This window comes from Euprymna scolopes, chromosome 21 (assembly GCF_053919585.1).
Source record: "Euprymna scolopes isolate OS-2025 chromosome 21, ASM5391958v1, whole genome shotgun sequence".
In the NCBI taxonomy this organism is placed as follows: Eukaryota; Metazoa; Mollusca; class Cephalopoda; order Sepiida; family Sepiolidae; genus Euprymna; species Euprymna scolopes.
In genome coordinates, this window is record NC_136502.1 from 58710377 (window position 1) to 58830815 (window position 120439).

Genomic DNA, 120439 nt, shown 5'->3' on the forward strand with positions numbered 1-120439 from the left:
CAGTAAGTTTGACACTCCCAGAGACTGAACACATGATACAGAACATACTACAAGTGCTGGAGGAGTATGCCGTCGAAATTCTCAATGAAACATAAGAGAGATTTGTGTTCCGTCAGAGAAAACAGGGAGAAGGAGAGGCTTTTAAGAAGCTCTACAATGACCTAAGAGTCCTGTTGAAGATATGCAACTTCTGTGTTCGATGTAGTGACTTACTTCTGCAGAACAAGATTCTAGAAACTGTCCGAGTTCACCAAGCAGGACTTGCTAAAAGTACAGAACAAAATGCAGAAGAGTATAGACATATGCATATTTGTGTAATTGTAAGGGTATTTGCTGGAAGTCTTTCGTGACTGAAGAAATCCTTTGCGACTGAAGAAATCGTTATTGTCAACATATAGTTTATGAAGAAACACCGCGAATGAAGGTATACCAGTTTTGCAAGGAAAAATATTCATTCTTTGTTGTCTGAGTGAGCTTCATTGTTAAAGGATTCAGTAATTTATCTATTGTGGTTTGAACTTGGTATTCTTAGCGGTGCAGTTTTGATGTCTTTTCAGACAGAATCCAACAAAAGTGATAATCACAGGCAGTGGTTGGGGTGACTTGTGGAGACGCTGTTGAGACTGATTTGTTTTTGGTGCATCTGACTTTGGTTTTCTAGAACGTTCTAGCCCATTCACTATCTACATACGCGAATAGACAAAAATATAATCCCATGGATTAGTGTGTAAAAAGATTGCGTCACAGCCACGACTCTACGTGCTGATAGAATTGCGTGGGCGGATGGTGACAAAATCAAATTGTTCCTGAAATGAATAGATTCATCTGATTACATGACAAGTGATTTGATTTAGCTGTTCACTACATGGTCTCAACCCACAGTCAAGGAATGGGACTAGGTATAACCCAGGTGATGAGGGTATATGAAACTAAGTGAGTGAAGGAACCAGTCTCCAAAGAAGAGTGCCTATTTTGTGTAGCTACACATGCGCACCAAAATGCAGCAGATGCTTGGCCAATGGTAAATTGCATCATACATGCAATAAAAAAGGACACTTCGAGTCCAAGTGTCCCAACAAAGACAAGGACACGAAGACAGAGACAACACTCAAATGAATAAAAACAAGAAGCATGTTGCGCTTCGATCACGATTACACCAACTAGACACAGCATCATAAGAGGAGGATGAAGAATACACCCAATGCGTAAATGCAATAAAACCCCAAAAATAAAACAGGTAAAAGAGGCCAAATGCCTTATGATTCCGAACAAAAAAGAAGTTGTTTTCCAGAATAACGCAGGGACATCTATCAATACTTTCTGAAAAATTTATTAAGAGGATAAAACCCTATAAAAGGGGTCTTATCAATATGGAACAAATCCCTGATGAAGCCATTTGGTATATGCTAGAGAAAAATAAAATATCCAAAACACAACAAACCTACTCAGTAGAATTTGTAATATACAAAGATGAAGATGACTGTTAAACACTATTAGGCCTGTGAGTGAACATACAAATAGACCTTGTGGAGATAAAACAGAAGAATTTTCACCCTATCGCAGCAGTCAACATAGAGAAAAATTATAAAGGTCTCAACGTCAGTGACAAGGTTCAGGTCCAGCCATCTAACTCCTACACAAGAGAGTGGAGGGAAGCAATACTTCTTAAGCAAATGACTGGTAGATCTTATGAAATAGAAACAAGAGACGGACAACTATACCTCCAGATGATTTCTGCGCAAAACATTTGAGTCAAAATATTCATTCTCAGGTCATCCTCAACTGACAAATGCAGCTGACGTTCACTCTCAATCTCAAATACAAACCCATAGCACAAAGCGAAAGGATTGGACAAGAAAACAAGTTAGCTGAAGAAAGCGTTTATGAAAGGAACTTCAGCCAATAGCTGACTATACGTTCAGGACACATTATTCAAAAACCTGCATGCTACAATGAATAAATAGTTCACCCTCCTCCATTTTGCCATTCAAGACCCTGTCTATACTCCTTACACCTAAGAAGAAAACAAAATGAACAAACACTCTCCATGACAGGAGGAGGGGGGATGTTATACATAACCAAACCTCGATCACTGGGCTCCCTTGTCCTATCCCCTTTCTAGATAACTCTCCAACAAAAGAAGAGGATTACTTATTGTAAGAGGACGTTCAATAAAGTTGCTATTGCACTCAGCTCTATGTCGCTCACATTTCTATACTAACATATGAATGTAACATTGATAACCCATCAAACCTTGAGTATTTAACCAATTGAAATTGAGTATTTTACAGATTTCGTTTTTCTGTTCCTGCTAATTTTGTTCTTCTCGTTGCTGCTGCTAATTTGTTATGTTTGTTAACTTGGCTCTCTCAATTAGGTAAACAATATTGAATAATTTATCTTTTAACTGTATATTTTCTTATAAAGATTTAAAAAAAAAAAAAAGAGGTGAACGTTGGTCAAAAAGATGAAAAATTATTTTTTTTAGCTTTTAAATTTGTTAAACAAATAATTTTTACAGGAGATTTTTCCATTCTGTTCTATTAATAATAAATAAAACTTTTCACATTATTATTCATATATTTTATAGATATCTTTAGTTTTCGATATTAAGAGTCAGTAAATGTACCAAACGTTTAGCTCAACCGTAAGTGCTTTAACTTCTCATTTCTTTCTTTAAAATTTATCAAATGCCATTAAAACATTTTTATATAAAAAAATGCTTGAAGTTTATTATTTCTCTGAGGACATTTGTTTTTGTATAATTTTTAAAAAGTAATGTTTATCCTCATTCAAAAGTCGAACAAACATGATTTCATAAAACGTGTAAATTAAAATTAAAATAGTCCTGAATTTTTTGTATCAACAAGTTTTATAGCACTTACAAAATTCAATTCTTATTTAGAATTTGACTTGATTAAAAAAAAAAAGCAAAAATATAAAAAAAACCTTTATGATGTATGTACTTGTCACGGAACAAAAATGCCACATTATAAAAATCATGTAAATTGATCAAGTAGTTTTTTAACTAAGCAAATCAAAATTTATGCTTTTTAGCAAAACAAAAAGTTTTATTATTTTGAATAAAAATCTCGATAGTCGAATTGAATTGTTAACATATTCTAAAAACATGTTGGCTTCTGATTTCCCATCATAAAATTTGAAACAAACTTAATCTATGTACATGATTTTTTAATATAACATCTGTGTTCCATGACGGGTATGTACATCATAAAGATTTGTTTGTATTTTTTTTTTTTATTATTAAATCGAATTCTAAATAAGAACTTGAATTTCATTAATTAATTAATTTTTATTATTTATGCAGAATATAGGCTATGCTCAAATAATGTTATTATTTAGAAACCCATTTTAAACTAAATGATCCAACAGATTTTTTCTATAAGTTTGATTTAAAAAGATATATTTCTGCACTACTAACTTTCTATTTAAAATTATTTCTTTAAATTTAAGAATTTAAAAATTATTTATCGTTCGATTTTAATTTGTTTACTTTTTGCTTGTTTATTTCCTTAAATTCATAATTTAGTTTTGCAGTTTTTGATTGTCTCTTGCTTGACACATACATAATTTTACATACATATTTTTTTGTTTTTTAATTTATATTGAAGTTTAGTATAAATCAAATCCTGTTCCTTTTTCTCTTTTTTAATGCGATTTTAAAGTAAAAAATAAAAGAATTTTAATCTTTTAAATTCATGAAACAACAAAATGCTTATTTACAGAATATTGTTTTGCAAAGTCAACATACAACTTTTTGAATTAATCCTCATTTTTCTTTCTTTTTGTTTATTGTTTTACTTAATATTGATTAAGTTCAATTTCAATATAAATTGTGTTTCTTATTTTTCTCTTTTTAAGTTTTCTAATGCATTTATAAAAAGCTCTCATTCATTATCAACAGTCTGATCTTACTTGCTAGGATCTCACGTGCGATGTCATTTTTCAGTGATTAGGTCTACTTTTATGACGGTCACAGGTAAACCATGATCAGCACAAGGGTACCCAGGGCTAGTACAATGAACAAGATAAATCTGTTTGAATCAAACCCACCAGCATTAACCAGTAAGGGCACTTAGATGATTGGTGATAAATTAATTCTCTCCTAATGGTAAGATGAGAAGAGATATCCCAAAGGAGAAGATGATGCCCATAAGAATGATCACCTGAGTACCGAGCAGAACCAGTACAAGAATTCCAGAAAAAAAGTTTAAAGTTTATCATGCATTCTATATATATATATATATATATATATATATATATATATATATAAAGTAGATTGTAGCTGCTTTTCCAATTTTGAACACTCTTCCACTGTCTTCTCTTGAAAAAGGACTAATAGGTCTGAAATATATTGAGATTTATAACACCATTGAATACAACAGAAAAAAAAAAATTTACTGTTGTTTAGAGTTAAAATTTGTGTGAAAAAGAAAAAACAAACAACAAAAAAAAGAAATTTATTTCTTTTGTTTTCATTTAATTTTACTCTATATAAAAAAAAAATCTCGCATTGTTCTTGGCTTTTAATTTTACCTTATATATATATATATATATATGTATATCATTATTTTCCAAGCATTACCATATGATTACAAACGTTTGTCGATTCCCATAGAAAAGAAACACTTGTGAATTGTGCATTCTCATGCTGACTATCGCAAACAATGGTTTCTTCATGCGTTTCCATAGTAACAACCGTTTTGCCAATGGCACAATAATAGTGGCAATCATTTCTCAATGCATTCTCATAGAAACCATCATCAATGGAGCAAAAATAATTTTTGAATATATTTTCTATATATAAAAAATAGAAATTTGATTCATTTTTCCTGTAAAAAATTTGAATCTGCTTCAAAAAATATTTTTTTCATTTTAATCAGTTCACATCTTACATGCGCCCCCAAACAAGTTTTACAAAATTTCCTATATTAAAAAAATAAATAAATAAGTGTATATGTTTTTGTTTTTTTTTAATTACATTTTCACCCTAAATAAGGCACAGTGCCACTTTGATGTAGGGGGCTACTATCAGAGACATAAGTTGCAGGGAGACTATGTAGGGAGTTGAGCAGTAGGATGGCTGTTCACATTGCACTTGAACTTCTGCATGTCAGTACGATTGAGAAGGCAGGAACCCGGAAAGGAATTCCAAAGTCTAGCAGTTCTGGAGAAGAAACTATTAGAGTAGAAGGCTTTCTTACATCTAGGGATCTCTACTGTGTAGGGGTGGGACTTCGCTACTTGTTGGGTTTGTTGGGAGTATTTACGTCGAGGGGGTGTAAGGGCTTGTAGTTCGTCGGAACATCCACCATTAAAATACTTGTAAAACATGCAGAGGGATGCAACATTTCATCGGTGGGACAAAGGTAGAAGCTTAGATGACAGTTCAGGACCGCCCAGGCTGGTGGCTCTCTTTTGAACCCTGTCCAGGAGTGAGAGATTAGTAGTAGATGGCCTTGTAGAGATACAGGATACTTTCAGGTGTAACTTTCTAGCACTGTAGAGAGTACCCACCATTGCAGCAGCCTTGGCAATGCTCTCAATGTATGTTTCAACTCATGTTCCCTGTAAACATTAAGCTGAGGAGTTTGAACAGAGTACTTTCAAGTAATTTATCTTTATAGGTGGTTGAGAAGGTTTCTTTTTTTTAACTAAAGGAAACAAGCTTAATCTTGGCAGCATTGAACATTACCATCCATTTTTGACGCCATTCCACTACAGGCTGGAGGTCTTCCACCATTGCCTTGAATATGTGTTCATTCGTTTTCCTCTAGTGCCTACTATAGAGTGTGATATCATCAGTGAATATACCCATCTCAGAGACTATCAGAGAGGTCATTTATGAATATCAGGAATAATAAAGGTTCAAGGATGAGGTACATCTGCATTTATATCATATTGTTTGAACGTATAACCATCGAGGACAACCTGGATTTTTCTCTTATTTAAAAAGGATTTAATTATGTTGAGTATTCGTCCATGGAATCTGATTTTCATGAGAGGACCATCGTGCTCGACCCTCCCCTGCCTTATCCAGAGATTACAGTTAGAATATCTGCAGTAGAACAGGCTTGCATAAATCCATACTGATGGTTAGGCAGGAGTTTAGCAACTGTCAGGTGGTGGACTAGAGCTTGATTAATTACGAACAAATATTTTGCCGAAAAGAGGGAGGAGGCTAATAGGGGTATAATTTAATGGAGCAGTTCTTTTGTCAGAATTCTTGTAAACTGGTACCACAGAAGCAGTTTTCCAGCAGTCAGGAAAGCATGATTTGTTAAACATTTGTTGAGTTTGGAGAGAACTGGAGCAACCTCAGCAGAGCATTTTTTTTTAATAGTATAGTCAGGACGAGATCAGGTCCACATGCTTTTGAGGTGTCTAAGTTTTTATGATGTCATGAACTTGAAAAGGTGTTTTTCAGATCATCTTATGTAGTTTCAATCCACAAAGAAAAATCAGGGAGGGAATGGTTTGCTGGGTCCAAAGTAGAGTTTGAGGCAAACCGATGGGCAAGCATGTTAGCTTCTCAGTTGTTGGATAGTGGGGAATTGTTGATTGCCCATTATTTTCTAGTGTTGAAGATTTTCCAGAAATCATGAGTTCCTAATTTCTACGCTTCAATGCGTTTTCTGGTTTGTATATTCTTAGCTGTCACTACTTTTTTCTTACAATTACCTTTAGATTCTATAAACTTTTGTTTGTTTGTACTGCACTTATGCCAGATAAATCTACGGTATGCATGTTGCCTCTGAGCAATGTCAGCTGTGCAAGTAGAAGTAAACCATTGGGGAGAGTGGATTTGTAGAACTTCCGTGTGGGAACATGTATTTAATAAGACTGTAAGCAATGCAGAAAACTACAGAATGGTGAAAAGTTAAAAATTTATCTAATTTATTCTTCAGTAAATCTTCCACATATTGTTTCAGTAATTTTTTTCCTCTGCTGTTAATGGAATCTAAGATAAATGAACATATTTTGATAACTCTCACATTTTTAAAATCCAAGCATAAATCATTTGCATATTGTTTATAAAATTTGAGATAGTAGAAAATATTTTGATATTTCAGAATATCTCTCCTTCTCAAGAAACAAAGTAAACATTCTTTCCATTTACAAAAAAAAAAAAAAAAAAAAAAAAAAAAAAAAAAGGAATGTACCAAGAGGATGGTTGTTAATTAAAGGACATTATGCTCACAGAAAATATAGATTCAGTATAATATACAAAATATTTGCTTCCTGAACCTCCCTTGTTTCAATTCTTAGACAACATATATTTAGAAACCACAATTATGCATTCTGATGAATTGCCCAATTTCCAACACAAATCTCTGCTTTTGAACCTAGTTTATAATCTGTAATGTGCTAGGTGCAATAACTTCTACATAAGTAGCATGGTAAAACTATTGCACCATTGTATTAAAGAGCATGTGAATACTTGCATATGCTTTTTCCATGAACACATCCTCTCCTACAACAGAATATTCGAGTCCACATTCTGCCAGTCAGGAATATAAGTAACTTGCGAATTGCTGAAGCTATTCTTATTTTGAGACATCATATAATCCAATTCTCATTATACTAGCTCCTATCCTACATATAAAGCTCATCACTAACTAGAATTTATTAATAATCAGGCTATGATTCCCGGCATTGCCCAGAGGAATTTTTAAAATATTTTTAAATATCTTTAATGAATACGTTTAAATTAATTCGTTTACATGTAAACACAAAAAATACAAATTGAGCTTTATTTCCATGCCAATTCTTATTAGATTCTCATAAATTAATGAAATTGTATCCTTTTTTATTAAGTGTATTAGTAGGTATTTTCAATGCTTGCCATAGAATCGTTATTATTTTGTAGATGTTTTTAGGCATTGTTTATTAACAGATGTAGAAAAAGCGTAAAATATGAATAATGGAGGTAAAGTATAATAATTAGAAAACATAGAACTTTGAGAACAAACCTCCTATGTTTAAAACTGAACATTTCGGAAGAATAGAATGTAAATCTTAAAAATCATTTATTTTCCAGATGTTTTTTTCTTTATAGTTCAATAGATTATATATTAGAAGTATTTTTGTTTTTATAAACAATAATATTAAATTCATCTGCATTGTTTATTTATGAATTTATGGTTAACATAAAATAAATATTACCTCAGCATATACACTGAGGGAATGTAATATATTTTGTTCAGATTTCATTAAATGAAATGGGGGTTGGGCTTCACATACAAAACTAATTAGTCAAATTCTACCCCACACACACGCAATCAAAATGAAATATTAACAAAGCAGTATTAGAAAATGCTGAAACCAATGTTTATATTGTTTTCCATAAAGGAGATTGTACCCATAATACTGATATTTATCAGGAACAACTTGTAATATATACCCCCCAACCCATCTGAAATTCCCAGGCACTATTTTAAGAATAGATTCTTCTTTGGCTTCTTTTTCCAGAAACAAAAGTACTATCTGTTCTGATGCCATACTTAATCTATTGTATCCTAGGTTAATGAGGTAGAACTCCTTCTAAACTAAAGCAATGTATATTATTTTTGTTCCAACTCCTTTTAAGAGTTGGATGTTTCTCCACATTAGAATCCTTGTGTTATACGGTTAAAAATGACTATATTACCCAGCACCTCCCTAAAAAGTCCAAATCTACTTTTTATGGCTATTTTAGAAACTCATTCTTTAAATGGGGAGGGGGTCTTTGCCAAATAATTTGTACTTTCACCTAACAATGTGGCAAAAGTGGCAAAAAATTATGTCTACAAATGTTACAAAAGACAAATTGCTTTTCTACCTGTATATGCTGCACAATCATCTAATTAATGAAGACAACTACTGCTGAAAATGAATGCAACATGAAAATCCTATAACCCAAAAAAGGCAAATTTTGACCATCTTACCCAGTTGGCTAGCGTTAACATATATGGTGAAATATAAAAATTCTCTTTCAAATAAGAAACTCTTCCCTGATGCATTACATATGATGCTGAAATAATAACATTGATATAGGTAGCCATTGTTAAAATGGGAAGTGTGATCTTTTGTTAAATAATTTGTACTTTCACTCAACAAAATACAAAATAAGGGCAAAACAAAAAAGTTATTCCATAAAGAATAGAAAAAAACAAATAAATGTTACCAAAGGCAAGATAAGTTACTCTTCTACATACATGGATAACTGTTTTTAGTTTTAACTTATGCTAAAGTATTTTATTTCTTTAAAAAGATTTTGTGTAACTAACTCTAAATGAAAAAATGTCTACCTTAGAAGATTTCTTCCTATCATGTTTGTCTGGTTTTATATTTCTAACTATATAATAAACACAAATATCATAAAAAACTTAATTCAAAATGTAATTCCTGTTAAGGAAAGAAAGTAACACCCTGCATTATCTGTATAAACACAGTCTGTACTTTCATCTAACAATGTACAAAACATAAATCCCAAATGAAAATAAATTAAATGGAAAACTTTATCCCCCAAAATGTAACCTCCATATTTCCTATTTTAGTCTCATAACATAATGAAATTATATTCAGGTATTTTTTTGTTTTGTTTTAAATTGTTCAGTGCTATTGTTGTGTTCAAAGTGACAAATTTAACTTGAAAATCCTAACAAAGAAAAGAAAGTACTATGTTCCATTATCTATAAATACTATTTCAACATATGTCTGGCAGAATGAAATTGATTGACTGACCAAGCCTCTCACAAATATACTTGGATAAAAGCATATCAAGAAATGAAACAAGGAGAGATGAGTTTGCTTTGTTTGTATTATAGCATATTAATCACTTTAATGTCATGTAATGCCAAACCAACATTTGCTGCTTACGCAGAATAGGGACTACATTATCGTTGGCATATTTCATGCAGCTTATGTAAAACACCGGAAGGCGTCGACACATTTAGCCAATGAAATTACAGCAGCTGGCAATCGGCAAATGGTATCTTTTGTTTATTAAATTGTTATGATGGTGCTATAGGATAGTTAAAAAGTTCCTACCCACCCTATATTAAGAATGGCTTTCTAAATAACTTTTATAATATTTCAGCATGATTCATAAACTGCACAAGCACATGTTTTCTTTAAAATTATCATATGATGACTTTTTCCCTTAATTTTTAACTATTTGCTAGCATTTTAAATATTTGCAATTGGTTTAAGTAAAAAACAAAAGTTTTTCCTCAGGACCTTCCAGTGGTTTACATAACCTGCCCAGAATATGCCAATAATGCGATCTCTATTCTGCATAAGTACCCAACATTTATTATCAATGATTAATTATACAATTAGTTGAATGCATATTTTTTATCCATACCTGCCTGGTACAGCATCCACTGTGGGCAGATTGATGGTTTCCTTAAAAGAAGAAAGTTTCCAGGGTATATTAAATTCACAAGCGGTTCTAAGTCACATGTATATCCTGGTCAAAAGAGATAATGTCAGTTTTTGCAGGAAGGTATCACCATCCTTCCATATTCAGCAATAATTATTTTTAAATGGTTACCCATTTAGTACTAACCTTGCTTAATCTTGGTGATCTAAAAAAAAAAACAGTATGTCAACCTGCCATACAAGAGTGGGGAGGGATTTTAAATCCGTATCCTTCCTCAATAAAATTTGTGTGCAATTAAATACAAAAGTTCTGAGTAAATTTCAACTCAACATCAGCTATTCCAGAGTCCAAAGTATTATACATTAAATAAATTCCATAGAAAAAAGGTCAAACACATAAAAAAACATTTTAATCATTTTAATTTTTATTACATAAAATGCATTGCACTGATTTTTAATATACATTTATATACAGTTTTACTTTTAATGAGATGTACAATAAAATACATGGAGGGCTTTAAGTGTGAAAGGGGAAAACACTTGAAGAAAAAAGAAAGAAAAAAAAGACAACCAATATGCATTTAAAAAAAAAAAGAAAAAAAAAAGGGAATTAAGTATTGCAGACTTGAATTTTGTGGCAGTGTTTTCAAAACGATTAAGTCTGGACTGACTTTTTGACAAGAATAGATGTCAGAATTAAATAATCACATGCATCATATCACAGTCCTGTAAAGAAAAGAAAAGAAAGAAAAATAAAATTCAGAAAATATATATTAGTTTGTTCAGAAAATACTGCTGTCTTTTTCTTATAGTGAGCATATTATTTAATAGAAACACCAAATATACTTTATTCTTAATTTCAGCTTTATTTTGAGGAAATTAATCTTAATAATAACAGTACACATACGTTCATATGTCTGATCTGGTGCAACCGGATCAGGCTGTTTGAAGTTATTTGGTTCTTGACTGAAAATGCACTAACTATTGATGTTATTTTTTTTCCCCTTTCTCATTGCAAACCTAATTATGTTCTGCAAAGCCAAAAACAAAAATTTCCTCAACAAAACACACAAACCAAATACCATGAATAAATATTTGAAGATATAAAGAAATTAGAGTATAAAAACTTTTACCAAAATAACTAGATTCTGCATTAAATAACCCAAAGAAGGTAGATATGCCATGAAACAAAACAACCAAACCACAGATGCGCCAAACTCGCTTTAAAAATCACTTATGCCAAGGTTAACTTCATGAGCAAAGATGAAAGGCTTAATCCCAATAATATCTGATAACAACAAAAAAAGGAAATATTTTCCACTTTTAATATAGAAACAAACCTATTATTATTATTATTAACATTATTATGATTAAAACAGAAGAAAAGAAAAAAGAATTTTGTCTCTTTGTTATTGATTAGTTTTGTCTTCTTTCCTTATTGAGAGAGAAAAAGAGTTTTGTCTTCTTTTTCTTATTGATTAGTTTTGTTTCAATGATTTTAAGGAGTGAATAGGAATAAATTGCAAGCAGTATTTAATTTTCCAATCCTTTGGTAATTACTACAGCATTACATGAAATGATAAACACATTAAAGTTTTCTATATTTATAAATAACATCAAACGAATTTTTTGGCAACAAACAAATATCATCAGATCTGCCAAATCGATATTTCATTGTGGCTGGTGAGTAAAGTATAATTTTTTTAATCCATATTATTCACATAATGAAAATGAAATATTTTCATTGAATGCATATTTTATCCAGACAGATAATTCTTTCAATGGACTAAACTGTAAGCGATTCACTGGAATTGCAATTACTGGAAAAGCAACATATATGATCAGCCAATGATTTCACTCCATTTCTTATAAATGCGGAATTTTGCAAATGGCAGCCACAACAGAATGTCTACATATGTACTTATTCAAACATTATGCATCATTTAAAACTTACTTTATTTCCATTAATTATTATATTACAGATAATAAGTACTACTAGCAGTAATTGTATGCCGGAATTGCCCGGGAATAGTTACTATCCCTTCAAATATTATCCTTAAAATACTACTATACTATACTGAATGATTGTACCAAACTTAGTTCTTACATAATAATGCACAAAAAAACAAACTAAAACTAATCAAATGCATGATAACCATTGTTGCTACTCCAATTATTATCTCTAACAAGAAGCTTCCAAACTATAGTGTAATAGCTGTGAAAGTTACTTCTGTTGTTTAGATGTATGAAAAATTATATATGTTTTTGCTAAGCTATTCCTTTTTTTTATTTATTTATTTTTTTAATTCAGTTATTGTTTTGTTTTTTTAATATAACTCATATTTAAGTTTACAAATGATTTTATTTTGTCGACAAATGCTTAGATGTTTTTTTTAGGGGGTGGGGGTAATCCGGGGTTGAGACTACTATATAACTATTTTTTTTTAATTAAATAATTTTATTATCAGCATACTCTATATAAAATATATAAAAAGCAATTAAAAATAAAAAAATTGTGAAACTGTTTAATAATAATAAAAAGTATACTGTTCTGTTTTATTATCAAAATAGCAACTATTAAAAAAAATTGTTTTTTGAGACAATACATAAGGGAAACCCCTAATAAGTCTTAAGGATGGAATAAAGTTTACTAAAAAAAAGATACAAGGTGGCCAGAGTAGTAATCACTAGATTGAGCTAGTAAGTATGGCAAGATGTTGGTCATTCTTGTTCCTTTAATATAAATTCAATATCAGAGAATTCCATTGTTATTATTATGGTATTATTTGACAATATTTTGTATAGAGTTTCCTCAAAATATGATGTCAGTTCTTACCTCATTAAAGGCAAAAGTTTATTTGAACAAAAAAAATGTTTAAAATCAAAATAAATATTAAGTACAAACGTATATAAAAATAAATTAACTAATAAAAAACAAAAAAATAATAAAAATGGAATATTTTCAGCACAACTAAAATATTAACATTCATAAATATGTAATTGACAAGAACTATATGAAAAAAAAAAAGATTTTACACTGGCCTTTATGCACTAATACATTAAAAATAATTCACTTGTTAAGAATTCAATAATCAAAACACTAAATACTAGATATAATATAAAAATTCTGATGACAAAATGGTAATGATACTTTGGCAAGAATTCCAACATGTTTTTTGATAAATATAGAAAACTTTAGTCCATTAATCATTTCATATATATATATATATATATATATAACTCAAAGCTTGGGTGTTGAAACCGTTCATCCACTTTATGACTTCCAAAATTCTGTGCATGCATAAATAAATAAAAACAAAGCCATAAAAACTTTGTTTTTTTTTAAATCAACAATTTACAGAATGTTTTCTTTCTTATTTTATTTATTTAAAATAGATTTGTACATTTTATTTTTCTACATTCCTAATATAAAGAAAACGAATACAAATAAATGAATAAAACAGAAAATATTTTTTAAAAATTGGTTTGCATTACAAATATTTAAAAAAAAAAAAAAAAACACGGGCAAGATTGGAGATTGAGTGGCAAAATACTCTCGATCCGTGTATCACATAAACGAAACCAAATTCCTGTAATCACTTATGTTACTATGTAAACAATAATATCGGTATTTAATAGGTTAAGTTTTAAATAAGCAGAACTTCTTTTTCAAAAATAAATATAAACATAACTTTTCTTAAAAATAATAAACACTTTTTCTTTATTTCACAACAATATATACAGAACTTTTTAAATTTTAAACAATATAAATAAAACTTTTTATAATTTTAGATATAAACCTTTTTTGGTCCCCTGACAAAAGGAGGGTGGACCTATAAATTCACTCTAATCCGTTCGTTTGTCCACTTTTCTCAATAACTATGCCTTGGAACTTTTGGAAATTTTGCACAAACATTAAACACGATAACCTTGCCTGATAAATATGATAAAAGTAACAGAACGGATTTTCCGGGAAAACTCCGGTTGTCTCCCTAAGGGTGTCTTTCGGGTTAAAATGGCTAAAATTGATACTTTTGTGCTTATTAAAAAAAATTGATGACTTGGATTTTTATAAAACTTTCCGAAAAGTTGTAACTGAGTTCTATATAATTTTGTTTGTCTATACTTTGCGATAACTCTTGGGTGTGCTCCAAGGGCTCTTTTAGGGCTAATAAAAACACTCCATTTTTGGGAATATTTTACCATATTCTTCCAAAATTTTCTGTGTATATCTATTTAGCAGTTTTGCATGGTGTTAAACTCAAATTTAAATATGTTAAGGCCTTGAGGATTTGCGGGGCTAAATGGAGAGTGGGGGTGGGGGATAAATGATGGATAGTGATTTGTTTTTTTTGCATGGTGCAGAACTCAAATTTACATATGTTAAGGCCTAAAACTGCACCATTTGTTCATCTTCATCAGGATTTGACGTCCCCTGGGGACTTTGGAGGATAAAGGAGGGGAACAAATGCTGAACTTAGTCACTATTTTTTATGCCTTGTTCATTGTGCGCTCACGGGGGACCATGCATGCTTCATTTGTTATTTTTAATTTCAAACAATATAAATAGAACTTTTTATAATTTTAAACAATATAAACCTTTTTTATTTTTAATTTTGAATAATATACATAAAACTTATTCTTAAACAAATATTGTTCACAAATGCTTTTAATTATACGGGAAAAGACTTTGCATTCCAAAACTTTTTGTTTCCAACTTCTCTCTCTCTTTTTTTTTTACAATAGGACCATGTATAAGGATTATTTGATACTGGAGATATTTATAATCGTACCCTATTTCCAAAAGAGGGGAGTATAACACACGAGAAATATTTACCATTGATATGTATGTGATATAAATATAAAAAAGGAATAATATAAAGAAATTTAAAACAATAGAATTCGCAATTTTTGAGAGATGTTAATGTTTTGGTTACTGAGACATTGAGACAATTATTCTCATCTTGTGTGTTATTGGCACAACGTTTCGCTCGTAACTTACGACCTTCCTCAGGTGTTAAATTCATGTTTCCTTTTCTCTACTAACTAAAATATTTTTTTAAGTCTTTTAGATGACTCGATTTCACGGAATACCTATGCTAATTGTCAATATTAGTGAAAAAAATGTTTTTATGAAACAACGAATAGACATCCCACACATATTTTCGTTTTTTTAGAAATACAATGCAAGGGCGACAACTCCAAAGGAAGAAGGTTTTGTTTTTTTTAGTAAAATTACCTCCCTTGGGTTGGGCATATTTTTTTCCCCTTATTTTTCTCCTATGAAGTTTTTTTTTTTTACATGGAGGTCACTACTTATCAAGGCTCGGAGGCCACTCAGGGATAAGGGTTATTGCGTGTACAGTAATCAATGAGATAGTATTGTAGTAATCATTAGTATTGGAGATTTGATAGAGTGTCTTACTTAGGAGGGCGGTTAGTGTATAAGGTATATATAGTGTATAAGACTTATTTAATACTGGAGATATTAATAATTGTACCCTATGTTAATCATTTCTATAATAATTTTTAAACACCTACAGATACTAGCGTTTCATGATTATCACCAGTCGAGAGATTTGAACCTGGCTACGAAGCCATCTCTAACTCCATTAGCAAGGAACAAACCTACACGGTCAATTTTAACGGTAGGAGATATTGTTGAAATTTAAACATTTATTTTTAAATGTGGAAACGTTCAACCAGAGTGATCTAATGATTATAACATAGGATGAAACTAGATGAAAATTTGAAGGCTTTTTGAAGATTATAATACTATTCTATGGTTAATATTTTATTTTTATATATTGGTGAAAAAAAAAAAACTATTTTCAAACCAATAAAATATGCCCAAATTTACCTACATTTGTATATATAGTGTCCTGGCAGGCCAGCTTCAGTTTTGCTGTTTAGGAATGAATTTTACTTAGGGTTTTTTTTGCTTTGTTGTCTCTCGAATGGCCTTGCCAGGCCACTAATATAATAATATGTAATTTTTGCCAGGTCACTAATATAATAATATGTAATTTTTTTCCATTTTTTTTTTTTAAATCAATGAAAGGCAAAAGTCACTAAGTTTGCTACTGGAAATAGAAGAAATTATATTGTGCATAAATTATTTCTTTACATATTTTATGATACTGATAATCAAGGAAACTCCAGTCTTTTCATGGGAGTGTATTGTTATTATGCTAAATCTTAACAGTCATCTCCCTCACCAAAGTTGTCCACCTATATGGGATCATAGTATAATTGACGATGCATCTACATATAAAAAGGACATTTTTTTAAAAACTTATTTACGATTACAAAATATTTTAATTATTCAAATCATATGGTATGTGTTCATATGTAAAAGAAAAAAAAAAGATTTTCTTGTTACCTTACAAGTCATGAAGAGATTGGTGGTCCCCAGTACGCACAAGGTGGAGAATTCTGGTTCCGAGTGACATGTATAATTATGCAATTCCAAGCCATCTTCTAACATCTGTTTCACATTGGTCAAACTTAGAGCATCCTGCTGTGAATGAGAGAAAAAAAAAAATAAAATCATAGAATCTCACTGCATTATAAAACAATATAAAAATAAGTTTTATTTTCCTTTCCTTTAAAACGTTACTTATTACATGATAGGAATCTATCCAACACATATTGTCCAATTTTTGATCTTGAAGCGTTTGTTTATTTTTTATCTCTTTACATCAAGTGGCTTCATGATTTGTGTGAAGCAATTTCTATGGAGAGAAAAAGAAAAAGTATGCTATAAAGATTCCAAAGTTTGAAAAAATACACATGAAGAAATTTGAGCTGTGAAAATAACAACCAAATAATCCATGTTTGTTCTTTATCGGATTGAATTAGCTTCTTCTCGGGCTTCCACTATATCCTGAGTCATGACAACCTGTGCACAGCAAGGTTGCACGAGATGGTTAACCAATCACAATTCCATTGTCAAAGCTCGATCACCTGTGGACCTGAGAGCTCAACTAAGTCCTCCCTGATACGCTATTGCTACCCTGGCAGAAATAGAAGGAAGATTACATGGTGAATTAATTCCTTCTTGGGGAGACGAGCAGCATGCCCAAATTATGAAAGGTATCACTGCAAAAAAACGGATGGCAGAGACTTCAGTTTAACATGTTGGCAGATAACAGCAGTTGGGAAATGATCAGTGCACTGGAATGTGGTGGAGGAAGTCATTGTCAAAGACTTCCAACTTCTGCTGATCAACCACCCTCACTGATTATAATCTGACAAAAGAGGTTCTGATGAAAATTCCAAGAAATGGCTGAAGTTACTCTGGTCTAGCTGTCTGTGCAGCATTTGCAAGTGTTACAACTGAGTACTCTTTCCTCAAATAAATTTGGAAGATACTTCCTATGACAGGAACTAACACAAAATAATACATTAGGTAATAACTAAAAAAATTTGAAGCAAAAAATTATTTATATATTATCAAAATGCAAAAGGATTCTAATAGTTTATGACAAAATGTGGGGTGGAGTTACTGGAAAGAAGCAGCAAACACATGTTATGTTTGAGAGAAAAGCTTACTATTAATTAAAAACCAGTTCAGTCCAAAATAATGGAGAAAAAAATGATGCATTTTTCTAAAAAATATCAATAAAGCATTGCGGAGGGGAGAGGATTTTGATATCCCAAAGTTTATTTGCATTCAAACAATGAACTATTTACATTACTTGTTTGTCTTGGATATTGTTTTAATGTAATTTATTTTGGAGTGTGATTGAAGCCAAGTAAAAAAATGTACTGCCCTGTATAGGCATTGAATTTCTATTTATTATTAACACTTGCCATATTATTGACACTTTCATCTTATAAAACAAAAAATTAATTACTTTATGAACATTCGAATTTTGCAAGGAATTTGGAAGCCTTTAGACTGTTGAATAGAAAGTCATTTAAACAGACTTAAAAATTCTTAGCAAATTCTCATACATCAATAGAATCAAAATTGTGGAAATTATTCATACCCAATAATCTTATAGAGATTCAAACAACATTACAAAAATTGATTATAAATTTTTAAACAGTTTGGTTCAATTAATAATGTAATGATCCAACCATATAATTAAAGTTAACTTTGCAAATTATATTCAATATTAATTTGTTATAAAAAACGGTACTCATGCACTTATTGATCCATGCTGAAATAATAACATTATTTAACAAGCTATTCTTAACATGGGGAGGGTGTTTTGTATCTATTTTGTACTTTAACCTTACAATTGAATAAAAAAACATAAAACTTTAATTAAACTTGGAAATACGATTTAAATAATAGCGCAGATCAGTAAGTGCATTAGCACCTAACCCCCCCCCCCAAAAAAAAACAATCAGTTGAAAAATGAAAAAAATGAAAGTAAACAGAGTACAGCTACAATGATGATAAATATTCTGCATTGTTCATGGTCATAAACTAATTTACAGAGAGATTTCAGCTAAAAAATGAAATCAAAGTTCATAACAAACATGGTTCACACGTAAAGTACAGATAAAACCACTAAGGAACTCATAAAAAATAGAATTAAAATTTTTACTTTCTCTTTAAGAAGGATTTTACTTATGATAAAAAAATTCTACCCTAGTGGTAGAATTATAGCACAATTGCAAAACATAAATGTCTTACCTCTGTATTTATCCGGATACCACATTTGCAGAAAATAACACCTTTGTTTTCATGTAGAGGACTTCTACAAAAAGAAAAAATTGAGAGTTTATAAAAAGAACTCATAAATGTTCATTTTATTAGTTTGTTTGTTTGTTTAACCAGCATGTCAACCTTCTTTGGGTCATTTAATGCTGTATATAAGATTTAAATTTTTGATACTTTCAGAATCGCTGGGTATATTCGGCCAATGTTTTGGTGTAGTTTGTTATTTGATGGTTTTTATATTTTATGGTAAAGATTTGCTTGTTTTAAGAAATTTAGAATGGTTTTAGGATTTTCTTTATCAAAGAGTTCTTTTAAGCTTGTGGTCTTGTAGTAGTGTTGACAAATTTGTGTGAGATCATAGCAGTCAAGTAAAAAGTGTTTCACTGTATAAGGTTCATTTGGGAGGTTCTTCACTTTTTAGTAAGTGGAAGTGAGTTATGTAGGTGTGTCCTATCCGGATACGTGATAAGACTACTTCTTCACGTGATTTCCTGGTATCTAGGTTCTTTTTACATATAGGGGTAATTTGGAAGAATTTTTTGTCTTGGTAATTGTTCCAATTTACTTGCCATTTCTTTGTGATAAAAATGTTTATTGAATGTTTGTAATCCGTATATGGGACCCTTATGTCGTTTATTCATAGTTTTAAGGAATTTTTGGCCGCCATGTCAGCTTTATCATTTCCGCAGAAACCGTAGTGACTGGGAATCCAACAAAAGAAGGTCTTGTGTTGCATGATAGAATGGATCTTTTGTAATAGTTTGAGGAGTAGGGGATTGTTTAATTTTTTATTTTTTATTGCTTCTAATACTGATAAGGAGTCTACAAATATTATAAATTTTTTAGAGTTTTGGTTGATGATAATATCTAGAGCCAAGTTTATGGCTGTAATTTCTGCACTATACTTAGTTATTTGCTAACTTTTTCTGCTGAATAGTGTTTTCTGAAATTGTGGCACATCCCACTTTGTTTTGATCTTTGGAACCATCCGTGTAAATGTGTGTCCAATTTGGGTAAGAATCCAGAATGTTTAGTTTTTCTCTATAGTCTGCAGAGTGAGTATTGGATTTAGGATATATTGTCAGGTCTAGTATGACTTTAGGTTGATTAAACAACCAGGGAGATTTTCCTCGTGGATGCTGGTTTGATCTATTGAGTTGTCTGTAAGTGGTTTTCTTGTTTCTTCCATGTAGAGACCAAAGGGTTTAATTGCATTTTCTTTTTTTTTTTTGAATAGATGTGTGTAGTTTGAGATTGAAAGTGTATTGATAGGCAGAATTTTCGGGGTTTGATTTTAGTTTTAGATAATATTGTAAGCCTAATTTTTCACGTCTCAATTTTAGTGGAGGTTCATAGGCTTAAGCATATAAGCTTTCTATCAGGGAGGTTTTGAATGCGCCCAGGGCAAGTCTTAATAGTTGTAGAGTCTTGAAACATTTTTGTTCTAAATATTGTAAGTGAGGGATGAAGGAGAGTTTTTTTATCAAAAATAAGTCCTAAAAATTTATGTTGATCAGCTATTTCGATTTTTGATCCTTTTAGATTGAGAGTAAGGTCATTGTGTATTTTTCTATGATTACAGGAATGGACGACTTTAGTTTTGGTTGTTGAAAATTTAAAGCCATTTTCTGTCGTCCATTGTGTTAGTTTGTTTATGCACATTTGTAGTTGGCGTTCTGAAGTATGAATACTTTTGGATCTATCGTCATCCACATATAGCCATTTATCTCACTGTTTAGACAATTTACAATATTATTAATTAAATAGCGTAACTGATAAAATACATCTTTGTGGGACTCCTTCTTCCTGTATTTTTGTGTCTGATAGGGCGGGTCAGATTCTTACTTTAAAACTTCTATCAGATAGAAAATCATTTATCAGCATGGGTAGTCTGCCCTTTAATCCAAGGTTGTAAAGATCTTTTATTATACCCTGTCACCATGTATCATATGCCTTTTCTAAATCAAAAAAGATAGCTATTGCATGTTCTTTTTTAATAAATGCTTCTTTGATAAAGGTCTCCAATCGGACTATGTTTCCATTGTTCCTCTTTTGTTTCTGAAAGCACTTTGTAGGTTGGTAATTGAGTCGTGGTTTCCAGATACCAATTCAGTCGTTTATTTATCATTCTTTCAAATGTTTTGCCGAGACAACTTGTCAATGCAATTGGTCTGAAATTTTGTGGATCTGAATTGTCTTTCTCTGGTTTAGGGATGGGGATCACGATAGCATGTTTCCAGCTATTGGGTAGTTTTCCCTTGAACCATATTTTGTTGAACGTGTTTAAAAGATGTGTTATTGATTTGGAAGGAAGTTGTTTCAGAAACTCATAATGTATCTCATCCGCCCCAGTGTGCTTCGTTTATGGCTTTTAAGAGTTCATTTTTAGTAAAAGGATAGTTGTATTCTTCTTTGTTGTTTGAGTTGAAATTTAATTTATTTATCTTTTTTTCTGTATCTTGTTTTATCTTTTGGAAGGATTAACTGTAATTTTTGCTGGAGGAATTGTTTTGAAAGGTTTCAGCAAGAAGATTCGCAATATTTTTTGTCTGTTATTTTAATGCTGTTTTGTAGGAGATGATTTAGAGGGAAGGGTGAGTTTTTGGCCGAAATTTTCCTTACCATGTTCCATACTTGTTTGGGGTTTGTATTTGAGTTTATTTTATTTATATAATCTTTCCATGATGTTCCTTTTGCTTCTCTAATAACTTTAGGAGCCACTGCTCTTTTTTGCTTAAAAAGGTTTAAATTGTACTTTGTTGGTTGGGAGCTGAATTTTCGTAATGCAGCTTTACATTGGCAAATTGCTTTTTGGCATTCGCTGTTAAACCAGGGTCTTTGTTGTTTGTTTGTTCTGCTACTTTTAGGTATACATTCATGTGCAATGGCTAGAAAAGTTTTAGAGAAGTATTCTATGAATTTATTTGGGTTTTCCTCCTCTGAGAGTTTTTGCTGGCATTTTTTTTTATATTCCTACCAATTTGCTTTTTTTATTTTCCATTGAGAGAGATGGGGTTTTGTTTCTTTTAGATTTGTTAAAATCACTGGAAAATGGTTGCTACTCCATGAATCTTCTAGAACCTTCCAGTTATAGTCCATGAGGATAGTAGGGTTACACAAAGATAAATCTAATGCCGAGTAGGTGCCTGAAGTAGGATGAAGGTATGTGTTAGATTTATTGTTTAATATACACAAGTCATTGTTGTCAATAATTTTTTCAAGATTCTTCCCTTTCTTATCCGAGTATGCAGATCCCCATATATCGTTGTGACTATTGAAATCACCTAACAGTAAAAAGGGTTTGGGTAACTGATTTATTTTGTTCAGCTCTGTTTTGTTTATTGGATCCTGGTGTGGGATGTAGATAGTGCAGATATTTATAGTTCTGTGTAGTGTGGCTGCTGCAGCAATGGCTTTAATATTGGTTTTTAGATATATTTTGCTTTGTGGTATATTATTTCTAATAATAATAATAATCTCCTTCAGAGGCTCTCTGTTGGGTATTGTGGATGTGATTGTATTGTTCGTAGTTTTTTTATATTTATTTTGTCTTCAGCTTTTAAAAAGGTTTCTTGGAGACATATGATGGCTGGTTGATGGTTTGTTATAAGAAGTAATAAGTCATTTATGTTGGGGTTTAGGCCCCGGAAGTTCCATTGGATGATTTTTTGGGTCATGGTTAGATTTTATGTATTTGTTTTTAACTTTTGTTAGTCGTTGGTGTCTGATCTTCTGTGTTCATTTCCTCAAATCTGTTTTAGATTGAATCTCTTGGTCTGGAAGATGAACGTGGTCTGTTTATTTTGGTTTTAGCTTCTTTGTTGGTTGGTGGTTTGTTTTCTTTTCCTTCATGAGATTTTTTAGGTTAATTTTAATTTCTTCCAAGGAGCACAGTGATAGTTCTGAACTCCTGATTACTCCTTTATTCATTCAGCGTTTTGTGGGGATAGATTTTTACTTTTTGGTTGTTAAAAAGTCCCCATTTAAAGATTTCTGTGATATGTTCTTGGCTTTCTACTTCCACTAGTAGTGTGCTGTTATTTAGTTTTTTGACCATTTTTGATTTGATACTTGAGAAAATTTTCTCTATTTTGAAGGGAGACACTTTTGTTTTCGGTTCTCCTTCGGTTGCTTCAATTATGAAATAAGGTAGATTTTGAACGAGATTTTGGTTTTGTGATTCTGTTTCTGAATCTGAACTAGATTTGTCTGAAACTTCACAATGGTTTCTTTTTGAGGCTTTTTATTTGCCATTTAAATATTTTGAATTTTTCATTTCTTCTGCTCTCCACCCACCTCAGAGCCCTATTTGGGAAGTGTTGGGGGGGGGGGACCATTCGCCCCAACACAAGAAGGATACAGGAGAAGTATACTCTTCCTGCTGATGGACTCAAGCACCCGTGTTTCCTTCATCCTTTCTAATGGCATCATTTCTAGAAAAGATTATTAGTTTTCCAGCCATGTTTTATCCATTCTTCAGCAAGTTGATTGAACCTCCAGCCATCGCTTACTAAATCAGTTTATTGCCTAATGTGGGGAGCGTGCGCATATTTTCTTTAGTGTTTGTCTGATTTAGTGCTAGTCATGACCAATCAATTGATTGGATTGGGCCTATCCAACCGCCTGTCTTAACTCAAGGGCCAAAGTGGCGTGTTGCACCTCATGTCCTAATAGGACCTCGAACATAATCTGTTCAACCACCAGGATCCCATCCTTAGGAATTACGGACTGCAACCCGCGGTCAACAGGTGACCCCATTGAGAGACTTTTACTCTCTGCAGGGGGGCAATCGGTGTATTCTATTGCCCCACCGACAGGGTCGGTTGTGAAGTAGGGGAAGAAAAAAAAGGGGGAGGGAAGGGAAGGGGATTGTTGTTTTTGTAGAACATAATTAAGTTTTACAAAAGAGAACAGAAAAACAAAAAGGAACAGCAATGTAGGTGCATTTCGTTTCAGGAAGCCAATAGACAGCCTGATCTGGTAGCACCAGTTTATTAATTTGTCTTAGAGGAAGATTACATCTGAACAATATTGGAAAATGTGTCCAGAACAAGAGATTTTGTTGATTTGGTTATATTAAAAGAATGAATAAGAATGCTTTGGCTATATGTCGACCAGCTGAGGTAGCAAGGTCAGTTCAGAGTGAAAGGCCAAGTAAAATATGACAGGGAATGATAAGGATGCATTTGGAAGAAAGGCAGACAAAGATGTGGACAGTGATCAATTAGTTTGGAAGTCAAATTTTAATTCAAATTTTTTTGTCCATGCCAGCATGTAAAACAAAACATTAAACTGAATACGATATTGATGTTCTTTTAAGATTCATTAGAGTAATGTTGAAATGATTATAATAACATTCATACTTTTGTAATGATATCTAAAGGTTTTTTTTTGGAGGGGGGGGGTTACACAGTGATCACTTATCAAGGCCCAGAAGCCACTCAGGGATAAGGATTATTGCAAGTACATTATGTTAGTGTGGAGATTTGAAGTGTTTATTTAAGGGGGCGGTTCATTAGGAATTTGTTAACGTTGGACTTGAACACATCCAAGTTGTAGGCCAGTGGGAAGCAGGCAGATGGAACAGAGTTCCACAGGCATGCAGTTTTAAGAAAGAAGCTTTGTTCATGGAATCCACGTTTTGATTTAGGCACAGATAAAGAGTGGGGGAAATTTTTCACAGTGGATTCAGCTAAATGGGTGTTTTTCGTGAAAGATTGGCGAGGGGGACCAGAGATTGGAGTTCAGACGAGCACCTGCCATGGAAATACCGATAAAACAAGGATAGGCTCGCAACGTTTCTTCTGTGGGAGAGAGGTTGCAGGGTAGAGTAAAGGGCATCCCCCACTAAGCCACGAAGTCTATTTTGTACTCTGTCAAGGCAGAATAGGCTGTTTTTAGCAGCTCCTAATAAGAATGAATAATTTGAATGGCCAGCATAGCAATATAAATGTGTTCATCATAATAAATGAACAATACAAAAGTTAGTTACAAGTAAGGTAACTGACTTGTAATGTATATGGGGAATGGCCTATCTTTACTCTTACTACAATCATACATTCAAACTATCCACATTGTTTTTGATATAATATTCTGGATAGTTCATTGTATAAAAAAGTGCTTTCTGTATAACACATGCATAGGCAAGTATAAAGATAATTATATATAATTATAAATATTAATTATTTTTATACCTACAGGTATTAATATTTCATGCTTTTGCAAGAATCAGTGCAGGAAGTGATAATTCCTGCTGGTGGAGGGATTCAAACCCAATTATAAAGTCACCTTAGACTATTTGCTAGGACGTTATCCCTGAGGAAGCATTAATTAACACGAAATTTAATAATAACTCGAATGGTCAACATATAAAGATAAAAGAGTTCATTACTTTAAGTGAACAATACAATGAGTAATTATAATTGATATGTAATGTACACAGGGAATAACATTGTTGTTATCAGTATGAGCCTTGGGACAGTTCATTGTATAAAGAAAGGAGTGCAAATATTTGCCTCCTCCTCCTCCAGAAACAATCAAGATTTTCAGAGTTTTTACTAAACTGATCAATAACTCAAATCTACAAATTTTTAATTATCTAAAAGGCCCATTAGAACCAAGGGGTTTTTATCCTCTGAATTAAAAGAAGTGAATATACAGATTATGTAGAATTTACAAGTCTTCCAATTTTCTATATTTATTAACCGCATGAACAAAAACAAAAGTCACGCACTAAAAACTATCTAAAAATGCAATCACATCTGTTATACAAAGAGTCTTCACACGAAAATAGCTATCACATAATCTGTTTAAAAATATGCCTACACAGGAAATAATTCCTTTTTGTTAAAAATCAAAATTTTTTTCAATGATCTGACTACATAAAACAAGATTTAAATGTTTCCCCCAGAAGATAACTATACTTTGGCCTCCATGATCTTGGAGACAATGAAATTGCTAAGAGCCCTTTACTTTGGCATTGCATATAGTCATACACTGACAAAGAGTATCAGAAAAAAATTGTACCTATTTTCTGATGCTAAAAACGATTCTTTTAATATATTTTTTTTATTCAAAACTTAATTTTCTATTTTAATGATAAAATAAATATTTCTTAATTTTAAACTACCAGTAAAACTAAAATTTATTGATCACTGCTACAAGTGTATTTTTTATGTTTACGAAAAAATATGTATATATTCCATGGATTTTTATGGTAATTTGAAAAAAAAAAGATAAATCTAGAGCAAATTATTTAGAAATTTGGAAATAATCGAAATTGGCAATTGTATTAAAACAGAATCAGTAACTCAATCGGGAAAAATACTGGAATCGCATATCACTAAAACATACTTAACATGCTTGTTCTTTTCTTTTGTCACTCTAAAACAAGACAATGATGACCCTTTCAAACTCAAACAATTCACTCATACAAAATGTCTTTGTCAATTTGTGTAATGCATATATATATATGCTAATAAAATATCTGCCTTCTAAGCAGCAATTAATTTAACTGTAGCCTTCTTTGCAGAAAAGAAAGCTCAACAACTCGTTTCAAACTTTAATTTGGAATCGGACAATAAAAATTACAATTACCTCCCTTGAAAACTAATGTAAATGCAAGTTTTTGAAAGGTTATCATTTTTGTCATTAAAATAATAACAATAAATAATACTAATTAAAATATCATTGACAAAACTATTGTGTATATGTGAGGAAAAGGACAATAACAACTACAAATGAATAATGCAGAATAATTTATTAGAAATAAGTAAGCTAATCAAATACACACAATTTTTGTTCCAGTATTAGTGAATATTAGTATTAGTATATAGAGTATTACAAAGATTTTGTTGTATCATCATCTAAATTTGTTTTAGTGTTTATATACTTATATAGATAAGTGGCAATGTTCATAATTATTTATCATATATCGTGTTCATAATCATTCAAGCAATCACTTTATCCATTTTTTTTATATTTATAAGATCTGAATTAATTAGCATGGGTTATGTTATAATCATTGTCTACATTTCAATCATGCCAGGATCAACATTGCAGATACATAATCAATGCATATAATTTCTAAATACCTGAAGCAACCATTTAATTATATTCTCCTCCAAAATGAGCAAAATAATTATACATAATAAAAATCACAACATGGATATGTGAAAAGGTTGAGTGATTGTCTGTACAGATGGTCCAAGAGGCTTTCACAGTCAGTAATAAATGAAATAAAAATACTTGAAAGCGGAGAACTTACATTTTGCAGATTGGACAAATTACTTCATTGGCTGAAAGAGCTTCAAAAGCCTCACAGAGTGATTTTTCTTCAAGCAAAAGTTCTTCTTCATAATTTTCAAACTCTTCCAACATCCTCAACTCTGGAAAAAATAAAAATAATGGTAAATAGTTTGGTTAGTATGTTCATAAACTCTAGGGCTTCTGTTGTAGCAGCAGCAATGGCAACAATTGCAGAGAACCAATATCTAAATCATTTAATATTTGCTTGATTTAAATGTTTCGTACCGATTGGATCTTATTGCACAATCTAGATTTGTTGTCTATTTTCGATTTTAACCAATCAGAAACAATCTTTCTTGGTGTTGGAGAACATGTTCCTAAAATCTATACCGCATATGTGATTTCCAAACAGGGGATCAGCGAGAAGGCCAGGATGTCTAATAAATATTTGTCACTCTAGAGAGTACCATGCATTAATCACGGATTTATTTACTTCCAAATAATATAAAGTTTACAAATTTACTCAACACTCCAGCCTGGGTATGTATGGTCATAACGTTTTCCTTGTCTTGACTTATGGACTGTTAACATAACATTTTCTCTGTAAAGACACCTGAACACTTAATAACTTCTTTCTTAATCCTTGTTCTTTTGCTTCTTGAATGAAGATGTGAAATAAAGTTGATAAATGATGTAGAAAGAGTAATAAATTCACTTTTTGATGTCTCTTTTATACAATAGCATATTATCTTATTTAATATGAAAACTACATCGCAAACAAATTTAATTTATATTCTATCATCATTTGTTAAATCTATATTCATAAAATGGAGATGTTGTTTGTTTGTCACCATGCACATTGGAGAACATCAAAATAGGATGACGTCATTTGTTAAAGAAAGAAGGAGCAAGGGAAGCTCAGTATTATAGATAATAAATGATTGCTTGTTTGTACATAGTGGATGATGTCACAAAGAGAGATAATGTCATGGCAGTAGGAAGAAAGAAAGAAAGAGATGGGAGAGTATTTAATCCTCTTCCACTGCAAGAACTATGATACCAGAGTTGGAAAGTGAGGTTAAGAAGTCAGCACCCTTGAGAAGGCAAAGCCTGGGAGAATGAACCTCCTAGAACTGCACAGAACCAGCATTACACCACAATCAACAGCGACGAGATCATTACAGGAATCGTCTAACCTCTGCTGATTTTGGGGGTCGAGGACAAAAATTTCTAAGAGAGAAAAAGTGTGCATGAATGGGATGTAAGGTATTTAATGACCCATTTTAATTTCCAATTTTTTAGTATCATTTTCTCTTGAAAGTTACTTTAAAAAACATTTTCTTTCTTTGTATTTTCAGACTGTTATCTCTTGTAAAGTTGATCACTATGAGTGCAAGATAAAGAGTAAAGTAATTGAAGTGATCTAAGAATAATCTATAAGTTTGTAATTTTTAATAAAATAAATATTTTATATCAAGATTTATTATTTAATAAATACTGAAAAGATTTGGTAATTCTTAGAGTTTTGGTGGAATGTGCTTCTTCAGTCATTTTGGGGTAAAACAAAAAGAAAAACATTCTTTCACTTTCACTGTTTCTCCTTTAATGATACACTTATATACAAGTACCAAAGTTAATAGAGAATACCAAGAAACACTAAAATTACACTCAGAGGGAGACAAGAGAGCTTTGAGGGATTTGGGATTTATTTCAATACTGAACATACTGTGCAATTTACATGAGTACAGTTCATAAATTGATTTACCTTCTAGTTTGAGTTCTTCTTCAAGATCTTCAAATATTTTTATGAGTCTATCAATATTTTCATTTTCTTCAGGAGGCTGTCAAGAAAGCAAAAAAAAAATAAATAAATAAACTCGTCTTTTGTGAGTGGCAAGAGACAAATTGTTACGTAGCGAGGGGTTGTTTACACAACCGAGTGTATACGGTATCATTAACGTACGTCTGTATATAGTTGAATCGTGTTTGTGATGTGTTTGAATGTGTACGTGGCACTAATAAATGTCAAGTTCTTATCATAAACGAACTCTATATATGTATGTACGTTGTGTAATGCCTATTTTACGGCCTGTGATTCGTCTTAATCTAGTGGAGTCGGTGTGTGCGTGTCAAAACATAACATATACATATAACAATATACCTGTTCTTTTGGAAAGTTTGTCAACTGTCCTTGGGGGAGCTGGAATCTGTTAGGATACTCAAAACAGAATCCAAGACGATATGGGATTTTACACATTTATTTCACTCCCAGGTATTCGTCTTAGAAGAGAAGTGATTGATGATCTTGGCGTGGGTTAGTTCTTCTACATCTCCATTCTGAGACTTCTCCCCCCCCCTACCCTCATGGGAAGACTCATTTTAGCCCATCTTGTTCATTTGATGTCTCCAATCCAACTCAACAATGCTTGTGCAAACCGGAACACAGGACATGCGACACGTCACATCCGGTCACCTGTTTGGATACTTTCACATGCAAGCTGACCGATTCCAAAGTTTGACACGTTGTCAAAACATGATTATTCAAATCTATGTTGTCCACTCATCACTAGATAGATAATTATATAGACAGATAATTTACTGCTTCTGCCAACTACTCTAACAAGATATAAACAATAAATTGGATGAAAATTAAGGTCAAATGAGAGTAAAAGTAACAGTAAAATGGGCTAGAAAATACTTTGGGCTTTTATTTTAGTTGAATTTATCAAGTAGTTTTTTTTTTAAAGAAAACTTTCAAATGGTTTTAAGCAATTAATGTGAAATCGTTAGTATTACAAGGTTAATCCTGTGAGTTTAAATTATTGTGGAGTTATCTGCACTTATTTTTAAGATGACATAAGACAGTCCCTTTTTGCTAACTCATAAAATTTGATTTTCTTAGTTAAAAATAAAACTACTAAATAAATTTACATTATATTTGGAATATGACATCTCCATTCTGTGACAGGTATATACAAAGATTTTTTTGGATTTTTGTTTTTTTAAATAGGTTGAATTTTGAACAAGAGCCAAAAAATGATTACAAAACCAATCAACTTTCCAACAGATTTCCAGCAGCACCACCACCACCACTTTCTCTCTGCCCTCTAAGAAATCAACTCTTAGTGCTTTCTATCAGTCTTTTCATATGCTAATTAGTTCCAACTATAATAGTCTACAATTGTGAAGAGAAACTTGTTGCATTTTGGGAGAAAACTCCAGCATTCACATACTCCCCTCATAATATTACTATCACAAAGTCTTCCTGTGAATATCACTTAGTCATTACTGTCAGTAGCAATTTGAATTGAATAAAGCAACTCTCTAAAATTGTCAAGGTCAAAGGTGACTTGGCATCACTCAGCAAGACTTTCCAGTCATTTATTTAAAAATAGTACACAACTATGGCATGACCCATCATCATATTCAGTTCAACTTTGTTTCATAAAATGTTTTTATATTTTGAAAATATATTTTAAATAGTTTAATTATTAATCAAATGTGATTATATTAGAAAGCATCAAACAACAACAAATAATAAATGCATCTACGTTTTAAAAATTATTTATAGATAAAAAAAATTACATAAAAATCTAGACAGCTTAAAATAATTGATGTTTTGGGATTGCCTTCAGGCCAAGATCACAGTGTAGTATCTGTTCTGATGCTACACTTCACCTTTTTTGTTCTCAGTCAATGGAGGAGAAATCCTTCATGGCTGAGACAATTTTCATTTTTGTTACTATTCAGATTGCCCCCTTTTTAGGGAGATAGATTTACTCCACATTAAAAACTGACCTTGTGTCTAACTCTGCCCTCGTGGAGAGACAAATAAATAGGAATAATAGTTTGCAATTTCTGATTTCACATATGGCAACCATGATGATGTCAATATTTTCTATTTAACTTGCACCTGATGTCTTTGTCAGCAACATTTCAGATTGTTTTTTTCTAAAACATGATCTTTTGCAATCAACCTCACAGACCTCAAATTTACTCCAACAGTATATTGAACTTTCTGGCAAAAAGAGTACGAATTAGTTGTAAAGATTTCAAACAAATTACCTTTAATGCATATAGACGACAAGAGATAATATTATAATATCAAATGGAATCAGAATAATAAATGTTTAAAAAAAAAACAAAATAAAAAAAACAATAGATATTTTTTTTTATGCATATTACTCAAAATTTTCCTTAACACCAACAAAAAAATATTACTAAAAGATAAAAAGAAAAATACTTACGATAAAGGAAATGTTAAGTGGTAAATCTGCTATTTTAGTCATTTCTGTTTCGTCATCCCAAAGAGATCTCCATTCTCTGCTCATAATGTCTTTGATAAAATCATTTCCCAAATCAATCTCTTTTTCTGAAGACTCAATATGACGTAATTTTGACAAAAGTTTTTCACGGTTCTTCCGCAGCCTTTCAAAACATTTCTTTGTAAATAAGAAAAAGAAAAAAAGAAATTTATAACAAAAATCCATCTATATATTCATACATGTAGAATTTAATGGAAGAAAAGCATATAGGTTAACACCAAAGCAAATATTAAAATTACCTCATTTGATGAAGAAATGTCTTATGGTTTGTCTTTATTATGAAAAAGATTTTCTGAGAAATCAGTGAAATGTTATTTTAAATATTTATTTAAAATAGTGGAGAATTCAGGTTTTTTTCCAAGTATGGAATATTTTAGAAAAATATTTTTGTTTCAAATAAAGGGAAATACATGTAATATGAATAGAATTATATTCTTTTTTTAAGATGGTGTCCCTGTTTCCTCCTCATAAGGGTAGAGTTAGGCATAAGGTTGGTTCTCATCACACAATGCACTCTAGGTTAGGACAAAAGAAAAAATAAAGTGTAGAAGGATTTCTCCTTCACTGACCAAAAAGAGAATGGATACTACATTGTGATCTTAGCCAAAATGATAGTGTTTGTATGAAAATAATTTCCATCTGCTCAAAATATTTTCTGAAAGGAATTAAATCAAATTACATTTTTTTTTGTTCTTAATATGCCACAACAACCTGAAAGAAGAAATGACAGAGCAGAATCAAATATCGATATTTTTAGGATGAAAGCTATCAATGACAAAAAAAGATTGACTTTATATATTAGATAACAGAGAAAGGAAGAGGCTAAATGAAAGAAAACAGAAAGATAGAAGACAGAAGAAAGAAAAGGGAGGTAAGAAGGTCATTCTAAAATTTACATGGTAAGAAAACTTTGGCAAATTCTAAAAATGTGTTTTCATTTTAATACAATTTTCTGCCTTTTCATTTAAAATAACCTTAATTCCGTTTTTAACATTATTTTGATACACACATGTCCCAACATTGCAAAAAAGGTGGATTTCCTTTACCAGGCTAGAAAACATCAGTATCCTATATCTTTACAAAGCAACCATTCACCCATGTAGAGATTATTGTTGTCATATCTGGACCGGTGTACCAACCACTAATCTCTCTCAGACACGATCCCAACATAGCATCTAATCTTATAGGTCTCACACTGTCTACTAAGGACAAGGACATCAATGAAATGTGCTTTGATATACTTGCTGCACTCGTACCCTGTTAACATAAATGATCCCGGTCAACCTGACAATCAGCAAATTTTCACCTCTTCACTGTGGAAATACTTAAATGATAAAAAGCTTTCTACTCAAGTAGATTTTTTCATATTTCATTCCTGCACCCTATTTACCTGACTACAAATATCTCTGCTAGCTGCATTAACATGGCTGAGTGTCCTCCAAACGTTATAATCTTGAGCCAAGATGTTTTTTTTTTGGTTGCATTATACCTTCAAAGCATATTTTACATAGCCCTACACTTTATAACTTTATTTATTGGTCATTGATGCTGAAACAAGCAAAGATCATGCAGTCTTGGCCCTGTTAATAGAAAAACCAACTTTTTTTGAGTAATTCACAAGATTGAGAAATGCCTGCAAATCAGAGCTGGAGTTACCAGTTGCAGCTATGTCATTTTCCAAAGACAAATGACATTTATACAAAAAAAAAAAAAAAAAAAAAAAAAAAAATGATCACTAATTGAAAAACCAGAGCTGCATTGTTGTTTTGTTTTCCAAATAACTGATGCCATAATGATGCAGAATAGAAATGCTCTACACCCTTGAAAATTATAATTGGGTGTGATGTCCCTATCTAAGTTTTAGTTGTAGCAGTCAAATTAGAATAGATCATTTTGAAGAGATGTATATATATATATATATATTACTGAGGGACAATTTCAAAATTATTCTCAATTCTGATACAATTATTGAAACCTTTCTTTTAAAATTTCTAAATATTTAATTAGAGATTTGTTGCTTTTTTTTTAAATTTTCAAATTACTGGAAACGCTCCATGTAATATCCATATATATATATATTTTATTTTTTTTTTACATGGGGATCATCACTTATCAAGGCCCGTACGCCACTCGGGGATAAGGGTTATCTTGTGTACAATAATCAATGGGATAATATCGTAGTAATAGTTGGTATTGGAGATTTGATAAAGTGTCTTACTTAAGGAGGCGATTAATCAGGAATTTGTTTATGTTGGATTTGAAGACGTCCAAATTGTAGTTAGGTGGGAAACAGGCAAACGGAAGAGAATTCTACAGGTGTGCACTTCTCAGAGAAAAGCTATGTTCATGGAATCTACGTTTTGATTTAGGCATAGATAAAGAGTGGGGGAAATTACTGACAGTGGTTTCAGCTAGACAGGTGTTTATCATGAAGGATTGGTGAGGGGGGGGACCAGAGATTGGAGCTCGGACGAGCACTTGCCATGGAAATAACGATAAAACAAAAACAGGCTCGCAACGTCTCTTCTGTGGGAGAAAGGATGCATGGAAGAGAAGAGAGCATCCCCACTAAGCCACAAAGTCTATTTTGTACTTTGTAAAGGCAGGATAGGCTGTTTTTTGAAGCTCCAGCCCAAATGTGGCAGCAGTACTCACTCTTTGAACGTACTTGGCTTTTATAGAGATAGAAAATTGCATCAGTAATGAGATATCTTCTGGAGTGGTAGAAGGATCCTACCATTTTCTCAGCGGCCTGGGCAACAGACTTTATATATGTGTTCCATTTCAGATCAGGAGTAAAGGTCAAACCCAGGAGCTTGTCAAAACATGAAGCCTCCCCAAGACGAGAGCCATTCATTTCAATTGATGCTAGATGAGGAACAGAGCGTAGATGATGTAAAGTTAGGAGCTTGGTTTTAGATGCATTAAAAGTAACCAGCCATCTCTTCCCCCACTGAACCACGTGCTCAAGATCAGAGGAGAGGGAATCAGAGAGAGCTTTGTCATTTACGGCCTTTGATGTGTTGCCGTAGATGGTTGTGTCATCAGCATAGATGTCAACGAATGAATTAAGTATGTGTTTTGGGAGATCATTGATGTAGATCAGGAAGAGAGTTGGGCCCAGGATGGACCTCTGGGGGACTCCAGCATTAATACTGTGGGCCTCTGATTGCTGTCCATCAACCACTACTCTTATGAACCTATCAGAGAAATGATTTAATTATTGAGAAAACATTTCCAGTTATACCATAGCTGGAAATCTTGTGGAGTAGGCCCTTATGCCAAACCTTATCGAAAGCCTTTGATATGTCAAGAGCAATTGCCTTAGAAAGGAAGCCTTTGTCGAGAGATTCACTAATCCTACGAGATATAACTGTTAGCACATTAGCTGTAGATCTAGCAGAACGGAAACCATATTGCATATCACTACGGAGGTTATTTCTGCTGAGGTGGTTGACTACTTTATTTAATATGGATTCCAGTAAATTACTCATGACACACAAGAGACTTATTGGTCTGTACTGACAGGGGGGTGACTTATCACCCGAGTTCTTAAATACAGGACATACTGACGAGGTTTTCCAGGGTGTTGGAAAGCACTTCTCCTTAAGGCAACGCTTAAACAGTTTTGTAAGTATGGGAGCAAGTTCTGGTCAAAGCTTTTTCAACACTATAATTGGAATGCCGTCTGGGCCAATTGCTTTACTGGAATCAAGGTTCTTGATTAGTTTGGTGACCTCGTGCACAGATATTTGTATGTTGGATAAGGTGTTGTTTGTTGTAGGAGGAATTACGGGGAGTTGATGCCCTTCGTCGCAGAGGGTAGAGTTAGCTGCAAAGTTCTTGGCGAATAGTTTGGCCTTGTCTGATGCTGATGAGATGACCTCAGGCCCATTAATGATGGTTGGGATGGAACGCATGCATCTGTTCAGGATCCTGTTTGCTATTTGCCAAAACTGGTGGGAACCAAGCTGCTGCTCAGCTACTTTGGATTTGACGGACTGAGCATATAGCTCTCTTACATTTTTTATTACTTTTTTACAGTGGTTGCTGGCAGTCCTTAAGACAGCTTTAGTCTCAGTATATCTATTACATTGGTAGCTATGGAAAAAGTGATTTCTGTGCGCAATGGCAGCAGCACATGGCTGGCTGTTAGGTTTTTGTTGGAATTTTTTGGATGGTATGAATCGGTCTATGCCTACAATTAACCATTCGGTAAGGTCTGGTACTATAGAGGATACATCCTTTTTAAACATGGAATGCAGAGGTAGATCAGATATGAATGTACGGAAGCTATCCCAGTCAGCCATAGAGTATCGATATACAGTACGGTGAAGAGGTCTGAAGACATATTGAATTTCATTTTTATCTTAACTGATACAACTGTGTAATCGGAGGATCGCAGGGGAGATAGAACGGAACATGAACATAGCTCAGGGGAAGTTGTGAGAAAAAGGTCCAGAAGGCTTGCATACTGACCAATAGTATCGGGCACAGGGTGGGTTCATGAACAATCTGAGTGAGGTCATAGGCAATGGCAAAATCATGACAGAACCTCCCCTCATCATCTGTCTTATTTGAGTAGGTCAGCCATTCCACATTATGGACATTGAAGTCACCGCAAATGTGAATGGTAGCCAAAGGATGAGCAGACAGGATTCTCAGATATACTCTTAAGGACAGTAACCCCACTGTTGTGGGGGCGATAGAGAGCAAATATGAATGCAGTGGTGTAAGCAAGTGCAACCTGGAAGCACATATAAGGTAAATCAGGGTCTTCTCTGGATATATCTCTACCACATGGGAAGCAATCTTTAATGTATGCGCATATTCCATGTCCATGGCGATCTTAGGGGTCAGATTTAGATGTTAAGTTAGAGTATCCTTTTATTATGAACTCATCTAGGGAAGTGGTCGGCCCTATGCAAGTTTCGCTTAGAAAGAGTAAGTCTGGTTTTGTCTCCTGTAATTGGGTTTCAACCTCTGGAAGGTTGGAACGTAGACCCCTGATGTTGGAGAAGGAGACATGGTAGTAGGGGTCTACGCTGGAGGATGGGGTTCTAGGTTTATTCATGTTTTATTCTTTTGAGATATTTTCATGTTGAGTTTTTGGGGTTTGTGGAACAGGTCGACAGACTTGGTTAGAGTAGGACAGAGAGGGAAAGTAAGAGAGAGAAAGAGAGGAAATTTTTTTTTTTTTGAAGGGGGCATATATTACACGAGTAGATCTTTTCAAATATTATCAAATATCCAAAGGATCAAAAATAGTCAGTTAAAACAAAGCTGATTCGCATTAGTTTGTAGTTAACAGAATGATATTTTAATTTTTTTTTATAAACAATTGAAAATAGGTGATGATTGGTATGCAAAATACAATGATCTAGAAACAGATTAGTTACCGTCCCCATTTCATATTAAAAAGTTTCTAAATAATATTATTACCATTTAACATGAGGAGGAAGAGAGTTTTGTTAACTATTGTCTGCCCTTCCTCTATCAAAAAATGTTCATATTTTTATACCAATTTTATTATAAAGATTTGGTTAGTTATATTTTTCTTTACTGTAAAAAGAAAAATAATATACAAATAATAATAGTAATAATAATAATAAAAAATTAAATAAAAAATAATAGAAAATTTGCAGATTAAATCTCTCAGTTAAATCATCTCCCAAAATTAGATGATACTTTTTCTTTTTGGTGATTACATTGAAACACTTGGCAGAAAGGTAAAAAAAACAAAACAAAAAATACAATTATTTTACAATTTACAATGGAAGATCAGTTTTGTATATAAATTTTAATGTAAAATAATCATCTCTAACCCATTTTAATTTTTTAGGGATGGTCATTACATTTTTTTATTACTATTCCCAAATCTGAGGACATTACTGGCAAGGTTTATAACCACTTAAAAAAAAGTATCCCTCCTCCAAAAAATAAATGCACAAAATTTATCACAGAGAAAACTAAAAATTTGTTAACTGCTTTAAAAGGATGTCTCAGAAATAAGAGCTCATTTTATATAAAATTTATGTGGAAAAATGATCTCCCATAATCAACTCTTAAATATTTTTTTTTTTATAAAAACAAGTAGAATCTCATATTTTAGGGGACAAAAGTCCACCAAAATAATTCAAACACTGACGAAAGTCCAACAAAACAGTTTTTTTTAAATCAAAATTTCTAACATTTTATATTTATTTTTTTATAATTATTAATCAGTAATATTTTTCTTTTATTTACTCTTTCACATTAAAGTTTTTTCTAATTATTACTATAATTATTTTTTTTAGTTATTACTATTTCAGATTTAAACATTTTTTTCAAATACTGCATTTTTATGAAATTATCAGTGATTTTGTTTTTCTTGTCAAATTCGCAATTTTGTTGTGACTGCACACTATGCCAATTCATCAAAAAAGAAAAATAGGATTCTCCATATTTTTATTTTTTTTTAGACAATTACATGTAAACAGTCTGAAAACAGAAGTAAAAATAAAATAACAAAAATTCAGTTCTGCATATAAATTTAATGTAAAATGCTCATTCCTTTCAGACCGGATACCATTTTAAAGGCATGTAACAAATTGTATTTGTTTTAAATCTTAACCATGTCAAGGTTTTGGATTAAACTTTAGTATAAAATAAGTCATTGTTATAATATAAACAAAAAAAATGCCCTTTTCCTACTACTAGTCATAAGTCCGAATGGTAATATGAAAAATAAAAATAAAGTGATTACATATGGTTTAGGACTTTGCCAGTCAAACTTAACATTAATGGTAAAAAATTAAAATAACAGGGAAACGCGAGTCATTAAAATTTATATGCATTCATCACATCGCAATTAAAAAATAATTGTTTTGTTTTCTTTTGTGTACTCACATAATTGCTTAAAAAAATTTAATTATTTGGGGAGTAGGTGCATGGTGTACTTTTAAATGTAGATATAATTTCTTTTTCTTTTATATATTGCATCCAAGATTTTGACGAACTCATTGTGAGCAAGCAGCCAATAATTCTCAAATGGTTTCTGTGTAGTGCAAACAAGACAGTCATTTGAAATCGTTTTCTCTCTCTTGCTTTCTATGATTATACACACACACACATATATATATATATATATATATATATATATATATAACAGATTATGTGTAGGTGTGTGTCTGTGTGAAGATATTTAACTTAATTCTGGTCACATGAAACCGAAATTAACAGGAAATAGTAATCATACACAAAGGATTGTTTATAACTAGTAAAATCTTTGGCTGGATCAATAATGCATACAGAAAAATGTTGGCAAGTTGAAATGCAAACTGTTCATTTCAACTTGGCGACATTTTTTTTTTACATTTGTACATGCACAAATCTATTCATAGCTTGAAGTAGTTTAATTTTAAATCTTAACTATCTATTTGTCAATAGCTCAAACAGTAGGGAATGTTGCTGAAACACTAAATGTTTTTGTTTTTATTCTAGCTGATGGCATTCAAGTCATTTTTTTTAACATTTGAAATCAGCTATATATACGATATTCAATAGACAAATGGAGACAAAATATGCATGAATTAAAATATATTTAAATGTATTTTATGACTGGGTAAGACTGGGAGAAAAATTGGATAGCTAGAAGCAAAGTTTCATTTGTCATGTTAAATGCTATTTGGATCAGACTTTGAAAATCCAACATGATAACTATATATTAGATGTACTAGTTGAACTACCTGTCAATGCCAGGGTTTGCAAATTTTCCTAAACCAGATTATACAAATTCTCTAATCATTAGAGGCGAATTTGAAAATTTAAAATACCTTTTGTGTATCTGCAATAAAGGTAGTATTATTTATTCACTAAGTAATGAAAATATGATAAAACCGTTTCCGGTTGTCCTAAATTTCCTTGCCACCAGATTCAAGCAGTGTGGATTTAGGTGTGGTTCAGGATTATGCAACACTTGCTTCACAATTACATGCACAACCACTCTTACAGTGTCTCTAAAAACTGAACATAAGCCATAGAATAAATAAGACATATCACAGAAACAATCTTAGATTATCCCACTTAAAAAAATAAAATAAGAAAATTATTAACTATAAAAAAAATTCCAATTGTTTTAAAATTGTCTTTTTTTTTCTCTCAGATTTAAAATCTTAGAAAAAATATGCCTGTGTAAGAAGATTGCTTAAAAAAAAAAAAAAAAAAAAGAAAAGGAAATGGGATGAATTCCTCTCCTTGGTTTAGTTGGTAAGTAATTTTCCATCTGTTCCAGTGTACCATTTCTTGTGTAAGTGGAACTAAATTGTAGAACAATAGTTCTCTCAACCCTTTTTATGTTGCCCCCAGCAGCAATCTTTATTCAGTAGACCCTTCATCCTAATCATTTGCTACTTCAACAAGCTCCAAGATTGACCCAGAAAAAACATTACAAAATCAAACGCATCTCTCGCTAAGTTGCCTAAAACAATTTCCCTCTTTGCATCTCTGAGAATTGTTCCTTTCCTTCTCTTTTTGCACATATCTCTTCAGCTTTCCGACTACCACCCCTGCCGCTCTCTCCTGCATATTGAATTTAAGAAATTGTAGGTTGTGCAGAGAAAAAATATTAATTTCTAACTTTTCCGGGTCAAAATAAGCAACCAATAAAACCGAGTCAATAAGTGATGTCATTAGAAAAAATATATTTTTTTTAAATTGGTAAAGCTACAAATCTGCACATTTTGCTAATTCAAACACAAAAATATAAAATAAAGGATTCTATTTTTGTGTGTGTGATTACATGTAAGTATGCAGTAAAAAAAAAAAAATGAAACAAAACAATATTTTAGACTTTAGAGTAGGTGATCACTTTCACATAAATTTACTGATAATCTTTAAGAATACACATTCCGCAATCGTGAGCATGTAAATATTTTGTAAAAACTTTAAAAGTGCTGTTTTTAACGGCATGAACAGTCAGTCTTTGATCCGTTCAGTCTCCCGACACTTTTCAAACAAGTTTCCTCAATTTATTTTGAATAATTGAAATAAAAAATAAAAAAAAATTAGAGGAAAACTGAAACAATTTTTTAAAAGTCCTGTTAAAAAAAAGAAAAGAAAAAAAAAGAAGCCTATTATTAAAATAAAAGTTTGGATTTAATAGATTTTAACCCATTTTGTTGTTTTAAGCTCTTCAGTCATGGCATAAAATATGATTATTTTAAGTGGTATTCAACTTCTTCAATGTCACCTGTCGTACGTTAGAAAGATGCTAAAAACAACTTTTCATTCTATTGGAAACTTAATTTGGAGTTTTTAAACAACCTCAATACTATGATACAAGCACATATTTATCAAACAAACAACTTCCTGCTTTGAAAGTAGTTTGCATTGGAAGAAAGCAACTACCTACTCTGAGAGTATGCAAGGTGCATCGTTTATGCAACTACAGATTGAATCGAGAGATCCATTTAAAGTGTTCGGGCTTTGTGAATTTTGTATCTTCAAGGGTTTTTCTTCTCTGGATTTTCTTCACATTGTTGAATTCTTGCATAAACATAGTTATTCTACAAATTCTTGCATAAGTAATACATTTTGTGTGCCATCAGGGCTGGTAGTTGCTTTCTGCGAGAAGCCCATCCTTCTTGATTGAGGCAAATCAAGAATTTGGAAGAATAGCGATGTTTTGCTTAGCCGCATTGATTCAAAGGTATAAAGTCCATGACAGGAACTGAATCAAATCTGTAATTTCTTTTACAAGTTCCTAACTGGGAACTAATTCAAACTCCCCACAATGGGGATTCATCCACAGAAAGCAGGAGTTTCCGAGAATGTTTTCTACAGAAATAAGGTAGGAAAAAAATTCCTTGAATTAAACACAAATGTAAATGTCCTTCCACAGCGAAACTGGAAACTGATTTCAACGTGCCTTTTCAAAATGAAATACTGCACATCACGCATGCATATAAAAAAGGAAAATAAACGTTCAAACGTAACTACTGAAATGCAAAAGCGGAAGTGTTCCAGACAATGCAAATTCTAAAAAAACAAATTTTGAAATAACGAAACTAGCAAACAGTTTCAAAGAATTAAAACTATGCAGGTCAATAAAACATTTTGAAATAGCAAAACTTATAATTTCAAAAGTTTAGGAATAGGATGTGCTATCATTGGCAGTAATTTTGTATGCGCGAACGCGCATTTTTACGCACACGCCCGTGATAACCTATAAAAGTCGATATTTTATAGGTGATTAAGAGGGGGGGGGAAACAATAAATTAGGCACAAAGACATTCAAATGTGTGGGGAGAGGAATTTCTATAGTCATCCTTGTGACTATCTTATAATTGTCTAAGCTATTTCTAGCTAGAATCCCCAATCACCATAATACCACATTCACTCCTACTTAAAATTTTCAAATTGATTTATTTATAGATATAAATGTATGCATAAATTTATTAGTGACCTGGCAAGACCAGAGGGGAGACAACCAAGAAAAAAAAAAAACCCTAAGCAAAATTTATCCTAAAGCAGCAAAGGTGGCTATAAAATGGGTGCTCATTCTACGTTAGATCAATATAGAAAAGTGATTTCCCACTTTTTAAATCGATAATTTCTTCATATCTTGGAAACTACTCGTTTCCTGTGATTTTAACTGTTATTTTCATTTTCAGCACCCTCAAAAACCTATTCTAATGGTAATTTTAAAGGATTTTTTGTGGGTGGAAAGATACTGCACCTTTACCAATATTTCAATCATAGTCATTTGTTTTCCTCGTTTTGCATACGAATTACAAAATATCTGATATGTCCCCAAAACCTCTGGATTTGATGGAGAGGAGACTAAAATTTACTGCTATAGTTTCAAATAATGTGAAATAACAGCACGGAAAGATCTGATTCCAAATATTTCTCATATGTTATATTTTCCCTCTTTGGTTTTCATATACAAAGTAAATTTCAGTGTATAAGGATTATTTGATACTGGATATATTCATAATCATACACTATTTCCAAAAGAGGGGATATATAACGTAACAGAAATATTTGGAATCAAGTCTCCTCTTGCTGTTATTTTAGATCATTTGAAACCATAGTCATAGCAGAAAGTTTTTGTCTCCCCTCCATCAAGAAGAGAGGTTTTGGCCATATTTATATATATATATATATATATATATATATATATATATATATATATATATATATATGTGTGTGTGTCTAGCAGCACTGATGAGCTGTAATACAGCAAAATAGTACTGTATGTGGATGATTATATACATATATATATATATATACATAAATAAAAGGTCATTTATTTACAATCTACTTGATCATAGCTAATTATTCAATGAAATGGACAACAGAAACCGGAAGTCAAAAGGGCAAAAAATCTTGACTAAAGGTTCTTGGCCTTCGGGCCAGGATCTGCTCCTGGTGGAGTTGGGTGCCAGGTTCCAGTCATGTGAACAACTCTAAGTTTTCCTTAACTTGGCAATTGGCTCGAAACGTGTTGCCTCTCAACGCCATACTGAAAAGTGCCGGACTAGGGAGGTCGTCATGGTGTCCCCGTTGCAGAACCCCAGTCGAGGAAATGCCAGAACATGCGTTCTTAGATTGCAGTGGACTCAGACGGTACCGGACAAAGAGATGACAGTTCGCATCAATCCCAAGCAACCTCGCCTGCTGGACATGTCCTACGTCATCTATAGCACAGAGCTGCCATGGGACAGAGAGAGACGGATGGTGTTTCTTGTGATCCTGGTAATATGGTGATGGTGATATGGAGTGCAAGAGAAGCACGGGGTTGAATCTTTTATTGACCAGGATCTGGTCCCCTCTTCAAGCACTAGCTGAAGGTAAAGACTAGATGTGATAGGAAAGGATTATACTAAGGCCTTTGACCAAAGATGGATAAAGATAGTGAGTCTGTACGTGCGTAGAGGTGCCAAGTTGGAATTGTGTTACCCGACTAAGCATGGTGTACACGGACCAGATCCTACCGAACTCCAGACCCTTAAAACAAGCATTTAGACTAGGTTTTTAGCTAGTCAAGTGAATGGTCCTCTCCATCCCCGATAGGAAACCTCTAAGATACCCACATCCCAATCCTTTTTTTTCATCCCCGGCTACCCCAATAAGCAATCTTGGAGAAACTTCACCCCCACCCCCATCAAACCCAAGTTTCTTTGATCCTGCCTAGAATTTCAGCCCCATATAGAGAGTGACTTGTTGTTTTCGGCCAACACCAAGCTGGAAAACAGTGGGCGTTCTACCACCTAGAGAGGGCTGGGAAGGTCTCACTAACATTTTGTTTATAGTTTTTGGACTTTTTCCCCTCATCCCAAGCCAATGAAATAAAATTAAACAAACAACTTTTTTTTTTAGAAAATTTTATGTTTACAGATTTATTTTATTGCTTATATAATAAAACACACACACACACACGATTTGGGAATCTAACGTAGGACGATCCCCGATGTGCTTTAAGTGAATGAGAACTTTAGGTAGGATCAAGCAAGCCAAGGTAAGGACTCTGACAGACATATGCATAGGCTTGGAGTTTATATTCATAACATCCTCCCCCTGACTAGAGAAATAAAACTAGAAACAGACGACCAGACCTTTATGTGCTCCAGACTAAATATGCAACATATTAGCTACTTGTATTTTCTCTACCGCTCTCCAACCCAGGACTGTACCCTAATTAACAAAGTCTCTGATAGCATAGATATAGCACTCTCCCTCGATACTAGCGCTGAAGTACATGTATTTGGTGACTTCAATGTCCACCACAGTAACTGGCTTGGATTCTCTAAATTACACAGACGCAGCTGGTAGCACAACACATAGCTTCGCTATATCCCATTCCCTATCTCAAATGGTTACATTCCCGGCACGTTTCCCAGACCAGCAAGACCAACATGTCTCACTTCTAGATCTATTTCTGACAACAGTTCCCAATGATTGTACAACAAATGCCAACAGTTTTAGGGCTCTCGCCCTAAAACTGAAGACCCACTATTCAAAACAACGAAGTATTACAAAAAGGCTGACTGAGAAGTCATCAGGGAACTCATCAGAGATGCCCCAGAGCAAAATATCTTTTTTCTCCCAGCTGAAGTGTGCAAATGAGACCACTGAATGGTTAAAAACTGCAATTGAGGCACATGTTCCCACACGGAAATTCTATAGCAAACCCCACTCTCCTCAATGGTTTACCTATGCTTGTGCAGCTGCTATTGCTCAAAGGCAGTATGCGTTCCGCAGATTCAACCGACATAAGTCTAGTTCAAACAGACAGAAGTATATAGAAGCCAGAAATAATTGTAAGAGAGTAATAGCGACAGTTAAGACAGATTACACTGAAACCATCAGGAAATGTATTGAAGCACAGAAATTAGGAACCCGTGATTTTTGGAAAATCTACAACAGTGTAGTAAATAATGGGCAGTCAACAATTCCTCCACTATCAAACAATTATGAGGTTGCTTGCATGACAACCGACAAGGCAAATCTGCTTGCCAGTCGGTTTGCCTCAAACTCCACACTGGACCCAGCACACCACTCCCTCCCCAACTTTCCTTTGCAGACAGACGCCACACTTGACGATTTGAAAATCACCCCTTCTCAAGTGCATGGTATCATACAAAAACCTAGATACCTCAAAAGCATTTGGACCAGATCTCATCCCAGCTGTGCTAATAAAAAAATGCTCTGCTGAGATTGCTCCAGTTCTCTCCAAACTTTACAATAAATGCCTTAATGAATCTTGCTTTCCCGACTGCTGGAAAACCGCTTCTTTGGTACCAGTCTTCAAGAATTCTGGTGAAAGAACTGACCCACCAAATTATCGCCCCATTAGCCTCCTCCCACTTTTCGCCAAAATATTTGAGTCCTTACTTAATCAAACCCTAGTCCAACACCTAACAGCTGCTAAACTCCTGACTGACAAACAATATGGATTCAGGCAAGCCCGTTCAACAGCAGATATCTTAACTGTAGTCTCTGAACATATATACCATTCATTGGACAAAACAGGGGAAGGAAGAGCGGTAGCCCTTGATATATCTAAGGCTTTTGACAGGGTATGGCACGATGGTCTTTTAAGGAAAATTAGATCATATGGTATCACTGGAAGAATACACAATATAATTAAATCCTTCTTAAGTAAGAGAAAAATCCAAGTTGTCCTTGACGGTCGTACATCTAAACAATATGATATAAATGCGGGACAAAAATGGATGGTCACATTCAATGCTGCCAAGACTAGCTTGTTTCCTTCAATAACTACAAGAAACCTTTTCTACCACCAATAGCAATGGCTAAGAATACACTGCCTGAAAGTACTTCCTTTAAACTCCTCGGCCTGACGTTTACAGGGAACATGAACTGGAATATATACATTGAGAGCATTGCCAAGGCTGCTGCAAAGAAGGTGGGCTCTCTCTACCGTGCCAGAAAATTACTTATGCCTGAAAGTATCCTGTACTTCTATAAGGTCACCATTCGCCCATGTATGGAGTATTGCTGTCACATTTGGGTTGGTTCATCTGCTGCTTGTCTCTCACTCCTGGACAGGGTTAAAAAGAGAGTCGCGAACCTGATCTGTCCTGAATTGTTATCTAAGCTTCAGTAGGTGTATCAGAATTTTTGTAGGAATTTTTGACACCCCCTAACACGAAACTGCGAATAAAATATAAAAAACTCGTAATTTCTCTTTTAAAAGTGGATTGTTTATTTTCTTTATGGATTATACTTCCAAAATAAACTATTAAAGTTGTTTTAAAAGTAATAGAAATATTTTTTTTTATTTTTTAAAAAACAGTAACGAATTTTACGAACTCAATATTTTTCAATTTTTAAACTTTAAAAATCTATCAAAATTTTTCTATTGATTCTATTTTTACGATATTTTCAGGGTCAATGTGAAATTTTATGTTCTTTCCAATAAACCGAATATAATATTTTAGACAAACGTTTTTTTTTTTTTTAATTCACGCCACCCCCCATTTTCAAGTGTCAAAAGTAAATAATCAATTTACTCACCAAAGTTTTATATATCACAAATTGAAGAGAAAAGGTCAATAACTAATATATTCAAATTTAAAAAAAAAAAAAAGTGTTTTTTTTTAATAGAAGTTTACCTGTAAAGTCCGAAGTTTAAAACCTTTTTAAAAAAAAAAAACACGTTTTTTTGTTGTTTTTTTTTAATGAAACCTTGGTCCTTGCTCCTTTAATTGAAAAAAAAAAAAATAGGGCTTGAATTACATTTTTCGAGTAGTTATAAGCTTACTGTGCGTCATGAGTAAGTTGCTGGAATCTGTGTTAAATACAGAAGTAATCAACCATCTCAACAAAAATAACCTTCTTAGTGACACTCAATATGGTTTCCGTTCTGCTAGATCTACAGCAGATGTGCTTACAGTTATATCTCATAGGATTAGCAAATCTCTCGACGGAGGCAACCTTTCTAGGGCAATTTCTCTTGACATATCTAAGGCCTTTGATAGGGTATGGCATAAAGGTTTACTTCACAAGATCTCTAGCTATGGTATAGCTGGAAATGTCTTCTCAATTATTGAATCATTTCTTTCTGATAGGTTCATAAGAGTAGTAGTTGAGGGGAAAAAATCAGAAGCTCACAGTATTAATGCTGGTGTCCCTCAGGGGTCCATCCTGGGCCCAACTCTTTTTCTGATCTACATTAATGATCTTCCAAATCACATTCTTACATCATTTGTAGACATTTATGCTGACGACCCTACCATTTATGGTAGCACATCTAAGATAGTAAATGACCAAGTTCTCTCCGATTCTCTCTCCTCTGATCTTGAGCACGTAGTAAAATGGGTAAAGGAGTGGCTGGTTACTTTTAATGCATCTAAAACCAAGCTTCTCTCTTTACATCATCAACATTCTGATCCACATCTGGCATCAATTGAAATGAATAGCTCTTGTCTTCAGGAGGCCTCAAGTTTTGACAAGCTTCTGGGCTTGACCATTACTCCTGATCTTAAATGGAACACGTACATCAAATCTGTTGCCAAGGCCGCTGGAAAAATGGTCGGATCTTTCTACCGATTCAGTAGATATCTCACTGCTGATGCAATTCTCTATCTATATAAGAGCCAGGTACGTCCAAGGATGGAATACCGTTGCCACATCTGGACAGGAGCTGCTAGAAAGGATTGTCCTGCCTTAATAAAGTTCAAAATAGACTTCGTAGCCTCGTAGGAGATGTCCTTTTCTCTTCCCTGCAACCTCTATCTCACAGAAGAGATATTGCGAGTTTGTCTCTGATGTATTGTCACTTTCATGGAAAGTGTTCGGCTGAGCTTAAGTCTATGGTTCCCCCTCGCCAAACTTTCACAAGAAACACTCATCTAGCTGAAAACACTATCAATAATTACCCCCACTCTTTATCTGTGCCTAAACCTAAACGTAGATTCCATGAACAAAGCTCCTTTCTTAGAACTGTACACCTGTGGAATTGTCTTCCGTTTTCCTGCTTTCCGGCTGACTACAATATGGTTGTGTTCAAGTCTAACGTAAATAAGTTCTTGATGAGCCGTTCCATATAAGTTATCAAATTTACCGAATTTTCATTACTAATGATTACTATATTGTCCAATTTCTACTGTACACTCTTTAACCCTTATCCTTGAGTAGCCTCTTGGCCTTGATAATGTGGTGATTCCGGTGTAAAAAAAAAAAAAAAAAAAAAAATTTCTGACACACCTAAAGCTTCCAGTCTCTGTTCCATCGACGAAATGTTGCATCCCTCTGCCTGTTCTACAAATACTTTAATGGTGGCTGCAGGCTGCTCTGATGAACTGCAAACACTTGTACCTCCTCGACGTGACTTGACTACCTCCGACGGACCCGAAGTTCAAGTGTAATGTGAACAAACATCTTTCTACTCATCTCCCTTCATAATGTCCCCGCAAATTGTCTCCGATAGCGGCCCCCTACTTCAAAGTGGCACATGCCTTGTTTGGGGTGAACGTTGAATAATAATAAAACCCTCCCCATTGTGGAAGTGGACCTAATGTAAAAATTTACCAAATTTTCTTGGATATCGATTCCTAAAAAGCACCAACACTGAATACATAAGGTGCTTATCTAGAACGATACATGAGGTAAGTATATTTAAAAATAAGATAACAGGAAAACTTTAAATACTTGTGATGGTAAAAAATTACCTTTCACCAAAATTTACGAAAAACAATCCAGTACTTTTTTTTTTTAATTATTTAATAAATCCGAGCTTCAATCGTAGTGAAGGCGCCGCCATTTTTGTGTATTTGTGTTTGCGTAAGTATTTTACTTTTAACTAGCATATTTACCTCGAGGGGGGATCTAAGATAACGATCTGTATATGCACCACAAATAAGATATTTTTTATATAATCAGTCTCGTCTCCAAACCGGGGTTTTCCCATTTTAAACCGTTTAGGAATGGCCTTTAGGGTGGAGGTTTGCCACTCGGACTTAAGGTTTGTGTTAAGTAAGCTTAGGGTTGGCAAAACAAAACAAAAAAAAAAAAACATAAAACCATTAAAAAATACCCGGTTGGAGGCGGGAGTGATTCTATAAAAAGCACCTTATTTAATATAAAGAAGAGATACGATTTACCTTTCTGTAGGTTTCTTTCCAAGGTGGAGTAGAGACTTTATACATCGCTTGTCGTTGGGTTGCCTTATTCGGTGGGGATCGGTTCTTAATATCTAAGCTTGTTGCTTCAGCCATTGTTTTTTTTTTTTTTAATTTAAAGCTAATTTTTAACAAACGGTCAAAATAAAACTGAATTTGAGTTTTTATATAACAATTTATAAGTAATAGTTTGCTTTATAGATTAAACTTCAAAATATCCATTTGAAAGAAAACTGTCAACCTCATTTTTAGCTTGATCTTTCTTTTGAAGAATTCAACAACTCCAACAATAATTATATTTAAAAGAGAACTCCAATTTCAACTCGGAAATAATTCGCCTGAGGTTCAATCAACTTCTTTGGTTTTTTGTTTTTTTTTAGTTTGGTTTCTCTCAGGAAAAACACCTACTTTCTTCGCACAAAATATAAGATTCAAACGATCCACGTTTGTAAAAAGAAAATTGGAACGAATGACATGTCATGCGTTTTTGTTTTTTCTGGGCGAGAGAAAAAGAAAGAAGATTGTTTTTACGACTGCTTTGTTCTCCCTTCTCCGTCTTCGAGCAGATACATTCCACTAGAATCATATTTTGTTTTCATTCCCCTCAAAGATTTTCGCCCCCAACCCACTTTCTTTCCATTTCTTTCTCTTTTTTTCTTTCTTTTTCTTATTTTCTTAGAGGCGCAATTCTACCGCAGTACCGGTAATTCATTTGGACATTTTATTTTAAAGCGACACCTGGTGGCGGGAAGACACCGTTAAAGCCGCATAACTCTAAATTAAATAAATAAATAAATAAATAAATAATCGAGCTCCGGAATAGAGACCGCACTGTTTATATGCTTTGTTTTTGCAATTTTATACGAATTTGAGCCGTAAGAAGTAAACGTTACTATTAGTTACACAAATTATTACAAATGATATATAGTTGTGGAATTAATCAATTACAATTTATTTTGGAAATTTACCTACTCAACCTTCGCCTTATCAGTCATATTAATAGAGAATATAATCATGTTTATTTGCCGTATAAATACTGGGTGTGAGTCAGTGGCAAGCATCTTGCTGTTTCATTTGGTGAATATAAGAACACGACTTAGCAGCACAATGCCTGTGTATCGAATATAGAAATCCTATTTTAGTCACCCAAATTATTTATAGTAACATAGGTTTCAGATATTACTCTCAAACAACTTATTTTTATGTAAGCCATGTGTCAGTACACTATGAGAAAATTAATCTCACAAACTCAATACTTCCTGGCAGAGGCAAAATAAATCGACAAATTGCAAAAGCATACCTTTAAACTCAAAGTTTATTCAGTTATAACAACAAAAAAACAGTTAATGGTACTCGTACAGTCGTTGCAAAACAGTGGGCCAGTTTTGCCTCCCAAATAGGGAGCCAGTAGTAAACTCCTTTTGGTGGAGTAGCTCGTTTTCCTTCGAAAGGATCCATAATTCATGGTGTTCTTGGCAAGAATTCTAGTGCCTTTAATTAGGCATAAATCGAGCCCCTTAGGACTCTAATTGAATCGAGAAAAGTTTAAATATTTAGTAGATATAAACATGATGAAAATATTCAAAGGATGTCATCTTCTAATTAGGATATCCGGCACAATTAAAGGTGTCTCTACTTGTAGAGATTTCAAGTCCTTTTTTCACCAAACATTTAGGTGATATAACGTGAAGAAATTGTGGCGGCTCCATTCTCGATAAGGCATTCTTCTCGGAGCTGCCTTTTGGTAAGTCTTTCCTGCCGAGCGTTTTATCCTAGACTGAAAGAAAAAGAATGATTTCAAAAAAAGGCGCCAAGTAATTAACTTGGCTCATACAAATAAACCAATAACAGGCTGTCAACTAGAATTGTGCGTAGGCGGCCTAAAACAATGAATCATAGCATATAACTGGAAATTTCTCACAACACACACAAACACACACATACACATGATCCAAGCAGGGACGCCATCGAGATCCAAGCAAGAGGATAAACCATCTACTCTTCATGGATGATCTTAAACTATATGCCAGCTCTGACACGAATCTGTACCAGCTTCTGCAGGTAGTACCACGGCTACCGAGATATAGAAGGCCTGTTAACTGAAAAATGCCTGCAAGCAATGTAAGTAAGAACTGTTACTGTCGATATTATATGACGGCATGTTAAAAAAGAGCATTAAAACATGTTAAAAAAGAAAAGAAATGCACCCAATTCGATTAATAATGAAACTGAACTTTATTCAATATTAAATATAAATATTATCTATGTAAAATTATGTAATTTTAAAGCAATATACAATCTAATACTGAAAAAACTGAATTGATGCTACAATTCACCTTTTCTGTCCTCAGCCGATGGAGGAGAACTCCTTCATGACTGAGACAAATTTTTATTTTTGTTCCTATCCAGAGTGCCCCTTATTGGGGAGTTGGATTTTCTCCACAAGATTATATGTTGAAATATTTAAATAACTATTACTTTTAATACAGAAATTACATTTAAAGTTTTGATTTTCTGTTCTTCTATGTCCATTTTTCCCCATGTTTTTCATCAAAATGTGTAGCGTATTTTCATCAGTTACATGGTTAGTGATATATCCTGCGGTGGGTGGCCGTAATAAAAGGATATTCAAGAAAGGTATTCCAGAAGGAAAATAAATGGATAAAGAGGTACTGAAGTAATAAAGAAATAGAGAAGTTTATTGAGAATATTTACAGAGACAGCATGTTACGTTTTTTAAGTGTTCCCACCCAGGGAAGGCTCTCACAACCGGTGACCGGTAATAACATTCTTTCGATAAAAAGTTCCGGCAGTGAATTGCTCATCTCGTCATAACACCTCCCCCTAAGACAATTTCTCCCAAGAGAATTTGGCTTAATATCGTTTGCTTTTTGGCTTGGGGATCAGCCGGTTAACTTTTCTTTTCACCCTTGTACTTTTTCTCCTCAATATCGTTTGAGTGGGTGGAGTTGGTGGAGTTGGTGGAGAAGCTGGAACTCTCAAATCTGGAGTAAGTTCTGTTAAGGGTTGGGGAATATTAAAAGAACCATACAAAACCTCTCGGGGCAGGTCATTTTCTTCTGCCTGTTTGTAGTCATCAGTGTGTCGAGGTCTTAACTGATTTATATGCCTGCGACAATCGAATTTATTACTTCTTACAGAATATAGCATGTGTCCGATTCTTTTCATGATAATCCCCTCCTCCCAAAAATTTTTTCCACTGCTATAATTCAGGAAGAATATTCTGTCACCAGGTTTGTAAAAACTTGTTGGAAAATTTTCTTTTGTTGTTGTTACTCTGGTTGCACTTAGTAAAATTCTGTCAAATACAGATCTGATTTTCCGTGCAAACATCAGTTCGGCTGGTGACGAACCGGTATCAGTGTTTGGGTTCGGAGTTATCCTGTACACCGATAAAAATTGTTCAAGACTCTTCTCGTCAGTGTCCATGCCTTGGTTTTTCTTCAAGGCTCTTTTGAATGTATCGACGAACCTCTCTGCTAGGCCATTTGGTAGATTGCCGTTGTTAAATGTTCAATGGCTAGAGCCTTGCAGAATTCTTCAAATTCTTTGCTGGTAAATTGGGTGCCATTGTCGCTGACAATAGTTTTAGGCACTCCAAAACGACTGAAGAGAACTCTTAGTGCATCTATTGTACTCATCGAAGTAGGGTGTTTGTATTTAAACACTTCTGGTCATTTTGTGAAACTGTCAACGACCACTAAGAAATAATGTCTATTTAAAGGACCTGCATAATCGATATGTAACCGAGTCCATGGTGTATCAGTCTTTGGCCAAGGTTGTATCTGCACATGTGGTGCCTTTGCTGCTAGCTGACACCCTTGACACTCTCTTACGAGTTTTTCAATGTCCTGGTCCATCCTAGGCCAATACGTATATCCACGCATTAAAGCTTTCATTCTCGACATGCCTGGATGACCACTATGAAATTCTTTTAAAATTCTTCTCTGAAGCGTAGTCGGTATGACGACTCTATCTGCGTACATCAAGGGTTGAGCACAAATGGAAAATGGTAAAATTTTAGGGTCTTTCTTTGATTTTCCATTTAGTTGCACCAACTTTTTCATTTTCACAATATAATCATCCTTTTCTGCTGCCTTATTTATTTCGTCTAGAGTCACTGGTAACTCTCTGATTGTGTTGCACAGTAATCCGGAGAGTTCTTTTTCCTCTGTCAATGCAGCTATTACTGTGTCTTCCAAAGGTTCAGCACACTTTTGGATGAGCCTGGACAGTCCATCTACATGTCCGATATTTTTTGATGAAATGTACTACATTTTAAAGTTATAATTTAGTAGAATTATGCTCCATCGTTGGAGTCTGTTTGCAGTGTGCATAGGTATGCCTTTTTTAGAGTCAAAAAATAGTCAATAAGGGTTTGTGGTCGGTTTGCAAAGTAAACATCCTTCCATGAATAAATCTATGGAATTTTTTAATGGCATAAATAATCGCCAAGCTTTCTTTTTCAATTTGAGAATAGTTTCTTTCAGCCGGCAAAAGTGATCTGGATGCATGGGCTATTGGCTTTGTTGATCCATCTTCAAGTTTATGGAGAAGAACTGCTCCTACTCCGTAGTCACTTGCATCTGATGCAACAATCAATTCTTTCTGTGGATCAAAATGTGCTAGAGCTAAATCTGATAGCAGGCATTTCTTAATATCTTCAAACGCATTTTGGCATTCTTTTGACCAAATCCACTTTTGTCCTTTTTTTAACAAATCATTCAATGGTGCTCTCAACTTATGCATGTTTGGAATATAAATAGCATAATATTGAGCCAAACCCCAAAAAGATTGTAACTGGGCAACATTATTGGGTGCTGGCATCCTCTCGATTGCTTCTGTTCTCTGAGGATCTGGTCTTCTGCCTTGGCTGTCGATAATTTGACCAAGATATTTTATCTGTTTTAAAAAGAATTCACATTTTTCGGCACTTAACTTGAAACCAAATTCCTCAATTCTTTGGAAAACTGCTCTGATGTGTTCCTTATGTTCCTGTACATTTTTACTTTTGACAAGGATGTCATCCAAATATGCGATTGCAACATCTAAATCAGCAAGCATTGTATCCATTATTTGCTGAAATAGTGCTGGGGCACTTTTAATCCAAAAGGAAGTCTTTTTAGTCGGAAAAGTCCTAGATGTGTATTGATACACAAATACTTAGAACATTCTTCACTGACTTTTGAAGAAAAAAGCACATTTCTTTTTGGTCTAAAAACAGGTTTCACATTCTGTTTTAATTCAAAATTTACTTCAGTTTTGGTGCACACTCCTAATCCCTCTGAAAAAACTTTGGGGAATTCACTTTTTAACACTGCCAGAAAATGGTCATTTTGTTTGGAATTTTTCTTTTCCAACGCTCTTACATTATTGCAAAATTAATTTATGGGTAGCTCCCATAAATCAAACAAAACAATCCAATCAATTCCAAAAAGGCAAGAATTTATTCCTGGAACAACTGAAAGGTTTGAGGAAAAAGTTTTCGATCCAAGAGAAACACTGCAATTAAATTCTCCCATAACACCTTTTGCAATTTTTTGTGTTTTTCTCAGTTTTGGACCACCAATTCTCTTCCAGGTCACTTCGTCGATAATTGATATGTCGCTACCTGTGTCTAAAAGTAGCTTCACTGAGTTACCATTTATTTGTGTGTGAACGAATTTCCGTTTCCCTCCTTGTTTTATTTCTTCTTTGGACAAGACCACATTTACTTTTGGCTTCCATTTCCGACTTTTGTCTTGCTTAGTTCGGCAGTGGGATGCCCGGTGTCCCACTAGGCCACATTTGGTACAACGTTGGTCTTTATAAGGGCAGTTTTTTCTAAAGTGCGGACTCGCACAACTCCAACATTCAAAACTTTTCCCTTTGTCTTTTGGAAATGTCTTCTGTTTTACTACCTGGACTTGGGATGTGACTTTTCCCTCTATCCTCATAGTGTCCCTTTTTACATTTATCAATTTTTTACATTCTTCTGTCACTTTTTGCAAGTTCATTTCCGGGTCTTGTTCCATGATTGATAATATCCTTGACCTTAAATCCTTGTCCTTTGGTGCTGTCAGTCCCTGGACAAATATGTAGCACTTAAACATGTCCACTGATAAATCCTTTAATTTAAACAGTTCACACTGGGCATTGACTTTGCCCGCATATGTTACAATGTCATCAGTTTCGTCTTTTGACATATTTAAACACCTATACCATGTATGAAAAAGACTATGTCTTTCACTGAATATAACACACAAAATTTTCACCGTTTCAGAAAAAAGATCTCTTCCGGTTTTTTAAGCAATATCAAATTCGTGATTTTAGTATTTTCTTCTGTGCCCATTTTTTGTAGTAATAGTGTTATTTTTTCCTCATCCGACCACTTCTCGCATCGTTTTGTAAATATCGTTTCAAACCTACGATAATAGGCTGGAAAAGTGTCACCTTTTTCTGGGTCATATTTAAACTCTGAAAGCGAGTTCGCTATACCCTCAGCCGAAAAAAATCTGGATGCACCCTCCTTAGATGTTTCTGACAAAATCGTTTCACAAAATAAGCAATTATCCATCGTTTGTTGTATTACAAGAGTTTCGAAACGTTCTTGTTGAATTAGCATTTGTTTTTGAAAATCCATTTGGGTTTTTTGTTGAGAGATTAAACTCTCAGTTAACGTTTTCGTCAATGTCGCTATTTGTTCCGATGTCATTTTCTTTTTAAATGTATCAATAGCAAGTTAACGTATACCACAGAGAAGAAAAAAAAAATATTGTTCAAAAACAAGATGCTTATTTTCACAGAAAATTGTCAACACATAGGAAAGTTCCGAAAAAAAAAATCACCGTTAAAATAACACTTGACAAAATTTCAAGAGACTCTTTTTCCGTCTACTTCAGCAGACACACGTAAACTTCTTTTAATAATTTTCTTTATTAAATAAACACAGATTCCTCAGTATTGTTCATTTGTTGGTTTTTTATCGTATTAACCAAATACAAAAAATACGTAAAAATATCTCTCATGAAGAAAGTCACAATTTACACACACACACACACACACACACACGTTATATAATGTCAACTCTTTGGGAGTTTAAAAAAGAGAAAAACGGAGTTTAACTCGTCAATAATATAAAAATTATTTTTTGCTTGCGTAAATTTGTGGCAGACACCAGTCTTTCGCTTTCTAAGAAGCTTTTTCTTCAATTAAAAGTGAACTTTGTGAACAACAATTTTCAGAATGTTCTTGGTTACCACGTTTTTTTTTTTTTTTTTCTTTTTTTAGATGAATTTACAGTTCGTATCTCATCTTCGTCGCCAGTTGATATATCCTGCGGTGGGTGGCCGTAATAAAAGGATATTCAAGAAAAGTATTCCACAAGGAAAATAAATGGATAAAGAGGTACTGAAGTAATAAAGAAATAGAGAAGTTTATTGAGAATATTTACAGAGACAGCATGTTACGTTTTTTAAGTGTTCCCGCCCAGGGAAGGCTCTCACAACCAGTGACCAGTGATAACATTCTTTCGATAAAAAGTTCCGGCGGTGAATTGTTCATCTCACCATAACAGTTAGGAGTCCTATACTTCACTATAGTCTTCTTTTTCATATCAGTGCAGAATACATGAATCCGAAAATTAAGTTCACATAACAACTAAAAGACAATCATACTACTACTACTACTACTACTACTATTATTATTATTATTATTATTATTATTATTATTATTATTATTATTATAATAATAATAATATTGGTTAAAAACTAAGAAAATATAGTAAACATGTACGATATTAAATCAGGATGATGGTAAATTTGGGGGGAGACATTGTTATTATTATTTCAATGAAAGTGGACCTTGGTTTTTGGTTTTTGACTTTAGTCGTTCAGAACAAGAATATTATTTAGTAAGCTAAGCTTTTTCAAGTTTTACTGATCTAAAAACAGTATCAATTAATCCCCATTCTTTAATTACTAATATTATTTATTTAGTTATTTATTTTTGTTAAATTTATATTGTTAATCTTTGTTAAGCTAAAATGCACACGGAGCTAAATATTATATTTATTAATTAGAATACTTATTAATAGGATATGTATTATTATTAGATAAATATTTAAGAACTTAATTCCTGAATTGATATTATTTGAATTAAAGCCATTTATAACCTCAGAAAATTATGGCTGGATAGCAAACGTAGGTTAAATAAACTTATAATTTGAATAGGTTAGCCTACATTTAATTGGTTTTTGTGTAATTAATAAATAAATCATAAATGCATATTAGGAATTTGCCAAACTTAGAACTCTGCAAAAACATTAAAATATCGAACGTATTGAGTTACCTCCCTTTCAACGTTATGAATACATATTAGGATTTTGGTAACTTATAATTTAAACAAAACCTTTAAAATTTCGAACATACAGAGTTAACTCCCTTTCAACGTCTAAAATATCATGCAACCGTAAATCTTAAGAGGTAGAAATGAAAGAAAATAAAAAATTAAAAATAAATTTAGATCCTTAATCTTAAATGAAGAATGAGACTGCACTGAATATAGAGTAAAGTTAAACTTTTTTTTTCTTATGGAATAAATTTTAAACAAAAACCTTTTTTTGAAATTATGCAAATAGGTTAGTTGATATTTTTGTAAATAAACCAAGCAGATTCCAGATACAAAACTAACATAGAATCGAAACTATATAGTTGAAGACTTAGTTGATTAATCCGGATTAAAAAAAACAATGTAAAGTAAATAAAGAAATAAAGAAATTTAATTTAAGAAAGTAAGTAAAACATATTAAGTGAACATATGCAATTAGTGATAACGTTATATGATAATTTGGTTGAAAATGTTTTTTTTTTAATAGAGATACGAAAATAGGTAAATATATAAATCTTTAAAAAAACTTTGGAAGGATGAGCTATAGGTAAAATATTTTCCCATGTTTTTCAATATAAGAAAAATGGACTCCATACTGTTCATTGTTAAAGTGTTTTTTGTTCAATACGTCTGACGAAAGGCTGTTCTTGTGAAAATTTTCAAACGACATAATGTTTGGATTTGTCTGAATAGTCTTGAAACAATTGTAACTAACGATGAAATACACTATTTGTTGCTATCAATCTATTCCTTGATGTCTTGATTTTGTTAAAACAATATATATATATATATATATATATATATATATATATATATATATATGGCAAAACTAGTAATTAGTAAAAACCTGAAAAGAGTGCTCAATATTATTGCAGAGCAAATATGTGTTTTATTAATTTTTTTTTTTTTTTTTAACTGTTTTATCTGTTTGGTTACATATGTTTCGGATGTTGGACCGTGTTTACGATCTAACAGCCTCGTCAGACCTTACAGAAACCTGGTTACATATGTTTCGGATGTTGGACTGTGTTTACGAAACCAGGTTTCTTTAAGGTCTGACGAGGCTGTTAGATCGTAAACACAGTCCAACATCCGAAACATATGTACCCAAACAGAATTATTTTTTTATCAACAAATGTCAGGAAATAAACGGAAAAAATACTCCCATCATTAATTAATTATGCAAAAAAATAAATAATATGTTGATTTAGTGTTTCAACATTTGAACAACGCTTGGTTGAATCCGGTGATCGCCGATCAAACCCTAACCATAATTGGAATCCGGGGGGGGGGGGGTCAAATTCTGCATGAGTACCATTCTTTTTGATTTCGTCTTTTGTTCAATTTTTTTAGTGGGCTATCATCGATTGCAAACTAACAAATTTAACCAAAATGCAAATTCAACAATTAAATAATTTTAAAAAGTGTTCAGCTTCTAATACAAATCCTAGTAAATCAATCCCCCTTATTGGAAACACTGAAGGGAAGGACGAAACCAAATTATTGCCAGTATGTTTGGGAGAGGTTCTATTTTTTCTTTTCATTTTTTTTCTTCAATATTTTAAGCAGATTTGGCACTCAGCTACCAGATTTTTATGGGTCGCTCAGATTTTAATATAATGTAAGTAGATCTAGATGTTTATAACATGATAAAACTTGCTGAGCATGCGCTGTTTTACGGTTGTTGTAAAAATGGAATGGAAACTTAAATTTCGCTCCGTTTTAATCTTTTTTTTAATTATGCCCCCCCCCAATGAATATAATCAAAAGAATAGCATTCAACAATTGTACTTTATATATATAAAACACAAAATATTTAAAAAAAAAAAAAAAGTTATTAACGAAAGGGAAATAATTCCATTTTTAAATGAAAAAAGTCAGTTTGGTATATCTTTTTGTTATTTTTTACATATGTCCACTTACCATTCACATTGGAAATGTCGACATTTATAGGTTGTTGGATATATTTACAATGAATAAACACTCCAACCGCCCCATGTTAAGAACGGCTCTCGGAATAGACACCCCCAATCCCACCATGTTAACAACGGCTTTCGGAATAGACACTCCTAACCTTGTCAGCATACCTGAAAACCTATAAAAGTTGACATATCGAATGTGAACGATGAGATGGACGTAATGTAAAAATGTACCAAATTTCCGCTCCATTTTTACAACAACCATAAAGCAGGGAATTCTATGCAAATTTTCCCTAATTTTGTGTATTAATGTTATTTTATTTTAAGTAAAAATAATATTTAGGTTTGGATATAAATTCCTAAACTCATTTCACACTAAATGATTTAGGTGACTGAAGTAGGAATCTAATTGAATCTTTAATTTCCTGAATAGTAAAAAGATGATCCACAATGGTCGATTTGCTGCTAATATCAATTTGGTAAATATAGAGATATGTTACGACAGAACACCGACCACTCTAATTTGTTTTTTAGGGGTAACGCACCGACATTTACCGATTAGAACACCTTTTAATATTTTTCGAAGATTTTACTGTTTACATTGGGGGAGGGGGTGTTGGGGCGTGTTACTTACGGAAAAACGATTAACTAAACAGCAGAAGCACCTATTAAGCCACATAAGTTCTACAATTGAATCCCCCTCCTGCAAAAAAAAAGAACGAAAAGCATAAAAATGTTTGGTGCTTATGTTTTTGTAAACCGCATTAAAAACTACGTGAGACAAAAAAAAAAAAAAAGTCCCCTAATTTGTTGTACTTTTCTTTAATTTAAGTCATTAAAAAATGTCAGTCCGTAATTTTTTCCACCCAAAAAGTGCTATAATGTACTTTTTGAAAATTTGAAAATTCTATGTTCCAGGGGGGAAAAAAAAAAGACAATTAAATCACTCCCCCCCCTCAACTTGGAATGCTTTCCTTTTCTTGTTTTATTTCTTTTTCAGCTAATTTTAAATTTTCCACGGAAGATTGGTACGCCATGTGAGAAGGCAGTTTGCTTTGTGAAGCCGTCGTTTATGCTGCCACGCACGTGTGTAGCGTAAACGGGAGCTGTAAAATGACGGAAAGTAGCTTCTGTGTTCAGGGGTTAATACCATGCAAACGATAAATTTGCCCCGAGTTTGAGTTTCAGATTCGTTGTCAGCGACCTCGATTACCCCTAAGTAAACAAAATAGAGTGGTTGGGTCTATTGTAATGTATCCCTATATTTACCTCATTTTTTAGGTACGGGCAAAAATAAATGAAGAATAGGAGGACCTAGTTTTGAAAGCCGATTATCATAATTTTTTTGTAGGTTTCCGAAACTTTTTGATTGTATTTGAAAGATTAAGGACTAAACTTAATTTCCCAAAGGAAAAAATATTTGTACACATGAAAAAAAAGTTATGAAAAATGTTTTCACGGTGAGCTTACCATAAAAAAAAAGTAGAAATATTTTTGCTATTATAATTTTTTTTTGTTTGCGTTGTACAACAATCAGCCCCTGCGTAATTTCTTTACTAATAGGTTTTTAAAACTTTTTTCACTGGATTATTATTGATTGGACATCAATTAACCAAATTATGAAAAAAAAAAAAAAAAAATGAAAAAAAAATCATTATTTTGACATTTGAAAGAGGTACTCACTTTTTAGTTACAACATCCTCGTAAATCGGTCACCCATTTTGTAACCAATAACTCCTGGTCTGGCGACATTTTTAATTTTCCAATACATCGGTTAACACTGTATGATTTGAGCTGAATAAATATGTTACATTAAATAAAAACACTAAAAACATATCCAGTTAGGTAGAAAAGTAACTTATCTTGCCTTTGATAACATTTATTTGTTATAGATTTGTTTTTTGACAACTTTTTCGAATCTATGTGTACGGTAAAACAAACCCAGTTTTGAAAAAAAAAAAAAAACCCTCACCTTTCATAAAAACAGATAAATTATTGTAAAGAAACACTCACAAACTGACCTTTCATAAAAACAAATAAATTATTTAAAAAAGAAAAAACCCACAAAATCACTTTTCATCAATGAAAAACTAAGTTAAAAAAAAAAAACAAATTTTTCTATTTCTTTTTTCTTTACTTTTTTCTCTACATACATTTTTCTGTGGATTGTTATTCTCATCTTCATAGTTGTTGTTGTTGTTGTTGTTTCAACAACAACAACAACAACTATGAAGATGAGAATAACAGCCTGCAAAAAGAATGAATGCATAAATTATGAAGCTCCATCTCAAAGGATTCCAAAAATAAAAAAACAAAAACTAAGATATTTCTCTATTTTACTCCTTTCATGTTTCTTTTTTTTTCCCAATTCCAACCCCTTTCCCTACTACAACTTTTCGATTTTTATTCTCATCTCTTTTAATAGTCTCCATTTTTTCACCACCTATATTTTTTTGTTTTTTTCTTTGTTTTGTTCTTCATTCCTAACCTGGGTGTTCTGAAGCCAGTTTTATTGTTATAATGCCGGATTTTCTCCTCTTCTGATGAGAAGCATTTAGCTTCGAAATCCCATAACCTAAAAAGGTTTTCTTTCCACTTTCCTCTCATTTTCGTCCTATTGATCTAATGATTTAATAAAATTCTTTCATTCGTCATTTTTTAAATTTCATTCATTAATTGTTCTTTTTAATCAGGTAGAACTTTTACTATGTTGATAAGTTTGCTTTATTAAAGATACTATTCTTCTTGATTCATTTATTATATATATATATATATATATATATATATATATATATATATATATATATATATATATATAGGTCTGAGAGTCAAAACTGAAAAGAAAACTGTCTTTGAAGATCTCTGGGGTCAATATCCATACATGTTATATAGTAGAAAAGAAGTTACAGTGCAGCTATTATGAGTAGAAAATACAGAAAATGCAGCAGAGTGCATAAGTAAGCTAATACCAGATCCAGATTTCAGATGTAGATATGTCTAGGATTAGTATGCAAATTGTGGGTCACACTTACATTGAAGTTGAAATAAGCAAGGACACCCTGGAGGTAGTAGATTCTTTTTGCTACCTCGGTGATATGTTGAATGCTGGATGTAACTGTGAACTAAGTTTGACCATCAGAGTCAAGATAGTTTGGAGAAAGTTCAGATAACTTTTCCCCATCCTAAAATCTATGATAGCTTTGTAAGGAGTGTGATGTATGGCAGTGTTGCAGCAAGCTGATAAGTCTGTACAACTAAGAAAGTAGACACTGGCAAAATATGGCAAATAAGAGAAGACAAACCAGTCGAAAAAAAACATATTTAGTTTGCCATAAATACCCAACGAAACTGTAGAATAACTAAAGAAAGTCGATCAATGGAGATTCTGGAAGCAGAAAGGTTGGATAACTGGAAATGATGTACCTGAACTTCAAGGAGTCGAAGTAGGAACTGAAAGCAAGAGAATGATGCAGACAGCAAGGTGTGAAAGATGGACTTGCATTTTGAGAGCTGCCCTCAAAAGGGTAATTTGGTTTGTTGCTACTACTGCTAGTGCTGCCACTTCTGAGTTTGACGACTGGCCATACAATCAGAGGTAACCTGGGGTATTTATTTCTTTCCCATTGCAAAAAATATGACATTAGGATCAGAAAGTGAGACTGAAACGTCAGCACCTCAGTAGAAGAGCACACTGACACTGCAAAAGATGCCAGTACAGTCCCGTCGGCATTCCTCAGCAGAGGTGCCTTAGGCAATTAACAATAAGCCCCCTTTCAACAAGAGAATGCAAAACCTGGGAGAATGGACATCCAGGAACTGCACAGGACCTGCAAGTAACAGGGAACATTACGAACATGATTTGGGGACAAGGAAAAAAATTACCCCCCTCCCCGTCTTGGCTTGAAAAACTGCTGAATTTATTAAAGAAGCGTACCTAAGTCACAATTAATTATAATTAACTACTGAATAGTGAATAAGTGACTGGTATATATATATATATAAAATAAAATGAAATAACATTAAAAACTGTAAGTTATGGCAATTTTCATCATACACAAGAATAAAAAATATGAGGGACGTTAGTAATCCTTCCTAATTTTTATTCCAACTGAATGGATCAGAGGGAATTGCGAATTGTATTTTTCTGATGACTGAATTTATGTATTCATGACCTGAAACATTCATCTCTCTGTTGCAGATATTAATGGTGTGAGATTCTTAGAAAGCAATCCCTGTCATGGACGTGTGTCAGAAATAGAGACGCGTCATTGAATTTCTGGCAAAAGTGCATGGTGATGACTATGTAGAAAAATAAATTCTAGAGCAAAATAGATCGCTTGTTTTACCACTTCCGTTTTCATAGCTCTTTAACTTTTGGAGTTGAAAAAATTAGGAGGCTCTACTTTTGGAAGAACCCTTGTATAATCACCATTTTTTTAAACAAGACTCAAGCTCATAATTTTCCAGTTAAATGACAAAGAACCATGTTTTTTTTCTATAAATAGTAAATACAAAAGCAAAAACGAAAAATTATTTATCATATTTTGAGGTTTAAAATCTTTCAAGCAAAAAGTTTACTTTATTTTCAAAAATAAATGCTTCCCAATTGTTTAATATCAAAATAAAGACTGACAAAAATAATGAATTCTTTGAGAAGACAAATAAAAATGGAGAGTTTGTAATGAATGAGAAAGTTTTGTTTGTAAGAATTTGAGTACACAGGTTTATTTCGGCTGGCACTGTGTGAGTGTATAGGAACTTATCTCAGTATATGTTTATTTTAACAACAAGGATGTGAAAGGAAAACAAAATTCTTTTATAACCATTAAACATTAAAGATATTTATTATTTGAATTATTCAGACAACTGTTCTCATCTTGGACGTTATTTGCACAATGTTTCATCAACCTTCTCCAGGTGTATTTTCTGAGACCCAGTAATCTTCCTTTTGAGATCGAGATCTATTTGGAATTTCAAACGGAACTCTTTATTTAATTCACAGGGGTAGTATGTTCTAGTTCCATAAGCCATGACTGCAAGTGTATTCTTCATATCGCCTGCGTTGAGAATTGAGAATTCAACCTCCAGTAAAGTGTCACTTACAACTGAATTTCACTTTATTTGTTACATTACAGGTTCTTGCAGACAATTCTAGTATGAATTTTGGGAACCTTTAACCTATTTTTGTTTTTTTAGACATACAATCTTATTACTTATCACTATAAATTACTACTTATAAATATATATCTATAATATAAAGCTGAATGTCTGTGTGTATGTGTGTGTGTTTCTGGTCACGAATAGGTTCCTATATGGTTGACTATTTTAAAAGAATGATTACACACACACACACACACACACACACACACACACACACACACACACACACACACACACATATATATATTGTTACAAATATATGAAAAAATATATAATTTGAAACAATAATTACTTTTAATATTATAAAAAAAAAAAAAAGGTCGAGAGAGAAAATTCTGTTTTATCGCGCTTTATATTGTCGTCTGCTCTAAGTGAATTTGTAAACATCCGGAAAAAGAAAAAGAGAGAGAGTGAGAATATACGAAAATACAGTGAGGGGACGCCTATAAACTGTACAGAAAGAGAGAGGGGGAGAGAGAAGATATGAAACTAGAGAGAGGGAAAGCTGCAGGCATCCGCCTCGTGTGTTATTGAGCGAGTGATGCGAGAGAGATGCAGGTACATACAGTGAGAGAGGAGGCGCCAAAGAGAGAGAGAAAGGTATACCATTAAAGAGAGGGAAAGGAGCGGCGCAGGGTGGCGAGACAGTGACGATATAGCAGCCGAGGAGGAGGGTCAGGAAGCGACATTGTTGACGATGGTGACGGCGTTTGTGGTGCTGACGACGGCAAAGAAATGAACGATATATTTTGACGACAGAGAAAACGGAAAAAGGCGATAATGAGGAATGACGATGTATCCAATGGACGAAGGAATGAAATTGTTTCAAAAGAAAGGAATGCGACAGAAATATTTAAAACCCGGCGCTGAGTGAGTCGATTGTTTATTTTTCTCTCTCTATATCTCTCTCTCTCATATGAAAGCAACTACAAAAACAAAAACACAAAAAGGATATCCTTCCATTTTGGAGTTAAAAGCAGACGACAGGGTGTGAACTGTTTATTTCTTTTGCGCGGAAATTCTCTCTCGAATCTATTTCAAGTTTGTTTGTTCATCCAGTTACACATTCTCTTTTACTTTCGTTACAATATATTTTTATATATGTAAATAAAATTGTGTTAATTTTTCCATTGGCCTCGGTATTGTTACTTGGATGTGTTTTTCCTGTCTTATGTTTATAAATGTCTTTCGAGAAAATGGATATATCCCTCCCATACCTAAAAACCCGGGAAAACTAATTTCTTTTAAATAATTTTTTTTTTATATTTTGTGTTACGACTTTTACCCCTAGACATTCCGGGTCGTAACAATATATATATATATATATATATATATATATATATATATATATATATATATATATATATATATATATATATATATATATACTAGCAAAAGTACTGGGTTCAAAAGCAGCCTACAGAAAATGGACTCTGATTTATGAAAGTATGATAGGTTATGAAAAGGAAGGGTTGTAAAGAGATGGCTTCGAATTTGGGGATATCAAAAACAAAGCAAAATATGATGAAAGTAAAAATAAAATAGATAAACCCCATAATTTATTATACCATACCTGTTCATACTGAAACACTTATCACAATATTCTGTGGATCTATATTAAAAAACCTTGTTAAACTTTGTGACATATTTCCATTCTATGGAGGTCAGGCGCGAACGAACACCCCATAATTTTATTATACCATATTTCTTCAAACTGAAACATAATTATAAAAGTATACTTACGCAGATAGATATAAAAAGTCTTTATTAAAGTTTGTGCCTATTTCCATTCTATGGAGGCCAGGCACGAACGCAGACCCCACAATTTTATTATACCATCCCTATTTAAGTTAAAACATACTTATTAAAGTATTCTTATGTACATCTATATCAAAAACACTTGTAAATGTTTTTTTTAATTTTTAAATTTTTTATTTCCATACTTTGTGGACCAGGCGCGAACGCAGACCCCACAATTTTAATGAACCACCGTTCTGCCAGATCAAACATACCCATTCTTGTGTCTCGATACATCTTCTATCATTATATGTAATCAGTTTTTTAAAATAGTCAACCATATAGGAGCCTATTTGTGACCACACACACACACACACACACACACACACACACACAGACATTCAGCTTTATATTATATATATATATATATATATATATATATATATATATATAAATTAAAATATTAAAACAAGTTTTTCAAGTTTACAGATTGAAAAATTCTGAAAACTTAAAGCAAGTACATATATTAACACTAATATTTATAGGACAATCCTAACCAAATAAAAAGGCTCAATATAGATAAAGCATTGATATATAAAATTCAATTTAAACTCCATAAATTAGAATTTATAACAATTTATTATTCAACAAGGAATATAAGTTGAAAATTAAAAATTTTCCTTATTCCATTGTTGTAAATTCAAATTACAGAGTTTAAATTGAATTTCTTATACATACATACATACATATATATATATATATATATATATATATATATATATATATATATATATATATATATATATATAGTAATGATTTTGGGAGAGACAAAGAATAAATAAAAGAAAAAACAAAAAGAAATGTTAACGTGAATGGCAACAAGTTTAGAAAAGAAAAAAAAAATAAGAGAGAAAATAACAATAATATATATTCAATAGCGAACGTTTAGTTAAAAATGAAGACATGAAAAGTAGTCTCATTCTCACATTTAAAAGCAACTTTATTAGGTATCTTTATTAGTAAGAATGTAGGAGAGAAATGGGTTAGTGCTGAAAGTGTTCTTGTGTGGAAACGTAGATTAAATATTAGACAACCTTATTGAAGGAGAACAGTGTTCATGCATTTGTATCTACAGTAGTCATGGAGACATAGATTAGACGAGCCGGTTTAATAAGAAAGAAAAAGAAAAGTGTTCAGTGGATACATGTGTTGGAGATAGCCATGTTGGCTTGTATGTACTTAGGCTAATCCGGGGCCAAAGGGCCTGGGCAAGGTCCACTGTCAACAAGAGCCAGAAAGAAAAGAGAGGGAGTTTGTTACCAGTTTCACATTTTGTACATTCGATCACGTGACTGAAAGCTGGCCTTCAATTGGATAAGCCAGGAAGAAAATCGATTTTAAAATCCCGAGCTGTGAGAATTAGCTCCTGCATGTGCTTGTTGCAATTTCGACTACTACAAACCCCCTCCTCCTCCATATTAAGCATAAAGTCAGATTTACCCCCCCCCACTCAACATTGCCAGCAGCGAGATTCCCACCACTTCCCTTCACTACCTTTCCCCTCTCTTTCATTCACCCCTTTCTCCTTCTGTGAAGCATCACATGCAAGGGAAAACACAGCAGTCATTGGCATAAGAGCGCTGATTGACAAAGCAATAATTTTCGCCCTCTTGTCTCATTGTGACTTCAATCCAAAACAAATGCATTTTTTGATTCCTCTCGCTTAGATATTTTCTTCCTCACTCATTTATATATAACCAAAACATACACATCATCAAAATTACACTCCAAAGGAGATAACTTCTAACAACATTTCACACAGTCCAAGAGAGGTAACTTTTAACAGCTCACTTAACTCCAACACTCAAATTTTGTGCTCACAAATGCTTTTGTAGTACATCAGCTGTCATGTCCTTGCTCTAACTACTCCAGTTGAATAGCTTTGCTTCCACTTACTCTCGGATGTAGTGATACTTAATGTCAACATGTTTATATGTAAAACGAATTTATTTTGTGCAGATTAGATTATGTTATTTAACTTATGGGAGAAGCCTATGAAGACAGTTTTGAATACGGCAAAAGTAAATCAGTCAGAGAAATTTGCAAATCAAATGAAAAAGTAATTTAAAGAAGCATTTTCAGAAGGATGTAGGTGTTGTGAGAAAACTGAAGTTACATTTGAATTGAAAGACAAAGTTAAACCAGTTTTCAAAACACAAAGAAAGGTAATATTTTTGTCATTAGAACTTATTGAAAATGAATTGCAGAGACGGGAACAGATTGGAGTGATTGAAAAAGTTGATTATTCTAAATGGGTAACTCCAACAGTGTGTGTTAAAAAAATAATAAGTTGAGAGTAGTGCTGATTTTTCAGCTGGTTTAAATGATTAAATAAAAGACTATGATTACCCACTTTCTACTCCAGAAGATATATTTTCCAAATTAAATGGAGGAAGAATTTCATAAAAATTGATCTGTCAGAGGCATATTTGTAAGTGAAGGGTGCAAAACAATGCACATAATCATTCAGTAATGATTAATACGCACAAAGTATTATACAAATTAAAAAAATTACCTTTTAGTTTGAACATAGCATCAAGTTTGTTCTTACAAATACTGGATACAATATCAGCTGGGTTGGATTTTGCTGTGGCATATTTGGATGATATTCTCATCAGAAATAAAAATCTGAAGTGACATAACCATGTTTGGAAGAATTCAGAAGAATACAAGAATACGGGTTTTGGGTTTCATTAGAGAAACGTAATTTTTGCTTGGATAAACTAACATATCTAGGATAAATAATACTTAAAGATAAAACAAAACTCAATCCTAACAGATGTAAAGCAATAAAGAATATGTCTGTACCATACAATAAAATGAAGCACAAGTATTTCTTAGATTATAAACTGTTATACTCTATACATTCTGGAATTATATGACTTGAGGGTGTCATTGACTAAATTATTACAGAGGAATGCCAAAATTCATTTGAAAAAGAAAGTACTAGTTCATTATGACGCACACAAAGTAATTGTTGCAGACAACATAAACAAAAACAGAATTGGTGCAGTACTTTGGCATACGTTAAGTGATGGATCAACTAAACCAATTGTGCATTTTTCAAGAGCGTTAATTTCGATGGAAAAAATTTTTAGTCAAATTGAAAAAGAAAGTATTTTTATAATTTTCGTGGTTAAGAAGTTTCATAGGTATATTTATGATAGATTGTTTATTTTGCATCAAAGAAAGGATTACTGACTTATACTGCAAACAGACTATTAAAATGAAATATCATTTTATTGGATTATGATTTCAAAATAGTATATTTGCTATCTAAAAAAATTGCGCATCCTGATGGGTTATCAAGATTGATACCAAAGGACTCAGAATGGAAGACACAGTGATTGTTGCACTTAAAGAAGAAAAGGAAATAACAGAAATACTCATGAATATCATTAATGAATTCCGGTTACACTCGAAGATATTAAGAAAACAGTGAGTACAGGTAAGTACATAGTAAAAATGAAAAAACAAGTTTGACATCATGAACACAAGAAAAAAAGGAGTGAGGGTGTCTCCATTTTTTATTCGTGATGATGCATTTCTGTATTAATAGTATTTAGTAGTAATGAGTAGGCATTCCATACGTCCTTCAGAAAATGATTTTAAAAGATTTTCACTTAAGTCATCCTAGAATGTTTAAGATGAAAGCATTGATGCAAAGTTATCCATATTGGCACAAGATGGACCAGGATATTGAGAATATTGAAATGTTGCAAAGATTGTCGATTTCAGTCATAGCATCACCAGTTAAAACTCAACCCTAACCCTAAAACTAATGTTCCATGGACACAACTACATTGATTATGAAGGTCCATTGATATGATATTACTTTCTAGTAATAATAGATAGCTGCTCAAAGTGACCAGAAATTTATAAGCATACCTACACCTTACAGCAGCAAAATAAAAGCTTTAAATGAAGTATTCAGTAGATTCGGTGCACTAGTGATAATAATGGGGCAATATTCAATGGAAAAGAATTTGGACAATATTGTAAGTCATTGGCAAGTGAACATGTGACCACTCCGACTTATAATCCAAGTTAAGACTGAAAGGTTCATTGATACTTGTAAGAGAACTTTGAGAAAAAACTTTCAAATGGATACTGACGATAAACGTATTCAGAAATTTCTGACTGTTTTAGGATAACACAAAATAGCGATATGGTTGAAAAATCATCACCAGCAGAGATGACGTTTGGATGTAAGGTGCATAATAAGTTATTGCTGAAAAAGAACAAATGAAAAATTTGTAAGTTATAAGGTGAGCGATAAAATTTTCTATCAAAACTGTCGCACTGGTAAAATGGGAAGATGGTATAGTTACTCAAAGGATCAGGAAAATGATTTGTATGATAAAAGGACAGAAATTTATATGTAAAAGGCGTATAAATCAATTATAAATATTAATATTGATTAATATATTGAAACAGTGAAAAGAAACGAAATTCCAATCAAAGTGCTGTACGACACATTTAAATTGAACCTCTGCAAAATAGTAGGCATGCCTAGAATTGCAAAGGATAAGAACTCGTGATTTCTGGAAAATCTATAATAGTGTAGTGAATAAAGGGCAATCAGTAATTCCCCCACTGAGCAACAATCAGAAGGTTACATGCACATCAATGGAGAAGGCAGAACTGCTTGCCTGGCGATTCACCTCCAACTCCACCTTAGAGTCAACAAACTCCCTCTCAAATTTCCCTATACAGATTGAAGCCACATTAGATGATGTAAAAATCATCCCTTCTCATGTCCGTAATATCATAAAAAACTTAGACACCTCAAAGGCGTGTGGGCCTGATTTCATCCCTGCATTACTAATTAAAAAATGTTCAGCTGAGCTAGCCCCCATACTTTCCAAGCTCTACAATAAATGTCTTGCTGAATCTTGCTTCCCTAATAGTTGGAAGATGACCTCTGTGGTACCAGTGTACAAGAATTCTGGTGAAAGAACAGACCCTCTCAATTATCGCCCCATTAGCCTTCTCCCACTCTTTGCTAAAATCTTTGAGACCTTAATTAATCAAGCACTAGTTCACCACCTCGCAAAAGCAAATCTTCTCTCTGACAAACAGTATGGATTCAGGCAATGTCGTTCTACTGCAGATATTTTAACAGTCATCTCTGAACACATTCATCATGTACTGGATAAGGCGGGCGAAGCCAGGGCTGTAGCCCTTGATATATCCAAAGCCTTTGACAAAGTCTGGCATGAAGGGCTGATAATGAAAATTAAATCGTACGGTATGATAATGAAAATTAAATCATACGGTATGATAATGAAAATCGTACGGTATGATAATGAAAATTAAATCGTACGGTATGATAATGAAAATTAAATCGTACGGTATGATAATGAAAATTAAATCGTACGGTATGATAATGAGAATTAAATCGTACGGTATGATAATGAAAATTAAATTGTACGGTCCAAGATGGGTATATTTGCTGATGATACAACGCTCTAATATGCATGAGGGAAGAACAGATGTAGATAAATCTAAAACAATGGCAGAATTGTTAGAAAATGGCCTCCAGACCATAGTGGAATGCGGCCGCAAATAGATGGTAACATTTAATGCTAGTAAAACTAAGACACTCTCCTTTAACAATTACAAGATGCCTCTCCAACCCTCTATATCTACCTGAGAATTCTATCTTCAAACTCCTCGGCCTAACATTTGCGGGCAATATGAACTGGAACAAATACATAGAGGACATTGCAAAGGCTGCAGCAAAGAAGGTAGGTTCTTTCTATTGAGCTAGAGAGTATCCTGTACCTTTACAAGGCCACCATTCGCCCATGCATGGAGTATTGTTGCCACATCTGGGCTGGTGCACCTACCACTAGTCTCTCCCTCTTAGATAAAGTCCAAAAAAGAGTTGTCTATCTAATCTGTCCCACTTTATCAACTAAGCTCCAGCCTCTGTCTCTTCACTGCAATGTTGCATCACTGTGCCTGTTTTAGAAATATTTTAATGGAATGTGTTCTGATGAACTCGTTTCACTTGTACTCCCTCGATGTACATATCCCCGACAAACCTGTTAAGCAATAAGATCTTACCCCTTCACTGTTGTTGTCCCTAAATGCCAGAAAGCTTTCTATTCTAATAGTTTTTTCCCCTCAAACAACTAGACTTTGGAATTCCCTTCCTGCTGCCTGCTTCTCTGGCTGTACTGATATGCAGAAGTTTAAATGTAATATAAACAAATATCTTGTTAATCTTTCCTACATGGCCCCAAATAGTAGCCCTTTACGTCCAAGTGGCGATATGCTTTGTAAGGGGTGAACATAAGTAAAAAAAAAAAAAAAGAAGGGAAGAACCTGTCACATCTGGCGTTGAGATATCACCCATTATAAATACGACTCCACACAGCCAACTACAGGTTGAGCTTACTATGAAAAGAGAACATGTATACATATGAATGTTTTTATGCTTGACTCTTGTAGCGTTTATTGTGCGAACCCTTGCTATTTGTACCTTTATCACAATAAACCTTTTTGGTTGATTCCTTGTGTGTTTCTCTCAGTCTTTAACACTTGGGACTACCAACTCATTTGTACTTTCACAGTACAACAGTATGTGAAAATGTATATAAACAGATAAGATCATTCATAGAGATGCTTGCATATTGTCTGTATGAGTCTGTATAAACTTGTGTGTATCTGTGTTTGTTAAGGTATGTGTGTATGTAGTTGCTGCTTTTAGTACTTTTTGTTGCATTTGTTGCGGCCTTTGGCCTCAAAGGCCCAGACTAAATTTGTGATGTATGCAGGTGAGTTAGTGTGAAAGGAAAACACTAAAAAAAGGAAAGAAAGCTGTATGTTTAAATTTTTATATTACACATAAAACTTAGAAGTGAATATTCTCACATTTGTGATTGATTAAAAGTTACTGCTGATTGGAGATGTTGTTCAATCGAGAGGCGATACTTCAAAACAACATTCGCTCCTGCAGCTGCTTCTCATAAACCTCATTCTCCACTTACTATTTTTATTTTTTGTTGTTTTATTTTTTTTTTCTTACTAAACATGGTTTAAAAAATATATCTGTTTAAAAGTAATGCCAAAAAATTTTACTCCAAATAATTGGGATGACAGAAATAGAAATAGGATTTCATCTCAACTATAATTAATTGTGAGGGTATCAGATAAAAACCAGTGATCACCTGGATCTAAGTAAATAAAAATTCTCTACTTCAAGAGGTGAGACGCAAAGTCAGATATGGTTTTGAAAGTTAGTACACTAGGAATACTTCACTCTAGCCTACAAAAATACCTGAGCATCTTTGTTGGCATTCTCTAGTAGGAACGCCTCAGGTGGCCAAGAAGATATCCTCGACTGATGATAGTGAGCTCAATAAAGATTAGCTATCAAAGATTTTTCCATGTATAGATAAGCGAGCACACAGACAGTTAGTAAAAAATAATAATAAATAAGATTTAACCTTAACCCAGTTAAACATAAATATAAAAATCTCTAAAAAATTTTCAGGTAAAAATAGGCAATTCTACACTTTTCTATATAAAGATAAGCGACCCCAAAATTTTCAAAATAAAGATAGACGATCCCAGAATTTCCAGATAAAAATAAGGGGCTCTAAAATTTTAAAGATAAGGATAAGCACTCTAGAATTTTTCAGACAAAGATAAACAACACCAGAATTTTTCAGATAAGATACTTATCTTATCTGAAAAATTCTGTTGTTGTTTATCCTTGCCTGAAAAATTCTAGAGTGCTTATCCTCATCAGGAAATTTTTTCAGATAAAGATAAGCGACTCCAGAATTTGCCAAATAAAGATAAGTGACCCTAGCATTTTTCAGATAAAAGTTAAGCAACTCCAGAATTTACCAGATAAAGATAAATGACCCAAGGATTTTTCAGATAAAGATCAGTGATTCCAGAATTTGCCAGATAAAGATAAGTAACCACAGAATTTTCCAGTTAAAAATAAGTGACTCCAGAATTTGCCAGATCAAAATAAGTGACTTTGCCAGATAAAGATCAGTGATTCCAGAATTTGCCAGATAAAGATAAGTGACCACAGAATTTTCCAGTTAAAAATAAGTGGCTCCAGAATTTGCCAGATAAAATAAGTGACTTTGCCAGATAAAGATATGGGATTTCAGAATTTGCCAGATGAAGATAAGTGTCTCCAGAAATTGCCAAATAAAGATAAGTAACTCCATAATTTTCCAGATAAAGATAAGTGACTCCAGAATTTGCCAAATAAAGATAAACGACTCCAGGATTTTTCAGATAAAAATAAGTTACCCCAGAATTTTTGTTAGATAAAGATAAGCAGCTGCAAAATTTTCTAAATAAACATTTTTCAGATAAAGATGAGCAATCTTAAACTTTTCTAGATCATGATAAACAGCTCAGAGCTTTCCCAGATAAAGATAAGTGATGCCAGAATATTCTAGATAAACAAAAGCGACCCCAGAATTTTCCAGATAAAGATAAGTGACTCCAAAATTTTCTAGTTAAAGATAAACAGCTCCAGAATTTTCCATATAAAGGTAAGCAACCACAGAATTTTCCATATAAAGACAAGCAACCCAAGAATTCTTCAGATAAAGATAAGTGACCAAACGATTTTCCAGATTAAGTTAAGCAGACCAAAATTTTTCAGATAAAGATAAGCAACTTCAAAATTTTCAAAGTAAAGATGAGCGATTCTAGACTTTCCAGATCAATATAAACAGCTCCAGACTTTCCCAGATAAAGATAAGCAACCCCAGAATTTTCCAGGTAAAGATAAGTGACTCCAGAATTTTTCAAATAAAGATAAGCGACTGCAGAATTTTTCAGATAAATATAAGCGGACATAGAAATTTCCCAGAATTTTCCTAATTTTCTAGATAAAGTTAAAAGACCACAAATTTTTTAGATAACAATAAGTGACCCCAGAATTTTTCAGATATTTTTCAGATATTCCAGATAATCGACCTCGGAATTTTCATGATGAAGATGAGTGGTTCTATACATTTTCAGATAAAACTAAACAGCCCGAGAATTTTCCTGATAAAGGCAAGCAGCTCCAAACTGATGGGGATCACTGATCTTTAACTTATCCGTTTTAGACACATTTTTCTTATAAAAATCGAAATTTATTTAAACATTTAAGAAGGAACATTTTCTTTAACTCGAGAGTTGACTGAATTATTATTATTATTATTATTATTAGTTTTATCAAAAAGTTCTGTAAATATATAAAAAGGACGCACTGAGAAAGACACCCATTTATTTAAATATATCTTATTTAAATATGTTCGTTTTATTACTTACATTAAAAAGTTTTGTATAAATAGAAAAAAGTTTGTTTTTTTTAATCCATAAAAGTTTTGTAAATATTTAATATTAAAGAAAATGTTTTGTAAATATATATTTTTTCTTTTAAATCTTTAAAAGTTTTGTAAATATATTTAAAAACAAAATCTTGCTCGTGAACATTCAACCATGTCTGCTATTTGACATGTTTACAAACAACCAACGGCAATGTAAAGGTCAAACAACCGGTGTCACTTGAAATGTTCGCCAATCTTTGCCTTCTGCTACAGGGTATCTAATCTTTACTTAATCCATTTTTTTTAAATGATTACTCGATTTATTCTTTAACTTGTTGTAACAATAAATTAAATTAACCCTTTCTAAGTAAAAGTAAAAATGCATTTTAAGTGTGGAAAAAAGTCAATTAAAATCACTGATAACAATGAGAATTTATTCATTAAAAAAATAAGTTAAAACAATTATTTATTAATTGTTTTGTTATTATTAAATAGAATACTTGGATGGACTAGGTGGGATGACAATTCTGCCTGGTTATGTCCTGTGTTTTTTTTTTTTTTTACAAATGTTGCTCATCTGTACATGTCCAAATTAATTGTTAGCAGAAATAATTCTAATTTTTTTTAAATTATTTTTTCTTAGCAATCTTGGATATCACTTTTTTCGATTTTTATTTTTTTTATTTTCAAGACTATAGACTATATTTTCCAATATTAAAAAAAATATATTCATATAATATAATATATGACTCTTGATAATAAAAACTGCAAAAGAAAAATCGATTTGATTATTTAAAATGACAGGGGTTGAAATCAAAATTTGCGCTTTTTTTTCAAAAATATACGGAAGCCTGTAAGGACAAGCATTTGTAGATACATGTATCAACAGAACAGGCTAAAATTAATTTTATCGTCTGTCTAGTTCGTTATTAAAAATCTGTTTGCTTTACAAAAGGTAAGTCTTATATAATTTTTTATACATTTTTATTGTTCATTTTTTATTTATTGTATATTTTATTTATTCAGAAATTTCTGATAAATTTATCGTTTAATGTATGAATTTTGAATTCTTTGCAAGCTTTTTTCTTATATCTTCAAATCATTAGCACGGAGTAGTTGTTTTATGTAATATATGAGTAATTACTTTTTTGTGAACTTATGCACTTATTTTACCGTTCTAAAATAATAACGATAGTAAAATAACGTTATTTGCAAATAAATTTTATAGTGCTAATGCTCTTCCATAGAAACTACAATAAACACACGAACTGATGATGTGTTTTTTGCTTAGTTTGATGACGTAGTACACAACATTTTGGAGATACCTAAATATTATTTAAAGCTTTTTAAAAATAATGATTTTTTAGAATTCGTTTTTTTTGTTGTTGTAATTCAAATAATTATGTTACCGAGAAAAAAAAATCAAAAAATTGTTCATTTTATTTTTTTAAACATAATATTAATGATTTTATGTCGAATTTTATTTACAACTTTGAATTAAGTGAAAAAATGATGATATATATACCTACATTTATTTTTTTTCAGTTTTCGTAACATGAAATATGGGTGTGGTGGGGGAGGGGGGATAGAACACCTAAAAAAAATCCTCTAATATATTTAACAAAAACTACTTTTAATATGTAAGTTTATTTAATAATGAATAAATATCGAAAATTTCAGGTAAATATGACAATTATTTGATTTTTGCTAGATTTTTAAAACATAGGTGACAAACATTTTAAAGCTGAAAAGTTCAAAATGACTTTATTCAGATATAACAAATCTTTGTAGATATTTAAATTCTCCACATTCAAGGCCGGACCAGATATTTCTGCCAATATGTAGAAGATAACTCTTCTGTAGAGTTATCTTCCCCCAGATTCTGTTTACCGGTGTTAAGCATTTTTAAACGTGAATTCCATATGGAAGATCTTTATGCAATTCTACAATGCGATCATAATGCTTCATACGATGATCTCAAGAGGTCTTACCAGGCTCTCGCCCTCAAGTACCACCCGGACAAAAACGTTGACGGTGATCTGCCCAGGAAGGACGACAAACGAGAAGTTGACGACACCGGAAATACAACGTGTTGTTCGACCGGAGATTCAATTATAAAAACAGAATCTAATAACAACAATAATGCCGATTTGTTTATACGAGTGAACAAAGCATGGAAAATCCTTGCGGATTCTTCTCTTCGTCAGCATTTTGACCTTCGATGGAGAGAGAGGGGTCTTACCCAAGAGTGGCCTGTTCAAGACGATGTAGAATTTACAGATTTTGACTTGGAATCTTCTTCTCCGACAGAGCCTTCCTCGGCAAATTCTTCGACTGATTGCTCTTATTCTTACCCATGTCGATGTGGGGGCTTTTATGTATTAGAACCCGCCGATGTGACACTCTCTGTTGACGTTGTCTGCTGTGATACTTGCTCGCTTTCTATTAGAGTTATTTATCATAATAATAACATTACATAACTCATTTGTTGTTTTGTCATCATTTTGTGATAATCACATCGTAATTTTATCAAAAAGAAATATACACACGTAATTTTATTAAAAAAAAAAATACAATAGCTCAAAAATTGTATACTTAAAAATAGTTATTGGCGTTAAAATTCATTGTAAATGATAAAATCGTATGCCCTAAACAGGTTTTCTAATAAGACCGCTTATGTCAACAAAACCTCCAATTCAGGGGAGATAACCAGCATAAACATAAAAATATATTTTCCAAAGTATAATTTAGGACCCTAAATTAATTAACGTACACAAAACAAAAGTAAACAACCTGCTACAATGAAGCGATGTAAATTAATCAACAACAAGAATTAAATAAACTTATTTATTAACAAAATAAAGAATCATATTGCATACTTCTTTCTTTTCCGCCAAAGAAACTCCATTAGGTGAATTTTCGGATGTGTCTTTTGGCATGAGACCAAAAAACCTTCATTTAAAAATAATACATTTGTTTTTCGTTATTTTAGTTAATCATTGAAAAAAACTAATTAACACACCCAACAAGTGTTTACAAATGAAGTAAACTTGTTTACTTCGCAATCATTTTTTACATTTAACATTCTTTCATTGTTCCACAGATTATTTTAGCTTCCCAAACCTTGGAAAATATGTTTATTTGGTGCTAGTGCAGAGAGTGATCCGCGCTATTTTTTAAATCGTATTTCCAAGTTTAATTAAATGATATGTTTTTTTTAATCAATTGTAAGGTTGAAGTATAGAATAGGTACAAAACATCCTCCCCTCCCCATGTTAAGAATTGCTTTTTAAATAATGTTATTATTTACGTCCGGATCACTCTCTGCACGAGTACCGTTTATTTTTGCTATGTTTATGCTGGTTAAGCATAAGCGCCTAATCAAATTTTACTCTGCAGTTTAAGGAAACTAAAATATGGAGGAAAGAAATGGGACATCTCTCTCTCTCTCTCGCAGATTCCAGCTGAAGGTAAGTCGTACAGTCACATAATGCACACACACATTGGTGCTTTCTTCTTTGCTTATTACATTCAACTCTACCCCTCCCCCTTGTCTTCAGATCACACATGTGGCATTATGGACGTAGTTATTTGTTGTGAGCACTCTACAAAGGGGGGATTGGCTGAAGTACTTCATCAACATTGGAGCTCTCAGAAGGGAGGTGGGTCGGAACTATTGGCATTAGCATTAAGGGCTCACAGTCATACCATCAGGCTGGACTTCTTCATCTTCATTGGATCTCTCAGAAGGGGTGCTGGAACTATCGGCATCAGCGTTGGGGTTCACATTTGTATCATTATGGGGAATAGGTCGGATCTACAGGTCATCGTTGCATGATTCACCATTATCGCTACTTGCCAACTGGTTCATATTTAGGGCAGGCTGGATATCCTTCACATGGCGTGGGGTACCATTGACTAGCATAAACTGCTCACTGATGATGATTATTATATAAATAACTTATCTGTTATGGGTTTCCATATTTTTGGTGTTAAAAAGCTGCAAAAATCTATAGGTACAAGTGAAAGCTGGTGGTGCATCAGTTATTGGGAGGCTTCATCCAGACAGTTTTACCAGACAGTGTCCCCTAACTCATATGGCCGTCGGGTTCCCTGTTGTCAATATCCTTAATGCGCACTCAATAGCAATGGATCGTATTCGTGGGTGTGCTTGCAGCAGTCACGGCATCCCTTGGTGTTGCATTATGCCTAGAGACCACCTTTGTGATTGTGCATTGTTTTCTTGCCACGATCAGCAGACAACCCTAATGCACATGGAAACTGAAAATAATCACTGATTACCTCCCTTTATGTTCTTTAGAGAACATAGCCTCGTCTGTCACTTATCGGTAAAAAAAATGAAAAATGGAAAATTTATTTTTCATCAATTAAAAAATAAAAAGATCAATTTTTGTGATTTATTTTTGAATCTACAATCTTCATTATGTGGCAATATAAAAGTTCCTCATTTTTGTTTATTGATATAAGTGTTAATCTGAATAAGCATCAAAAACGTGTATCCGTGATAAAAATAGTTTTATGCTGTTTTTTTTTTTTATTTTCTAATATTACAAGGAACAATTTGGAGTTAAATTTATTTAGTATTACGCATGCAATCTAAAGAAAAACACATTTGAAATGTGTAAATATGGAAAAATAATCAATAGTTTTACAAAATGGTGTCTTACTAAGCGAGAAAATGATTTTTTTTTTTACAAAATGATGTCTATATTTACACATTTTTAACATTTTTCTTCTGATTATATGCGTAATGCTAAATAGATTTTAACTCGAACTGGTTCTTCATTTAATAATATTAAAACAAAATATTTTTTATTGCCTTTACACAATCTTTTTAGTACATATGCAGTTTATGGACCGTAATAATATTCTTAATGTGGGGAGAGGGACGTTTAATTATTCTGTACTTTCACCTAATAATCTTATTCCAATTAAATGGGCTGGTAAACAGCAAATAAAATAAAATAAACGAAAGAATTCGTCATTGTCTTTCCTCCTCACAACTTTCTCAACTTCCAGCGCGCGTCTCTCCCTCACCTCTGCCAACAGGCGTTTTATTAAAAAACTGACTGCATTTCATTTGCATATGTGTGAAGTGAGCGGTGTGATCTTATGCGATTCCACAAGACTACACCTTATAAAGCCACGGTCGCCATATTTAATCTCTCTCTCTCTCAGATCCCAGCTGAAGGTAAGTCGTATAACCACATAATGCACACACACGTGGTCGCTTTCTTCTTTGCTTATTACATTCAACTCTACACTTATGAATAAGAAATTGAATTTAATTTGAAAATCCTATATAAAAAATAACAGTCCGTAAACTGCATAAGTACCTTTTTTTTCTTTTTTTTTTAATCGAATTCCATTTAGGCATATGATCTCAAAATTTACTGTAGTGTATTACGTATAAAACAAGGCAAACACTTAGTAAATCAGCTGACACTGGCATCTATTTAAGATTAATGCTAGAAAATATAAAAGTTGAAACAATAGAGACCTCCAAATCTTTGTGCAAAATCATCAAATTTTTGTATAAATTCAGCGACGTTATCATTTTGTGTGTAAATTTGATAGTCAAAAGTGCTAAAAATGAATAATGAAAGTAACGTCCTTTTGCTTTTGTTTTGTTAGATATTGATATTTGCATAAATATTATATTAATTAAAAATACAATTTTATTATTTTAAAATATGTATCTATTTATCTGTTGGGCTAATATTTTTCTTATACAATAAATATGTGATTACAAAACGGCTAATGTATTAATAAGTTATATATTATGATTATTATATAAATAACTTATCTGTTATGGATTTCCATATTTTTGGTGTTAAAAAGCTGTAAAAATGTATAGGCACCAGTGTCAAATAAATCATATTTTTACAATAATATATTTTTAATTAGTGCTGATTTCGATATTTAAAAAAAATTGTTTATAAAATTGTAAAATCTTACTTACACTTTTATGTTGTTTAAAACTGATTGCAATTTTCGAATGTAAATCATTTAAATCATGTAAAAATTAATTATTTTCAAGAACTTTTTTTCTTCGGAATTCAACTGATTATATATACTAAGAAATAATGTTATTTTTTACAAAGCACAATAATATTGAATTCATTTCTATTTTCTATTTACAAATTCAAAAGAATATGTTGTTTATACATAAAATAAATATTTTAACAATTTTTTTTTTAACATTTCAGTTTTATTAAATGTTAAAATTTTGCTCAATTTTGTTTAGATTTCGTAAAATGAAATAAAGAGGACAGGTGAACATTTACAAAAAATTATTTCCCCTTATATATTTTATGAAAACTGCATTTTAAATGTAAGTTAAGTTTAAAACGAATAAGCATAAAAAATTTCATGAAAATCTGACCATTAGTTGATTTTTGCTAGATTTATTAACCACGGGTATGTCAGCATCTTCAAAATGGTGAACACACAGGAAGTGCAAGTTTAGAATTATACATAGCAATAAACAAAATTTGAAAAAGAAAGGCATTATCATGTATTTATCATGGAATGGAGATTGGTATATTCCCAAAATCACAAAAATTGATTAAGTAGTTTTTTGTTTTTTTTTTTAGTTTAAGAAATTCAAATTTTACACTTTTTAGTTACAGCCATTTGTTTCTGGAATAAGGGGAGGTATTCAAAATGTGTCCCTTTTTTCTTCAACTTTTGTTTTAAACTTATAATAACTGATCCTTCTAAAAAAATGTCTTATTTTGTATATTTTCTGAAAAAATGTTATCTATTTAAAAAAAAAAATCATGTTATGCTAACAAATTATTTTGCTTTAATTTTATAAATTGAAGTTGTTTTTTTTTTTAAACAAAAAAAAATTAAAGGTCGTCTGCCCTTAAAAAAAAACAAAAATTAGTGGTTGGTTGTCTGCCCTTGTCAAGCCTTGCTTTCATTCTAATATGGCCGCTAATGTTTTTCCTTTATCGAAAACTATTAAAATTTGATTTTCTTGTTTAAAAAAAAAAAACCCTACTTCATCAAATTACGTGATTTTTTTTTGTAATATTTCGTCTTCATTCCATGACTGGTACATACATCATACAGACTTTTCTGTATTTTCTTTACTTTTAATTGTCACCATATTCTAAACTTGCACCCATTGTTTTTGTATGCCGGAAAAAATTTTCGGCGTTGTCTGTTAAATGGTATAAGGGTTATAATGATAATATTAACTAATATTAAAGTTACATCATATATAGTTTATTTATTCATTTTAAACATGATTTTCTTCGGATTCATGCATAATACAGGGTGTTGCAATAAATTTGTCGCCCTAAAGAACAACATTGCAGCTTTATTTTAAAACTTTTAATAAAAAAATCAATTCCGGTAACTTGATCATGTAGTAGAGCTGACATCTATTCAATGTAGCCGCCTTTAGCCTCAATCACCATCTCCTTCCAGGTCTGTCACTGGCAGCATGCTTTTTCCACAAGGAACGGCGGGAGCTTGGCAAATACTTGGCAGATGGTGGCGATCAGGCTGTCTTTGGTGTTGTGGGAGGTCATGTTGAAGATGTTCTCAACATTTGACCAAATGAAGTAGTCCAGCAGATTCAGGTCAGAGAATGAGGGGACCAGTGAAAGAAGAGGACAAAGTCATCGCACTCCTTCCAAAGCCAAGAGAATATGGGTTTCTTTACAGCGACCTGATTGCACCAGGGGACCACCACACTCTTTAGCACATCCAGGTACACTTTGATGTTGACTTTCAAGTCGACTTGACATAATGTGGCCCTCATCTGAAAACACATTAAAGATTGCAATTGTGTCCAGAAACTTTGTTTTCATCACCCTGGGCATGTCCCTGTTATTTGTGACAATCCAGCAATGCAATTTGAGGATGCTGACAATGGTCCTGATGTCATAACTTGGATTGGTAGAGAGCATGAGTTGTACAGTGGCACATCTCCGATCTCGCTCATTGAACATTATCACTTACGGGCATGATAGAAGACTCCTATCGGTCTTGGGATTTGTACACAACTGGTAAGCTAGTAGATGGTTTGTAACAAAAAAAGAAAACTTTTTTATCAAACAGAAATGGAATCATGTCTTTTCAAGGGTGACAATTTTGTTCCACCCTGTATTAAATAGTTTTTACTCAAAATGGTTCATCATGTCATAATCTTAAAAAGCAAAAAAAAAAAAAAAAACGCACAAAAATATTTTATCAGGTGTATCACAACTAGTAATACTATTTACACTGGAGAGAGAGAAATAGTGAGTAAAAGAGACTAATTTTAGATTTTGTCTTTTTTTCTTTATCTGGCTTTACAAACTCAGTTTTTCTTGATTCAAACAATTCAACCCGAGCTCAATGAGTGACCGAATGGGTCAATTTTTCTTTTTTTTTCTAGTTGCTATATAAAAATCCCAACTCCTAAGGTAACTTGTTGACACTCCATGCCTTTAAAATGTAGAGTTTGGAGATTAAAAAAAAAAAATGGTTAATATTAATTTTAGGGAACTGTAAAAAATTCAGTTTAGCACAATTAAAAAAAATGTTATTGCATAAAAATATTAAATGAAATGTTTTGTTTTTGTAATAAAAAATATATTTAATAGCAATATCCACCATTTAAAAAAGCACTGTAATATTGGAATTCCAAATTTAATGCTTAAAAGACTAGACAAGTGCAGAACTTTTTTTAATAAATTTTTTTTCCCATATCTCTTTTCAATGTCAACATAAGCACATTGACACACCGGTTCCTTTTAGATCACTGAAGTTAAGTGACATTGAGTCTGGTCAGTCTAATACCAGATGCTATATGTGTTCTGAAGCCTAGAGAGATGATTCAACATAGTTTCTATTTTACACATTCTTCCAAACAGTTCAGAGATGTCTATTCTATGTTGCTTGATACATTATTGATTATGAAGAATTTATTTTTCTATGCATGGAAATAAAATCATTAATTTTACAAGTGTGAAAATTTATAGAATAAGTATCTAACTCTTTGAAAATTTGTAATTTTATTTTTCTGCAAACTTATTTCTTCAGATTCAAGGGGCAAGCATTTCGCCTAGCAAATTAGCAAAGCTGATATTTAGTATTAGATACTTAAACGCAATATTAATTAACTTTTTAAAACCAATATTTAAATCTGTCTTTTTGCAGGACATATTCATTAAATGTTTTCCTCAAATAAATTTCATCTTACCAATCCCATAATTTTTATTGCTAATATTGACCTTGACATTGAATTCATCAAATGCAAACTGGCTATTCATAAGTTCCAAGATCAGCAAGTATCTATGGCGTTTCATCTCCAAGGAAGAAATAGAAAAGTTATCTTTCTATTATCACATATTCTCCATCATTTACATTCTAAAGAGTGCACACACATTTTTCAGTAATATCTCAATCTAATTTTTTACTAGCAGAACCTGTTAACTGCCGTTTCCCAGTGAAAGCTTACCTCCCCACTCCACCCCGCACCTAGTAAAAAAGTAAACTACAGTTGTCGTTGGTGGCCACTGACGTCCCTAAACAATTGCGGACACTGACGGCCGTGGCTAAAATGAAATAATCTGGCTTTCACTGATAATAAGTGTTGGTTTTGGGGCGATAACATGCAGGTACTGTTTGAATTTAAAAACAAAGCAATTAAGGGAATGCGTAAATCAGTATAAAGTAATAAAATTATGAAAAATGGTCCATTAGAATAATAATGGAAAGTATAAAAAAAATCCTCGACTGGTCTCTGGGCCTTGATAAGTGGTGATGCCTATGTAAAAAAAAAAGTTTTAAAAGTTGGGAATTCTCACTGTATATGAACTGTTTAAAGTGATCAAAATCAGTGGTAGCTGTTTCTGTTTGTTGTTCAAGTCTTCCTCTCCTTTTCAACTCTTCCACCAATTGTATTAAATTAAATTGCAGTTTTATGTCGTCTATTTTTAACATGTAAAAAAAATAATTATGACGTTTTTCACTTCACTTCTTTGAGTATTGTCATGTTAAGAACAGTGTTTGGAATAGCCATCCCAAACTCCTCTATGTTAAGAATGGCTTTCAGAATAGACACCCTCAACATATCAATGTAAAGAACAGCTTTCTGAGTAGACAATCCCCTTGGGGAGAGGGATGAATCCCCCAAATTTAACTGTGATAATCATTGTCAGCATACTCACCTGCAAATGCTAAAAAAACAAATTGATGGAATGGCAGTGTTAGGAGAGAAGTAGATTTGTTTATTGCACGTGCTTACAAACCTGGCAGCCAGTGAATTACAGTACATAATACAGGTTTTTATATCTCTATAAGTACTTTTCTCCGCAAAATTTGAATGAGATTTTCTCAATCAGCATAGTCGAAAACCTCTAAAAGTTGTCATTCTAAAGAAAATTGTGGAGGTTAATGTACAAATTTACCCCTCCCCCCACACCAAAAGTTAGCGCGTGTGCAATCTCGAGAAGAAAATTAAATAAAATAATTCATAGAATTCAAAATTGGTGAAAACACAAGTATATAACAAATAATTGTTTTCCTATGCAATGAAATTTACATTAAAACTGTAGCATAAGTAATCGATGTAAAAAAATCGGTAATTGTGCATAAAACCAGATCCTAACTTTCAAACATGCCAGTCGGTTCATCAATTGAGGTATGGAAGCACAAAATGGATACAATTCTTCCGCCATTCTTCAAAACATTTATTAACAGTTTGTAATGGATAAACATAAAAGTACATTAAGAAACATATAAATAAATACTATACTAATAATTGATTAAGAAATAAATTCTAAACAAAGAGTACAATCATTTCCATCAATGAGAAATGCACATGTTGTCAAGGTAGAAAATGAGAATATATGCGATAACACAGAATATGTAAATTGCACTAACATTAAAGTTTCTCTGGTGTCGACATAATATGTTGTTTGCTTCTTTGACCTAACCCTAATACTAACCCTAACATTTCTCAAGCCATGTATCAGCAAGTGGATGCTAGTCTTGCATACAGTTAGATTAACCAGGCCATGAGGGAAGATGTCTTTTTTCGTTGGTTCCAGAAGACTCTCTGTCTGACCTGAAAATTCCAAAGAGTCTAGAAGTTGTTATTTAAAGCTTCAGTTGAAATTAATACTTTTCAGAAACTGGTTGGTCATCGTATGACCAAATCATCTTGTAGGGGTTGCTCTCCACAAGTATAAAGAAATGATAATGTTTATGACTGCTACACAATAAACTTTCAATGCATACTATGTATGAATAAATGGCTTGGAAAAAAGTGATTTGGAGATGAAACTGATTCTATAAAAATACCGTTTTAGCTAGAATAGATATCCCTCCCACAAAATGTTACTACACTACTTTGAAATTGAATTTGATATCTTGTTTGTTTTCTGACAACATTCCAAATATGTTTTTATGAACGAGAGAATAGTAACCTGACACAGTTCACAAGATGGCTTTTTTTTTAGATTCTTTCCTTTTTATTTTCTCAATTTTTTTTTTCTTTTTTACTTTTTTGTTTAGCTACTTATTTTCTTCTCTCGTTCCTGCCACTTTCTATTCCAGTTGAAACTTCAATAAAAAATGTCACAAGCACACAGTGCAAACAGCATTATGGCTTATCAGGTAAAAGCATATAATTAACAATTTGGCTATAGTTCGTACAACTAACTCCCATTCATTTCTGCTGAAATGGCCTATCACCCTTAGAAGGGATAGTTTCAATGTATATGAGGTCTTCTTTTATTTTATTTTTATCATCTTATTTTCTCCACAAGACATATATGGGTAACGCTGGGTAGCCCTGCTATATAAAAGAAACAAAATCATACCTGCAACCTGTTGAATTACAGCTACTACTTCCATGTATTCTGACTTTAATTTCATTCAAAAATTCATAAACTGTGACATATCTTTTAAGACATTTTTCTTGCATTACTAAAAATAATAGAGTCAGAACCCCAACAAGACCCAAACAAAAGAGTCAAGCACCTGCTTTTCATGACCTCAAGCTGCATACCAACCCAGATGCTGACTTAAGTCTGGAATAAAGTTTGGTTTGGAAAAACGTGCCAAGTGCTCTATCAGAGCTGGAAAGAAGGTCCAAATGAAAAACATACAGCTTGATGAAAATACTGACATCAAGTTCCTAGAAGATCAGGAAAAATACAAATATGTTGGCATAGAAGAGAATGATTTAATTCAGCATGCTAAGATGAGCAAGAAATTGTCAATGTTATGAAAATCTTTAAAACAAAACTTACAAACAGAAACAAGATCACTGACATTAATCAACTAGCCATGCATGCAAAAGACATAAACAGACTGGAAACTAAAACACAAAATGCTAACACTGTACAGAATACCATACAGAAACCAGTGTCTGCCTAGACTGTGTCTGCCCAGAGGAGCAGGGAGTATGAGTTTCTCAGAGATTGACCATCAGCATTGTGTTACTATCGTGAGCACCAGACAATAACTGAGGAGCTCCCAAGTCAAAATGGTGCATCAACATTATGAAACAAGAGCCAGCAGAACAACCTCCATTATGAAACTGGCCAAATATTTTGGACAAGACTGTCTTACAAATGAGACAGAATCAGAAAACAAGTCTGCTACAGAAATAGCCCAGAAGAGTTGATAAAAATACACCAAGAACTTCTGTTGTAAAAAATGGGAAGAACCAACAGTGTGCCAAATATTTTCTGGATGAATTTACTGAGGACTATATGAATAAGGAAGACTCTATAGACTAGCTAAAAAGAGGATCGCTCCACTTTGATCAAGAGAGGATTATAATGGCTGACTAAAATTAAGGCTTGATGATGAGTGGTTTAAGAAAAAACAACAAGTGCAGGTTCTGTCACACAGGAGTAGAGAGTGTGAGCCACATGTCATCCAACTGTAAGGTTTTGCTGGGGGATGGCTACTATATGATGTGACACAATGGAATGTGTGAATTTCTCCACTGGACAATCTGTAAAAACTTGAATATTGAATGCAGCAGTTTATGGGATAAGAAGCAGTAAGTCCTGGGAACATATACCAGAAAAGGTAATCTCCAAAAATACCGTTAGGGCTTACAACATGGCCGCCAGAAGAGTCACGTGATCCGGTTGATCCAAAACATGAATCGTGCAAATGGAAAACGCAGCCTTGAAGGCAAACTTTGACAAACAATCATTATTTGTTTGTATTTAATTTTTTGTTGATATAATGTTGTTATAAAAATAGGCAAACTTTGAGAAACAATCTTAGGTTGTTTTTATTTAAAACAGTGTTTATAAAAAGTATTTTATTCAGAACAAACAAGTGGTCGACTAGGTGTATCAGAATTTTAGGCGGAATTTTTGACACCCCCAACAAAAAACTGCGAATAAAATATATAAAACTCGTAATTTCTGTTTTTAAAGTGGGTTGTCAATTTTCTTTATGAAATATACTTCCAAAATAAACTATTACAGTCGTTTAAAACATAATAGAAGTATTATTTTTTATTTTTTAAAAACAATGTTTACAAAATGTCTACGCACGTTCGTAGACATTTTGTAAACATTTAAAAAACATTTTGTAAACATTTAAAAAACAAACTGTGATTGTTTCTCAACAAAAAATTAAATGATTGTTCTAAATAAATTATTTATTATTATGATATTGAAAAACTGTTTTTGTACTTAATTATTATGCTTGTTTGTCAAAGTTTGCTTTAAATTTGCGTTTTCCGGTTTCGTAATACGGCGATTCATGTTTTGGATCAACCGGATCACGTGACTCTTCTGGCGGCCATGTTGTAAGCCCTAACGGTATTTTTGGAGATTACCCCAGAAAAAAGAGTTGAGAATAAGTCCACTGTGACTATGCAATCTCTACAGCTATGTACCTAGAAACTGGAGCCATAAAACCTGACATAGTGATATGGGATAAGAAGGAGAAAGAAGCAACCTTAGTAGAAGTTAGTGTCTTAAATGATGCTGAGTAAGCAGAACTGAGAGGAAAAAGATAATGAAATACCAAAGTTTTATGCATAACATGAAAAGAAACTGGAATCTTAGGAATTTATCATTCAAGTAATTATAGGAGCCACTGGACTCATGAAAAAGAATTTAAAAAACTACTTGAAAAATATATCTGGTGAACCAAGTTCAAGAAAGATTCAAACAATTGCACTTACAGGGACTGTCAGAATCTTAAAAAGATCTCTCGGTTGGAATATCTGAGTGAGTGGATGAATGTTTGGCAGCTGGTAGGATGCCTCATCCCCAGCTTGAATAAACTGATAAGAAAATAAAAAATAAATTTTAAATATCCTGTAGACTTTGGGTCTGGCAGGGCATTCAGTGCTTCGGGGTGGATATATGTTGTTTATAGAAGATCCACTTTATTCAGAGGGATTATGAGGCTGTGCCGTATCCTTTCATGTTCATGTAAGCTAGTTAAGTACTCCTTAGATGTGTCAATTATCCTTTGCTTCATTGATCCACCAGAAGATAAAATTTGCATTTTGGATGTTACAGTAAAGGATGCCATTTCAAATTATTGGGGTTTATGCACCCCATGCCCATTCTTAGTTTGCTTCACTTTTTCAGTGAATCAAGCAGTTTATGAATATTTCTCGAACAGTTATGTTAGTGGGAGACTGAAAAGCAGTACTAGATTCTGATTTAGATCACAGCTATGAGCTGGATTGAGATATCAAAGCATTTTGTGATATTATCAATAAGTTTGATCTTATAGATAATTCCAAAATCTAGAAAAATTATTTATTTAACAATGAGGAATTTTGTAGGGTAATGATGCAGCAGATATTTTTGTATGATTTTTAACTTCATTGATTGGATATATGATAAATTAATAAATTTATTACTGACAAACAGTTTATTGATATTTTCATAATTTCTTATGGAAAAAATGTTTTCTAGTTAAAAGAAGGAAAACTGAGATGATACAAATATGAATTGGAACAACACAAATAAAACAGGACTTTGGAACGAAAGCAAGATAATTTTACAAAAAAGTGAACAGTGGAATAACAATCGAACCTAACAGAAACAAAACACTTCTGGAACCAGATATGGAGACAGCCGTAAGATCACAACAGGAACACCAAATAGCTGAAAGACATAAACAATGAGCTCCAGGAAATGGAAGAGAAACGGAAATTAATAACAAAACACTTAGAACCACCCTAAGGAAAATGGCAAATTGGAAAACACAAGGCCATGATTGGATACATGCATATTGGTTCATAAACTTCACAACATTACATGATAGGTTGGTGCAAAGTCTGAGAAAATGCATCCGCAAAACAAAAGTACCAGAATGGATGATCAAAGGAAGAACTATGTTAATACAAAAAGATGCTGAAAAAAGAATGACACCAAGCAATTACAGGCCGACATCCTGCTTACCAAACATGTGGAAAATTTTAATGGCACAACTGAGTGAACAGATTTACTACTAAGTTCTTCTCTGGTCCAACCTATGAATGGTCCAGAAGGAGTATTCCCTTAATGCTCCTGAGCTACTGCCCAAGGAACAAAAACGATGCTGAAAAGGAAAAAGAGGGACACATAACTTGCTATATATAGACCAAAATATCTTGAAAGAGATAAAAAAAAAAAACAGGAAAAATAGCATGGCCATGGCATGGATTGATTACAAGAAGGCCTATGACAAAATCCCAGTTACATGGATAATTGAATGCCTAAAAATGTACAAAACATCCAACAAGATTATTAATATCATTAAGAAAGCAATTCAAAACATGGAGACTGGAATTGACAACTGGAGGACAACACCTGACTGAAATAAGAATACGTAGAGGCATTTTCTAAGGAGACTCGCTATCACCACTACTGTTTGTCATAGCCATGATACCACTCAACTATATTCTCAGAAAATCTAACGCTGGATACAAGTTTACAGACACAGAACAAAGAATAAGCCACCTTATGTATATGGATGACCTGGAGCTGTTTGCAAAAAACAAAAAAGAACTAAAAAAGCTAATAAACACAAGCAGAATATTCAGCCAGGACATTGGAATGGAAAGGTGTGCACTACTGGAGATGAAAAGAGGAACATTAGAGACATTAGAGCGTAGTGAACTGCCCAACCAAGAGAAGATGAGCGCACTTGTTGAAGATGACTCATACAAATATTTGGGTTGTCTGGAAGCAGACACCATCAAATCTACAGAAATGAAAGAGAAGATTGAAAAAGAGAACTTAAGAAAAACAAGAAAACTCTTAGAAACAAAACTATACAGTAGAAATCTAATTAAAGGAATAAACACCTTGGTAGTATCACTAATAAGGTACTTTGGACCGTTCATAGGTTGGACCAGAGACGAACTTAGGCATCTTGATTAAAGGACTAGGAAACTAATGAAAATGCACAATGCATTACACCCAAAAGATGATGCCAACCGACTTTATGTACAAAAGAGCAAAGGGAATAATAAATGTGGAGGACTGTGTAGAAAATGAAACTGTAGGTTGACTACTCCTTCCTCCCCTTTCCCTCTCCTTCTTCCTATTTTTCCTCCTATCCCCACCCCTCAAATCGAAGTAGCTGCCTCGGCTGGTACTACACCAAATAGTTGATGGGTCAAGGAGGATGGAAAGACCAAGGAGTGATGGCATTTAACAGAACTCCACTGGATAGGTGCAGAAGGGACTGGGACTTTGAGGAGACTTGTTGTCACCCAAATCCCAGTGAGAATGAAAGGTCATTGCTAACGAAAAATCAACGGCAAATAATTGTTGTAATAATACAAATTTATTTGCAGAATTGGTCGGGAGAGGTGAAGAGTGCTGGGAATCTGGGGAGACTTGTTGTCACCCAGACTCTGGGGAACACCATTGGTTGTTATCAGTGAGTCGTCTCTGATTATGATTCGTGTGAGAACTCCTAGCGAGTGAAATAGTACAAAAGAAACAATTTATTACAGTTATTAAATTCAGAGTAGCAGCCTTTAGGTGGAATAATTCAATATTACTGGTGTTTTTAGCATTTGTGATTGATTTGAAATTTATTAAAAAATGTTTAACATTTTATTTCATTTGTAGAGGTTGACAGTAGACAATCTTGTTATATCGCCATTTTATAGTGGGGTTGCTACATCTTTATCTATCCTATAAACTTGTTTGCAATGAAGGAAAGGGTTACCAGGTTTCAGTTACAAAAGACAAACTTTTTTTCTACAACTTAAATCAACTTTATTCAATAGTTTCATCAACACAAAACATGATTCAAAAAGAATTATGAACAGAGTAATTTTAGTAACGGTGCGGAAAGGTATTTATTAACTGGCCATGCTTAGGATATGCCCACTGTAAGGAAACAGTGACACAAGAACCTAAGCCAATTTGAGTACAAAGCAAGTGTAATTATGCAAATTTGGGCACTGTTGGGAGTTCAAAATGGCTGAATAAAAGGAGATTGACTTTTTTTTACTTAACAGGAAACTAAATTTAAGATTACAGTGTAATATCTGTTCTTATGCTACACTAAAGTTAATTTGTCCTTAGTCAATGTAGGGGAAACCTTTCTATGCTAAGGCAATTTTTTTTTCTTTTTTCCAGAGTGTATCTTTTGGGGGAGCTGGTTTTTCCCCACATTAAACACGACCTTGTGTCACATTTTGATTTCGTGAGGAAGAAAATAAATACTAACAGCTAACTAAAGTTGCCTAATTGCGTTTGCTTCTAACTCAAAATGGTTCTAAGTTTGCATGTCACTGTTTCCTTATAGTGGACACACGCTAACAGTGGTTGCTTATTTCTCTGTCCTTTTGCAACAGTACACACAAATATAAGATAGCTTGGTTCAATCAAACGGCATATAGAATAGAGTCTATAAATCCCATCTCATTTCGCAAAAACTTTATGAGAATTTAACAACTTTATGCTTTCAGCAGAATGTCTTCCAGAGGAACTTTACAATATTTGCACCGGTAGCACTCGCTCTTATCACAATAATATTATGATAGTAATTGAAATGTTTAAATCTTTGCATTTTGCATTTCCCGTTAATTTTTCCATAAATAAATAAATACACGATTATCATCCAAAATATTTTATTTGAAAAATTATATAAGCTGCATTATTTTTTCGACCTAAAAAAATCATTCACGCTGCTGTTCGACGAACAGCATTTGTTCGTGCTAATTTATTTTTCTTTACTCAATGTAAATAGTAGTTAACCATATTTTCGGACACATCAAAAATATAGGTATAAATTATCAAACCGGAAAGGCCCGGAAAGGGCCTTTCCGGTTTGATAATTTATACCTATATTTTTATTACATTCAGTAACAAAAAATATGAAGTTAAGTGACTCCTCATGTTTACTAATCTTTGTCTAAAAAAAAAAACAACCCTTTTTTAAGACAAAATGTCTTTTCACGAAGGACAGACGAATTATGAACACCGTCTTCATAATATTTGATGTTGAAAGATCAAATTAACATTACACAATTGTTTTAGGTTAAATTTTTTATTGTATTTGAAAAATAGTTGAAATATATAATGCTGGTTTTAATAATTTTGGTGAAGCTAAGATAAGTAGGTCCAGCACTCCAGCAGACGAGCCTCGTTCTGAAAAATCTGAAGTTAGGTCACGTGACATGTGACACCGGTGCTTCTACTATTATTGACCCTTTGAATGATGGATAAAGAAAGCACTCGTCTGCTGGTGGACCTACTTATCTCAGCTTCTTCACCGTAAATTAACATCTCCGAATTGTTTTATTTACAAAAATATTTCTTTATTTAAAAAAAAAAAAAAAATTTATGCAAACAAAAAAAAATTTCTTTATTTAAAAAAAAATTTCTTTATTTAAACAAAAATATTTCTTTATTTAAATAAAAAAAAAAAAATTTATGCAAACAAAAAAAAAAGCTGTTTTCCTTTTTACGTTGACTTATTGGGTTTGTATTACTGTACACATAGATTCGAAAAAGTTGTCAAAAAACAAATACATAACAAATAAATATTATCAAAGGCAAGATAAGTTACTTTTCTACCAAACTGGATACATTTTTTGTGTTTTTATTCAATGTAACATGTTTATTCAGCTCGAAAAACATGCAGTGTTTACCGATGTGTTGGAAAATCAAAAATGGCGCCCGACACTCTCTTTAACATGGTAAGTTTGGGAAAAGGTGTTATAAATAATAAACTAGACAAAATAATCTTGAAAAACACCGAATATATGTCAACTTATGTCACGGTAACATATATTGAGCGAATTTCTAACAGTATTTTGTCTAGTTTATTATTTATAACACCTTTTCCTGAACTTACCGTGTTAAAGAGAGAGTCGGGCGCCATTTTGAATTTTCCAATACATCGGTAAACACTGTATGCTTTTCGTGCTGAATAAACATGTTACATTGAATAAAAACACGAAAAATATATCCAGTTAGGTAGAAAAGTAACTTATCTTGCCTTTGATAATATTTATTTGTTATATATTTGTTTTTTTGACAACTTTTTCGAATCTATGTGTACAGTAATACAAACCCTAATTTTTTTTTTTATATTTACATTTTTTTTAAATGAAAAGAAAAAGTCGATAAAAGTGAGACATAAACAGTAAAACGTCGTCATTTAAAAAGAAAATGCTATTAAAAAAAACAAAAAGCCTTTGCGCATGCGTAGGGAGAGGGAGAACTCAGTTTTTTTATGGTGTTCGGCATGGAACTAAAACCGCTACCAGTACCAATTTTTATTTAAAATTAAATTATTTTCTAAAATATTTTGTTTATATATGTTTACATTTTGTTTTTAAGTAAAATTAAGAAATTAATTTTAAAAATATTGTTCATTGAAAAGGGGTACTTTTCGGTAGCTTCACCGGTTGTTAATCTAAATTTTCCGAATGTCAGAACGAGGCTCGTCTGTTGGGCCTACTTATCTCCACTTGACCATAATTTTTAACAGATTTTTTAAATTAAAATAATAATATTCAAATTAGTCTGTTACACATGTACATTCAATAGACGTATTATGGAAACACATTCGTCCATGGTCACCGTACTGTACTGATTTATCATGTAACTCATGTTTATGTAAAATTCGGACTGACGGACGACAAAAAACTAAAAATGAAACGAAATAATTTTTTTCAATGGTTTCTTTCATTGTTATCAATTGCAACTGCAACGGAACGCTGCAACGGTGCAACGCGAACTAACACATTGAACGTCGACAAAAATTTTTTAAATAAATTTTATCAGTAATTCATCGCAACTACATTTTGTCTTGTAATGTTTTCGGTAAATTTTTAGTTTACCGACCCCTCGGCATTCACCTTTAATTTGTCGACTTTTAACAGGTTTTCGGGTATGCTGAGGACGAATATCGCATTTATTTTTTGCGCAAACAGGCAGTTATCCGTATTTGGAGACATTCAGTATCCAACGTAATCCCTATCATTTTTAATGGCGGCCATCTTGTTTTCTAATAACGAAAAAACACCAAAAAAAGGTTAAATATGCCACATGTAACTGGAATCCCCTCTTCCCTACCACTGGCGTTGGCGCAAAAAAAAAAAAAAAAAAAAAAGGTTTATTAAAGAGGGGAAGGGGTAAATTCCAAGGAATCTTGAGCGAAAGAGAAAAAAACGTAAAGACAAGATCACAAATTAAAAGCAATATTTATTAAAATAAATTAGAAGGTAAATATTACCTTTCGCTGCAACAGAACATCGACCACTATTTTGGGTTTTTTTTTATGTTGCTGGCCACAAATCTGGTGATCAAATCCGTCGCAAATGTATGGTTTGCATGGTATGAACCCGTTTTAATTGATCTAAAAAAAAAAAAATTAAGTTTCCACAAGCGGTTTACAAAAGCATATTTGATGTTGTTCGTTCTTTTTAATGGGGGGGTATTCAATTATAGAACTTGCGTAGTTTAACAGGTGCTTCTGCAGTTTAATTAACCGTGTTTCCATAAGTAACGCCAACGCGCCGACATTTGGAATTCTGTGTTTACATTTGGGGGGAGGCGGTGTTACTTATGGAAAAACGGTTAATTAAACTGCAGAAGCACCTGTTAAACTACACAAGTTCTATAATTGAATACCCCATCCCCAAAAAAAAAGAACGAAAAACATAAAATATGCTTTTGTAAACCGCTCGTAAAAACTTACTGACAGAAATATTTTTATTATGAAAACTTTATTTTATGAAAAATATTTGTCATTTAAAATGTCCGCCATGTATTCATGCACCTTGTGAAACGTCAAGTGACTACGCGCGTGCGCGCAGTTCAGTAAGAAAGTGAAAAAAAAAATGAATATAATTAAGAAAGTGAAAAAAATTAACGTAATTAAAAAAGTGAAAAAAAGATTGTTCATTTCGATATCGGGAAGCGGAAAATATCCGGAAGGGTGAGTGGGTGGGGGGGTCATTTCGCCCTTGAAGCCGAAAAAATATTTTTTGGGCCATGTTTTGGCCCGTTTGGCTCCGTTTGGCTCTTTTTAGCGTTTTTTCCTAAATAGAAAACAAGATGGCCTCCAGCAAAAACAATAGTGATTACATTGGATACTGAATGTCTTCAAATATGGATAACTAAATAATGCTATATTCGTTCTCAACGTATCCGAAAACCTATAAAGTCGACAAATTAAAGGTGAATGCCGAGGCGTCGGTAGTTTTTTAAAACTTTGTCACATTTATTAAAAAAAAATTAAATAAAAAAATGGAGATTTTTGTAAATGTTTAGTTTAGCGGCGTAAATTATTTGGCAGACAAAAAATTATAAAAACTATTTATTTTATACATTATTAAATCCAAAGGCTGAAATAAAACCAGAAAAAATTTCATTTTTATTATTTTTTTCATCATACTAACGACATTCGAGGCTGCTGTATTGCTTTTAAAATTTTGCCGGTAAAGATAGCGATACGCTACAACAGAACATAGACCACTCTAATTTGTTATTATAGGGGTAATCAAGGTCGCTGACAACGAATCTGATAATCAAATCCGGCGCAAATCAGCGACTATTTAGTTCTATTACTGTTTTCTGCTTACATTGGGGGAGGAGGCGGAGGTGGTGTTGGGGCATGCGTACCCTCCAACATCACCCCCGCTTCCTCCCCCAATGTAAACAGTAAAAGGTGCTTCTGCAGTTTAATTAACCGTTTTTCCGTCAGTAACGCGCCGACATTTACCGATTAGAACACCATTTAACATTTTTAGGAGATTTTACTGTTTTCTGTTTACATTGGAGGAGGAGGCGGGGTGATGTTGGGGCGCCTCCCAGCCTCCTCCCCCAATGTAAACAGGAAACAGTAAAATCTCCTAAAAATGTTAAATGGTGTTCTAATCGGTAAATGTCGGCGCGTTACTGACGGAAAAACGGTTAATTAAACTGCAGAAGCACCTGTTAAGCCACACAAGTTCTATAGTTGACCTCCCCCAAAGAAAAACAAAATGTTTGGTGCTTATGTTTTTGTAAACTGCTTATGAAAAATTCGTTTAAAATGCATTAAAAACTACATAAGACAATCCCCCCCCCAAAGTACTACAATGTACTTTTTTTTAACTGTGTTTTAGACAACTTTTTCTTTGAATTTTAAGTTGTCCGCCAATGAAAAAACAAATTTGAAAATTCTATGTTCTGAAAAAAAAAAAGTCTTTCCGACATTATCCCCCACTCACTTGAAGCGCTTTTCTTCTTTTTCATATAATTTTCAATGTTCTGCAAAAGATTCGTAAACCATGTGAAAAGGCAGTTTACTACGGAAAGTCACATTCAATAGCCGTCGTTTATATTACCGCGCGCTCGCACGTAGTGTAAACAGAAGCTGTAAAATGGCGGAAAATAGTCCCTGGATTCAGGGGTTAATACCATGCAAATCCTAACTTGCGATGTGTTTGATTATCAGATTCATTGTCAGCGACCTCGATTACCCCAAAACTAAATTAGAGTGGTAGGTGTTGTAGCGTATCGCTATATTTACCATTTAGCCTATTCAAGGGTTTGGCAGATTGGCCTTTTTTAAGCTCTTTCATTACAAAAAAATATGACGGCCAAAAATATGGTTCCATGAAAGAGCATAAAAAGGCCAAATTTGGACTTCAAAAGGCCAATCTGTTCAACCTATTGGCGGCCTCGAATGTCGTACATTTAGTCTAATAAAAAATTAAAAAAATAATAAAAGTGAAATTTTTTCTGGTTTTATTTCAATCTAATCATGTGTTTTATTTCAATCTAATCATGTGTTTTATCAGAAATAAATAGTTTTATAATTTTTTGTCTGTCAAATAATTTATGCTGCTAAAGCTACACATGTACCGACATTTTATTTTAAAAAACTGATGTGACTTGACACATAGACGTCGTACTGCAAACCATTTTAATACTTTTTTGCGTATTGCATCAGTGTTGACGTTGTCGCAGTTTTCTTTGATAAAAACTTTAATTTTTCAATAAATGTAACAAAGTTAAAAAAAAATGAAAAAGAAAATATTTTAAAAAGGTAGCTGTGATAAATTCTTGATGAAAATTTTAAAAACTCTATCGACATCTATGTGTCAAGTTGTGTCGCACTTGATAACAAGGAAACTATTAAAAATATTTCGTTTCAGTTTCAAGTATTGCGAGTTTTACATAAACACGAGTCACATGGTGACAAATCGATGATCAGCAACACTACACATCTATATGTCAACATTACCCAATTCTTTTATAATCTGATATTTTTTAAGTAAATACAAATTTAAGTTATTTTCTCTTTCAGAAGTGATAATTATTTAAAAGAAAATAGTTTTTGACATCTGTTGTGATATTAATAAGTGCGGATAATTAGAGATTAGACGAGGATGCGAGGAGAGTGATGAAACACATTTTATTCATCAAGTCTACAAACCGGAATTGCTCGACGGTGAAACCGAAAGAAGGGAGAGGAGTGGGAGGAGGACGAGATGGGGCTGTTAATACTAATACTACAACATCCCCTTCTCTAGTGAAGGAGAAGTACATTAGGCTGTAATGGGCTGGAAGCGGTTTGCGGGAAAGGGGGGGGTGATAGTTCATTTATTCTATGTCACAGGTTGAGCCTCTGTATAGGTTCGCTCGCCCTGCTTGATCTACGCAGTTTGACAGGCATCACTGGTGGATGGATGCTTGGAATGGCTGATAGGTGACCATCGGCTGACTTTGGGCCTTTGCTGGCATAGTGTTGTGAAGGTAAGGAACTCGGTGTGTGAGACAACAAGTTTTCAGTTGGTACTGACACTTTGTGTTGTCTGCCTTGCCCTTTGTTGACCTTAATGACTGCTGGTTTCTGCGATGGATTACACTGCTGGCAAGTTTTACCTCATCAGCAATATGCACAATCTTTCTGAGTTCCCATAGTCTGGTATTTTTGTCCTGAACATGAACCTATTGACTGGTATGTAACTGTGTGTTGATGGCTATTCTTTCGTTCATACAACTTTTTTGTTTCTTCTTCGCTCTTCTCCAGCTCTACCTTTGTCCATCCTTTAGTTGTTGTTTTGATACCAGTAGGGTTCTCATGGTTCTTCCATTCAGTAACTCTGCTGGGGATTTGATTCCAACTGAGAGCGGTGTGGCCTGTAAACCATCATTGCTAGGTGGCTGTCTGTTAGTCTCTTGCGCTTTCAACAACTTTTTTCAGATACCCATTATCCTCTCTGCAAATACATTTGACTGAGGATGATATAGTGATGAGGTAGTGTGCCTTAAGTTGTAAGATTTGGCAAAATCTGCAAACTCTGTACTGGAATACTGTGGCCCATTGTCGCTGTATACTACCTCTGGAACAACTCGTTCTCCAAACAGGAATTTCATTTATCGAATTACCGCATATGATGTGGTTGAGGGGACTCCATATAAAGGGGCTGCAGCTGTAATGGTCCCCCACTAGTAAGAATTCTTTATCTTCCATGGTAAAGATGTCTGTGCTGACATACTGCCATGGTAGGAAGGGGTCTCGTGCTGGTGTAGTGTTTCTGATGGTATACTGGGATGGTACCTCAGACATCTCTAATTAGTTTCTCTATGTTCTTGTTGATACTAATCCAGAAAACTGCTGTTCAGGCCAGTAAACATATTTTCTTTATCCCCTGGTGGGACAAATGTCATATTTTAGGATGTCCGGTTGGTGTAAGAGAGGTATAATGATTTTATTGCTTTTAAGGCGTATCCAATCCTCGAGCCCAATTTCTTCCCTATAGTTTCAGAAAGCTTGTACATGAGACTGGCAGTTGGATCGATTTGCTGGCCATCCATACATAACAGTATTGATAAGCTCTTTTAGTACTGGGTCTTTGACTGTTTCTGTCTTGATATCTTGTAGGCAAGTTGGAGATGCATTGAGGTGTGTTTTAAGTAGGTGTATGTTGGGATGGATTTTCCTGGATTGTACTTGACTGTAAAGTCATAGCCTTGAATTTTGAGTAACATTCTTGCTAACCTTGGTGGTGGATTAGCTATTGATTCTTGAAGATTATTGATTCTAATGGTGTGTGATCTGTTTGCATTGTCACTGCTTGACCCCATACATAGTGATGGAATTTTTCTAATCCAAAAACCACTGCTAGCATTTCGCATTCTATGTTAGAGTATTTTGTCTCCGTCATTTTGAATAAGGGCTGCACCTAGTTCAGCTGCTCATGCATCTACTTATATATTGATTGGCGCTTTTGGTTTAAAACATTTAAGCACAATGGCTTTTCCTACTTCCTCTTTTACACTGTTAAATGCCATCTGTTTCTGTTCTGTCCAGATGAACTGCATTTTTGTTGATAGACGGTCTTGGAGCGGCTTAGTCAACATTGCCAGTTGTGGCAAAAATTTGTTTAAGTAATTTGCTAGCCCAAGAAAGCTTGCTAGTTGTTTTTCGTCTTTTGGTGGTTTCATCTGGACGATCACCTCTATCATGTTTAAGTCTGGTTTCACTCCATTCCTTGATATGACATGACCAAAAAAAGAGATTTCTTGTGCGAATTTGTTTAGGTTAAACTTGTAGTTCTTAGACCGAGCACTTTCTAGGAGTTCCTTGAATGCTTTGTCATGATCGCTGCCATCCTCCTCAAATCCAACAATAAAGGTGTCATCCGATACTGAGAGGACATTCTTGATGTCTCCAAAGATCTCAAACAAAGCTTGCTGAAATTCATCTTGCACACTCTTGACCCCCATTGGGAAGTGCTTAAACATATAGCATCCTTCAGGGGTGATGAATGTAGTTAGCTCTCTTGATTTTTTATCCAGTTTCTGTTCCAGTAGCCAGATTTCACATCGCCTATTGAGAACCATTTTGCTCGATGAAGTCTGGAAATGATTTCCTCAAATGTTGATGTAACAAAGTGTGGCCGCAAAACCACCTTATTTAAATTAAATCCTTAGGGTCCAGGTATAGTCTGACAGATCTGTTGGCTTTTGTGATGCATACAAAAGAGTTGACTCAGGATGTCAGTTTTGTTACAGGAGTTATTATATCTTGGACTACAAGAGAGTAATTCTGCTTTGAATTTTTCTTTCAAGGCTATTGGTATCCGACGGGGTGGGTGTATTACTGGAGATACTGATGGATCAATCCTAAAGCTGTACTTCCCTGGTAGGCACCTGATGCCTTTGAACACATCAGTAAATCCCTTGAGTATGCACTCTCTTTCTTTCACGTCTCCTTCTGGTTTTGATTGCATTGTTGCAGTTGAACTGATGTGGTTTTGCTCAGATATATTGTAAAATGAGGGTTGCTAGTCCCAGTTTCCTGGAGGTCTGGAGGCCATATAGCGTGTGGCCATTGCTTTTTTCCACATGGAAATTGGCGCTTATAAATTCATCGCCATATCTGATTTGTACATGACATACACCCACTTGGTTGATTGGGACATTACCAAAGGTGAATAGTCGGATTGGAAAGTCTTGAAGGTGTACATGCTTGAGTTGTTTGAAACATTCCCATGGGATGAGGTTGCTCATGGCACCTGTGTCCACCTTCGCATTTATTTTTATTTGTGATCTTTTGTTCCCTACTCTCAATTCTGCATATGCCTCTCTAGCATCTGTTGGGATATGGGATTTTGCTATTTTTGAGCCCTGATATGGTATGGAGGTATGCCTCTGTTGGTGAGTGGTCATCTTCCTCATCACTGTGCATTGTTATATTGTGAGTGTTTCTATTTTTTGGAGTTTTTGTTGATCTTGGAGGCCTGCATGGAGTCTTTCATGCCTTTGGTGTGGCAAGCGACTGCAAAATGCCCTGTTCTCCGGTACTTTCCACGTCTTTTTCCTTTTGCTGAGCATTCGCCTCTGTAATAGCCTTTTCCACAAAAGTAACAGTTTTTATAATACTTTTTCCCAGCCTTTATTGCATGGACATTTTGTGTTTTTTCCTTGGGAAACTGTGGTGCACTGTGTGTGTTTTCTATTGCCTCCATCTGCTTCAATGTTGCCTCTTCTATCTCTGCAATGTGCAAATGCTTCTGCGATGCTGAAGTTATTTTCTTCCTTGAGTAAGGATTTTTATGTGGATTTTTTGTTCAGTCCAAAAATGAAAAGGTCGACCAGAAGGGTTTTCTCGATGGGGGGGATCGTACTCACACTGTTTTATTATTTGCCTTAATCTCTTCAAAAATGTATGGGCTGGTTTGTGAAGTTGTTATCGGCACTGTGGGAGCTGGTATCTTGAGACACGAAAGTTTGGCCTCAGCTCTATGTATGCGTGACATTTTTTGATGTAGCTTTCTACATTACACGCTTCACTTGCTTCAAATTCAAATGTGTCAATTAAATCTTGGCAACAGATAATTCCCTTTTACTTCTCTCACTTAAGTTCTTGAGAGGAGGTCCATTAAATTGCAACATAACATGTTGAACGAATCTATCAAAATCTTTTGGTAAATTGGTACTCTGACAAGCCATAGAAGGGGAAAGTATTTGACAATCCATAGAAGGGAAAAGTATTTGACAATCCATGGGGAAAGTATTTGACAATCCATAGAAGGGGAAAGTATTTGACAATCCATAGAAGGGGAAAGTATTTGACAATCCATAGAAGGGGAAAGTATTTGACAATCCATAGAAGGGGAAAGTATTTGACAATCCATAGAAGGGGAAAGTATTTGACAATCCATAGAAGGGGAAAGTATTTGACAATCCATAGAAGAGGAAAGTATTTGACAATCCATAGAAGGGGAAAGTATTTGACAATCCATAGAAGGGGAAAGTATTTGACAATCCATAGAAGGGGAAAGTATTTGACAAGCCATAGAAGGGGAAAGTATTTGACAATCCATAGAAGGGGAAAGTATTTGACAATCCATAGAAGGGGAAAGTATTTGACAATCCATAGAAGGGGAAAGTATTTGACAAGCCATAGAAGGGGAAAGTATTTGACAAGCCATAGAAGGGGAAAGTATTTGACAAGCCATAGAAGGGGAAAGTATTTGACAAGCCATAGAAGGGGAAAGTATTTGACAAGCCATAGAAGGGGAAAGTATTTGACAAGCCATAGAAGGGGAAAGTATTTGACAAGCCATAGAAGGGGAAAGTATTTGACAAGCCATAGAAGGGGAAAGTATTTGACAATCCATAGAAGGGGAAAGTATTTGACAAGCCATAGAAGGGAAAAGTATTTGACAAGCCATAGAAGGGGAAAGTATTTGACAAGCCATAGAAGGGGAAAGTATTTGACAAGCCATAGAAGGGAAAAGTATTTGACAAGCCATAGAAGGGGAAAGTATTTGACAAGCCATAGAAGGGGAAAGTATTTGACAAGCTATTGTTGATAAAGAGAATTAGTACACTTAAAGAAATGTAAAAAATTTTCTTTTGGTATCAATTGACAAATTCACTGATTGGCATTTTGTTTACAATGAGTGGCAGAGCAATAGTTTGTTTGTGTCGTTTGCTTTTATAAAAATAATAATAACAATAGCGAATCACCTACCTTACAAAGTGTCTTGTTTTGACGTTCTAAAACAGTGTTCCCTTGCTGTTTTTTTTTCTTTTTTTAATGTATTATGTTCCTCAGCCTGTGACTTCATATATTTCCTTACTATTAGTTGATGCTTGTATTTTGTAAGTTCATTTTACACCGTGATTAATACAACTTGTTTTTGAGTTCCTCTGTAGCGGCTCCATGTGTGTAGACTGATGACTCAATTGTTTTTGTTTCTTTTCTTCTCTTTTTTCAGTTTGTTTTGAATTTCTACTATATATCTGTAGATTATTTTGCAAGCACTTCTTACACCATATTGTGATATTTATAAATGTGGATGGTTAGGGATTAGATGAGGATGCAAGGAGAGTGATGAAGCATGTTTTATTCACTGAGTCTACAAACCGGAACTGCTCGACGGTGAGCCTGAAACCAGAAGAAGGGATTTTGGAGAGGAGTGGGCACAGGACTGGATGGGGCTGTTAATACTAATGTTACAACAGCATCAATCTCAATAGACTTATTTTCACTTAAACCATGCATAGCGTGTTTCATCATACATGTGAAATGCCATCTTCATAATCATATCAAGAACAAGGCTAACAGCATATAAAGAAAATAATTATGTTAGAATTTTGTGTGTTGAAAAACTTTCAAAAAAATAGAAAATAAAATAAAATAATGAGAATATCACTCTTAAATAAGGGCATTTGTCTATTATTGTCATGAAACAACTTTTTTGTTTCCATTTTCAACATCGTAGAATGCCGAGGGGGGGGGGCAATGCGATTTGTTACAAAAATTTACATTTTGTAAATGTCTCAAAACAAACAAACAAACAAAAAAGCCATACACATTTCAACAATGACTGTTTAAAAACTATTTCTAAATTTTAACGGTCATAAATTTTGACGCTTTGGTGCGTCTCCATTATAATAGCGAATTTTGAAAATCAAAATATTAAATTTGTACTAAAATCAATAGTATCTACTAAATAGCCATATTGAAGTAATGAACATATCCAAAAATTATGAAAAACTATAAGGTAGGAAATTAAGGTAGAAAATAGTTTAATCATTATATAATAATTAAAGACCATCATCGAGCCTATAATAACAACATAAACAAAGCACAACTTACATCAGCAGGAGCCAAGATGCCCAAACAGCAGGAGCAGCCAATGATAACGACAACAACAACAACAACAACAACACATAAGTAAAAATGGCGCCGACTTGTGTTGCACTTCGGCGTACAATCAACTGCTAACGATGCATTAAATTATCAGAAACTATGTTTTTCATACTCATTCTCCTACTATGATATACAGTTCATTATAGCATAGAATTATCAGGCAAAGCACATTGCACAAGAAAATAGCTACATTAAGAGAGACGAGGTCGGAAAAACTCTGACTGATTATATACAGAAATATGTGGTAAAATATCTACAAAAATATCTACAAGTGATAACTTAATCTATATTCTCTCACAGACACACAAGGTTTAAATGGAAACAACAAAACACAGACTCAGGGGAACAAGCATTCCCTAACAACAATGGCTAATCAAGACAACACAACAGCAGGCAAAGTCTCTCTTTGATTGCAGCACAGGCCAGTGTTTAGTGCTATGTCCGCCATTCTCATATATAAAGGGTGCATCATCGACTAGTTTAGTGGTGGAGGTTACCACATGTCTTGCATAATTACTCTCCTTCTCTTTTTCCTAACACAGTAGCAGCTCACAAGAATATCTTCCCCATTTCTTTCTCTGACAGTGGCATCAACAAATAATGCAAAAGCCTTCGCCCTTTCTTTCTCATAGTAGCACAAGCCGATCACACAACGACAGCAACAAACATCACAATTACTGGATTTTTCTAATTCTTTTTTCAGAACTATTTTAACAATAAAGGACGTTTTTAATTAATTTCAATTTAATTAACCTTGATGATACAGGACTTTTCTATGCTTTCTTCTCTCAACAATTTTTTTTCAGCAAAGACAATTCTTATTAACTTCCATCTGAACTTTTTGGAAATTTCTTATCGTCAAGAGGATTTTTCATTCAATATGTTTCATCAATAAATATTTAATTTAATATTCTGTCTGTATTTCTTACTACCATACGCTATTTTTGTTATTGTAACGGTCGTTAACGGGTATTGAGATACAATATCTTATAGCATACAATATTACACTGGTGTAAGAAGTATCCAGTATAATTGGTGCTAGATAGTTACAATGTTACAATGGATTTCATTTGTGTTTAAAACTGTATCAAAAGTTGCAATATAACATTAATTAATAGTTTTGAACACAATTAGCAAAATTTGCTAAGATTTTCATAGTTTTCAGAAAAAATTACTTCCCTTAGAACGATTCGACCTTAATTTTAAGTAATTCCTTTATTTGAAACCGGATGATTTTTCTGGATTTAACTCCCAGCTGTATATTTCTTGATTTAAAATAAAATCAATGATAACGATTATATACTACTTATTTATTGCTTATTTAGAATAACACTTATTAAAAAATATAAATACACTGATTAAAAATGTAAATCTTTATAATGCATGTACTCGCCACGGAACGAAGATGTCATATTCTAAACATCATGTAAATTAATCAAGTAGATTTTTTAAACTAAAAAATTAAATTTTATGATGAAGCAAGACGTAGGATTTTTGACGCTGTTTTACAATCATTCACTGTGCAGAAGATTCGTTCATTTTTTTCATCTCATAATTTAGGACACTCGATGCAGCAATATTTTTATTAAATCAAAACAAAAAAAAAAGAAAGCTGCGACAAATTTTTTTTTTTTAATATGACAAAGTTGATAGCATTAATAATACAAAATGTAGTCTGTATGCGACTATTAACAGAAAACTAGGTACCTCCAACGCGCGCCACAGTTATAACCCCCCATATGTAACACGATGTAATTGTAATTTAATTTAATATTATCATCCTAATTTTTTTACCATTTAATAGAAAAAGCTTCAAATAAACTGCTATTTTAAAAAAAATTTTTACAGCATAGAAAAATAATGAAAATGCGAGACAAAAATCGGGTTTACATTATCGACGCTTTAAAACAACATTCCTACGTAGTGACGTTTTTTAAGCCGTTCACACACCCATGTTTTAAAAATGTAGTAAAAATCAAATAATAATCATATTTTCTTGAAATTTTCGATATTCAATCATTATTAAACAAACTTACATATTAAAAGTAGGTTTCAATAAATATATTAGCAGAAATATATTTTTTCATGGTCCGAAAACTAAGCAAAATAAATGTGGGTTGATAAAAGTTTCAACATTTTTTAAAGCAGAAAAGATCAAATAATTAAAAAATAGTAATTTTTATATATATATATATAAAATCCTGTCATTTATTTCACTTACCTCAAATTGTAAATAAAATTGGACATAAACTCAATATTATGTTAAAAAAAACAAACAACAACAACAACAACAACAACAAAAACAATACTTTTTGGATAATTTTTTTCTCAGTAATATAATTATTCGAATTACAACAACAACAAAAAAAATTCTAAAAAATAATTATTTTTAAGAAGCTTTAAATGATATTAAATTCAAATATTACGCGATATGAAGTTCAAATGGATTTTTTTAATAACAGGTTTCCAATAATAAAAAAAATATATTCGTATAAAAGAATATAAGACTATTGAGATAATAAAAATTGTAAATCCAATTTCAACCTTTAAAAAATTCGTTTTTGATTTTATTATTTAAATCGATAGAGGGTGGTTTTTATGTTTGCCGCTTTTTTTTTTCAAAAATATACGGGGGCTTGTAAAGAACATTATTTTTAAATACATGTGTCAACAGAAGACGTTAAAATTAATTTTATTTTATTAACTCTAGTCTGTATAGTTCATTAATAAAAATGTATTTGTTTTACAAAAGGTAAGTTTTATATTATTTTTTTTTTATCTCCATTAATAATTATAATGCGAACGCTTATCCATAGAAATTAACACAAACACACGAAATGATGACGTCACTATTAAAATGTGTACTATTGACGTTTTACACATCGCCGTGGAGGTACCTATAGAAAACCAACGATATTTTCAGTAGATGAAAACATTTAAAAAAGAAGCTACGGCATTTTTTTTTTTTTTTAATTAAAAAGTAAATGTTATGGTAAGATTTTAAAAAATTCGTCTTTAATCTTATAAAATACACTCCTTAATAAAACAAGAATGGAACTTTTACAGCTGCTTTTACAATTTCTACAACTATCATTGCATTTTCATTTTTTGATGTTGGTATTATTAATATTATAAGCTTTATTACAGTTAAAAAAAAAAAAAAAAAAAGTCGCCGCAGCTTTAAAAGTTTCATCCTTGTTTTTTTTTTTTTTTTTTTTTTTTTTTTTTTTTTTTTTAGAATTTCATTCTTTGTATTTTTTAAGGTTAAAGACTAATTTTTTAAACACCTTACCATAATATTTACTTAAAAAAAAAAAAAAAAGTTGTCGCAGCTTCTTTTTTAAATGTTTTCCTCTGATGAAAATAGCGTTGGTTCGGTGGTTTTATTTTAATAATCGCGTGTTTGTATTAATGTAATCAATTTTGTTACATTAAAAAAAAAAACGAAGTGACTATTCGCAGCCGGCTGCGGCTATTCTAAAATGCTATTCGCAGCCGGCCGGCGGCGAAACCGGAAGTTGTCGAGTCGACGGTATTGATCTCAAAATTATATAAAAAAAACCTTACCAGAAATTTATATTCACTTTATTGAAAAGAGCATAAAATTTCACATTGAACCTGAAAACTGGTAAAACTATACAAACACCGTGACAGCGAATTAACCCTAACCCTAACACTAACCCTAACCCTAACCCCAACCCTAACCCTAACCCTAAACCCTAAACCCTAACCCTAACCCTAACCCTAACCCTATTGCTGTCACGGTGTTTGTATAATAATACCAAAACTACGTAAAAATTGAACTAATAGAAAAATTTAGATCGATTTTTAAATTTAAAAAAGTGTATACGTAAAAAAATGGCTGCTTGTTGTGGAGAAATGCGTGACTTACCTGGATAGACCACGTGCGGGTCGGTCACCAAAAATAAATAAAAAGAAAGAAAAGAAATGGTCAAGACTCTTATTTATAGAGTAGTGATCACGTGAGTTAGAAGAATATGCAAATAGAGGTGAACGATTTTGCGATATAAAAAGCCTGTGTTGTTAAGAGGAGGGGCAGACTGTTGGCAGAAGTCAGTGCTGTCAGACGTGCTTTAGAGTTTTGTTATTATATGCTGTGTTCGATTGTTGGGAGAGAGAAAAGAGAAGAGGAGGAACCAAGAAGACATTCTGCAGATACTTGACTTTGTGTTGGTTTTAAGCTATCTCGGCGCTTGGTGTGCGGTTACTAACAATGGACAGATTCGACATTCGCTTAATACCCGAGTTCGACGGATCTACCACTGGACCGGCTGTCGTTGAATGGATTGAAAAGGCAGAGAAAATCTGTAAACTGTGCAAAATTAAAGAACCAGCCACAGTTATCCCTTTGAGGCTAACCGGAGGGGCCTATGCAGTCTACCAACAACTCGGGGATGAACCAGACTGGGATGAAATCAAGCAGAGCCTGTATACAGCGTTTGGTACAGATCCATTTGTTGCGTGGCAACAGTTCACGAGCCGGACACTTCAACCCAAGGAAACAGTCGACGTGTACCTAGCCGACCTGCGAAAATTATCTGTACCGTTTGGTGGGGTCAACGATAAAATATTAAGCTGTGCTTTTTTGGTAGGCCTACCCGAGGAGGTCAGTAAACTGTTGCGGGCATCATCAAGAATCGATGAATTGTCAACTGATGAGTTATTGGCCCGAGCTCGAAACATCTGTAAGGAACAGGAACCAATTGCAGCAGCAGCTCGTTTTCGACATGGAGGCAATGTGGACTCTCTTCCAGATAGTAATAAGCATGCCACCCCAGTGTGCTATAAATGTGGGGAGGCCAATCATTTTGCTAAAGAGTGCCGGAGTGATAGGAGAGGTGTATATCCACAATCAAAGAGACCAGTGCAATGCTATCGCTGCAATAAGTTTGGGCACATATCTCGCAACTGTTCGGGAAACGAAGTTGGGGGCAAGGTACTATCGCTACCCTTGCCCCCTGCCAACCAATAAACACAGGATTGCCTGTCATTAGCGTTAAACTTGATGATGTGCAGTGTTCAGCACTTATAGACACGGGGTGTTCCCGGTCTATAGTTAGTGCCCATTGCTGTCCGGTGTGGCGGAGGAACCCAGTTGGCGTTATGACCATCAATGGCTTATCACGGGTATGTTGTGGTGAAGGGACAGTCACAATCTGCACTGAGAAGGGTGACACAGCTAAAGTTGACGTTCTGGTGATGCAGGAGAAACCCCTTGGCTACGACATGTTGCTTGGAATTGATGCAATACAAGCACTAGGAGGCGTTACAATCACAGCAGCTAGAGGTATCAGGCTTGGAGAAGGGAAAGACGTCTGTGCAGCCATGTCGATTGAAGAAAAGGACTTCTGTGCTACATTTGATGACAACGAAAGGGTGTGGACTGCAAAGTGGAAATGGGCCATGGGCCAGGAACCAGATCGGCTGTGCAACACGATTCCAGAGTATGCAGTTTCTACCAAGAATAGGGCCGCATATGAAGAAGAACTTCAGATGTGGATTGACAACGGTTGGTTAATACCATACCCACAGGAACGTCTGGGACCACCCAAGGGATTAATTCCGCTCATGGCTGTTGAACAACCTACCAAAGAAAAAATTCGTCCCGTAATGGATTACCGAGAGTTGAATCGGCATGTTGATGCGTTTACCGGAAACGCAGATGTGTGCGCTGCTAAACTGAGAGAGTGGCGTCAAAAAGGGAGCAATGTAGCACTTCTGGATCTAAAGAGGGCCTACCTGCAGATACGTGTCCATGAGTCATTATGGCCGTTTCAGACAGTACTACTCAAGGGAAAACTATATTGTTTGACACGTTTGGGTTTTGGCCTAAACGTAGCACCCTTGATTATGACAACCATTATTAAAACTGTTTTGATGCAGGATGAGACCACAGCAAAAGCTGCTTCAGCCTACATAGATGACATCTATGTTAATGAGGACATAATGTCTGCGGATGCAGTTCGAATAAAACTGAAAGCGTTTGGGTTAATAAGCAAAGACCCTAAGCGCCTAAAGGATGGAGTGCCCGTGCTAGGCCTCGAGGTCTGGGAGGAGGGCAATACGTTGCGATGGAAACGAGGGAGCCCACTTCCAAAGTTACCCAATGTATTAACAAGACGTACTGTGTTTTCTATCTGTGGTAAATTGGTAGGACATCTACCTGTCTGTGGATGGCTCCGATCGGCAACAGGAGTGGTGAAAAGACGAGTGACTACAGTAACAAAAGGATGGGACGATGTTGCGGATGATGATTCTCTCCAACAAATGATGGCTGAAATGTTGTCCAGAGTGCATAGGAATGACCCTGCCCGGGGTGAGTGGCAAGTGTCTGGAAACGAACTAAATGCATGGGTTGACGCAAGTTCGTTGGCTACAGGTGTCGTGTTGGAGCAACTAGGTGTTGTTGTGGAAGATGCATGCTGGCTTCGTCCGAAAAATGATGCCCAACATATAAATTTGGCAGAACTTGATGCCACGTTAAAAGGTCTTAATCTCGCATTGCAATGGCAGACTAATGTTGTGCATCTCCACACTGACTCATTGTGTGTTTACCATTGGTTAACCGACACCTTGACTGGAAAGGCTCGAGTTAAGACTAGAGCTGCAAGTGAAATGCTAGTACGAAGGAGACTAGCAATAATTAAGCGTCTAGTTGACGAATACAGCTTGCAGGTAGACATTACGTTAGTCTCGTCGATGCAGAATTTGGCTGATAGCTTGACTCGAGTACCAAAGAGGTGGATCGATGCAATGAGGCAGGGATCCGATCTTCAACAACAAACATGCGCGACTGTAACGGATCAATTAACACCTGACCAGATCCGTATGATACACCAGCAGATTGGACATCCTGGAATTCAGAGGACTGCATATTTTGTCCGAAGAGTATGCCCTGCAACTACAAAAGCATCAGTGAAAGCAGCCATACGTTCGTGTGAAGAGTGTCAGAGAATTGATCCGGCACCATCCCAATGGCAAAAAGGGAAGCTCGAGGTGGAGGGCAACTGGCAGCGAGTAGGGATGGACATAACACATTATGGGGGCAAACATTTTTTGACCATGACGGATTGTGGCCCGACGCGTTTCACAATATGGCGCCTGTTGACACGACAGGATGCAGCCAGCATTATACAACAGTTGAGAGCCGTCTTTTTTGAACGTGGTGCCCCGATTGAAATTCTGACTGATAATGCCGCCACATTTCGATGTCAAGAATTTCAGAAATTCGTGCACGAATGGGGGATTAAAATGCATTATCGGTGTGCATATTATCCCGAGGGTAATGGTATAGCAGAACGGTGTCACCGCACCATCAAAAGAATTGCAGCCAGGACGCAGTGCTCTATTCCAGAAGCTGTGTACTGGTATAATATAACACCCAAGGACAATGCAACACCAGCAACTGCACCAGCCAATGGGATTTACCAATATGAACAGCGTGTGAAAGGAGTTGATGCCATACCATCAGTGGTGAGTGTTGTCAATACACCATATCAGGTGGGAGACCTTGTTTGGATAAAACCCCCAAATGCTGGGTGCACTACGAAATTTTTCCGGGGAAAAATAGATGAAATCATAAGTCCTCAGACCATGTTGATTGGTGGCATACCACGTCACGTAAAAGATATCCGCCCTTGTTATACCTCTTCTGATTCTGAGGACGATGAGGAGGATCACACACCGTTCAGAGATGATCCTGATCACTTACTGCCCCTTCAGGTGAGCATAGAAACACCACCAACAGAACCAGATGAGGGAATGATGGGACATACTGATGACAATAGTGAGGAGAGCGATGGACACGAGGAAGTAATGCCTCATCGAAATACTCGACAGAGACGAATACTGCCCACCCCCCGTGATTGCGAAACCCAGCGAGAAGGGATGATGGAGCATACCGAGGAGATGACGCCTCCGATTCTTCGGAGAAGTACCCGACAAAGACGGATACTGCCCCCCTGCCCTGATTGTGAGACACCGCCTATGGAACCACGAGACGGGATAATGGAACAGACTGGTAGTAATGATGGTGGTAATGAAGAAAACAGCAATGAGGAAGTGCTTCTTCGAAGGAGTACCCGCCAACGACGATTGCCCGCATGTCCTGTTTGTGATCATGAGATCAGGGGGGAGTGTGGAGAAATGCGTGACTTACCTGGATAGACCACGTGCGGGTCGGTCACCAAAAATAAATAAAAAGAAAGAAAAGAAATGGTCAAGACTCTTATTTATAGAGTAGTGATCACGTGAGTTAGAAGAATATGCAAATAGAGGTGAACGATTTTGCGATATAAAAAGCCTGTGTTGTTAAGAGGAGGGGCAGACTGTTGGCAGAAGTCAGTGCTGTCAGACGTGCTTTAGAGTTTTGTTATTATATGCTGTGTTCGATTGTTGGGAGAGAGAAAAGAGAAGAGGAGGAACCAAGAAGACATTCTGCAGATACTTGACTTTGTGTTGGTTTTACTTGTAACATCGGAGAAACGCGCTTAGACATTTTGTAAACATTGTTTTTAAAAAATAAAAAATAATACTTCTATTATGTTTTAAACGACTGTAATAGTTTATTTTGGAAGTATATTTCATAAGGAAAATAAACAACCCACTTTTTTGTTGGGGGTGTCAAAAATTCCGCCTAAAATTCTGATACACCTAGCGCCGCTAGGTCCTAGCGGGCGGGCAACGAAGCCTGTAAAATGGCGACAGGTAGAGCCAGTCTCCAGGGGTTAATACCATCTAAACGGTAAATTTGCTGTGGGGTTGATTATCAGATTCGTTGTCAGCGACCCGAAAACCTGTGTAAGAAGGCAGGACTAAAGTGATCGGTGTTATGAAAGAATGGTAATATCGCGGTTCAAAAATATCAGTAAATACGCTAATTTTATTAAAAATAAACTTTGCCAAAAAACACAAATTATTTACTAAAAACAAAAATATTTCGCAACTGAGCAAGTGATAAGCCACGCCCATGCCGTTCTCTGCATGAGTACCCCAAATTCTCCGCTGAAAAACTAAAACAAATAATTAAAATGAAAAGACATGTTAAATTCTCCGCTCAAAATAAAAAATGGGAGAGAGAAAAATTAAATTCGCCACTGTGTTGGTAATTAAAAATTAAAACAACTTATTTTTTACTTGTAAACTGGTTTATTAATTGTAGAAAACAAAAATAAACGGGAGAAAAAAGCAGCTCAAAATGAAAGAAATTGTTAAATTCTATTACAAAAGAAAACAAATTATTTTTACAATTCTAGCCAAGAATTTACTTAAGATTTGTCTGACGTCACTTCCGGTCAGCTGATGCGACCGCCTGCGAATAGCATTTTAGAATAGCCACAGCCGGCTGCGAATATCAACGGCCAAAAAAAAAATCGCCGCAGCTTTCTTTTTTTAATCGTTGTATCAAGCGCCCTAAATTATGATATGAAAAAAAAAAAAAAAAAATGAATGAATTTCTTAGTAAAAGAGAGTTGCCTCCCTCTGCACAGTGAATAATTGTAAAACAGTATTATTAAAATCGCAAAAAATGGTATTTTTTAAATTTTCTTAATAAAAAAAAACTTGATCAATTTACGTATTTTTTTTGGGGGGGGGGAATATTACATCTCCGTTCCATAACGAGTACGTACACCATAAAGATTTTTTTTTTTTTATATAAAGAAGTGTAATTTAGAAATAAGCACCAAAAATTTTGGTCAATTTTTACGACGTTGCCCCTCCCCTCCTCTGCTGCCCCTGCTCCAGCGTATTATAAGCACCCCAACCTCCCCATGTTAAGAACAGTTTTCGGAATAACCTCCCTCCCAATCTGGAAAGCCGTGCTTTATATGGGGAGGTTGGGGGGTATTATTCCGAACGCCGTTCTTAACATGGTTGGCCCAACCTCAGGTTGGGGTGTTTATAATACGCTGGGGCACGTTGTAAAAATTGACCAAATTAAAAAAAAAAAAAAAAAAAAACATTCATGAATGTGTTTATTTTCGTCAAGTAAATTCATAAAAAATAAAAGAACGATAAAATCTTTGAGAAAATTGTGACCGTTCTCACAATCTCACATACCACGTGACCTTTATTATCATGGCCTTAATTCTTAAAAGGGAATTTTACATATCTACACCGTTTTATATATGGCATCCGTTTACAAACTTACATTGCGTAATGAATTCCGTTTAAAATGGATTATGTTTTTTTGGCAATGTGAATATTGGAGTTTTGTAAAAATGATAAACATATTCTTATATGTTGCGATTAAGTTAGTCGCATTCATTAATGATATGACAAAACTTTGGGATCTCTCTCGATCTCCTCTCTCTCTCATATATATATATATATATATATATATATATATATATATATATATATATAAGACAGGGAGGGAGAAAGATCTCCTGCCTCTCTTTCTTACATACTAAGACCTATATACGACAGATGGGGATGAGATATTTCTCCCTCTCTTTCTCTTTAGAAAACAGAGGGATTGGTCTGTCTGTGTCTGGCTTTTTAGTGTAATTCAAATGTAATGTAAACAGACATTTTGCTGCTCAACTCCTTACATAGTATTCCTGCAAATTATGTCCAAAGTAGTAGCCCCCTACATGAAAGAGAGGAAACAAGGGTAAATGTCGATATCAGAATACCCTGGCCAAATCAACGCTAAAAAATCGAAAAAAAGAATTGTGATCCCGAAGGCCAAAGAATAAAAAGCTCCCAAAACCTTCAATCTTTTAATTAAATGAGAATTTGCTAAGAATTCTAAAGCCATAACTTTTTATTCGGAAGTTTAAAGGCACGAAGTAACTATTAACAAAACGAAATCACGAAGTAACTATTTATTAACAAACGATTAGAATTGCTTTGCTTACAAATAAACGAAAAAGGTAAAGCCTTTAAACTGTCGAATAAAAAGTCATGGCTTTAAAATTCTTAGCAAAGTCTCATTTAATTAAAAGATTGAAGGTTTTGGGAGGTTTTTATTGCTTGGTTTTAGGGCTATCACTTATTTGTCGTGTTATTTGACCAAGAAGAAATTGGATTTTTTTTTTCGCTATTTATTTATTTCTTTTTCAGTGAATTTTATTCAAGTACGCATGGAAAAAAAAATAAAAGAATTAATAATTTTATTTCATTTTAGTCAGAAAGATAACGAAATAGTGATTCGTTCGTTCTTACTAAAATAATAACGGGAAAAATACATCTTTTCTGGTAATAATAAGTAAAGTTCGTTTCATTTTCTATTCGAGTTTCAGATTCGATGTTTATGTTTGATGGACGCGGACGAATTTTTTTAGCCGTGAGTTGGCCAGGGTATTCCGATATAGACATTTACCGAGAACAGACCCCCCCCCTCTCCCTCTCTCATACAAATACCCGTAATCTTTTATATCACAAAAATACCCTTCTTGAGAAACAGCAGTAATAATATTTCTTTGGCATAAATAAATCGAAAAGATTGCCAAATATCCATTGATATTGACCTAAGAAAACAAACAAACAAACTGTAGAACAACTGCTGTTGAACAGCAGTGGCAGTGCCAGTGCTGTGGGCTGTGCTGCACTGCTGCTCGCTGTTCATTGTTAAACAGAAACACGTATCTAAGGTGAAGTTTTTTGAACATGTGCGTGTGCGATAATCGCTTGTGGATGCTTATTAAGTTACCCATCCAAATCTGTTAACCGCCCATCGAAAGTAATTAAATTCTATGATTCAATGCGATGCGCGTGTGTGTATATATATATATATATAAGGGATAAAATAACTTTAAAATTAGAAAATATTGCTACACTTCAATTTTTTATTCTCGGTTAGTAAAGAAATCCTTCACGACTGGGACAATTTTTATTTTTGTTCCTTCCCGCACATTAAAAACCGACCTTAGTGTCTAACTCTGCTCTCGTGCGGAGGCAAGTAAATAGGAGGTTCAAAGTTACAAATATATTTTTTAGTTGAGAGACGTGATCAAAATGTATATTTTGTGATATTACACTTCATCTCCTCTGCCCTTTGTCTATGGAAGATAAATGCTTCTAAACTAGGGTAATTTTTACTTTCGTATCAATCCAAAGTGTCCTTTTGGGGAGCTTAACTTTCCTCATATTAAAAACCTGTGTCTAACCGCGATCCACGTCGGTCAGGATCTAACTGTGCACTCGAGGAGAGGCAAACCAATAAGGATACTGTCAAGATATACTGTTTCATAATTTTTGAGATGATGATTGATAATTTGTAATTTAAACACTATTCTCATGTTGACTGTTTGTTATATTCACAACGTTTCGATCTTCGGGTGCATTTTTTTTTTTTTTTTTTTTTTTAAATTGCGAATAAGGTTATTTAGAACCACAAGCGCGCATTTCGAAAAGATGCATCTGAAGACGGTCGGGGGTTATAAACGCGGTTGAATACAACAAGATGAGAATAGTAGTCCAAATAATCCAGTGTGATAATAATATTGTTTCTTCTTATTATTATTTTGTTAAGTAATTTGCGTTTTAGGATCTGTATTTACAAGATTTAAATTTTCATGGTTTTCAAAGAAAAAAGAGTTCGCCCATTTGTAAACGGGAATAACTATCTCCTGAGACCGCCAAGATTTCTTTTTTTAATTTTACATTTTTTTTCTGCTGAGTGATAGAAATCTTGTAGTCACGACTAGTTATGTCTGGTTTACACTTATGAATTTATATATCTATAAAAGTGAACGTGTCTGTGTGTGTGTGTGTGTGTGTGTGTGTGTGTACATTTCCCTACGCAATAACTCTGTCAATTTTTAGTCTACAGACTCGAAATTTGATATACAGGGTACTGAGATTTGGGAAAATCGATGTGATCGGTTTTGGGCCAGAAATTTGGCAATTAAGGGTTCAAAGTTCAACGATTTGACCTTTGAGAGCTCTGCTAAATTCCTCCGACAATTTGGGGGTCTACACACTTGAAATTTAAGATATAGGTTCCTTGGACATGGATCTAACTTAATAACTTGATTTGAGCCCAAAACAATAAATTTTAAGGGGTCGTAATAGGAGTGAAAGTTTTAAAAAATTGACCTCTGCGGTCTCTTCCAAATTACTCAGACAATTTCTGGTCTAAATATTTGAAATTTTATATAAAGGGTATTCAGAGATAATGCAAGCTTTCTCATCAGTTTGGATCGAGAATTTTTAGTTACCAATATATAAATGTATGTATGTATGTCTGTTTGCATGTCTGCCTTAAACTTTCAATAGATGCGACGGATTTTACCAAGATCAGTATCGTTTTAAAGTTCGACCTTTCATACGACAAATATCGAAAAATTGGCTAAAATCATTAATGTCTTCCCCTTCAATTAGGCACTTTTCTACAGGGGGGATGGTCACTTTTTTCGACGATATTTTTGAAAGTTATTCTCTCCTTTAGATTGTCTAGCCTTAATTTTAAAAAAATGTCACTTCCGATTTGGCGGTGATCGTAACAGCATCAACGTTAGGTTTTACCTCGTTCTTTTCCTCCTTTGCGGTACGGGTTCGAGCCTACCTTCCTACTACCACTTTTTTTTTTTTTTTTTGCTTAACATACACATTCAAACACTCGGGCAACGCCGGGCTGAAATGCTAATATATATATATATATATATATATATATATATATATATATATATATTTAAAAAAAATTTTTTTATTACATTTTCACCCCAAACAAGACACATTGCCACTTTGGTGTAGGGGGCTACTATCAGGGGCAGCAACTACTGGGGCAGTATGTTGGGATTTGGGCAGCAAGATGTCGGTTCACGTTACATTTGAACTTCTGCATGTCAGTACATTTAGGGAAGCAGGGACCTGGAATGGAATTCCAGAGTCTAGCGGATCTGGCGAAGAAACTACTGTAGTAGGAAGATCTTTTACATCTAGGGATCTCTACTGTGTGGGGGTGGGATTTAGCTGCCTGTCGGGTTTGTCGAGGGTGTCTACGTCATGGGGGCACAAGTGTCTGCAGTTCGTCAGAGCATTCACCATTAAAATACTTGTAGAACAGGCAGAGGGATACAACGTTTCGTCGATGGGACAGAGGCTGAAGCTTAGATGCCAGTTCAGGGCCTATCAGATTGGCGACTCTCTTTTGAACCTTGTCTAGAAGCGAGAGACTAGCAGCAGATGCACCAGCCCAAATGTGATAACAATACTCCATTCATGGGTGAATGGTGGCCTTATAGAGGTACAGAATACTTTCAGGTGTCAGTACTTTTCTAGCACGGTAGAGAGAGCCTAGTTTTTTCGCAGCGGCCCTGGCAATGCTTTCAATATAATTGTTCCAACTCATGTTTCCTGTGAACGTTAGGCCAAGCAGTTTGAAAGATGTACTCTCAGACAGGGAGTCACTGGCCATTGCTATTGGTGGCAGAGAAGGTTTCTTGTAATTATTGAAGGAAACCAGTTTAGTCTTGGCAGCATTGAATGTGACCATCCA

At 33.6% G+C, this 120439-nt stretch overlaps 2 protein-coding genes across 4 annotated transcripts; one reads left to right on the forward strand and one right to left on the reverse strand.

Annotated features, from left to right (window-relative positions):
- Positions 1-10789: 10789 nt before the first annotated feature.
- Positions 10790-105172, reverse strand: LOC145242398 (RPA-interacting protein A-like). 3 transcript variants are annotated; one of them, XM_080105426.1, is made up of 8 exons: positions 104788-105172; positions 96544-96666; positions 31558-31752; positions 29076-29151; positions 27330-27450; positions 19037-19100; positions 16769-16906; positions 10790-11112 (listed from the first exon to the last, which is right to left on the reverse strand). In XM_080105426.1, exons 3-8 carry the CDS (start codon positions 31639-31641, stop codon positions 11083-11085), a joined length of 513 nt encoding a protein of 170 aa, XP_079961552.1. In that variant the 5' UTR covers positions 31642-31752; positions 96544-96666; positions 104788-105172; the 3' UTR covers positions 10790-11082. The 3 variants fall into 3 exon arrangements, with proteins under 3 accessions (XP_079961552.1, XP_079961553.1, XP_079961551.1); XM_080105427.1 differs by lacking the exon at positions 96544-96666; XM_080105425.1 differs by lacking the exons at positions 96544-96666; positions 104788-105172 and adding an exon at positions 49248-50016.
- Positions 77630-78315, forward strand: LOC145242396 (DPH4 homolog). The gene has a single exon (XM_080105423.1). The coding sequence runs from the start codon at positions 77754-77756 to the stop codon at positions 78309-78311; it is 558 nt and encodes a 185-aa protein (XP_079961549.1). The 5' UTR covers positions 77630-77753; the 3' UTR covers positions 78312-78315.
- Positions 105173-120439: the final 15267 nt, after the last annotated feature.

Bases quoted from the DNA above. Each gene is read 5' to 3' on its own strand.
- LOC145242398 (XM_080105425.1), bottom strand. From the start codon at position 49,361: ATGGCTGAAGCAACAAGCTTAGATATTAAGAACCGATCCCCACCGAAT. The intron at 29,152-31,557 runs GTAAGTATTTTT...CTTTCTTGACAG, and splicing joins CACTTAACATTTCCTTTATC to CCTCCTGAAGAAAATGAAAA. The intron at 27,451-29,075 runs GTAAATCAATTT...TATTTTTTCCAG, and splicing joins AGAAGAACTCAAACTAGAAG to AGTTGAGGATGTTGGAAGAG.
- LOC145242396 (XM_080105423.1), top strand. From the start codon at position 77,754: ATGGAAGATCTTTATGCAATTCTACAATGCGATCATAATGCTTCATAC.